General features: G+C 38.6%; 8 protein-coding genes and 3 long non-coding RNA genes across 20 annotated transcripts; 3 read left to right on the top strand and 8 right to left on the bottom strand.

The window, feature by feature from the left end:
- The first annotated feature begins 10,664 nt into the window (after nt 1-10,664).
- Nucleotides 10,665-14,687, top strand: LOC103436922 (syntaxin-22). The gene is made up of 7 exons (XM_008375375.4): nt 10,665-11,271; nt 11,729-11,822; nt 12,027-12,166; nt 12,334-12,408; nt 13,739-13,896; nt 13,980-14,080; nt 14,298-14,687. Exons 1-7 carry the CDS (start codon nt 11,078-11,080, stop codon nt 14,361-14,363), a joined length of 828 nt encoding a protein of 275 aa, XP_008373597.1. The 5' UTR covers nt 10,665-11,077; the 3' UTR covers nt 14,364-14,687.
- Nucleotides 14,688-15,171: 484 nt separating this feature from the next.
- LOC103436923 (uncharacterized) lies at nt 15,172-19,386 on the bottom strand. Its single transcript, XM_008375376.4, has 5 exons — nt 19,265-19,386; nt 18,904-19,029; nt 17,837-17,926; nt 16,518-16,785; nt 15,172-15,584 (listed from the first exon to the last, which is right to left on the bottom strand). The coding sequence occupies exons 2-5, from the start codon at nt 18,944-18,946 to the stop codon at nt 15,311-15,313; spliced, it is 675 nt and encodes a 224-aa protein (XP_008373598.1). The 5' UTR covers nt 18,947-19,029; nt 19,265-19,386; the 3' UTR covers nt 15,172-15,310.
- Nucleotides 19,387-21,674: 2,288 nt separating this feature from the next.
- Nucleotides 21,675-22,951, top strand: LOC108170402 (uncharacterized). The gene is made up of 3 exons (XR_001786757.3): nt 21,675-21,901; nt 22,624-22,735; nt 22,822-22,951. It is a non-coding gene; the product is annotated as an uncharacterized lncRNA (long non-coding RNA).
- Nucleotides 22,952-31,439: 8,488 nt separating this feature from the next.
- On the bottom strand, nt 31,440-43,293 carry LOC103420195 (uncharacterized). Its single transcript, XR_011582324.1, has 4 exons — nt 42,884-43,293; nt 41,798-42,211; nt 32,174-32,332; nt 31,440-31,899 (listed from the first exon to the last, which is right to left on the bottom strand). It is a non-coding gene; the product is annotated as an uncharacterized lncRNA (long non-coding RNA).
- Nucleotides 43,294-43,811: 518 nt separating this feature from the next.
- Nucleotides 43,812-46,583, bottom strand: LOC103436921 (uncharacterized). The gene is made up of 4 exons (XM_008375374.4): nt 46,033-46,583; nt 44,715-45,102; nt 44,414-44,580; nt 43,812-44,173 (listed from the first exon to the last, which is right to left on the bottom strand). Exons 1-4 carry the CDS (start codon nt 46,177-46,179, stop codon nt 43,877-43,879), a joined length of 999 nt encoding a protein of 332 aa, XP_008373596.1. The 5' UTR covers nt 46,180-46,583; the 3' UTR covers nt 43,812-43,876.
- On the top strand, nt 46,474-49,571 carry LOC103436920 (protein SAMBA). Its single transcript, XM_008375373.4, has 3 exons — nt 46,474-46,798; nt 47,036-47,146; nt 49,157-49,571. Exons 1-3 carry the CDS (start codon nt 46,627-46,629, stop codon nt 49,216-49,218), a joined length of 345 nt encoding a protein of 114 aa, XP_008373595.1. The 5' UTR covers nt 46,474-46,626; the 3' UTR covers nt 49,219-49,571.
- A 1,861-nt stretch (nt 49,572-51,432) lies between these two features.
- On the bottom strand, nt 51,433-56,780 carry LOC103436919 (heat shock factor protein HSF8-like). The gene is made up of 2 exons (XM_008375371.4): nt 56,186-56,780; nt 51,433-52,847 (listed from the first exon to the last, which is right to left on the bottom strand). Exons 1-2 carry the CDS (start codon nt 56,486-56,488, stop codon nt 51,591-51,593), a joined length of 1,560 nt encoding a protein of 519 aa, XP_008373593.2. The 5' UTR covers nt 56,489-56,780; the 3' UTR covers nt 51,433-51,590.
- Nucleotides 55,550-56,052, bottom strand: LOC139197185 (uncharacterized). Its single transcript, XR_011582325.1, has 2 exons — nt 55,916-56,052; nt 55,550-55,767 (listed from the first exon to the last, which is right to left on the bottom strand). It is a non-coding gene; the product is annotated as an uncharacterized lncRNA (long non-coding RNA).
- A 5,224-nt stretch (nt 56,781-62,004) lies between the features above and the next one.
- LOC103428176 (uncharacterized) lies at nt 62,005-64,510 on the bottom strand. Its single transcript, XM_008366268.4, has 6 exons — nt 64,185-64,510; nt 64,003-64,085; nt 63,411-63,497; nt 63,091-63,239; nt 62,696-62,827; nt 62,005-62,322 (listed from the first exon to the last, which is right to left on the bottom strand). The coding sequence occupies exons 1-6, from the start codon at nt 64,324-64,326 to the stop codon at nt 62,133-62,135; spliced, it is 783 nt and encodes a 260-aa protein (XP_008364490.3). The 5' UTR covers nt 64,327-64,510; the 3' UTR covers nt 62,005-62,132.
- A 4,526-nt stretch (nt 64,511-69,036) lies between these two features.
- On the bottom strand, nt 69,037-75,946 carry LOC103428175 (E3 ubiquitin-protein ligase COP1-like). 10 transcript variants are annotated; one of them, XM_029104480.2, is made up of 15 exons: nt 75,811-75,946; nt 75,041-75,140; nt 74,355-74,761; nt 74,195-74,272; nt 73,959-74,114; nt 73,581-73,874; nt 72,924-73,081; nt 72,743-72,808; nt 72,538-72,616; nt 71,210-71,365; nt 71,011-71,109; nt 70,288-70,392; nt 69,788-69,967; nt 69,491-69,601; nt 69,037-69,410 (listed from the first exon to the last, which is right to left on the bottom strand). In XM_029104480.2, the coding sequence occupies exons 3-15, from the start codon at nt 74,667-74,669 to the stop codon at nt 69,240-69,242; spliced, it is 1,968 nt and encodes a 655-aa protein (XP_028960313.1). In that variant the 5' UTR covers nt 74,670-74,761; nt 75,041-75,140; nt 75,811-75,946; the 3' UTR covers nt 69,037-69,239. The 10 variants fall into 10 exon arrangements, with proteins under 10 accessions (XP_028960313.1, XP_070680066.1, XP_028960315.1 ...); XM_070823965.1 differs by having other exon boundaries at nt 74,355-74,751; XM_029104482.2 differs by having other exon boundaries at nt 74,355-74,725.
- Nucleotides 75,947-78,260: 2,314 nt separating this feature from the next.
- On the bottom strand, nt 78,261-92,471 carry LOC103409492 (uncharacterized). Its single transcript, XM_029104477.2, has 7 exons — nt 91,551-92,471; nt 81,661-81,735; nt 81,067-81,580; nt 79,946-80,331; nt 79,007-79,233; nt 78,747-78,894; nt 78,261-78,561 (listed from the first exon to the last, which is right to left on the bottom strand). Exons 1-7 carry the CDS (start codon nt 92,067-92,069, stop codon nt 78,433-78,435), a joined length of 1,998 nt encoding a protein of 665 aa, XP_028960310.2. The 5' UTR covers nt 92,070-92,471; the 3' UTR covers nt 78,261-78,432.
- Nucleotides 92,472-104,579: the final 12,108 nt, after the last annotated feature.

Here is a 104,579-nt window from a genome sequence, read left to right as displayed (position 1 = left end):
AGAAACTTCCAACAGTTCATCCAAGATCAAGCCCCGACGGCCCTTGGATCAACGAAACACCCACAAATACACACCTTACGGAGATCGAATCAGAGGATCAAATTAGAGAGAGATTGTAACCCAAAATCATCAAATACTTAATATTTGTTTGTGCACGTTGTTCTTGTCTCTTTCGTTTCAGGAATTTTCCGTGTTCACAAATTGGCACGCCCAGTGGGACAATCTCTGCCTCTCATCTCTTTCTCCGTTCAAGAAATTCAAGCGCACTTCCAAAATTAATGGCATCAAGGAAGGCTCAAACTGTTCCCGCAACCGGCGCAAAGAACAAAAGCGTCCTTGTCGCAACTGGTGTCACTTTGGGCATCACGACTCGAAGCATGGCAAGAGCTACTTCTGCCGCCTCTTTCACCTCTGCATCAACTCTGCCAAGGGAACAAAAGCACCCAAGGCACGAGCCTTTGATCACCTTAGCCTCACTAAGGGCACCAAGGGGGGAAAGCCCAAGGAAATACTCCGAATCCATGCTCTCTGATGCCGATTCAAGCGACAGTTCAGCCATGCAAGTCATGACCATTGGAGCAACTTCAATCGATTAGCAGCTGGCTCAAATGAATGAAGCAATCGCAAGGCTAACCCGAACTGTGGAAGAAAAAGGCTTGCAAATTGCAGCACTAGTCAACCGACTGGAGGCGCAGGAAGGCGATAAACCCGACCCAGAGGATGATCCACTAAAAGGAGGAGCTGGCGGAGACAAAGAACCCCCGGTGAAGAAAATCGATGGGAAGCCGGAGCCAGACCAAGCAGCGGCACTCATGGGATCTCTTTCTATCCAGCAGCTGCAGGAGATGATCACCAACACCATCAAGGCACAGTACGAAGGGAGCTTAAATACCTCCGGGTTGTACTCGAAGCCGTATTCAAAGAAAATCGACGCCTTAAGGATGCCGAAGGGTTATCAACCGCCAAAGTTCATGCAATTTGATGGAAAGGGAAACCCGAAACAACATATTGCCCACTTTGTTGAAACTTGCAACAACGCAGGGACCGAAGGGGACTACCTCGCCAAGCAGTTTGTGCGCTCGCTAAAAGGAAACGCCTTTGAGTGGTACACTGACCTAGAGCCTGAGTCCATCAACAACTGGGAGCAATTGGAGCGGGAATTCCTCAACCGCTTCTACAGCACTCGCCGCACTGTGAGCATGCTAGAGCTAACAAGCACAAAGCAGTGGAAGGACGAGCCAGTCATTGACTACATTAACAGATGGCGCACTCTAAGCCTCGACTGTAAAGACAGGCTCTCGGAAACCTCTTCAATCGAGATGTGCATCCAAGGCATGCAATGGGGTTTGCAATACATCATTCAAGGCATTAAACCACGGACCTTCGAGGAATTGGCCACTCGCGCCCATGACATGGAGTTAAGCATCGCCCATCATGGGAAGAAAGAAACGATCTCCGACTACAAGAACGACAAAGTTCTTGGGACAAAGGTGGAAAAGGCTGCATGGAAACCCACCAAGGAAGCGATGACGGTCAACACATCTCCCATCAAAATATCCACACAAGGCAAGGCGATTCAAACCGAAGCTTTTCGTGATCAAGAGATGCGTAGACGCACTTTGAAGGAGCTTGAGGAGAAGACTTATCCATTCCCCGACTCTGATGTGGTTGCCATGTTAGATGACCTGTTGGACAAGAAGGTGATCAGTTTGCCTGAGTGCAGACGGCCGGAAGAGATGAATCGTACCGAAAGTCCAAGATATTGTAAATTCCACCGCTTCATCAGTCATCCGACAGAAAAATGTTTCGTGTTGAAAGATCTCATCATGAAGCTGGCTCAGAAAGGAATCATCGAGCTAGATCTTGACGATGTGGTGAACACAAACTATACCACCTTCGCTTCTGGCTCTTCCGACTCGAAATTTTCACCTCAACCGCTGGGGGCATCCTCCAAGACAAGCAAAATTGAAGGATGGACTCAAGTCACTCCTAAGAAATTGCACAAGAAGCATACGTCTCCTCCACAAGTCCGCCAATCGGAAAGGGGGCAAAGCAGCTATTGTCAACCTTCAAAGCAACATGAACGTGTTGAAGATGATGAAATTTCGACACATAGATCGTCCATCCCCATCACGATGCGTGATTTCTTTCCTGAAGACTTCTTCAACTACTCAGTCAAGGCTCCTTGCTATGAAGATTGCGAGGAACGAATCTCTCAGATCGCTTGACGAACCAAAGCTCCTTGTTCGCACGAGCCTAAACTGCACGAACCAAGGCTCCTCGCCTGCACGAGCCTAAACTGCATGGCACAATGCTCCTGGTCTGCACGAGCATAAAAGGCAACACCCAACGCTCATTGCCTGCACGAGCCTAAACTGCATGGCACAATACTCCTGGTCTGCACTAGCATAAAAGGCAACACCCAACGCTCCTTGCCTGCACGAGCTGAAACTGCAACACGGCACCAAATGCTCATTGTCTGCACGAGTTGAAACTACAAACGACACCAAATCTCCTTGCCTGCACGAGCTGAAACTGCAACACGGCACCAAATGCTCCTTGTTTGCACGAGTTAAAACTGCAAACGACACCAACACTCCTTGCCTGCACGAGCTGAAACTGCAACACGGCACCAAATGCTCCTTGTCTGCACGAGTTGAAACTGCAAACGACACCAACATTCCTTGCCTGCACGAGTTGAAACTGTAAATGGCACCAAAAGAAAATACCAAGAAAAAAAAATGTATTTGAACTACGTTACGACTTGATCTCTTTCTTTGGAAGGGTACGTAGGCAGCTTGAATATTCAATTTCAAGTTCAGTCACATCAAAAAAAAAAAAAGGGTTTTATTAAGTGTTTTACTATTGAAAGTCAATATTATTACATTCTTTGTACAAAAAATTACACGTTGTTTGTAAAAAAAAAAAAAAAAAAAAAAAAAATATATATATATATATATATATAGCCTCAGAAGCAGATCAAAACACATCTACAATTCCAGTAGGCCCAGGCCCACAAGCCCACTTCCTTGTCTGCCGACAGTAGATCTCCATCAGGCACGGTGCAGACCCATCATCAAGGCCCTCGCCTCTGATCTCGATGCGGCAGAATAGTGGATAAACTTCATAGCCCAGTCTGTCTCTTCCACCGTTGCTACACACGGTGCGCACACCCGGGGCGAGTAGACATTCTTCCAGCCCACGTTCCTTGTCAACAAAAAGAAGACCTCATTCTCACCAGCCACTTCACTCTCTATCTCCACAAAGATGCTGTTCTCCTCGCTTCCCAAGACATTAATGAATGGCCTGTGCTCAAAGCCCTCCCATCTTACGGTTGAGGAAGAGACGCAGCAGCTGGAAGGTACACCAGTCTCATATGGGGAACAAATCTCACTGATGTCGTTGTTACAGGTGACAATGGCACAATTGATGGGCAGGGTGAGTTCTGGTGGCAACAGTTCCACAAGAAGAAGCTAAAATAAACCCGCCCTTACCTGATCGAAATCATGTTCTCAACCGATGTCCAAATTTTCAAACCCTCACTCTCTCTCTCTCTATCCTCTAGCGTCCCAAGCTCTTTTCGCCATAACAATGGAAAACTACTCATACAACTCCTATCCCGAGTCCGGCAACTCGTCCCCACGGTCCCGAGATATTGATTTCGAGAACACTCCGCCATGGGAGGTCGACCCAGCCAATTCTCAGACCCAAAGATCTCTTGTTGAATTCCGACAAACTTCAAACCCTCGACATCTCTTACAACAATCTAACCGGGTCGATTTCTGGTATGAGAATTGAGAAGTACTCTTGCCCTTCTTTGTTGCAGCTTGATTTGTCAGGAAACCGTATTACGGGTTCCATTCCTATGTCCTTGGCAAACTGCACCAGTCTCAAAACTATGAGTTGATCGACCAACAGCTTGACAGGTCCTCTACCAGATTCTATCTTCCAGAACCTCACTTCCTTACAGAGCTTGGTGTTGAGGAATAACATCATTTCTGGATCACTTCCGGGTTCCATATCAGCTTGCAAAAGCCTACAGGTTATAGACTTGAGTTCTAATAAAATATCCGGTGTCATCCCACCAGATATATGTCCAGGAGCCTCGTCAGTTGAGGAGCTGAGAATGCCGGACAACCTCGTTGTGGGCGAAATCCCTGCTCAACTGTCACAATGTTCTCAGCTGAAGACGATCGATTTTAGTTTGAACTATCTCAACGGCTTGATTCCAGCTGAGCTTGGGAAGCTGGAGAATTTGCAGCAGCTAATAGCATGGTACAATGGCTTAGAGGGGAAGATCCCACCAGACTTGGGAAAATGCAAGAATCTCAAGGATCTTATTCTCAATAATAAAAATCTGAGTGGTGGAATCCCAGTTGAATTGTTCAGCTGCAGCAACCTTGAAATGGATATCACTCACAAGCAATCAACTCAGTGGTGAAATCCCAGAGGAATTTGGCCTATTGACACGACTGGCGGTTCTACAACTTGGGAACAATAGCTTAAGTGGCAAGATACCAGGAGAGCTCGGAAATTGCAGCAGTTTGATTTGGTTGGATTTGAACAGCAACAGACTCACCGGAGAGATCCCACCTCAACTTGGGAGGCAGATTGGAGCTTGTGACCGAAAAAACGCCCAACAGACAAGGAAGATTTTGGGGACACTAACTTGGTCGATCGTGCTCTTCCTCAGCCTCCTCTTCACCCGGGGATTGAAAGACGGGTCGACCCGACCCATGTTCACCTTCGAAGAAGCCCTCGAACGGCTCTAGATCGAGCAGGTCGGCCTCTCTGTTGCCGGATCGAGCAAATCTGACTGAAATGCGATCTGGGTATTCCGAGACGGAGGGGGCACGGAAGTCAAGCGCCAGCTTAGGGTTTTCATTCTCCTTCACCGGCTTTACTGCGCCCGCTGAGGATATCGCCATCCTCTTCTCCCTCTTCACCTCCGTCGCCTTGCTCAGACTCGGCACCAAGCTCCCCGACCTCCCTATGACTATGGAGCCTGCAATCAGCGGCGAGATCTCGCAGATCCACCTCCAAAAGTTCCTTCTAATGTCTTCGCCATGACAGGACCTGAGAAACAAGGCGGTTCAGATGGGTGTAGATGCTAGTGTTCAACGAATCGCCGCGCTAGAGAAGGTCGTCGACGTCAAACGACAGAGACGGAGAAGAAGCACTTGAGCAGCTAATCTTCAACCCTCACCGGTACGTTTTTTTTTCAGACTGACACAAACATGGGGTTCGCTTCCGACCGTCACCGTCACCCTTCCCGCTCGGGCCCCGCCTACTGTGCCTCTACAGCCCTCTCCGTCTTCGTCCTTCCCTGCAAGTTCTTCATCCCATCACCAGAATTTATATAAATATATATATAATAAAAAAATAAAAAAAAACAACATAGTGGAGCAAAGTGGTGCTGGCACCACGTGATTAAAGGCAAAAAATATAAATGTTTGATCTTTGGTGCGTCTGGCACAATGATTAAAGGAAAAAATAAAAAATAAAAAAAAAGTTTTATCTTTGGTGCTCTGGCACCATATGCAAATAAAAATAAATAAATAAATAAAAAAGGGAAAAGAAAGGAAAATATAAATGGATGGTGCATCTGGCACCACGTGCATAAAAAAAAAAAGCATTAAGAGAAATAAAAGTCCATTTTATTTATTTTTTCTGGAAATTTTACATAAATTTGCATTATACATACCCATTAAAAAAAAAAATCAAATCAAATCAAATTTACAAGAGGGGATCTTCAAGGACGATCAGGTGCGGCCTCACCACTCGGCAGAGCTCCAGAAATGAGAGGCGCCAGAGGTTGACTGTTTGAAGTCACACCACTTGGCGGAACTCCAGGAAGAAGAGGAGCCAAAGGTTGATCATTTGGAGCTTCATTACGCGGTACAGCCCCAGAAGAAGAAGGCAAATGCTGCTGGAACAAACCCACAAACCTCTGATGATCAAGTAAAATCTGACCATCAGATTCCTGCATCTGGTCAATCTTCCTCTTCATGTTTGTCGCATAGCTATGTGTGAGCTTATGCAACTGTTTATTCTCCTGCTTGAGCCCTCTAATCTCCTGTTTGAGACTCATCACTTCAGCCGCCAATGATTCAACTTGACGGGTTCGAGCAAATAGGCGTTGGGCCATATTAGACACAGAACCTGCACACTGCACACTGAGAGCCAGAGAATCCTTAACAGCCAACTCATCAGACCGTTTGGAAATGAGTCTGTTATCTCTGGGAGTGACAAGGTTTCGGGCCACCACCGCAACGGTCATATCATTCTTCACCACTGAATCCCCAACGGTAAGAGGACCAGTAGGGGATATGAAGGATGGGCGCCATATGTTGTCTGGAGAAGAAGGGACTGCCTCTTCACCGAGATTCAAGTCAAAACGACGGTCGGAGGGTCCAGACAAATCAAGATCTTAGAAGTGCAAGAATGGAGTTTTCACAAGCGAAAATTCAAGTGTGCTTTGAAATGAACTGCATGCATCTATAAAAAATCAGCACTCGACGGGATTTCAGAGATCGAAGAGGCGAGCTCAGAATTCGAAGAGGCCATTCAAAAAATCGAAGAGGCAAGCTCGGAAATCGGAGAAGCATCTTGCTTTTCCAGACGAGTCGGCACCTATCACACGTAAACTCAGCTTTGCGGAAATCACGGGTAATTTGTCGAAGCGCCGATCCCAGATATCGAAGAGGCGCCAGTCTTTTTCAGCCGCGTCATCACCTGTCATATGCACACTCAACTTTGCGCAAATCACGGGCAATTTGTCGAAGATTTTCGGTGAAGGAGAAAGCACGTGAAAATTTTACTGTTCAATCACGCGTTGGTTGCTGACACGAGTGAAAGAATAGTACCTCTACAGGTATTAAAGAACTTCCTATAACTGTCCATCTTCACCTTCCATAGCAAGGCAGACATACAGAGCATTTCTTCATCTCCAAAAAATGCTTTCCCAACGAAGCCTCTCGAGTCATTCAATGTTCCTTATTCCTTGGGGTACCTCTGCAAGCCAATGACTCCAAAGCAAAAGTATCTCATATCACCAAGGTAGAAAGCAAGAGTATCTCATATCATGCGTTCCCCCTGTCCTTTCCTTTGTCCTTGTTCTTACCTACAAAGACAAGGATAAAGAAAACAATATGCCGGAACTTCCACTCAAGATTGGGTAAGGAACCGACTGCTTGGAACCCTTCCCTGATTGCCTACCTAGCACTGCTCTCGAGGACTCGTCTCCCACTGCTGCTGTACTTCCAAATAAGCTACCACATCTGCCTGAAGAATAGATAAGGCAAGTGAAAATGATACCTTGCAGCATGTGGAGACAACGTGCAGAAGGAACAAGCAGAGAAGAATGCGGTCTGCACAGTCAACTCAGCAGAAAGAGTCCGAACTGAGGAACTCGAGAAGCTGCCACATCTGCCTGAAGAAACAAGCAGAGAAGAATGCAGCATGCACAGTCAACTTAGCAGAAAGAGTCTGAGATGAAGAACTCGAGAAGATGCCGCATCTGCCTGAGGACGGTGAACTCGTTTTGACCCTCAAATTCTTGGGTCAACTTACTAGGCGTTGTGGGCTGTATGTGCCGATTCACCACCCTTGAATCAAATCCTTAAAGATCAAGTCACCAACTGGAAGAAGAGCCCATCAATCTTGAAGATCATACCGTTGGCCAAACTGCTCAGGTGTGAATTAGAAAGATTGAACAAAGCAACAAGTCATCACCTTCACCTCGTGCCTGCTTGCCATGTGTTCGAGTCAGCCTTCGAGAATCAAGCCTCAACGGCCCTTGAAGAAGCTTCCAGCCAAATTCAAAATCAAGCTTCGACGGCCCTGGAAGAAATCACAAGTCCGATTCAAGATTAAGTGTCTACCACCCTTGAATCAAAACCTAGTTCAAGAATAAGCTGTGGAAAATCAACAATTGGAGGAATCCAGAAAATCCTTCAACCCAGTTCAAGATCAAAGCTGTGGAAAGTCAACAAGCGCAACAAAATACGTGTCGATTCACTCACTACCAAAGCCAAAGATCATCTGCCACATGAAGCTCCTTGTGGTCCAATTTCAACCTTCAAGATCAAGCCTCGACGGCCCTTGAAGAAATTTCAAACGAAAGTTCAAGAACAAGCCTCAACGGCCCTTGAAGAAATCTCAAGCCCAATTCAAGATCAAGCCTCAACGGCCCTTGAAGAAATCTCCAGCCCAATTCAAGATCAAGCCTCGACGACCCTTGGATCGACATCTACAGTAAGGGACTTCAAAACGCATCTCATACACGCGACAAGCACATGTACACGACGCGACTTGAAGTGGGGGCATTTGTAGACATCGAAATTTCGGTAAATAAATGTTGACCGATAAATCAAAGTGTCAACGCTCATGTATTACATAAATTTTACACGTAGCGTGTGACTCAACGAAAATTGAAATGAGTTGGAAAAGTCATCAAATAGGACACGTGTCAACACCTGGCAGAAACGACATATTTCATCTGGAATATTATATTCAAAATTAGGCCTTGGAAATTTCTATAAATACAAGCCCATTTCATTCATTTGGAGGAACCAAAAATCATTAGGCAAAACTCTTGAAGCTCTGAAGCTCTCAAGCATCCAGGTTCCCGAAAAATCAAGAAAGCTCTCTTCGTTCTTCGTTCATCGTTCATCCAAGATCAAGCCCCAACGGCCCTTTGGATCAACAATCATCCACCAATTCAAGATCAAGCCCCGACGGCCCTTGAAGAAAGCACCATCGTTCATCATCCGTTCATCCAAGATCAAGCCCCAACGGCCCTTTGGATCAACAACATCGACAAATCCACACACATCCAACCGTTCTTCAAGATTAAGCCCAAAAGCCCTTGAAGATCTGTTCATCACTGTTTCTTCAAGATCAAGCCCAAAAGCCCTTGAAGATCCGTTCATCACCGTTACTCAAGATCAAGCCCCAACGGCTCATTGAAGATCCGCTCAAATCCACCTTCAAAGATCAAGCCCACGGCCCTTTGAAGAAACTTCCAACATTTCATCCAAGATCAAGCCCCGACGGCCCTTGGATCAACGAAACACCCACAAATACACACCTTACGGAGATCGAATCAGAGGATCAAATTAGAGAGAGATTGTAACCCAAAATCATCAAATACAAATATTTGTTTGTGCACGTTGTTCTTGTCTCTTTCGTTTCAGGAATTTTCCGTGTTCACACGCACATAATTAGAAATGGGTGCAGAGAGTGGCTAGTTTAAATGAAAAAACCAGTTTTTTGCTCCAACGATATATTCATACTATAGGAGTAGATAAATAAATTGGTTACAAACTCATCATTCCTGCAATTTGAACTTTTATTTTGAACAAATGATATTATCTACACTAAGGTGGAGATGGGTTTAGCCTCACAATGAGTGAAGAAGACTTATTATATTAACACCTCACAAATTGTTGAATAAACCCCACATTTGCTTTTTCAACGAAAAATTATCTTAATACACCCCACATACTTCCCCATAATACCCTCACATTTTCAATATACACCTTACATTTTCTACATGCACCCCGTATTTTCTATATATCCCACATTTTTCAAGTCTTATAAAGCTTTTAATTTGGACAAAAAATGCCGATTGGAATTTTGACAAAAGATGCCGCCTGAGATTTAAAGCATATGTGGGTTGTTTTTAATTCCACCATTAAAACCCATGTCATCTATTTTTAATATTTGGTGGTAATTTTAAGTGTTTAATTCTTCATGTAATCCCTGTGATCTCTAAAAAATGAATACAAACATAGAAGCTTGAATAACGAAGCAAAAAAAAGATTAAATAATTATCGATGTCGTCAAAATCACTAAAACAATAAAAAATATGAAGTCTTATTACATGTGAAGCTTCCGAAACATCGATTTCGTGTTGCATTCGTCAAAAATAATTTTTCTCAAATGAACATGTTTGTAGTTTCATTGGTTAGGGTTTTGTTTAACAATGGAGGGTCAGAGGGATTTTGATAGTTGAATAAGATAAATAATATGTTAAAAGTTATTTGGGGTGTATTTAGAAATTTTTTATTTTTTTTCAACCTAATAAGGTCAAAATTGCCATTGCATAGTAGGTAAATAAATCATCTAACATTAAATTTTAATGTGAGGTGCATTCAATATTTTGTGAGGTGCTAATATAAAAAGCCAATAAATAAAGAAGAATATCACTAAAAGCATTTCTAAAGGAGATATCAAATATCCAAACAAGCAATAACGATAAAAAATAAAAAAAACAATGTTTCCCACCGAGAAGCAAAATTTGATGTGTCATCACATAAAATGGCATCTCTCTCCCTTGCTACCAAATTTGACATCAACTTTAATTTTTTTTTAAATTAATTATTAAATACTTTTTATTGGTTTAAAACCTTTCCTTTTAATTTATTTTCATTACCAATGCAATGGTTAAATATTTTTATACCTTTTAATTCATTTTCTTTCATTAGCAATGCAAAGAAAATAAATATGAATTTTTATTTTAGTTTAAATTTGAATTTTATATTTAAAATTGGAAATAAGTTGTCAAATTTAAATTTTATGTTTAAAATTGAAGATGGTCGAAAACGACAAATAAAAAAAAATACCAAAAAGACTATACAAATAAAGAAGAATATTATGAAAAAAAAAGTTGAGCCGTACCAATTATGTGCTCGTGAAGAATGTTCTTGTTGGTAGATAACTATAGGGGAATTGAACTCAGCGTCCCTTCAAAAGCTTGGCCTATCAGCGCCACCCACGTGTAGTACAATCAACGTGCCGGCACCGGCTTCCCTTCCATAGCTCCACCAGGAAAAACCACCTCACCGCGTCAAAAATACCTTCTCTCTCTCTCTCTCTCTCTCTCCTCTTTCTCTCCCTCCCTCCCCAAAAATCTCCTGGTGCGTAGCTGCCCTTTTCGCCCCAATTCTCAATTCGCATCGAGGTCCTTGAAGATCCCTGTACCCAAACACCAACTTTCCTTCTACGTCCTCGAAATTCGCGTCGGGATTTTCTCGGGAAAGTAAGGGCTAGGGTTTGGGAGGGAAACAACAAGATGAGCTTTCGGGATCTGGAAGCGGGTCGGGGCTCCAATTATTCCCGGCGAGGAGACCTCGGCACTGGAAAGCAGGATCCCACCCAAGCTGTGGCCTCCGGCATTTTCCAGATCAACACCGCCGTATCCACCTTCCAGAGGCTCGTCAACACCATCGGCACCCCCAAAGACACGCCGGAGCTCCGCGAAAAGCTGTGAGTTGTTTCTTCACTTTCATTTGTCAATTTTGTATTGTTTCTTGAATTCTGTTTGAATTGTGGGGTTTTGATTTTCTGTTCCATGATTGAGTTATTGATGATTTTGTGTTATCAAGGTTGAATTAATTGTGAGTATCATAATAATAAGCTGGATTTGATTGTTTAAAATTATGGGTTTCTGGATACTGTGTAATTCCATGGATTAGGATTATCTGTTTCGCTATCGTTTTCGGGGTGCATGTAGGATTTACTTAAAATTTGAAATATTTAAGAAAAAATAGCTTAAGGAAGAGCGACATCCTGGATAGCAACAACGATTACTTCTTTCAAGTTGTAAAATGTCATTTCTGGTCATTATTCATTCTCTTTTCTTGTGAAAGGTTTCAGCAAAATACTGCTTGCACGATAAATTCCATTGTCTAATGCTCCCCGTATTGACTTTTCCTGATTGCAGGCACAAGACGAGACTACATATTGGGCAATTGGTGAAGGATACTTCAGAAAAACTTAAACAAGTCAGCGAAAGAGATCATCATACTGAAGTTAATGTAAGTCTGTCACTTTCACCCCTTCTTCTTCCATCTGTCCCTCACACAGACACACACACACACCCAAAATTAGAGAGCATGTCTATGGTATTTATCACAAATATGAACATTTATTCCTTGACAATCGTGCAAACGATAGGGTCGGTCTTTGAAAATTCAAACTTTTTGGTGTGATGATCTTGGATGTCTTCAACTTAATTGCAGGCAAGCAAGAAGATTACAGATGCTAAGCTTGCAAAAGATTTTCAAGCAGTGCTGAAAGAATTTCAGAAGGCTCAACGACTTGCAGCTGAGAGGGAAACAGCATATGCTCCTTTTGTTCCTCAAGCTGTTCTTCCTTCCAGGTAAATTTTGTTGGAGGATGTACACAATCAATTCCAGTCTTTTATTTGTCTGCACTATTTATGTGATATCATCCAGAAGATATTTTTGTTTTGTTTAGTTTGCATTACATCTAGTGTTGGAGGCCCTCAATCTTAACTTGTATAATTATTCTTAATGTTTCACGCAGTTACACCGCTAGCGAGATAGATGTAAACTCAGAAAAGAGTCCAGAACAGCGTGCTCTTCTTGTGGAATCTAGAAGGTGAGTTTTACTTGATTTTGATACGGAATTTAACTGTTTTGCAGAAAGAGGTTGTTATTCGAAAATAAATTCAAATCAAATGCGGAAAGGCATTAGTCGAATTGCCGTTGAAAATGAAGAAAAGACAAGGGACAAACCAGTGGAATCATGCATTTTCAAGTAGAAGGAAATTGAATGAAATTATGTTTAATGGGAAGACAATGAGTTATCTACTATAATTTGGAGTCAATCAATGATATATAAATGAATGTTTTTCCAAGTCCAGTTTTAGGCTTATGGTGGAGGGATAGAGCCTTTGGTGGGAAGTGGTGAAGTGTAATATGGTTCATAGAAAATGGGTATTTTATTGTTAGTCATGGGATAGGGTGTCAGAGACTATTATTGGTGGGTTGCAATCCCTTTGGAACAAAGTGCAGGTCAGACCATGAGATTGAGTGAAGTGTTTGATGTGTGCTGTGGTGTTGGAGCCGTGTCTTGGTTCTTCTAGTATTTTGGTCTAGGAGCTGTCTTTGAAATTTTTTGTGTCTTCATTGTCTAGTCTAGATTTAATACTCTCCCTTCTTCAAAAAAGACAAAACATAAAAAACATAACCATCTCTTTTCATGGTCGAAAAACTTAAAAATGGTGGAACCACTGTTAACTTTTTCAAAACCGCCATAAAAAAGGGAACTGCATCGGCACTAACCTCATTGCACCTCCATTTCTTACTAGAAAAAAAATTATATCCCAGAAGACATCTATTCCTTACTTATTAGAAAGGCCATATGATATTTAGGAGTTAGGAAACCATATTGTGGCATTGGTGAAGGAAATGACGGAGGAGAACAGTCGGCCAATTTCAACTTTTAATTAGCAAGGGAAAAAGGTTTATGAAGACTTATTACATTTAAGATGGGTAATTTGGAAAACAAAATTTAATTAATTTTAGCATAAAATGCTAAGTTTAGGTACAAGAAAATTGACACATGGCGTGAGGAAAAGTGAGAAGGTACATATGAGAATGTGGCTAGCATTCCTCCTCCAAATTATTAAAATTCCTGACATCTGAAGCTCACAATAATCATGCCGCACCCAGCTTGTGGTGTTCTACATCAAAATGCTAATGCCTTTTTCCTGTCCGTAATGATTCTCTTGTGCACAAAAATAGTTGGCACTGGGAGCCTTAGCATCAGCCTTTTTTGGTTTCGTTGCCAATTGAGAGAGCAGATCTGATACCTTCTGCTAGTTGTTTCCAAAATTTTGATTGTTTGATTTATCTACTTCAGTTTTAAACTCTTTTCAAGGTTGTATTTGCCATATATCTTTGGTTCTAAGTGAGCTTTGCTGCAGACAAGAGGTTGTGCTATTGGACAACGAGATTGCCTTCAATGAGGCTATCATTGAGGAAAGAGAACAGGGAATACAAGAAATCCAGCAGCAGATTGGTGAAGTGAATGATATTTTTAAAGATCTTGCTATACTGGTTCATGAGCAAGGAACCATGATTGGTAACTTACCTTCGCCTTACTCTCTTGAAGGCACTTATACTTATCTGGCTTGTGTTTTCTTATCGGTGATATCTGCTTTGTAGATGACATTGGCTCCAATATTGAGGGTGCTCATGCTGCAACTGGGCAGGCGAAGTCCCAACTTGTGAAGGCATCAAAGACCCAAAGATCAAATTCGTCTCTGGTAATTTATTCACATTTATTTTATGACATTTTACATATATTTGTATATATATTTTTCCAAATGTTCTCTTCTTTCAGTTGTATATATACTTTCTGACATTTTATATATATTTGTATGTGTATATTTTTCCAAATGTTCTCTCAGTTCCTTTACAAATATTTTAACCAATCACTTTTAAGTTTGTTTAATCATAGTTATCTTTTTTTGTTTTTTGCAGAGTTGCTTGCTCTTGGTAATATTTGGAATTGTGCTTCTCATCGTGATAGTAGTACTTGCAGCTTAATCAGAAGATTGTCTAAACTCAATGACAGCGAACTAAAGATTGTGATACGCATCCCTCTGCTATTTCTGCGATGCCTGACTAGAGTTTGCCGTTGTATTCTATGTTCGTATATAGGGGTGGGTATCCTTTGCAATTTCTGGTTGCGGTTGGGTGAGGTGTCTGTTCTGTTCTGTTCTGTAAGTCGGTGTTTGGGGCTTCTGATGGCGTTCTGTGTGCGTGTGTTGTTTTTTTTTTTTTCTTTTCGTTTCTTCTTTCTTTAAATATTACGGTGTTCGTTTATACATATATAAGTTCAAATAAAAGTCATAATTCTTTGGGTTTTCACTTATTTGCTCATATGTAGTTTTCTGCTGTTTGAACTTGGTTAGTCAGTCAGTCTTGGAGCTGAAAAGGCATTCTTTCTACTAACCGATCAAGGTTACTGTACCGTGCCATTATAACCCATATCTATTATATTTTAATTATAAGTAAGAAATACGCAAAAAGCCTACTTACGCCTTCGCCTCTAAAACATTAATTTGTATGCATGATGAGACATCAAAACCCACAGACGAAATGTCAATGACATCCACCACCTGAACTTCCTTGCTGCCAATCATCACTATTTGTGAACTTCAACACCATCTAATCTTAAGCCTTCCATCACCCTCCCAGTTTTCAGTCCCCAGCAGACTTCACATTTCTCAGCATCTTGTGTAAATCTCCTGCCCAGGTTTCTTTTCGTCTTCTGGGTTTATAGCCAAGTAGCGGCGTGAAGAGGATGAGCATTTAACCAGGAGCATATTATCTCAAAGAGATGAACTTGGTATGAGTAGGCAAGTTCATAAACTCACTAGTAGTAAAACGAAACCGGAACCAACATAATGCTAGATTGTGCATGATTTACAATGAAATTACTAATCTCCATCAAATCTTGGAGAAAAAGATTACACAAAAGCCTTGACATATCATTCGGAGTCGGAACCATGTCTTCTCTTCTCCTTGTGTTTCCTGTGTTTCCTCCTCTCATCTGAGGGATGTTTCCCATGCTTTTCACGCCTCTCATGTTTCTCCTGCTTTCTCTCATCACGCCTCCTCTTCTTTCGACTGCTTTCATCCTCTAGCTCCTCTTCAACTTTTTCTTTTGGTGGTGAATTAGGAACATCCAACTTTCCCATTTCAGGTGGAACATCCTTCGCTGTTGGATTAAGAGAACTTGACTCATCCCAAGGGCAGGGTGCTCTGCAGTAACATTATAAATTAATTTATTTTTGGACAAAATGGATCAAGCAGAATTACGCTAAGCAAAGAAAAAACATAATGGGAGGGAGGCAAAACATAAATTAGTAATCATATATCACAAACTAACTACACAGCAGGCTATTGGCACTAAGTACGAATATATTACACACACACACACACACACACACACACACACACACTACAAGCTCATTAATTACTACATTAATCGTCCCATGCCTAACAAATTTCTCAGTATCTCATAAATTCCTTTCTCAAAGTATCAACAAAGACATACTAAACCATAAACCCTACTACTTCCCCACCATCCATGTATTCCTTCTCCAATGGCCACATCCCCATTTCGCATTATGGGAATCCAAGAAAATATGACAGTATTCCAACATCACCCTTGGAATAGCTCTATACAATTTTCTTCTTTCGCCGTTCTATACCATAATTTTCTTTACAACTCTCAGAAAATGGCTGTCATGAAAACCCAGCAACAATTTTTTTTTTATAGTACACAAAATTATTATATTATATAATTGGAGAGAAGATTCAAATTACACCAGAAGTCCACAAAAATAACTCCCAACTTATACTAGACAAAACGGTCAAAACCAGCAACATCATTAAACTTTCAATCTTCAAAGAGATTGATGATATAGAGCTCGTTTGGATGTGCTTTTAAAATGACTGAAAGCGCTTTTGGTGAAAATGTTTTTGGAATCAATCCTCAGTAACAATGCAACTAAATCCTGGAAAAGCACTTAAAAGTGCTTCGTGGAAGAAGCACACGCCTTCAATCATTTTAAAAGCACATCCAAACGAGCCCATAAGTGGCTGCGGATTATTGCAATTAAGCTAGGACTACATATCAAAATGGGAATAAGGAAGGTACAATTTAAACCCTTTTTCTGGGGTGTTACGCACCTTGCAAATCCAAGACCATGCACACGTGCTGCTTCAGCGTGCCCTTCACCTACGTCCTCTGCAGTAGAGCCTCGTTTCACAAGTTCCGAAAACTCATGCTTATCAAGCCGACTACCTTGAGCACGGCTTGCACGCTTAGGAGCTAAGCCAAGAGCCTCCCTCATAGCCTGCTCCTCCTCTTCCTTAATCCTCTTGATCTCTTCTTTTGCAGCATCCATTTCTGCCTTCTGAGCATTTTTGTCTCTAGTATACCAGTGTAGATCTTTACCTGTGGAAGCATACAATAAACAGTTGAGAGAATCTTTTAAATACTGCAAAAACTTTCATACATGGGAATGAAACAGGGAAAAACGTTAAAATCAAAAGAAAACAAAACTATATAAGAATCACTATATACGCTGTCTTTGCTAGTAGCTCCAACCAGACAACCACTTCAATTTCTAGAGATTAGACCTTTATATAAAAGAAATTTGAAACAGAATGAAAATGACTCCGCTATTTTTATTGGACAAGGAGACTTCTCTAATACATTTTTCACCCATGGCAGTGGATTAGCCTTATAAAGAAAACGAAAAGCATCAATCGCTTTTATAAATTATAGATTCAAATCATTTGTAGAATAAAACTGGAATTAAGTTCCAGACAACACGAACTTAAGATACTCTGCACGAACAAATTCCCAATAGCCACACAGATTCAAACAAAGTCCATTCATGCCATACAATGTGCAAATTTGGCAGACAAGAAGGAACTTGGAACTATAGTCTACATCCAAAATTGTCAGCAATCCTCATTGCAACATTAAGAGAACCAGAAGTTTACATTTTTTCATCTTCCATGAAAAGATTCCAAGAAATGTTACAAAATTAGAATACATGCCAACTTGATATAATTTGGACCAAATTCCTGTAGTGTTGAATAATTGGTCCGGAAATATGGAGAGGTGAATTCTTGCAAAATGATTCCAACCATGAGAATTGTAGGGCATTCAAAATTAATTGCCTCTTTTCTTACCTCTTGAGGAAGGACGCAATGGCAAAAACACATGGAATCCAAGAACAGAAAGAAATAAAGAACGAAGAAATATGAGAGTAATGACCTATAGGAGTGAATTTAAGGTATCTTAGTCTTTTCATTTAATAATTACCTAAACTTATAATTTTGTTCTATTAAGTGGCTTATCTTTGAATTGGAGAGGGTTTGACTATTTTTCAGAAGAACCAGAGAGCTACTTGCAACTTAAAACCAAATTGAAAAGTTCATTTGAAATGAGAAAAATGAATGATTATAGCCAAATATGAAGGAACTAAACGGGTCACCTTTTTGCCATCTTCCCACAGGCGCCTTGATGCTGTGACCAAGGTAGTTCTCTCGATGTTTATCAACCTTAACATCGTCCCAACTGAATTCTGTGCATCAAAGGAGAAGCAGCAAGTTGATTAAATAAAATAATAATAATTTTAAAAGCCTCCCAAGATAAGAATGCACCTACAACATACAAGGATTATGTCCACGATTTACACATAAATATGCGATGAATATTCCTATTATTTAGGGTACCAAAAATATGATTTTTTTTAACTACTAAGTTCACTTTCCTACGACCATCAGAGTTTCATTGTAGGTATTAAGAGTTTGTCGTGCTTCAACTACCTATTAAATAATGGGCGTTATTCTAAACTACTGAATTGAATTGAATGTTGAAAATCCTACGGCCGCCCAGGGATGGAGGATTGAGAGGGCAGGCATATGCCATTGCCCACCTTAAAATTAGGGAGAAGAAAAAGTAGGAAAAATGGGTAGAGAATGAGGGGATAAATGAAAGACCCTCTATGAACTAGCCACCCTGTTGCTCCCTTGCTTTTCTCCTCTATCCTCCCTTCTTACTTTTCCTCTCTTCTCCCCCACATAAATATGTTTTTACATCAGAAGTTCAAGTTTTTTCTATGCACTTTACAGAATAGAATAATAAATGCCTCACCAAGTCACTATCTCCGGAACAAAACCAATATTTCATGAATTCTAGTTGTGAGCATCCGATTAGCTACTCCACATGCAATTTTAGAAGCAATTATTTTTTTTACGGCTAATTGGGCAATAATAGGGGGGAAAAAACCATCTTCGTAAACACCAAAAATCAAACACAGATCTGTATCAAATTAGTGGACTTTTCTTATTAAGTAAATAAATTCCCCTCCAGAGAAACTTTATTTTTAGGTTTAAATTCTACCACACTGTTCATTATTGACACTAGAAGAGATAAATGAAAAAGAACAGCCAGAGAACAGATTACTAAAGCATGAATATACAGAAAAATGTACATATATTTATATACATGTGTGTGTGCGCGTGCGTGTATATATAATGAGAGAGGGAGAGGGTTTACGATCTCGACCGCCACGAACACCGCCTCTAGTGGGATGATACATATTCGATCGATGTGTATACGTGTGTTGTACGTTCAGCAATCAGAAGGAGCCTCCTTCCTATGGTTGTCTTGGGATCCGGAATTCTGTCGGAATTAATCAGCACAACATCAATCAGCTTCTCCAATTGAGCTCAAGATTTCAATTGTACACGAAAAAATCCCAAATTGTACGAAATTAGGGTTCCCATAAACCCTAAGATTAAATACTAGAGTAGAGACTATCTAAAAAATCTTCCGTTAATCGAATCATGCTTAATTCATAAAACGAAACTCAAAAAACAAAATCAATAGAAAATTAAATCATCTGGTATTGATTTACCTCGTATTATACAACTCTTTCTGACACCAGAGCCACCCGCAGAGAGAGAGAGAAGAGAGAGAAGAGAGAGACGAGAGCGAAGGCAGCCCCTGTTTCTGGATTAATTGGCGTTGTCATTGATCGCACTTACTTTATCCAACGCTCCATGTTTTTCCACGTCACCACATATACATTTAATATTAAAATGAGTGCTGCTCTTTTTTTTTTTTAACGAAAATAAATGATATTATCTGCGCTCGGTGAAGAAGTGGACTTAGCTTTACAATAGCCAACAATAATATGGTTCAAAATGGTTTTTGGCGAGAATTGAATCTAAGGCCATCTCTAACCGACCTTGCCAACGGGCTATAAGGTTAAAAAAAGTTCGGAAGAACATAAAAATCGTCTTCAATAGAAGGTTAGGCCAAAAGGCTTGTGGACCCCACCAGGCCAAAACAGCCAAATCAGGCCAGCTGGATGGCCATTTCCAGCCAGACGTCAAGTTACCGTTGGAATTTAATTTTTTTTTTGGGACAATTTTTTTTAATTCTAATTTTTCCTATAAATACCTAAGTTATTCCTACACAATTTCTCACATACTTTTCACCATTTCATACTATCCAAAAAATTATTGAGATTATATAAAGATAAGAAATTTGGAGGATTATTCATTTAACGACAAATGACATTCAAAATATGTCCGAAAATCTTATTTTAATATTTAATTAACCATATTAATTCAATTAAAATAATAAATTATTGAGGGGGCTATGTTTGGCCTATGACCCTTTAATCCCCTTGGTTGGAGATGAATTCTTTGTCACAGGGCTATGTTTGACCTATGACCCTTTGGCTCCCTCGGTTGGAGATGGTATAAAATAGGGTCTGACACTATATTAAAATATAATTTCTTATAGGGGCTATAGGGCTAAACATGGCCGTTTCACCCTCCTTCGGTTGGAGATGGCCTAAGGCCTCTCTAGTTACAAGTGAAGATGAATACTGCTAAACCATAGTACTAAGTAGCTGCTTTTTAATGAAAATGTTAGAGTGCTGCTACAAGCCTAAGCCCACCCCAATGTCATATTTCTCCACCAGCATTATAATTTCACTCACCATAAAAAAAATTATAAAATTATAATGTTATTTTCTCATGACTATCATTACTAAAATAACTTCTATCATATATCTAAATTCTTTAAAAAAAAATTAAAGCATAAATATTATAGTGCTGATAAGCCCAACCCAACCTTGATTCACATACAAGGCCTATTTTCCCAATTTTTATTCCAGTTATCATTTCAGAATTTGACCACTTTCCAGATCTTAACCCTAAGCCTCATTCCGCACTTCTAAAATTTCATTCTCATGCCCCATTTCCAAATTCGTGACAACCAAATCTCACCCCTCCAACCCAATTCCTACTTCTGATCTCCCATTTTATTTTTCAAGTGTTTAAATAATTGTTTCATTAGTAAAATGTCTTGAACAACTATTATATATGATTAAACTAGAGGAATAGAAAATGAAGAAAATATTATTTAAAGAAATTGAGACAATTGTAGAGAGAGTGAACAAAAAAGAGAATCATTGTTATTTTTTTGGGAGTTTTAACGAAAAGCTCATGATACTGTTTACTTTAACGAAAAACCATATTTTTACACTAAAAAGTCAATCTTGATACTATTTACTTTACCCTTTATTTTATCCTTATCATTAAAACTCAAAGTTTTCAAGTCCTTTTCATTAGTTTTCTTTTTTTTCTTTCCCTTTGATCCTTTAGATGTCAATTTACAATAGGGTAAAAATCGTATCAAGATTTCTATTAAAAAAATTAGGTAGGGAGATAAACAATTAGATGGGTCTATCAACACTCAAGGTTATTATGTTAATGACATGTTTATCCTTTTGAAAAAGACTTTTAGGCTCCTATTTATAACTTTATGGAGATCTGGGTTGAATAATTTGAGAATTTTCTATTTTTGAAGAAGTTGTATGTTTGCTTTTGAAACTGAGTGAGAAGAAATTGGTCAGATGCAAAGTTATAATCTGAATAAAGGAGGAGAAGCCCCAAACCACTTAAGTATTTCACCCATCTAGAAGAAGTTGACGGCGTCAGTGTACTTAAGGTTTTTGTTTTCTTTTGTTTGTTATAGCTAGGGGTGGGTTGAAAAAACCAAAAAACGAAAAAACCGAACCGTAACTGGAAAAAAAACCAAACTATACGTGAAAAACCCAACTGAAATGGTTTGGTTCGGTTTTGGTTTTTTGGGGTTCCCAAACCAAACCGAACCGAAGTGTGTATAAAATGATGTCGTTTTACCCTTAGATACGCTAATGTCGTTTTTACCCTTAAGTTAGTGTCATTTTGGCTATGCTATTAACACTAGAAGAGTTTTCTTCCCCCCGTGCCTCCTTCACTCAATCACTGTGTCTCTCAGCCATCACTCCCTCACCCGTCACTGCCGTTCTCTAATCTCTCTCAATGCGCCTCCTCACCTTGTCTCTCAGTCAGCCATCACTTCACTCTCACAGCTGGGAGCCCCGCAGCCTTGAAGCCATGTAACCTCTTAGCCTTGCAGCGCCTCGCAGCCCCACAACCCCGTCGTCGAGCACTTGCCCACCTCACTGTCTTGACAATCGACAACTGTCACAAAGGTCAGTATTCTAGGTGGGTGGGTGTTTGTGAAGTTACAGAAAGAAGGAAGTAAAAAAATTGGAAAGGAAAATCGAAATGTAAAAGAGAAAGTGAGAAATGCCAAACCTCTAATTCTATCCCTTTCTCTCTCTATTATATGTTATTCCGTTTATGAATTGTTTTGCTGCATATTAATCTGAACCATCCGCATCCTTCAATTTGATAGGGTTTATAGGTAATTAGTTACGTAGAAATACCACAGCAATGCATGTTTCTAGTTTTTCACTTTCGACGGTCATACATTGCACTATTTTAAAAGGTTGGTTGGAGGAACAACTCGTACTTTTCAAGATTTGGATTATATGTTTGAAGATGTTTTGATGCTAGACCTTAAACCACCTTTGAGTATGTGAACAACCAGCATGCTTTAAAATTATTAGTGAACTTAAAACCTAGTGATGGTACCAAAATAGGCATTTTGATAGTAATTCGTAGTGGCAGTGAACTTGGTAGTTCAATCCTGTTATGGTTATCTTCTAGCTATTAAAATCATTTCACCGACTTGTGGTATCCAGTAGATTCATATATGTTGATTTTTTATAGGATAATTCAAAATATGGTTATCTTCTACTGCTTGGAATTTTGCAGCACGCTTTTGAGCTTGCTTGGTTAATACTAATCTGTATTGTGATTTTTTTTGTTTCCTAATTGAATCTTATTATATGTTTTCTATTTTAATTAGATGAAGTCAAATGCATTAAAGGCCACAAGCTCAAGCTCAAACTCAATGAGATCAAAATCATCAAATAGCTCTCGTGAAAAAACTAAATTCATCTACTTCTACTCCATCGTAAGTAAGTTGTCATCTCTATACTTTCTCTATCATTCTTATGTCTCAACTTATTTAATAATTAATTGTAATGATTTTCTCTTATTTTAGAAGGACATTGTTTGTGAATCAACTCTACCTCAACTCTTCATGGTGGCACCTCAACAAGTTCCCTCATCCTCATGGTGGATCCAAAAATTCCTCCGATGCAACTCTAAAAGAAGGTGGCTCAAGTGATCAAGTAAGTAAAGAAGCTTTCTTGGATTCACTAAAAAATCATGAAAGGTCTACAATTTGGGAGCACTTTGATAGAATAATTGAGGGAGATAGAGTTAAGAGGTGTGCAAGTATTGAAATAAACCATTTATGGCCGACCCGGATGAAAATGGTATAACTAGTATAAGAAATCAATTGGCAAGATGTAGAAGCTACGGTCCTAATAAGGAAATATTTTTCGCAAATAGGCAAAATATCTTAACTTTTGCCTGCACGAAAGATAAGTTGGAAGCTATAAGTTTTTCTTAAGTGGAAGTTACTAAGACTTGTGTTGAGATGATAATTATAGACGAGTTACTTTTTTCTTTCGTCGAGGGAGATGATTTTCGTAATTTTTGCATGCATGTCCTTTGTGGAGAGTGCTTAGTCGTAAGACAATAGCTAATGATGTACTTGACTTGTTTTATTCTGAAAAAGGAGAAATTGAAAAGTCAGTTGAAGACATTTAAGGTGTGTCTTAACAACGGATACATAAACTTCTATTCAACAAACAAATTACATGGTTCTCACTGCGTATTTTATTCATGATGATTGGAAGTTACATAAAAATATTTTAAACTTTTGTGTCATTCCAAATCATAAAGGAGAATCTATTGCTCAACTTTTGGAGGAGTGTTTGGTGGAGTGGGGTATATAAAAGATGTTAACTATTACAGTTGACAATGCTTCTGCAAATGATTTTGGCTTAAGGGATTTGATGCACCGAATAAGTGGGTGGGGATTTCTAATGCACTTTTGTATGATGGAAAATATTTGCATACGAGGTGTTGCTCATATCCTTAATTTGGTTGTGAATAATGAGATAAAGTTGTTGAATACCGCTATACAAAGCATTCGTAATGCGGTTAGGTATGTAAGATATTCCCCTCAAAGATTGGAGAGCTTAAAAGGTGTGTTGAGAAAGTGAGAATAGATAGCAAAGGGCTTGTGATTTTGGATGTCCCTACTAGGTGAAATTCCACATTCTTAATGTTAGAATTGGCTTTGACATTCAAGATGACTTTTGATAGGTTGAAAGTATATGATGGTCATTACATTCTATACTTTATTAAAGACAATTATGAAAGTATATGAGATATTTTGATAGGTTGAAAGTATATGAGATACTAATTGGTGAGGATGAGGAAAAAGTTGAAATTGCCACCATTGCGGTGAAAGATTTGTTGATTGATCTTTACAAGATTCATGAAGAGTTGTCAATTAATACACAACAAAGTACAAGTAGTGGTGGTAGTTCGCAAATGGCAACGACAAGTGGAGATTCTTTATCAAGCATGACCGAAATCGAAAGAAAGTTGAAAGAGAAAAGTGAAATGAGAAAAGCGAAATGAGAAAAGCAAAGAGAGCCCCGTGTTGTGCACAATGATTTGGATAGATATCTTTCCGATTCTAATGAAGGGGAAGAAGTCAAAAACTTTGATATCTTGAATTGGTGGAGGGTGAATGAGGTTTCTAAGTATCTTATTTTTGCATGTGTTGCAAAAGAGATTTTAGCTATTCCCATATCAACCATTGCTTTGGAATTCTCTTTTAGCACAAGTGGACGAATAATTGATCAATTTTGTAGTTCTTTGAGTCTAAAAATGGTGGAGGCTTTGATATGTACACAAAATTGGTTTAGGTCTATCCATGTTGCATTACATCATGAGTCAACCATTGAGGAGATTGAGTTTTGTGAAAAAGTTGAGAAAGGTAATCTTACTTATTGCATTTGGTTTTGTTAGATTATTTTAATTAGATGCTAAGTTGCATACTTGCATTACATTGTGTACTTTTTTTTTTTTTATTTGTATGTAAAAATGGCAAGTGGAAGTTCAAAGAAATGTGCTATGTTGCTTCCAAGAACGCCAAAGCGTTGAGCTTGAGGACTTAAAGAGAAGAAGTGTGTGTGCACATGAAACCTTGAAGGTTTATTTGTATTCATGGTTTTAGTTAAGTGGAATATTTCTTTAAAGTTTGAATTTTGTTATGTTTATTTTAGGTGTGGAAGACTTGAAGTTTGATGTTTATTTTAAATTTGGACTTTTTGAAGACTTAAACTTTGATGTTTATTTTAAGTTTGAACTTTGGAAGACTTGATTGATGATTTTGGTTGAACTTTAAATGTTTATTGTGTTGGAGATGTTAAAAAAAAATGAATCAAACTGACTTGAACCAAATTTTGATTCGGTTTTGGTTTTGGCAAAAAAGCAAATTGATTTGAACCGAACCCAGCCCTAGTTTTGGCTCAAACTTTGGTTGGAGCTTTTGCTTTGGGATTCATATTTTAGTATTGAGCTTTATTTGTAATTGGATTCCAGTATGTAAATCTTTTCTATATTGGTAATGAAAAATTTACCTTCATACAGAAAAAAAAAGCCACTAAACAATGCGCATGTAGTCGCAGTAGTCGGCTCCATTGATGTGGCACATACGGATCACTCAACAAATGAGTTGACGCCACATCAGTCATACAAAACATCAATTTGTTGGAATTAAAATTTTCATTAGAATCAATAATAGTAAGGGTTAAAAGAATTTAGTTGTTCTTTTTTGTCAATTCCATCACTCAATTATAGAAGATTCTCAAATATTTCTTAGTCATAAATTATTAAAAAGTTAATCACAAAATGATATCTTGAATTCTCAATTTCGAAAACAAGATCTATATGGCACAAAAATTTTCCTTTCATTTGACAAAAGTCACAAATCATAATCAACATTTTAAGGATAATATCATATGTTGGAAAAAAATTTATCGGGCATTCCAAACATATACTATGTATCATAGTAAGGCAAGGAATATTACAAAATATATTGTTTCTCTATTTATATTTTGTGCCTAAACCCTATGCATCTACCACATTTTCTTTTCTTTTTTTCCTTTTTTTTTTCTTCTTTTCTTTGATTGTCAAGTTGTATACAGACTAGGCGGAGGGAACCAAATGTCCACCTGACAAAAGATACTTTCTTCTTATACACGTTATCTATCAAAATTCAGAAGACCATAAAAGCCAAGACTTTGAGGACTCATTGCCTCTTTGCTTCTTGCTGTTGAACATTCATGATTCCAAAACTTTCACCAAATTAGATCTGAAGGCCTGATGCTATCCTTATGATTCCAAAGTTTTCATCCAATTAGATATGAATACCTGAAGACCTGATGATGACAATGACTGAGTTTACTTTCCAATGAAAAAATAACTGAGTTTACTTGAGACATTGACAAATTTGTATGGGATTAAATTGGTTTGATGGAAAGTAGAACAAGATCCATCCTTGTACCATATATACATAGTCGTCCCTCCTTAACGGTAGATATGATTCTGTAGCTAAACAAATGTTGGACAAAAAAAGTTGTCTTCCTTGCTAACATACTTTGAACTTAGAAGAAAACTAATCAACAATCATCCTCTTTGCTTGTTGCAATGGATCATCCAGGAGCTAACCTACCAGCTATTGTAAGTTTTTGTTTAGCAATTGTGCAATACTTTTTTGTTCTTCTGTCTTGCATAACTTATTATTTAGCAAATATTTGCTTACATAATCATGCATTCGTATTTTTCTCTGCAGAGGAATGAAATTGTGCCAATAACTTACATTTACAAAGAACATTTACAAGGGGACGTATGCCATGGCTCCTGCATCATTTCGTGTGTCCTCTGTCTCAAATTCTTTATGTTCTAGGGTTGTCTACCTCAGAAATTACTCCTGGCAATGTGGTAGTAACGATTGAATCGGTTAAGGGAACCTTAGCTTCATTTTTAGAAAAGAGTGAGCGCCTTTACAACAACAAAATGACGCGGCTTAATCGGATGGTCCAAATATGTCTCACATATTTTTATTTTATTTCAATTTTTTTTCTCATTTGTTGCCATAAATATATTGTCATGATAAAAAGTGAGTTCTATACAATGGACTTATAATCTGTTTTCTTATGGAAGGTGCTCGTGTGCTTTTGCTTCTTCTTTCTATGGGATATAGCCATGACAATGTTATTGATGGGTCATTTTTCATACTTGAAGGTCATACTCAGTGTGCTAAGTTAGGCAGAATTGGGTGCGACATAAAAGATCCTCTTCTTGAACTTGATCATATCCAATTTGTCAGTATGGTCTACAACAAGTTCCAAGACAGGCAACAAAATGTGCCTTCGAAATTCAACATTTCTGTACTACCATCTTGCGTAGGGGCAGGTATTAATTTGTCAACTGATTTAATTTTATAAAAAATAATTTGGTCATGTTTTTTTGTTTGTTTTTGGCATGTTATATATTTGATTGTTGGTATTTTGATGGGAGCATTTTTGCTCACCACAGATATTTGAGCATGTCAGGTGTTCGCATTATAAACATCATTTTTCAATTTTATTTTAGTTTTTTAATTGTTTTCCAAACACATTGCTAAGCATGTTAAGGTACTACTAGACTAAAATCTGGGTAGAGGAAAACGGTGGTGGGTGTTAATCGGGGTTTGGCAGGTGGGAGAATGATTGAGGGCTACCCTTTTGGTTTTTAAATAATTATTTTCTAGATTTTACCCTAAGGGATAAGCATAAAGGTTTTATAAATATAGGTGTTCTTGAAAATATTAACAGATATGCGTCCAAAATATGAAAATTTTGAATGACATGTAGGAAATGCTTAATCCCCATAAAACAAGTATAAGACTAATAAACTTCATCAAGTACCATTGTTTTGTTATGATAATGGATAAGTGCTACTGAAAAGCAATAATATGTGTATGTGTATAAATAAATATATATACTAGTATTTTTAAAGGGGCCAGTATTATCAGAGTAAAACTAAAACCTAAAACGTGGGTTTGATCAATAGTATGGTTTTTCAAAACGAGGTTATGTTCTTCAATGAGTAGAAGAATGGGAAAAGTTAGGTTAGATTAATCATCTTCTTTTGCAAGCTGCCTTGTGCTATATTGATAAGAGACAATGTTAATTGCCGTATTAATTTTCACCCTTTAACTTTTTAATATTTTAAATAAGGTTTATTAGCATAATTTGCCACTTGACAAAAAAAAAATGTATTCAGGATTTGGTTTAAATTCTTTGATTATTATGCTAGGCCTCCATCTAAAACAAATGAGATTTTGCTTTTGTCATGAAAATTGTTGAAATTGAATTTTTTTTCTATACATAGTTCTTTCAACTGTTTTATTTTAATAATATTATTTTTGGGTATGTATTGTGAAACTTGTTGTTTTAACACTTATTTCATATCCAGATTGGATTTGTTTGATCTCAACCATCCATGTCTCCTGAATCCAACCCAGAGATTAAAATTTTGAACATTGTGTTGCAATCTTTTGTATGAGAGATATAAAGTTAATTTGAATGACCCTTTTTGTCATGCATTGAGGATTGCAAATAAATAGTTTTGAATACATACCAAATCTAAGCAAAGTGATTCACACAAGCATAAGATTATATACATCAACTAAATTAATTGTACAACTAGTAAAAATATCTAAAAGCGAGAACCCAATAAATCCAACAAAAACAAAACCACAAGAAAATTTTAAATTTAAAACACAATAGAAATGCCCCTAAGTTTCAACTGCCACTCACTCAACTTAATCTCAAAATGTACCCAATAAAATCTTAGACATCTTGACATTGTCCATTGTAAACAAGTGGGGCGTTAGATCTGGAAAGAAATAAGTCAATGCCATATTGAGATCCTCATCGTCAACTACCTCCAACTGCAAGGAAAGAAAAACACATATCAACTACAAAACAAAGAAGGAAAAATAAATCATATATATAACATTCACTTAGGAAGAGACATGAAAACGTACTCACCTTAATTTGATAATGTTTCCTTATGTTGTTGCAGTATATTAGAAAAGACAATTGGTCATTTGACCAGTAGGTGACGTCACAATGGATCAAATTATCATAAAAATAGAACGTATAAAATATCATAATTCTCTCAAAACAATCAAAGCATGGGTGATGGTCCTCAACAATATATGTCTTGTATTTAGACATCCATTGTTTTATTATGAGGAGGTTGCCAATGGTTTTTGGCACGTTATATATTTGATTATTGGTATTTTGATGGGAGCATTTTCACTTACTACAAAAATCTCTGAACATGTCATGTGTTCACATTATAAATACCATTTTTCAATTTTATTTTAGTTTTTTAATTGTTTTCCAAACACATTGCTAAGCATGTCATGGTACTACTGGACTAAAATATGGGTAGAGGAAAACGGTGGTGAGAGTTAGTCGGGGCTTTGCGGGTGGGAGAAGGATTAAGGGCCGCCGTTTTGATTTTTAAGTAATTCTTTTCTAGATTTTACCGTAAGGGATAATCATCAATGTTTTATAAATATTGGTTTTCTTGGAAATATTAACAGATATAGGTCCAAAATATGAAAACTTTGAATGACATGTATGGAATGCTTAATCCCCTAATAAAACAAGTATAAGACTAATAAACTTCATCAAGTACCATTGTTTTGTTTTGATAAGTATATAATAATGGATAAGTGCTACTAAAAAGCAATAATATGTGTGTGTGTGTATATAAATATATATACTTGTATTTTAAATAGGCCAGTATTATCAGAGTAAAACTAAGACCTAAAACGTGGGTTCGATTAGTAGTATGGTTGTTCAAAACAAGGTTGTGTTCTTCAATGAGTAGAAGAATGAGAAAAGTTAGGTTATGCTAATTCTCTTCTTTTGCAAGTTGCCTTGTGCTATACTGATGAGAGACAATGTCAATTGCTGTATTAATTTTTACCATTTAACTTTTTAATATTTAAATGTCGTTTATTAGCATAATTTGCCACATAAAAAAAAAGGAAGGTATTCAGGATTTGATTTGAATTCTTTGATTATTATGCTTGGCCTCCATCTACAACGAATGAGATTTTACTTTTGATATATATATATTTTTTTTTCTTTTATGTTTTGAAAATTGTTGAAATTGAATTTTTTTCACTATACAGTTCTTTCATCTGTTTTATTTAATGATATTGTTTTTGAGTATGTATTGTAAAACCTGTTGTTTTAATGTTTATTTCATATCCATATTGGATATGTCTGATCTCAACCATCCATGTCTCATAGATCCAACCCAGAGCTTGAAATTTCGAACCTTGTGTTGCAATCTTTTGTGTGAGAGATATAAAGTTAACTTGAATGACCCTTTTTGTCATGTATTGAGGATTGCAAATAAATAGTTTTGAATACATACCAAATCTAAGCAAAGTGATTCACAAAAGTAATAGATTATATATATAAACTAAATTGATTGTACAACTAATAAAAATGTCTGAAAGCAAGAACACAATAAATTCAACAAAAACAAAACCACAAGAAAATTAAAAATTAAAAACACAATAAAAATGCCCCCAAGTTTCAACTGCCACTCACTCAACTTAGTCTTAAAGTGTACCTAATAAAATCTCAGACATCTTTACATTGTCCATTGTAAACAAGTGGGGCATTAGATCCAAAAAGAAATAAGTCAATGCCATATTGAGATCCTCATCGTCAACTACCTCCCACTGCAAGAAAAGAAAAACACATATCAACTACAAAATAAAGAAGAAAAAATAAATCATATATATACGATCCTCTTAGATAGAGACATGAAAACGTACTCACCTTAGTTTGCTTACGTTGTTGCAGTATATCAGAAAAGACAATGGGTCATTTGACTAGTAGGTGACGCCACAATGGGTCAAAGCATCATAAAAACATAACGTAGAAAATGTCATAATTCTCTCGAACCAATCAAAGCATAGGTCATGGTCCTCAACCATATATGTCATGTACTTAGACATCCATTATTTTATTATGAGGAGGTTGCCAATGGTTTTTGGCATGTTATATATTTGATTGTTGGTATTTTGATGAGAGCATTTTTGCTCACTACAACAATCTCTGAATATGTTATGTGTCCACATTATAAATACCAATTTTCAATTTTATTTTAGTTTTTTAATTGTTTTCCAAAGACATTACTAAGCATGTCATGGTACTACTGTACTAAAATCTGGGTAGAGGAAAACAATGGCGGGTGTTAGGCGGGGTTTGGCAAGTGGGAGAAGGATTGAGGGCTGTCGTTTTGGTTTTTAAATAATTATTTTCCAAATTTTACCCTGAGGGATAAGCATCAATGTTTTATAAATATAAGTTTTCTTGGAAATATTAACAGATATGGGTCCAAAATATGAAACTTTAAATGACATGTAGGAAATGCTTAAGCCCCTAATAATACAAGTACACGACTAATAAACTTCATCAAGTACCATTATTTTGTTATGATAAGCATATTAAGTGCTGCTGAAAAGCAATAATATGCGTATGTATGTGTGTGTATATATATATACACTTGTATTTTTAAAGGGGCCAGTATTATCAAAGTATAACTAAGATCTAAAACGTGGGTTCGATTAGTAGCATGGTTGTTCAAAACGAGGTTATGTTCTTCAATGAGTAGAAGGATCATGTAAATTGTTCTCTCATTTTAAGACCTCCAATACCTCTCCAACCAAACGGGCGTACATCTTCCCGCCTCCCCGAACAAAAGGGGTGTACATCAATATGATAAAGTGAGACTGTGAAATAAGTCACTTAAAAAAAGAAGATAGAACAATGAATTAAGATTCTTTCAAATGAATGCCGTAGGCAATGGCTGATTGAAATATGGATGTAGCAGCAATTGTAATAGCTGAAAATAAGGCTGCAACGAACGTGAGAGTTGATACGGTTCCAACATGCGCCCTCATCCCAGAAGGGATTTTCCAGACAAGTTTACCGTATCCTAATTCAGAACCATTGATCTCTGGCATCTTATACAAACAGCTTTGATTTTGTGAAGTTCCCTCAACGCTACAACGCATGAACAAATCCAGCATACCAAATTTAACTTCCCGATAGCCGCTTTCATCTAGGGGCTGCAATGGATTCAGAAAAAAAAAAAAGAAAAAAAAGCAAGGTCAAATGATACAAAGTAACGAATATATCAGGTTTCTTCAAGGGAAATGTTATTTTCTTTTTTTCAGAATCCTCAGCACACAATATATGCCTCAAAGTTTTAATCACTAAAAGAAGCCAAATATCCCAATTTATATGCAATGCAGAACGATTGTAGAACCTGCCGAGATGAAAATATCTTCAACAGGGAAATCAGATACAGTTACAAATTTAATTCACAACCATTCCACTTACTGGATATCGTGCATGCAGTGGAAGCTCTACGTTGATGTTACACTCTTTATCGTATCTCAACAAGAAATTATGACCAATATCCATGTGAATCTCGACAGCGGAATGATTGGAAAGAAATGAAGGCAGTTCTAAATTTGCATCTCCAAACACAGCTATATGCTGCATTAAATGGACAATCCGAAATACAAGAAACGAAATCAGTGCAATATCTCTAGATTACAGGTAATATGTAGTATTTTGTTTTCATTTGGAGTGCAGAGGGAGGAGCAGAAACAACAACAACAACAACAACAAAGCCTTTTCCCACCAAGTGGGGTCGGCTATATGAATCTTAGAACGTCATTGCGCTCGGTTTTGTGTCATGTCCTCCGTTAGATCCAAGTACTCTAAGTCTTTTCTTAGAGTCTCTTCCAAAGTTTTCCTAGGTCTTCCTCTACCTCTTCGGCCCTGAACCTCTGTCCAGTAGTGACATCTTCGAACCGGAGCGTCAGTAGGCCTTCTTTGCACATGTCCAAATCACCGGAATCGATTTTCTATCATTTTTCCTTCAATTTCGGCTACTCCTACTTTACCTTGGATATCCTCATTCCCAATCTTATCCTTTCTCGTGTGCCCACACATCCCACGAAGCATCCTCATCTCCGCCACACCCATTTTTTGTACGTGTTGATGCTTCACCGCCCAACATTCTGTGCCATACAACATCGCTGGCCTTATTGCCGTCCTATAAAATTTTCCCTTGAGCTTCAGTGACCTATGACGGTCACACAACACGCCGGATGCACTCTTACACTTCATCCATCCAGCTTGTATTATATGGTTGAGATCTCCATCTAATTCTCCGTTCTCTTGCACGATAGATCTTAGGTAGCGAAAACGGTCGCTTTTTGTGATCTTCGCTAGATTGCTCCGGTCATTAGTATGGATAAGTATATAAATGGATAGGGATAGGAAAGCGAACACAAGATGTACGTGGTTCACCCAGATTGGCTACGTCCACGGAATAGAGGAGTTCTCATTAATTGTGAAGGGTTTACATAAGTACATAGGTTCAAGCTCTCCTTTAGTGAGTACAAGTGAATGATTTAGTACAAATGACATTAGGAAATATTGTGGGAGAATGATCTTGTAATCATGAAACTTCTAAGTATCAGAGTGTGGTATCGTCTTTACGTGCCTTATCTGTCTCATAGGTAGATGGGGCATCTTCTCTGGAAGTATTCTTCCTCCATCCAGGGATGGTATCTTTAACTGGTGGAGATGCACAAGGTAATGTATCAATTTCACTTGAAGCTTACTTGTATTTTCAGGCTTGGTCAAGCGCGATACAAACTATGTAGTAGGAGTCCCCCAAGTCGCCGAGCTAAAGGATCTGCTGAAAGAGGTGACAGCCAAGGTAAGCAATCATAGCTCCGACTGATTGTTCACAGTCTCTCTATCTTGCAGGCAGCATGAAGGATAAAGAGAAGAAAATGAGAAGAGATGATATGGGATACTTTTTCTTTTGAAGAAGTAACTTTTCACAGGCTTATTCTTGAACTGAGCTGGAGGGTTTTCTAGTTTCCTCCAGAGTATAAGGCCGACTGAAGAATTTGAGGGTCAAAATAAGTCCATCAAATCTAGAGTACGTTCGACCCTGCTGATATGGGATACTTTTGCTTTGACAGAGTAATGGATGTATCGGCACGTGTGCTGTTACGCTTGTCTCCACATGCTTCCTTGTATCCTTCTCCCTTGCCCTATCTGTTCCTCAGGCAGATGCGGTATCTTCCCTGGAAGCATAAGATGTTGAAGATGAGTACTCGAGAGCAATGTCAGGTAAGTAATCAGGTAAGGGGTTCCAGGCAGTCAGTTCCTGGCTGGAAGCTTGATTCCAAGTACTGACTGATTGCTCTCTTTCTCCTTGTCTTGCAGGTAAGAACAAGGTCAAAGGAAAAGACAGGGAAAAAGCATGATATGGGATACTCTTGCTTTTAACCCTGATGATATGAGATATTCTTGCTCTAGTATAGCTTGTTTGCAGAGGTATTATCGGGGGGAAAGAAAGCTGAATATTTCGAAAGGCTTCGTTGGGAGTGCCCTCTCAGATATGAGGAAGGGTTGAGCATTTTTGCAGGTCTGCCTGTCCGTTGGGGATGGAGGTCGACATATATAGGAGTCTCCTTAACAACAAGTAGTAATGCTTTACCCTACTTGGTCATAGCACGGTAGTGGGAGCTGCCAGCTTCACATGTTTCAACGCTGTCAGAGCACTTTGAAAAAGTGGTTTGTGGTATCTGGAAAGCTGATGTTGCGTGTGAAGATTACAGACAGCTTTATCCAAGGAGATCCGGCTCTTGAAGTTGGGAAAGTGTTGCCTCTTCGGTTTTCGAACAAGCAATCCTATCGGGGATCTGGCTCTCGAGATTCAGAGAACGATGCCTCTTCGATTTTTGAGAAAGCAATCATGCTGGGGGTCTGGCTCTCGAGATTCGGAGAGCGGTGTCTCTTCGATTTTTAAGAAAGTAATCATGTTGGGAGTCTGGCTCTCGAGATTCGGAGGGCGGTGCCTCTTCGATTTTGGAGCAAGCAATCTTGTTGAGAGTGTTTTCTCGAATGTGAGTAAAGGTTGGGCATGTTTGCAAGTCTACCTTGCCACGAAGCACAGAGGTTGACACACAGGGACTTTCCAATTATCCAGCAATGGTACTGTTCCTTTACCCTCTTCGATTTTTGAGAAAGTAGTCATGTTGGGAGTCTGGCTCTCGAGATTCGGAGGACGGTGCCTCTTCGATTTTGGAGCAAGCAATCTTGTTGGGAGTGTTTTCTCGAATGTGATTAAAGGTTGGGCATGTTTGCTAGTCTACCTTGCCACGAAGCACAAAGGTTGACACACAGAGACTTTCCAATTATCCAGCAGTGGTACTGTTCCTTTACCCTTGTGGGTAATAATATGGTAGCTAGACCTTCAAAATTTATGTGTCTAAACTTTGTTAGTGTTGTTTCTTTGCTATTCTTTTACCCTTCTTGGTCAGAGCGATGTAGTGGGAGCTGCAAGCTTCACGTGTTCAACTTTGGCAGAGAACTTTGGCAAAGTTATCTGTGGTACCCATGAGCTACTGTTGCGTGTGGGAAGTGGGTGATTGAACAGTAAGACTCATGTGCTTTCTACTTCACCAGAAGTCTTCGACCGAATGCCCATAATTTCCGCAAAGCTGAGTGTGGGTGTGACAGGTGCTGACAAGGCTGGAAAAGTAGGTGCCTCTTCGATTTCTGAGATCGGCCCTCGTGGTCTCTGAGCAGCCCAGCTTTTGAGAAAGCAAGCGCCTCTTCGATTTCTGAGATCGGTCTTCGTGGTCTTTGCGCAGCCCAGCTTTTGAGAAAGCAAACGCCTCTTCGATTTCTGAGATCGACCCTCGTGGTATCTGAGCAGCCTTGCTTTTGAGAAAGCAAACGCCTCTTCGATTTTTGAGCTGGCGCCTCTTCGATTTCTGAAGCTCCGTCGAGTGCAGATTTTTATAGGGGCTGGCATTAAGTTCCAAAGCACACTTGAATCTCCATCAGTAGAAGCTCCATTCTTGCACTTCTAAGATCTTGATTTGTCCGACCTCTTCTCTCTTCAACACCTTTGAAAATGTCTGGCCCCTCCGACCGTCGTTTTGACTTGAACCTTGTTGAAGAGGCAGCCCCGCCTTTTCCTGACAACATATGGCGTCCATCCTTCGTCTCCCCTACTGGTACTCTTACTGTTGGGGATTCCGTGATGAAGAATGATATGACCGCTGCGGTGGTGGCCAGGAACCTTCTCACTCCCAAAGATAACAGACTACTTTCCAAACGGTCTGATGAGTTAGCTGTTAAGGATTCTCTGGCTCTCAGTGTTCAGTGTGCAGGTTCTGTGTCTAATATGGCCCAACGCCTATTTGCTCGAACCCGCCAAGTTGAATCATTGGCGGCTGAAGTGATGAGTCTCAAACAGGAGATTAGAGGGCTCAAGCATGAGAATAAACAGTTGCACCGGCTCGCACATGACTATGCTACAAACATGAAGAGGAAGCTTGACCAGATGAAGGAATCTGATGGTCAGGTTTTACTTGATCATCAGAGATTTGTGGGTTTATTCCAAAGGCATTTATTGCCTTCGTCTTCTGGGGCTGTACCGCGTAATGAAGCTCCAAATGATCAACCTCTGATGCCTCTTCCTTCTAGGGTTCTGTCCAGTATTGAGGCTCCGAATGATCCCCCTCCGGTGCCTTCTCTTTCTGGGGCTCTACCGACTGCTGAGACTTCTCCTAAGCAACCTTTGTGAAGGCTCCCTCTTGTTTGTTTATTTTGACTTATGTATATGTACATATTTGTAGCTTATCTGGGATATCAATAAATAAGCTTTCCTTCATTTCAACGTATTGTGTTAAATACACCAAAGCCTTCTTCGCTAAGTTCTTTGAATTTTCTTTTGTTGAAGCTTTGTGAGTGGAGCATGTAGGTTAAGGTAATGTTCCCTTAATTTCCTGAGTGAGGAAAACTTCTCGGTTGGAGACTTGGAAAATCCAAGTCACTGAGTGGGATCGGCTATATGAATCTTAGAACGCCATTGTGCTCGGTCCTGTGTCATGTCCTTCGTTAGATCCAAGTACTCTAAGTCTTTTCTTAGAGTCTCTTCCAAAGTTTTCCTAGGTCTTCCTCTACCCATTCGGCCCTGAACCTCTGTCCCATAGTCGCATCTTCGTAGGCCTTCTTTGTTGGAAGTATGCCCACAAAGCCACTCATTTGATGTAATAGCTTTTTGGAATACTTATTATGTTAAACTTTTATATGTTTAATGGATGGCAAATCTTATTGTTAATCACTGTTTATTGTATCATGTGTTTAAGCAATAAGTGAATCCAAGGAATGTATTTGTTCTAAGAGATAAGTGATCTAAGTGAGTTAGATTATCGAGACCTTTCTCTTATGTTCATTCCTAAAACGTTCCTAGCCATAGGATTGCCAATTGGGCATTGACAATCCGCTAAGGTTAGTATGTGTTATGTTGACTCAAGCGTGAGTATGACTAGTCTCAAGTGATTTGGTGTTGGACACTAAGACAGACACATAGGTGCTTGAAAGAGTAATCGAGTACACTGAACTACGATCAAATCAGAGTTCGAACATACATGTCATGTAAGAACTCTAAGGTTGCAATATGCAAAGTAGTCCTTTGACCTGAGGCATCATAGATGTCTAATGGTTAGGTCCTTGATCTTTGATCCTGTCAATGGCATTCCCTCGGAGTGTCCACGGCATTGTTGGGGTCAAGCTATCTAGTCATGTAGGCATATGAATGTACAACAAGGGATCTCTAACCTTCCATGGTGGAGGGAGAATACTCTAAGATATGATTCTAAAGTCTTTGGCCAAAGCAAATGAATATGACTAAAGGAAGGATGTTCCAAATCATATTCAAGGGAATCATATAAGAAAGTATCACATTGGATAGTAGACATGAAACAAACTATCACTTAAACTATGTGATTAAGAGTATTGTATTAGAGAAGGACCGTATTGCATTGTAGTTGTAACTGGATAGGTTCTCCAACCAATTCTACTTAGCTTGGGTAACCATGACATGCTGCTAGGCGTCAACCATGGTTTGTGGAAGCCCTAATGGTTAGCAAATACTAATCAATAAAAGGGAGAATTGAAATGTGGTTTCAATTCACAATCGATAGTTAAGAGTAACATCGCCCACTGCCTCGCTAATTAGAACCTAATGGATCGTACACCGAGTAAGGATGTATGTGAAGAAATCAAATGAAATGGATAAGCAATTAAATGGTTTAATTGAAGAATGGTCAAGATTAATTAATTAGTTAATTAATTATACGAAATGTTCGTATTGGGCTTATATGTTGGTTTTGGGTTTCGGGGCCCAAAAGCGTTTTGGTCCAAAAGGCCCATTATGTTTAAGTTGTATGACAACTAAAACAAAATGGGCAAATAGCCCAATAACACCAAGGAGGCCGGCCATTAGGGTTGGATGGGCAAAGTTTGCTTAATTGCAAGTTTGCCACTCACCAAAGAAATGAAGTATAAATTCAACTTTATAGCTTCAAGGGTTTTTTAGTTGAAATTGGGTGAAAACATGTTCTCCATTTTCTTCCAAGAGGCCGGCCATTAAAGGAAGAAACATCTAGCAATCTCTTCTTCTTTTAATCATCCATATCATCTTCACAAGATACAACCTTGGTGAAGAGACTTAGAGACATCAAGCTTTTGGTGTTTTGGAGAACAAATCCTTTTTCCTCAAATCATCAAAGGAGCACTAAAGGGAGGAAAACACAAGAAGGATTCAAGGAGCTTGGAGGTGACTTGAAGGCCCTCCACTTGGGTGAATCCCTTGTGTAAACAAGGATGAGCTTCAAGGGTAAAGAATCACTAAATTCTTCTTTCTCTTTAATGTTGTTAAAGAGTTTATTTTGGTTCACCATATACTAGGCTTTGAAAGTCATGGGTTTTATTGAATTGTTTTTGGATGCATGCCTATATTAATGAGTTAATAGTATGCATATGTATTCAAATGTTCATACTTGTTCTTAGCTAGGACAAAATTTTTCCTTCATTCTTTGCACATGTCCAAACCACCGTAACCGATTTTCTCTCATCTTTCCTTCAATTTCGGCTACTCCTACTTTACCCCGGATATCCTCATTCCTAATCTTATCCTTTCTCGTGTGCCCACACATCCAACGAAGCATCCTCATCTCCGCTACACCCATTTTGTGTACGTGTTGATGCTTCACCGCCTAACATTCTGTGCCATACAGCATTGCCGGCCTTATTGCCGTCCTATAAAATTTTCCCTTGAGTTTCAGTGGCATACGGCGGTCACACAACATGCCGGATGCACTCTTCCACTTCATCCATCCAGCTTGTATTCTATGGTTGAGATCTCCATCTAATTCTCCGTTATTTTGCAAGATAGATCCTAGGTAACGAAAACGGTCGCTCTTTGGTATTTCTTGATCTCCGATCCTCACCCCTAACTCGTTTTGACCTCCATTTGCACTGAACTTGCACTCCATATATTCTGTCTTTGATCGGCTTAGGCGAAGGCCTTTAGATTCCAACTCTTCTCTCCAAAGGTTAAGCTTTACATTTACCCCTTCCTGAGTTTCATCTATCAACACTATATCGTCTGCGAAAAGCATACACCAAGGAATATCATCTTGAATATGTTCTGTTAACTCATCCATTACCAACGCAAAAAGGTAAGGACTTAAGGATGAGCCTTGATGTAATCCGACAGTTATGGGAAAGCTTTCGGTTTGTCCTTCATGAGTTCTTACGGCAGTCTTTGCTCCTTCATACATATCCTTTATAGCTTGGATATATGCTACTCGTACTCCTTTCTTCTCTAAAATCCTCCAAAGAATGTCTCTTGGGACCCTATCATACGCTTTCTCCAAATCTATAAAGACCATGTGTAAATCCTTTTTCCCATCTCTATATCTTTCCATCAATCTTCGTAAGAGATAGATTGCCTCCATGGTTGAGCGCCCTGGCATGAACCCGAATTGGTTGTCTGAAACCCGTGTCTCTTGCCTCAATCTATGCTCAATGACTCTCTCCCAGAGCTTCATTGTATGACTCATTAGCTTAATACCCCTATAGTTCATGCAATTTTGTACGTCGCCCTTATTCTTGTAGATAGGCACCAAAGAGCTCGTTTGCCACTCATTTGGCATCTTCTTCGTTTTCAAAATCCTATTGAAAAGGTTAGTGAGCCATGTTATACCTATCTCTCCCAAAACTTTCCACACTTCGATTGGTATATCGTCTGGGCCTATTGCTTTTCTATGCTTCATCTTCTTCAAAGCTACAACCACTTCTTCCTTCCGGATTCGACGATAAAAAGAGTAGTTTCTACACTCTTCTGAGTTACTCAACTCCCCTAAAGAAGCACTCCTTTCATGTCCTTCATTGAAAAGATTATGAAAATAACCTCTCCATCTGTCTTTAACCGCGTTCTCTGTAGCAAGAACATTTCCATCCTCATCCTTGATGCACCTCACTTGGTTTAGGTCCCTTGTCTTCTTTTCCCTTGCTCTAGCTAGTTTATAGATATCCAACTCTCCTTCTTTGGTATCTAGTCGTTTATACATATCGTCGTAAGCCGCTAACTTAGCTTCTCTCACAGCTTTCTTCGCCTCTTACTTCGCTTTTCTATACCTTTCACCATTTTCATCAGTCCTATCCTTGTATAAGGCTTTACAACATTCCTTCTTAGCCTTCACCTTTGTTTGTACCTTCTCATTCCACCACCAAGATTCCTTTTGGTGTGGGGCAAAGCCCTTGGACTCTCCTAATACCTCTTTTGCTACTTTTCGGATACAACTAGCCATGGAATCCCACATTTGGCTAGCTTCCCCATCTCTATCCCACACACACTGGGTGATTACTTTCTCTTTGAAAATGGCTTGTTTTTCTTCTTTTAGATTCCACCATCTAGTCCTTGGGCACTTCCAAGTCTTGTTCTTTTGTCTCACTCTTTTGATATGTACATCCATCACCAACAAGCGATGTTGATTAGCCACGCTCTCTCCTGGTATAACTTTGCAATCCTTACAAGTTATACGATCCCCTTTCCTCATTAGAAGAAAATCTATTTGTGTTTTTGACGACCCACTCTTGTAGGTGATCACATGTTCTTCTCTCTTCTTAAAGAAGGTGTTGGCTAAGAAGAGATCATATGCCATTGCAAAATCCAAGATAGCTTCCCCATCCTCGTTTCTCTCCCCAAAACCATGGCCACCATGAAAACCTCCATAGTTGCCTGTCTCCCTTCCCACATGTCCATTTAAATCTCCTCCTATAAATAACTTCTCCGTCTGAGCAATTCCTTGCACCAAGTCTCCAAGGTCTTCCCAAAATTTCTCCTTCGAGCTCGTATCCAACCCTACTTGAGGTGCGTACGCACTAATCACATTGATAAGTTCTTGTCCTATTACAATCTTGATTGCCATGATTCTATCTCCTACCCTCTTGACATCTACAACATCTTGTGTCAAGGTCTTGTCCACGATGATGCCAACACCGTTTCTCGTTCTATTTGTGCCCGAATACCAAAGTTTAAACCCTGAGTTTTCTAGATCCTTTGCCTTACTACCAACCCACTTAGTTTCTTGTAGGCACATAATATTTATCCTTCTCCTCACCATCACTTCCACTACTTCCATAGATTTTCCGGTTAAGGTTCCTATATTCCACGTTCCTAAACGCATTTTGCTCTCTTGAACTCTACCCTTTTGTCCTAGCTTCTTCACCCTCCCCCGTCTAATAGGATCAAAGTACTTCTTTTGTGTGTCCCGTGTAAAGTTGATAGGAGCATATGCTCCCAAACAACTTTGAGTGGAGTCGTTCGAAAAGAAGTTTCTATGGCCCCCTTGCTCATTTAACACTGCATCCGGGTGCCGATGGAAATACAGCGACCCTTGCTCACTTATCACTGTGCTCGGGCCACACAGCGCGCCACTTACGGGTGACACCCTAGCTTTAGCGCAATTTTGTTCTGAATTCATTTTCATAAAGATTCGACGTGATCATGGAGTGCTGGCTATCGACTACCTGACGCAGGACGGAGCAGAAACAAGAAGGAATAATTACCACCACGCTGAAGGAGATGCTGAAGCTCAAATGGATCCGCAAATACCCCAGATGGCAGTCTCTCAATGATTATGAGCTCACAATGGTGAGTTGTTAGCTCATATACGGGCTCTCATTTAATGTTAACTCTAATGGATGAGGTGAGATGACGATGAGAACCTTTGCCTAACAGATTGTGGTGCAAAATTGGGTGTCTAACAACAAGAATCAGATCATGTGGCAGCACCTCGCACAAACCAAAAGGAAGTTCTTGTGCTACAAAATCTTGGAAATCTGATTTGAAAAATCTTGGAAATCTGATTCGAACAAGTTTTCATCGTTTTCATAATAAGACTGCATAATATACTTGTTGAAACTAGAAAAGGCACTGATATTTGAGCCACCACCATCATAGTTTGAATCATAGCTTCCCGCCTGAAAAATTAAAAACATGCGTCACAGATAAAAATCATTAAAGAAATCTTACAGACACGAAGATGCAGTTCACGATTTATGATAGCGTTTGCTTTTCTTATTTGCTCATCAATGCATACAAAAGGTTAGCAAGGGAAAAATAAATAAACATAGATTAATAAAGTAGAAAAATGCAAGGACACCAGTTATAAGCCATAAAATGATATGTATGTAAATAGAAGAAAGAGAGGACAAGTATACAAACATGTGCGAACAGAAAACACAAGGAATATAGAGTGGTCAGCAATGGTAAATTGACAGAAAAACAAATAAGACTGCATCACTGTGATTTGATTCCTAGGTACCTTTGGCGTGATGCCAAAGGCTGGAGTGAGCCCGGATCTCTTGTATTTATCTATCCCTTCCTATTGTCCTACATCATTGTTCCGTTCCATTTGGTTCATTTTATTTCATTGAGCAGTGGTTTTAGCCTATAACGTCACCTAAGAGAGCTGGAAAAGAGGCAGTCACTGTGATTTGATTTTGTTAGTGATTCTAAAAATCTAAAAGCCAGAGAACAAATTACAAAAACATGAATATACAGAAAAATGTACATACATTTATATACATGTGCGTGTGTGTGTGTGCGCGCGCGCGCGTGTATATATAATATGAGAAAGAGAGAAGGCTTACGATCTCGACCACCACGAACACCGCCCTAGTGGGATGATACATATTCGATATTGCGCAGAGTAGAGACTATGCGTGTGTTGTGTGTTCAGCAATCAGCAGGAGCCTGTTTTCTGGGGATGGATGTTCCGAAGACGCTATTATGTCCACATCAATCAGAACAACATCAATCAGCTTCTCCTATTGAGCTCAAGATCTTATTTGTGCACACAAAATCCCAAATTGTACCAGATTAGGGTTCCTATCAACCCTAAGATTACAGACTAGAGACTACCTCAAAATTTTTCTGTTAATTGAATCAACCAATACTCAATTACATAGTCAACAATAACAACAACAACAACAAAATCTTATTCTACTAAGTGAGGTCAGCTATATGGATCCTAGACCGCCTTTGCGCTTGGTTTTGTGCCAATTACACGCACAACAGATGAAAGAAAATCAGATAACCTACTTAATTCATGAAACAAAACCAAAAATGAGATCATCTTCAATTGATTTACCTCGTTCTCTGGAGATTTTTCTGACGATCCCGAAGGAGAAAACAGTTCTATGAATCCGCCTTTTTGATTGCACGATGCGAATTTATCAAGTTTTTGAAGAAAATTAAAGGTTTTCTCTGCCTTTGACACACATTGTCAGAGAGAGAACCCAGATGCTGGTTCTGGGTTTAAATCCCACCTTGACTGAATAAATGGCAGTTAACAGCCTTTCTGATCACTGTGTTTTGGGTCAAAACCTATTTTGGTCGTGCTTTTAATTCAGCCAATTTGGTCACTGTATTTTTGTATCCGTGGCATATAAATTGTTCAGCCCGCCAACCTCCAATGCCTCTTCAACCAAACGGGTGAACATCAATATGACAAAGTGAGAATGGGAAATAAGTCACTTAAAAACAAAGGATGGATCGAAAAGGAGAACTCGGTGCAAGTTATGAAAGCCAATTCATATAAATGAATGCTAAATGACTGTAAAGCAACAAACATGTTTAATGAATTAAGATTCTTTCAAATGTTTGCCGGAGGCAATGCCTGAATGAAAAATGGATGTGGCAGCAATTGCAAAAGCCGACATTAAGGCTGCAACGAACGTGAGAGTGGATACGATTCCAGCATGCGCCTTCATCCCAGAAGGGATTTTCCAGACAAGTTTACTGTATCCTAATTCAGAACCATTGATCTCTGGCATCTTATACAAACAGCTTTGATTTTGTGAAGTTCCCTCAATGCTACAACGCATGAACAAATCCGGCATACCAAATTTGACTTCCCAATAGCCGCTTTCATCTAGAGGCTGCAGTCAGAAAAAGAAAAAAAGCAAGGTCAAATGATACAAAATAACGAATATATCAGGTTTCAGAATCCTCAGCGCACAACACATGCCTCAAAGTTTTAACAACTAAAAAGGCCAAATATCCCAATTTCAAACCATATATGCAAATGCAGAACGAATGTAGAACCTGCCGAGGTGAAAAATATCTTCACAGGGAAATCAGATACAGTTACAAATTTAATTCAAAACCTTTCCACTTACTGGATATCGTGCATGCAATGGAAGCTCTATGTTGATGTTAGACTCTTTGTCATGCCTCAATAAAAAATTATGACCAATATCCATGTGAACCTCAACAGAGGTACGATTAGAAAGAAATGAAGGCAGTTCCAAATTTGCATCTCCAAACACAGCTATAGCGCTATATGCTGCAATATATGGAAAATCAGAAATACAAGAAACGAAATTAGTGCAACATCTCTAAATAACAGGGTAATGTGTAGTATTTTGTTTTCATTTGTGGCGCGTAGGGAGTAGAGCAGAAACAAGAAGGAACACTTACCACCACGCTGAAGGAGATGTTGAAGCTCAAATGGATCTGCAAATACTCCAGATGGCAGTCTCTCAATGATTATGAGCTCACAATGGTGAGTTGGTAGCTCAAATATGGGCTCTGGTTTGATGTTTACTCTAATGGATGAGGTGAGATGACGATGAGAACCTTTGCCTATCAAATTGCGGCGCAAAATTGGGGGTCTAACAACAAGACTCAGATCATGTGGCAGCACCTCACACAAACCAAAAGGAAGCTCTTGTGCTACAAAATCTTGGAAATCTGAATCGAACAAGTTTTCATATTTTTCGTAATAAGACTGCATAATATACTTGTTGAAACTAGAAAAGGCACTGATATTTGAGCCACCACCATCATAGTTTGAATCACTGCCCGCCTGAAAAATGAAAAATATATGTCACAGACACGAAGATGGAGTCACAATTTATAATAGTGTTTACTTTTCTTATCTGCTCGTCAATACATACAAAAAGGTTAGCAAAGGAAGAATAAATAAACATAGATTAATAAAGTAGAAAAATGCAAGGACACCGGTTATAAGCCATAAATGACATGTATCTAAATAGAAGAAAGAGAGGACATATACAAAACATGCGCGAACAGAAAATACAACGAATATAGAGTGGACTGCAATGGTAAATCGACAAATATACAAGCAAGGAACTGATAACTTTGACAAAAGATGCTATAAATGGGGCTACTTTGTAAGCTTTTGAAATCAGATTGTTAGTGAAAACAAGAAAGCCTAGAGTTTCTGCTTGTGTGTGAGGCACAACAACCTTGGAGTGATTCCAAGGCACCTTTGGTGTTATGCTGAAGTCCGGTGTGATGCCGGAATTTTTCCAAATTTTCTATTGGTGTGATTCCAAAGGCCGGAGTGAGTCCGGATCTCTTCTATTTCTCTATCCCCTATTGTCCTACATCATCGTTCTGTTCCATTCATTTCTTTTTATGTTTTTGAGCAGTGGAATACATGAAGGCACTCACTGTGAATCCAGTTTGTTCATGATTTTAAAAATCTAAAAGGTAGGGGATTACACGAAGGCGGATTACAATCGAGTAACTAACAACCTGCTTTAGCAACACGAAGAAAAGGCGAAAGAACATGAGGGGCTATGCTTATGCAACAACACACCATGAACATGTATAACAGGAGCAGCTACTCCCCCAACGACACAACCAGTTTTTTTGGAAGAGCTCAAAATTTCTCAACACTAAAAAATTGTAATCCTTCTCTCCCAACATCCAACGAAGCATATAAAAATATGTGAACAAATTGAGGAATCTGAGAAAACCAAGCACTGACCTGATGAGTTGAATAATGTGCAGAGGAATGTGTGCAGAAACCAATGGCGGAGAAGAATACCAAGGCAAATCCCAGAAGGAAGGAATTGGAGAAGGCAACGGCGGCTGATGGCTGGGATGTTCTTGCCTTCATGGTTTCTACTTTCATGTTAGATTCAGATCTCAAAATAATGGAGGCGCCATGGATTCGGTCGAGGGGCGGTGGCTGGTGGTGGTGAGAGAAGACGGCGGAGGGCGCCGAGGAGAACACATGTATTATCAGGTCTGGTGGTCGGAATTGCAGAGGAAGGGAGGCGAAGGAGGAGAGAGGTTGGAGGGGACGACCGCGGAGTCAACGGAGGAGGGAGGATAAGACGGGGATGGGATCGACGAAGGGCAAAGTTGGAGGAAGAGAAGGCTTTCGGATTTGCAGGGACAAAGGTCGAAGAAGGTGGGCAAAGTGGACACGTGTTAGGATTTTATTGGACCACGTATCATGATGAGTAAACTGGATACTGACTTCTTTAAAATTAAGGGATTTTAGGAGTTTCAGTAATTCCAAAAAAAAAAAAAAAAAAAACATTTCCAAATCTCTTCCTTGTATACGACAGAGAGAATGAGTAATTCGAATTCATCGCCGGCACATTCGTCGATATCGACGACAGCGATAGCCGGAGAAAGAGAACGAAGCAATTCCAATCCTGCCGCCGCCGCCGCTCTCTCCGACGATCTCTTCTTCCCCTCCGACCTCATTTCCATTCAAGATCGCAAACAAGAAGCATTACTTGGTTCGTTCCTCTCACTTTTCGCTTTCCAATCTCACTTTCCAATTGTTTGTTTATTTATTTGTTTCCACTTTTACTGGTTCAAATATTTGATTACATGATTTTGGTTTCTTGTTTCTGTTGTCATCAAAGAAATCGATTGATCATTGAATGCATCTCTGCTTTGTTTGTTTTTGTTTTGTTTTGTTTTGATGCGTATAGTTTATGCGAAATCTGAGTGTTTACTTTTCGACGTTGCAGTTATAAAATCCGATCTTATGGATGCACTTAACAAGGTGGTTAAATCCCTTGAAGAAGATAATTGGATGTTCGAAGGGCCGCGCCATCGCGTTATCCCTATATCAAGACAAGGTTTGTTAGTTATGCTTCCTAACTAGTTTTGGTTCAAGATAATTCAAAGTTTCGATCTTGAATTTTACCGTGTCTTTTATGCGCCTGCTTTGGTGTCATCCGTATCAAACTTTTGAATTTTTATCAAGAACAAAATAAAACAACAATGCCCTTGATTTTCAGTGCGTTTCATTCCAAGTGCTTCAAATTCGGTAGGTTTTTATGGTGTCAGCTTCTCGTGACATTCGGCACCAACTACAGTTAGGATTCCTCAAAACATAATTAGAGTACTGTAACTATATATATCAGTTTGGTAGGGCTGGTAACTCATAGAAGACCCGCCTTATCTAGCTTCTTCCACAAGGTTTCAAAACTAGAGCTTAAATGCATTGAAAACTTGGACAGCTGTACAGTTAATTTGCATACGTACAAAGGGGATTAGATCAGTTTCTCTCTTTTCATCTCGTTCAACAGTAAACCTAAAGTTGATGCTCATGTCCTCATCATGTTGACTAGACATCATATTTGGCACTCAATATATAGTCCGATGGGATTGGTTTTGTTGGCTTCATAACACCCAACAGTCGACTAACTTAATATCGATCATGTACTAAATTTGTGACTGAAACAAACCCACAGGAAGTAGAGTACCTGAACCAACTTGGTCAGCTCAAGCCAGTTATTTGAACACCTGTAGCATAGGGTTTGAAGCAATTTGCATTAGCCGCCTTGAATGTTATGCAGCTTTTGATGTAGAAAGTAATCTTGGATGTGGCTAACTGTTTTGGTACAGCATGCCCAGTTCATTTTCTCTGTTGAGTAATACTCAATGAGTATCGTGCGCTTATGGTATTCATTTTCTCTGCATGCCTTAGTTGTGCTTGTTTATGGAATAAATGGTATTTATTATAGAACACGTAGACATTGTAATCATAAAAACAAATCTGCCTTTATATGTGGTTCAAATTTTATTAATCTGCTTCATGTACACCATGAGTCTCTACCGTTTGCAGCTCTCTGTTTTTCACAGACTGAAAATGCTATTAGGTTACAGATGCTTTGGGAATCATGCTGCATTGCTGCTATTGTTTCTATTTCCTTGCTAAATTCTGATTTTTAATTGACTTCCTCTTTGGTTCCTACTAGTTTGCAGTGAAATGGTTATGCATGTTTTTTGGATGCCCCAAAATTAGGACTTTCCATGTAGAGTCATTTCCCTTCCCAGATCCTATGCCCGTAGCCACTTTTGTGCTTCAAAGTTCTAAACAGAATACCACCTAGGGTCTTTGTTCATGTTGTAAGAAGATATGGTTTGATTCATAATACACTGGGAAGAAGATGTTAACATGTACACCCTTTCTTTGTAAATCTGTGATGGTGTTAATTGAGTTTGGGAGCACTTATGAAGCTAACTAGTTATACCTTGAAACGAAATGAAATGAAGCCATACTCTAGAATCTTTCTCATCATAGTTTGCTTTTTAGAACCTTCCAATTCACTGACATCCATTTTGTGCAAGAGGAGATAATGAACATCCACCGTTGTAATTTATTTTGAAATGTGGGCAGGTAGTGAACACAACAAACCACTTGCCAGAAAACACGGCATGCCATAAAAGAATGTGTAGTCATAGAAGCATAACTCCAATTCCTGTTCTCTGATCTTGCTCCCACACCCCACCCCTTGATCTGCCAACCCATCTAGCGATTAGCCCTCTAACCTTGGAGAAGGCAGAGGCATGGAGGTGACAACCTCTGGACATTGACGGTAATCGGCTATAATTTTTTTTTTCCTGGGGATATGAAGGTTTCATTTGGGTGGGTTGAATGCTTGATTTCTGGAACCAACAACTTAGGAAATGACTTCCTGTGCTAGGATCATTAATTTGTTTCTTCCAAAACAGAAATAAGTTAGTTTCGCATGCCTGTTTGACTTGTGGTGATTTTCATTCTGGTAACGCTCGCTCGCTCATCAGTATTTGAATTGTGACCTCAAATGGTTGGTAACTTGCTGTTATTTTTTCTTAATCAGGCGGTTTTCTCCAGAAGCACAAGGAAGCATCAAATAAATGGAATATGGCACCACCAAAATGATTTTCAGCCAGGAAGGATAATGCGTTCTTGCATATGTATGATGTTAACTAGCATGAGGGCTCCTGGATTGCTGCTTTGGTACATGATTACAAACATTTTGGGTTTTCTTCTGTCTGTTTGGTAAATGAGTCAATATATGAGAAGGCAAAGCAATTTGGTTGTCATTCTAAGATTTATATAGCCGACTCCACTTAGTGGGATAATGCTCTATTGTTGTGTCAAACCCGAAGGGGCAAGCTCTCGAATGTCACTACTATGCAGTTGTATCTGATATGAAATCAAAATACAATACTGAGAATTGCAATGTTGGCAAAAATTGAATATACTATTGGCCTTTTACTTTTTATCACAAATGATCATTGGGGTTCCGCCAACTCCTAACTCCTAATTTTAGTTGATTCGTGTTTCAAATCCATCAATTTGGTGTTTAATGAAAGTTCTTTCTGACCAAAAAGTAAAAGAATAAAGTTTTGTGCTCAGCTGTTTGACAGTTCCATTATCTTACGCTAGCCTCTCTGCATGAGCATGTGTGAAGGACTTTGTTTTTTTAATCACGGGCACTATGTACTCTTAAAGATGTGTTGTGTTACTTGTTTTCTATTAGAATTTTAAGAGATTGATGCCAAATCCTTCTATAAATTGAGTAAGAGTGGGATCCACCTATATGTAGCTTGTTTGATGTGTATTTAACCAAGAGTTTACGCTCTTTAATAAACAAGTCATAAATATTACAAAAACAATAAAATAAAATAAAATAAAAAGATTGACATATCAGGTAAGAATAGAAAGTTTTTCGCAACGTTAAATTGCCGCATAAATGTTTTGCATTTGGCATTTTATTGGAGATGCTTTAAAACGGTAGGTCCCAAGCGGTCAAAACAAAACACAAAAAACAAAACAATTTAAATCACTAAAATAGAACAAACAAATGACCATGGAATTGCCACAAAATTGAAAACCTGAATTACAAATGAAAAGAAAAATCACAAATAAATATGAAATTAACATGGAATTCGAAGAATAATGTATATACCAAAACACCGAACAATGTTGAACCAAAACCAACACCAAAATTTGAATTTTTTTTTTCAATCTAGAATCAAAATCCGATGCGAAACACAACTAAATTCAAAATTTAATACAAAACACGCACACACAAAGCAAGTCAAAGAGTATGTTAAGAGCGCTTCCAGCATGCTCTTTAGCCCGGTGGAAAGGGAACCGAAGCAACCCAATCCCCTCCCAAACTAGCTTCCGCCCATTCAGGCAATTGGGCTAAAAGGGAGCCCATGGGAGAAGGCAAGCAGGAGTCCAATGCCCGAGTGCCTGAGGGGGACTGATGCAAGGCTAACGTCAGCATGAAGTCAACCACGTTCTAAAATAATTTCTGTCAAGCGCGTGGGGCGCGTCTTTGACACATTTTCAGATGCTGGGACCTGCATGTCAGCCCCACTCAATTACCTTTGAATCTGGACTCGTTGATTTCCAGATCAACGGTCTAAGTTTTTAGGCTTTTAAAATTAAAAAGAAAAGGAAAATAAATAAAAAATGTTATGGTGGGCCACGTGTCACATTCTAGACTGTTGGATATCAATTTTTTTTTGTAATCCAACGGTCCAGATTAATTAAGTTAATAAATTAAAAAAAATATTAAAGATCCAAAAAATTACAAACAAATTTTTTTAAAATTATAATTTTTTTTCTTTCTATAAATACCTTATAATTTTCTCCCAGTTTTCAGCATATTTCAATATTTTCAACGATGCTAAACAATTAAAAACATGTCTCACAACATAATTGATTAAAAATCTTATCGTAATCCATCTACAAAAATTTTACTTTCGGATAATGACACATGGTGTGACGAAATTGGTTAAAAATTATATTCAAAATTTAAAAATTATTTTTTATTATTTTATAAAATAAAAAATATTAATATTTTATTGCCTATTGCCCATAGTTACTCAGTTTAGGGGTAATGATGCAAAAAACAATTAGTGTTCAAAGGCAATTACTATTCAGTGGAGGGGATTCAATTGCCAATTGCCATTGAGGCCTTCCCTACACTGGAAGTGCTCTAATGCAGAGAAAGCGTTCGGTAATCAATTGCTTCAAATAAAAGGCTGGTGTCCTTTTCCAGTTTCATTCAACACTGACAAGAAAAATCAAAAAATCAAAAGGGAAATGGAAACTAGAAACTCTAGTCGCATAAGATTTGCAAAATAAAGAACGAGATGTACTGATACAGATGAAGGTACAGCTGGTTTTCAACGGGGCCATATAAAGGACCCGAGATCAAAATACGATCATTAGTATGTTGTCTGTGGAGTTTAGATAGTGATGAGACTAATGTACATTAGCAGATAAATAGATCATACCCCTTTGGTATCTGATGTAAGAAGTCCCATTTTTTCCGTCAGATTATCCATATTCTGGGTTTTGTCCCCATTCTCTGTTGGCTGCTGCTCTTCATTTTCCATACGCAATCCTACTTCTGCACAAGTAGAATCCATTTCATCTGCCCCCGGGTTTTGTATAATATCATCCCAATCCTTTAGAAATGCTTCTATGTCTGAGGAAATATTATCAAAGTCTATCGCCAATGACCCATTCATTACCTCTGAAGTGGGGTCAATAAATCCATCACCTGCTTCAGATGCCATGTTTTCAATAAATCCAACACCAGTGTCTTCACCTGCCATGCTTTCTTCAGGAATATCCACTAAGCCTTCGGGTGGAAAATCTGGTATTTGAGATAGCTCCGGGATAATTACATTTGTCTGAGGTATGGGAATTGATGGGGACTCTTGTGCTCCAACAAGGGCATTGACGTCTGAGAATGGAGATCTCATAACTGTTCCAGAGTTAGTGACCCGTGGAGAAGAATGTGTTTCAGAAATTACAGAAGGCAGGCCATGCCCTGAAGTTAGCGGCACCTCTTGAAGAGTCACTCCTGATGTGCGGCTTGAAGAACTCCCACTGTCTACTGCACCGGATGATGATGATGAACCATCACCAATAAGGAAGTTATCAAAACTGTTATTAGAAGATTCCAACCGAGAAGATATATCTCTATTCATGATTTGCCTGAGCATTGCCTTTGCTGCTTCGTTCATGGGAGGATGATATTTAACAATCTGTCCATCAGGAGTATTAGAACGCTCGCTCTCAGCAATACCTTCCTTCTTAAGTCTCCGTTTTTTGTTGACTTCAGTTATGCGCCTACTGCTCTCATTTTGCTGTACAAATTGAGTGAATAAACCAGGGCTATGCATAGCCTTTGCAAGGAATGACATCATCTGTTGTTGCCGCTGCTCCATGCCCTGAAGACGCTGCACCATTGTTTGTAGCTGGTTATCAGTAGACTGTTGCTGCTGCCTTAACCTGATAAGTTCCTGCATAAGCACATTCTTGTCCCTTTTTAGCCTCTCAACCTCCTCCTTGAGGCCAAACTTCCCAACTTCTACACATGCACCCATTGAATTCTGTCCATGTGATGGCTGTGGCTGTTGATGACTATGTCCATGGGCAGGTTTTCGCCGGTTGATGCTCTTAAGGAGATCTTTCTGACCCCTCAAAAATCCCTCATGCGCAAACTCCCAGCGGTCTGGATCAACCTTCCTAAATCCCTTTTCGAATAAAAGTGAAGGGGTTCAATCAACATGATGGAAAAGGTAAAAATGAAGGGACTTTTTCATGGTTTAGCAAAGGAATGAAAGAAACAAAAACAATATCAGGATAAGCAGACAAACATTGATGAATACAATGGATCAAACACCCATCATTTATGAGAAATGCAAATTGATCAATGTAGTTGAAGAGAATAATTATTTAAGGCTACTTAGTGTATCCCGAAAATAAGCAAAGAAAAAAATAAGAAGATCAGAAGGTTTCACGACCTAGCTCAACGTGAACTGAAGGGACTCCCACTCAACTTGAATCCCTACATTTAGAAACTTCTCCACGTCAAAATTTTTAAGGAACGAGTTCTTTCATCCCACAATACTACCAGAAGAGTACAACTCAATTATCCACTCCACGAACAAAATATGTAAACCAGCCAACACTGGCTGCTCAAGCAATGTTTTCTGAAGAATCTGGCCTTGCAATGCTTTCCCCATTTGATTCGGAGATGGCAGAAGAGGTAACTCAGTGTTACCAAAATAAATAGATGTGAATAAATAGATGTGGATACATTATTAAGGATCAGATTCAGAATAGATGTGGATACATTATTAAGGATCACATTCAGAAAAGATAACCTATCATGTGAGGCCTATCCGAAATTCAGTTTCCAATCTGTCTAGTCCACAGGAAAGCATAAACCATAAAAAGGTTCCAAAACTAACTTCATAGAATTAGTTATTCCATGCAGTCTCTGACTCACTACATGACCATCGACATGTTAGGAACCAAAAGTGTTTCATAGCCGGAGTCTAAGTCACCCCACTGAAACCATTCAGCAAGTAAACTCTCCAAAAGCACCAAAAAGAGTCTTACACATAGATGTCACATTTCTCCACATCCACAGACAATGAAAATTTCCAGGCTATGTCCTTAATGCATAGTCATTTCAAGATGAATAGTGAAAGAAGACGCTCACAAGTTTTGCATCTCTGATTTCTATACAAACAATTTTGAATGCAGTATACAGATAATCTCTGAGTTTGAACTAAACTAAATTTTTCATAGAATACTATTTGAAATATGGCTCAATAAAAATAACAATGAGTGCTATGGTGGCAAATATCTAATTGTTCTTTCTAAACATGTCTTACATGCTTTGCATGCAAAGTCACCATGGTCCAAAGACCAACCTTAATCAAACAGCCATAAAACAGGATAAAAAGTATGAGACCTCGTCTCACATTTCTGGCCAGAAAGGCAACAAATTCCTTTCACTATAGGGAGATGGAAAAGCATAAGAATGAATGAGGTAAACACGTAGAAAGACAAAAGAATTATCCCTTTTTTAAATCACAACCCTTTTTAAATCACAGTCAGATGTCTTTAATTTTAACCACTGTTCTATTTGTAATTTTATATCCATATTTCCAGCAACCTTTCCGTAAAAGAAATAGTGGTATTTCTACCAACAGTGATATCTTCAACCATGGTAACATGGCACACAGTGATGGCCGTTACAAACCCAATTACACTCTGTTAGAACCCAAATGAATTAACCATCACAAGTAAGTGCAGATATTTGCTATCATAAGAAAGAATAACCATATGAAGATTACAGCTTAGCTAGTTACCATGTCTAATGCGTAGACAGAATTATGACCCAACCTACAAGGATACTAGAAACCTTAAAAGGAAGTAAGTTAGCATGTCCAAGTCATAGATCTAATAAAAGCTAGCAAACCAAATACTTCATGGTTCCAAGGACAGTCAAAAGGTCACATTAGAAACTTAATGACTGGCACAAGGTACAATTCAAAATACACAAACACCATACGTGCTCGGTGCTCCAGACCCAAAGAAATTAGAAACTCAAAACTGTCCAAAACAACAGATTTTCTGTTAAAATATTCTGACTATGATGTTCTTATTCAATCAGTAATAGGAAACATAAAGAAACATATCCGCCTACTCTATCATCACCTGCATAAAGGTTTGACTAGCCCTCAGCCGGGTCAGTGTTGCATATTCAACAAATATATTTAAAATATCTGCATTTATAATTAACCTTGTAATCATGCACTCACTTTCTTTCCCTTTTATCCCACTTCTGCTCCATCTGGTTGCTGAGAAAATGCAGGAAGAAGAGAGATCAAACTTTCAAATCGCACATTCTTATTTCTTTAAATGGTATAGTTGCCTGAAAACAAAAAAAACAAAAAAAACAAAAAAAAAAAAAAACCAAAAGCTTCAACTCCCCAAAAAGAAAACACAAAAGAAAAATCCCAACACTCCATACATATTACCCTAAATTCTCTGAGCAACCAAATGGAGTATTCTAGTCATCCATGGAAAAATGGCACACAGTGGTGGTCGTTACACTCGGTTAGAGTCAAATGCATTAGCCATCACATGTAAGTGAATATATTTGCTATCATAAGACAGAATGACCATATGAAGCATACAATTAGCAAGTTGCTGACCAAAAAGAGGAGGACATATAACCAAGGCGTAGAGAAAACTACGACCCAAACTACTAGGATACTAGAAAACTAAAAAAGACAGTAAGTCAGTATGCCTATGCATAGATCACATAGCAGCTAGCATACTAAATACTTCATAGTTCCAAGAACAGACAGTCAAAAGGTCATGTCAGAAACTTAAAGACTGGCACAATGTACAACTCAAAAATAAACAAACAGCTCAGTTTTGATGTTGAAATATTCTCATTAAGATGTTCTTAATCAATCAGTTATATGAAACATTAGAAAACACATCCGCCTGCTCTATCATCAGCAGCTAGCCCTCAGCCGGGTCAGTATTGCATATGCCACAAACATATTTAAAATATCTACATTTATAATTAACCTTGTAATCAGCCCTCACATTCTTTCCCCTTTATCCCACTTCTGCTCCATCTGATTGCTGAGAAAATGCAGGAATAAGAGAGATCAAACTTTCAAATTGCACATTTTTTAAGTGGTATTAGTAGCCCGAAAACAAAAAACCAGAATCAAAAGCTTCAACTCCCAAGGAAGAACAAACATAAAAGAAAAAACCCAACACTCCATACATGTTACCCTGAATTCTCTTAGAAACCAAATGGGGTATCGTAGTCATTGACCCAAAGACTTAACCAGAAAATCTAGGGTCTTTTCGGCACAATTATACGCCTAATTGGCTCACATTTGGGTAACCTGTATACAACACTAATCCGCAGATAAGACCAATCTCTGTCTCCACCAATCACTGACCAAAATCAATCACCATTAAAAGCATATTTTTAAACAGTGAGAAATATATACACGTATATAGAAAGAGAGAGAGAGAGAGAGAGACATACGTAGGTGTTCAACTGCCTAACAAAGCTAGAGAAGTTATTGTGCTTGAAGTACTTGGGAAGGAGGTCCCTGGCGAACTCCGGCGGGTTCCAAACCACAAAGCTATTGTTGGTGGGGGTCCACGACACGACCGGGTCGGTAGCCGGGTCGTCCACCATGTCGTACGTCTTGCACAGGAACGGCGGCGGGGCGTTGGATTTCAGTAAGGGTGCTGGCGCCGGAGCCGAACTTGAACCCGAAGCCGCCTGTTGTCCGCCGGCGGCCACTGATATCTCGTCGCCGTTGTTGTTATCAGCGCCCCCCATATCGCCGTTGAAGAAATTGATTGTAGAATTGAGAAATTAGCGTAATGAGAAAGAAATGAAGATTATTGGATAGGGTTCTTTCAGAAGCCATTTCCATCCATGGTTGACTTTAAAACCCTAGGCTGCTGCTTCTATGAGAGAGAGAGAGAGAGAGAGAGAGAGAGAGAGAAGAGTCTGCGTGTTGTGTACGGACAGTGGTGGGACCGGTGAAGTATAGGGTGGGGAGGTGGGGCAAAGGGAGACCGCGCACGAAACGGGCACGATTTGCCTCCTCAGGGGTCTGGGGACGGATAATGTTCCTCCACAAAATTTCAACTAAAAAAAATAAAGTAAATTACATAGTAATTCAAGGTATTAAATACCAGTAGTCTAAAAATACGGAAATTTTTATGAAAATATCAGGATATTATCGATATCGATAAAAATTAAATAAAAACCACGAAAATTGTCAGAAAAACTTGAAATTTTTATTGAAACTTTGTATGATGTTCATTTAGTCAATTATCTATTAGTTTATCACAAAAAAATTGGAAGGAAATGCATTGCATGATGGATTTAACTGATTTAAGTTGATTATATAGCGAGCTGGTAAACATTGTGAGTTTAGAAAATATGTAGTAATTAATGAAAAAAATTTAAACACACCATAATCATTTATAAATAATGAATTAATACTATATTTTACACTTTATACATTGCATGGTAAGATACATGAATGACTTAGTACCACATAAAAATATAATATAAGATTATCTTATTCTGATCATAAAAAGAAAAATAATAAAATAATATAATGCAAGAGTGTAATATGGTGTTGTTTTAAAAAAAACAAATAATAAAATATTATCTAAATAATTTATATAATTTATTTATTACGGGATAATGGGTAATTATTGTTTACCCCCTTATTTTGTCATAAGGCAGAGGCTAATGCACTTTACCACGCCAAACTAAGCATCTTTTCAGAAACTTTTTCACTTTCCCAAGTTTTTGTTGTCGTTCACATCTTTTCATCTTTTCAGACTTTTCTCCTTCTACATCTTCTTCTTCATCTTTTCAAACTTTTCTCTTTTCTCTTTTCACTTTTCTTCTTCTTCATCTTTTCACTTTTCTTCTTCTTCTGACTTTTCAAACTTTTCAAACTTTTCTTTTTCTTCTCCCCCCACATCTCTTCTCTGCGACTCTCCTTCCCAGAGTAGACAGACACACACACACCCCACTTCCTCGTGTTTCCCCCTTCCCCAATCCCTCGAACCTTCTCCCCCATTCCTCTCCTTGTTTCTTCTCCCCCCATCTCTGCAAAACTCCTTCTCGGAGCACAAACACACCACACCCACACTCCACCATGACCTCCACCACAGTGGCGCACACTCCGGCGAGCACCATCACCACTTGTGGATCGTTCCTCTTCCCTTTCTCACCTTCCGGTGACCACCATCAGGCAAGGGGATCCATCAAACAGTTTGATTCAAACCCGAGTGGGTTTTGGGATATGGAGAAAATGAATTTTTCATTTCCGACGACGGAGGCGCAGATCTTGGGTCTAAGCCTGGATTGCAGAGAGAGATATGGGCAGCTGTGACGACGTAGCCTCGGCTGCCTTTCTGACGATAGAGCCACGACGATTGTTTCGATAATATCGCAATATTTTAACGACAATTAGGGGGATACGTGGGAAAATATCGGTCTCTCTGAAAAACAATAATATTAGCGATATTTCGCCGATATTATCAATATTTTAGTCATTGCTCAAGTTTGAGGTCTATTACAACCTCATAAAACATCTTTAAAACATTTCACTTTCATACATTAAGTACTATTTTATTTCAATATAATATATCCATTAGATTTTCCATCCATTACTCCGTTAAATGCTGACGTGGCTGACACATTTGTGCCACGTGGTAAAAAAAATAATTTTTTAATTTTTTTTTTAAACTGAATCTTCAACCAAAAGAAAAACCCCAAATCTAGATCCCATCACCCCCCCCCCCCAAACAATTATCCCTTCCCGAGATCCCCTATCCCACCCCAGTGATTATCCATCCCCCCCCCAACCCCCTTCTGCAACCAACCTCACTGTAGCACCCCACAACCCCACGACCCATCTCACTCAAGCCCCCCTTCTCCCCATGATGCTCTCTTCTTCCCCTTGTAACTCAAAAAAGAAATGGAAGAAAAAAGATAAATAAATAAAATCAGATCGCGTCTACACCGCCATCGCCGGGTTCGTGAGGTGGAATCGGGTGCGAGGATGGGTGCGGGTGCAGAGGAAGACGAACTGGGTTGATTTTTTTTTTTCGGAAGAAGATGAACATGGAGGAAGGAGAAGGGGGAGAGAGGGTGAGTGCGGGTGTGAGGAGAAGACAAACTGGTTGTAGGAATGGGGATCTGGGGAGGGAGGGTCGCGGGTGCGGAGGAAGACGAGCTGGGTTGTTTTTTTTTTTTTTTTTTCTGGTAGCAGGAAAGGGTTTCGGGGGAAGAAGATGAACATGGAGGAAGGAGAAGGGGGAGGGAGGGTGAGTGTGGGTGCAGGGAGAAGACGAACTGGTTGTAGGAATGGGGATCTGGGGAGGGAGGGTCGGGGGTTGGGAGGGTGCTCTGGGTTTCTGGTTTTGGGGTGGGGGGGAGAGGGTACGTGGGTAGGGTTATGATTTAAGTTTTTATTTATTATTTTTTTTTGTTAGAAGATTTAGGTTTTTAAAAAAAAAAATTTTAATTTTGTCACGTGGCACACATTTGGCAGTCATGTGGCAGCCACGTCATCACTTAACGGATTAATGAATGAAAAAACTAATGGACGTATTATTTTGAAATAAAATTGTACGTGAGGTATAAAAGTGAAATGTTTTAAAGATGTTGTATGGGTTTGTGCAAGACCTCAAACCTGAGGGGTTACTGTGTAATTTACCCAAAAATTAAAAATGGTTGGAGTAATTAAATATTGAGAGAGGGTCGGCGGGGTTGTCAAGGTTATGACCAACCCAAACTGGGTGTCTCGGTAAAACTTCATCAAACTATCAAATCTTAGTGAAAATGAAGAGCATATTAAGGCAAGTGAATGTACTACAAAATACTCTAGCTAAGTTCGACAAAACTCTCCTTGAAAACTACCAATATTGCAAATAAGATAGTGTAGGCAATCCAACTCCTCCGACAAACTTCGGGAAGGTGGACTTCGGCCGTGACTTTGTGTAGAGATCAATGAGGTTGTCTTGACATGAGATCTTCTTGATTTCACTCTTCTTAGACGCCATAAGCACGGTATGGTCTCCTTGGGTTGACACAAGTGGCAGAGTCTTCATGGATCGTTGTGGAGACTCAAAGATGAATAAAAATATACAAGTGCTTCGAACAAGCTCAACATGAGCTCTCAACCGTGTCTCACTCACATGTGGCGTAGTGAGGTGTAGCGTCGTAATGAGGTACCGCAAGCTTGTCAAGGTTCGAAGACATCGCAACTAAGTTCTATTCAATGGACCTCCAAAATATTGTTGTATTCCCAACGATAAAGGCATAAAACGTCATTGAGAATGTGCCTTGTGAGGGTTTGATAAGGAACTCTGTGTCAACATAACTAACAAGGCAAGCATCACTCCAATGATGAAGGATTGGATCTAGAGATGCTAGGGATAAATAAGCCCAAATTTCGTAGTTCCATAAAGATATATAGATATATATATATATATATATATATAAACGTCTTTCACCAACCTAATGGTGGTATGTAGGCGCATCGAAAAAGATGTCCAACCTAATGCAATGAGCTAAGTACAACAAACTCCAATCGTACTCAGATATGGAACTTTGGATTCCATAACCTCTTCAAAGGTGTCACTTTGGATCTAGCGTACAGATGATCATGGGTAATTTGATTGGTGACTAGGATACCATTAGAATAATGCTTGAACCTCATGCCGAGACATGAACAAGTCCAAGATCCTTCATCTCAAAGTTCGACTTAGAGTGTGAGTTAGCTTTCGCAAACTCCTCCAAAGTTTTAGTGAGATTCATATCAACGACATAGGCTGTAGCTCTAGCATGTCCAAAATGACTTCTTTACAAAACATGCAAGGGGCTTAATTTATTCACATTATCCTTGACTGATCAAATACACACTTTAGAGAATGAACTCTTGATTGAAGTATAGAAGGTGTTATGTGTTCTAGATAAAACCAGTCTATGCAAGTTCCTTTGAACTTCTATTGTTGTATCATGATTGATCCTCATGATGCATGCTATAACAACATTCATGTTTTGTTTTCTTTATGAATACAAAAATATATTACACTAAGGGGGTGGGGGACTTAAGCTAAGCAACATAATGATCCAGACATAATAAAATTTGTTCGAATACGCCTTCAATGAGAAACAAACCTAATGTCTTTCACTTACAAGAGAGAAATAATACTAATAGATTGTATTACCAAGTGACAAACAAAGTTAGAGTTTTAAGAAATAAAAGTACATCTGCCGCCACCACCTTGCCATGACCATCATAGCGGGCACCTCAATCACTATTGTTGCCACCACCACCTTCGCTGCCGTCACATTGTCACCACATGCCACCAACATCACCGCCATCACCACCACCACATTCTCCACTGCCATCACCCCTCCCACCATCACCACCACCACCATTACATCTCACCACCATCGCCGTCACCACCACTACCACCACCACCACATTCTTTACTGCTATCACCCATGCCGCCATCACCATTACCTTTCAGGCCACTACTACTTGGTGTTCTCAAAAGAGACCTAGGTGCCCACAATTAATGCTTAGGCATTTAGACAATTGGTTATGACACTTAGGCAAAACTGCGCATGATAGGTGACTTATTTTGTTTTATTTTTAAATGACTTGGAGTCATGAATCATTCTTTGTCGGATAAAAAAGGGGAAACCATACCCTCTCTATGTGATTGAGTCCGTCTCTCTGTCTTAGACGAAATAGCACGTGAGATGTGCAAAATCTTTTTCAGTTTATAAAGTGATCTATTTTGTCAAGCACTTGGTGCTTGTGTAATCGTCTGCCGAATAATGTTGTAAGCCTATCGACATGTATCCATAGCTTCCGAGCAAATCTGTCGACAGATGCAGAGCAAGTCCTACCGAGATTTTGTCAAACGAGATTTCATTGAGCACTTGGTGGACACTTTTAGGTCCCTATTATACAATCAGAAGGTCCTCAAAAGACTATCCCATAAGTTTTTTCGAGCTTCCGGAGAGCGTGAGACCAACCTGGTCTTTTAATTAATTTGCCACTAGCGGTGACCTACATAATTTTTTTTTTCCCATTTATCAAAACTTTGTTTTGTACATATTTTGTTTTTGGATGGTGCTATTCATACACCAATTTTTACCTCCCATACACCCTTGTTAATTTTTGGCCATTAATCTTTTTCAATCCATTCAATCCAACGGCCGAAAATTAAGAGGGGTGTGTGAGAAGTAAAAATGGACGTGTGGTTAGCACTAAACAAGGATGGCTAGACATTGCAAAAGTGCAATTAAAAGGGAAAAAGAAATCATTTAAAAGAGCAGCGTGAGCATCCCAAATGCAATGAGCCATAATCACTTGGAACATCTTTTAACTTACAAGAAATTACCACAAATTCATGAAATGGGATCAAATATCCTACGACTTTACGTTATCTCTGATAAATTGCTCCACCTGGGAAATTTCACCACCAAGGCCAGAAGCTTCTCCAACTGTAACTTTGTTTTGACACTGCAAAAATGCAAATCGTTCTCCAGGTGCTCCGAGTGTAAACTCATTTGTAATATCAGCTGTTGATACTGCACTTCTTGATGCTCGTAATTTGTCACTGTAAGATGTTATGTCACAAATATATCAGGGTTTCGAGATAAGAATCAGAAACAGGATGAATATGAATCACAACATCACAGAGCATTCTCGAGCTAATGAACAATTGCAGAAACAAGGGTTAAAAAAACAAGAGTAGCATTGAATGAAAAATTTGTCCTGAATGTGATGCCAAATAGAAAATCACGGCAAAAACTGTTAACTGGAAGCAATATATTTACGGAAAACCCGGATGTTATCAAAATAAAATATCTTCCTGATACAAAGACGACCAATATAGTTATCTCATTAACACCACTTGAAAGCTTGTGTTACAAGTTTAAGATCAATCAGAGAAAAGAAAGACACTGATGTTAGAACAATTCAAATCTTACATTTCCTTCTCCAATTGTTTTCGAATAAATTCCTTGCTATGTGCAGTCACTTTGTCTGTCTTATTGCAGAGAATAAGAACTGGAATTTTCTTCCTCACCACACTCGCCTTGGTCAAAATATCATACAGGTACCTGATGCAAATAAAGCTTCAAACGTCATCCTCTACAGTGAAAAACTTGAGCTTCATGCAAAGTAAACATCTATATGCTTACATCCCAAATTTTGGGTGTCTCTGTCTGTTATGATCATTTTTATCACTCTACGACCTTAGACCCGTAGGGCTGGCACCATTTACCACGAAGTAGTAAAATGGATGTAAGCATAATCTTGAAGGCAAAATAGTCATTGTTCAATATCACATTCTAGCTATATACTAGAAGGGGGAAAATATTACTCTGAAGCAGCACGGCAATTTGGTAAGAATTCCACAGCATCAACCACAAACACTATACCAGCAGCTTGAGGGAGGAAATCATCTAGTTTGGCTCTAAGGCGAGAATGCCCGGGAACATCAATAACATGAATAGGATTTAGCTTTCCATTCTGTCAGGGACAATGAAAAGAAGGGTGAGCATCATCAAGTGCCTGAAGGACAATCAACAAAGACAACAGTAAAAGGAAAAGCAACGAAATTGTTTGTGGTTAGGGTCTTGCACACATCAAAGGGATATAAATACATAAGATCTGATATGATCACAAGAAGCTGAAATACACCTTTGATTTTTCAGAATGAAGCACAAAAGTTCCCTCATTTGGTTCCATAGATGTGACAGTACCTTGATGAAAAGAGCCATCCTGAAGCTGGCATGTGCATCAAGTCATATCACAAAAGTAAGATCCACATTGCAATGTAATAAATAGGCCATCAAGGAAACTCAAAACAGGGGGAAAAAAGAACATAACAAAAAAGCATTCAGAATTTCTACCAAGATGCAATCTTATTAGAAACAAGCATCGAGTACGGAAAGTATATAAAAAGAAAAGAAAACCAAAGGATACAACATAAGCAAAGGAGCAACATAATATCTCAAATGCACGACAATCTTACAATGTTGACGGAAAAACAATCCCATACGCAAAACCAATTCGTAGAAAGCTTGCACAATTTTTAACCTATTAATTGGCCTAACATAAACATTATATTGCATTACATATCATGGACCAAGCATGAGACTAGCGGGCTCTAACGAACGATTGTGAAAAGCAGGTCAATTGGTGAATCTATCTTCTATCTACTACACATTGAGTTATATGATACTGTTATTAATTTAACGAAGAAAATCGAATAAGCGGCGGAAGTGCTTACTTGATAGAAAAGCACAGTCTTGCCACTGCCGCTAAGCCCAGTCACTAGTATCGTATTAGCTTTTGGGCGCTTAAACAACCTAACTACATCACAAAAATATATAAACAAATCAAAATAATTAAAATTACAGACAAGTTCAAGAACTAAATTTATACTGCAAATATACATATATACATACATACCCAGTAAGAGCAAAAACGTGGTGAATAGCAGTACGGCCATGGCGGCATAAATCTGTTGAGGCGGAATGCGATGAACGTAGTGAAGGGATTGAGACCACCATTGCTGTGCCTGTTTCTTCCATTCCACTTCAAATCCTTCCATTTTCTTTTCGGACCCTCGACACGAAATTAAGCTCAATTACGCTAAGATTGAGAGGAAGGGGAGGGAATTGGGGGTTTAGGGTTAGGGATTTGACAATTTAGGGCTGAAGGATTGGGCGTCTGTGTTCCTCAGAGCTACATGTCTGGTTATAACTCATAGTTAATCCCACCCGCAAAATCTCATTAAAACAGATCCTACGGCTACTGTTTCTTTGTTTTTTTTTGTTTTTTTTGTTTTTGTTTTTACAAATGATACTATCTATACTAAGAATGACACGCTCCAATCCCGGTATCCGAAGGACAACGAGATGGCCACGTGCTGGTAGACATCCGAGAGTGACTCAAGCTATTTTATGAATGCATATGCTGGGAACATAAGAAACATGTATATAAATTTCGCGTAATTACGTAATGTAATATTCAAATACAACCTTATCAAAATAATATAATAAGTTAAACTGCCAACAAAATAATAGTGATAATGCACGACATGTTCAAAGCATACTACTAATTCAGAATACAAGCGAAAGGTGTAACAGAAAGTGCTATTACAAGAATGTCCAAGCGAAGAGAAGGGCACAAAGCCATTGGTATGGGAATGCCTCGTAGCTTGAATCGTATGCCTTATTCCTAGGTTCTGAGGGGGCGCAAAACAAAATATCAATGGACCAAGCTTATATATATGTAATACTAAAACAATTATTCTTCAACGTACTAACCCCTAGTTTAGAAAACTTATATAGCATAATAAGTAATAAGTTTTTTGAAAACCCTAACGTGCCATAAAACTTCATAAAACAAATATCATAAATAGTGTGCTTAGTAGTGGTATCAAAATCGCCCGAAAGCAGTATCATTCACCCGTAGGCCCTACATCACCCGACCGAAGCTATATAATTATACCATTCGCTCATAGGCAGGACTAAATCTTCATTCGCCTATAGGTAATATCATTCGCCCGTAGGCAATATCATTCGCCCGTAGACAGATCGTATGAGTAACCACTAAATCAGCACATAAAAACATGAACATAATATTTCCAAAATATATCTAATCGGAACTCAGTAGCTCAAACATCATATCATAAAACATGTTCATAATATAAAATCATAAATCCTTCAAAGAAAGTAAATCTGATAAGGCATGATATTTCATAAAGCATGAAACCAATTTTCTCATAAACGTTTCATAAAATGTATCCATAAAATCATGTTTTTCATGTATGCATTTCTAATAGTAAAATCATGCATTTTGGAAGGAGTCCACTCATAGATACTCCGTAGTCGAAGAGTCGTGCAAACTAGAGAGGACAGAAATGCTACTAACAAATGCACCTAAGCACATAAAGGGACCAATTAATAAAACTATACTAACATGATTGAATTTTAGGAAACGAACGTCATAAACAGATTCAGAATGTCGAAAAACCTAAGGAGGAACCTCGGGTACCCCCACGCACCGCCGCACCCACCGTCATGGGGCGGCGGCTCGGAAGGCCACTCACCACCGTACCCGCCGAGTTGGGTTGCCGGAAAGTTGGCCAAAAAATTCGCCTGCGCCTCCTTGGTTGCCGTCCATGGCGGTGAAGCACAGTACCTTTGGTGGAGGCGTGTGTGCTCCATGCGTCGGCCAAGATGTGCGCCCACACGCAGACCCACGCACTGCCTTAGATCTGGGATCCGACCAGGTCGGGTCGAATTTGGGTTCTGGGCTTGGGTAGCATAGCTGTGTTGGGTTGCATTTGGGTTAGGATTCAAGTTTGGGGAAATTGGGTCGGGTTGACCTTGTTTCAGGTCGTGGGTTGGCTAGTTTTTGGGTAAAACTTCAAACGCTCATAACTTCTTCATTACTCAACCAAATCGAGTGATTCAAAAATGAAAATCATAGTTCTCAATGAGATGAAGAGAATGATACCTTGCACGATGGCTAACTCGTCGTGATTTGGCCAAAAAACACCTCGAAAATGGCGGTGCTCGAAAAAAAAATTGGGAAAAGCTTACTCCGAGCTATTTCTACGTTTAACACCTGTATACAACTTAAAACAAGCTTCAATCTAACCCTAAAACACATCCCAAGGGTTTCTAGAAGCTTACCTACATCGAAAAAGTTTCGAAAGCCACTGGAGCTCGTCGGGGGAGGTGTACACTGTGGCTGTCATAGTGGAGTTCCAAGTTTTGGTCTGAGGTTCTCGAAGCCTCTCAGTCCAGGTGATGAGCTTGGGGTTGTAGGGAAAGAGAGAGTTCGGTGGTGAGAGTTAGAAAGAATGAGAGAAAGTGATGGGGAGAGAGATAGAGAGAGAGTGAGTTATAAAAAAAGGGAAGTAAGAAAATCTAAAAAGGTGAAAGGGGTATTCATATAGGGTAAGGCTAAGGGGACAAGAATCTCAAGTGGGTCCCCTTGGTTCACAATTTAAGAATGCATAAGACGAAACACAAAATATCCGAAAGTGGTTAACATTCGAACGTAGAATCTTTGTTATACATCTGAATTCGAATCCGTTTGCCTATGCGTTCATGGCGATGAGTACGATACAAATAAATTAATTAAATTAAGACTACATGTTTCGACGAGACGGTCAACGAAAGTCAACTCAATTGTACAATGGTAAGTTCATAAGTTTGTTAATATGAAAATACAACAAATTAAGGACGGGGTTTCACAAAGAAGGTGGGGGAGTGGATTAATTCTCATAATTTATAATATTTTTTGAAGTTGGAAAGAAAATGCATTAGAAAGAGAAACACGAGTACAATCCCCACCATGCAATACAACAGAAAAGCAAAATCGGACAGAAAGCGGAAGCGGCCGTTACCAAAGTGTGTGTCTTCTAAAGGATAGTGTTATTTACACATTTATTTTTACCTTCCACACACTCTTGTTAATTATTTGTCATTCATCTTCTTCAATTCACTCGATCTAACGACAAAAAATTAAGAGAAGTATGAGAAGTAAGAACGAGTGTGTGATAGCAAATAAATGGAAGGATTAGAAGCAGTTAACACGACATGAAATAAGTTCTCTCAAAATCTTGTTAACGGAAAAAATTTATCTCTAAAAACATAACTCCAAAAAATATTGAAAAATGATGGGGCAATCAACGAATGTCTTCAATAATAATCTTCAATCGCCATATACTTACTCTATTTAGCATTAATGATAGTTGTGAAATCCCCAAAAAAATTTGAATACGAACTGGTTATTAAATGACCTTTAAACGTATTGAAACAATGAGTTAGTAAATCCAATCTAATGCTAAACAAGTCTTTTGATAACCATGTTAGCGCGTTCAGTTTTTATTATTTTTGAAATTTGAAAACTAAAGAGTAAAAACTACTTTATTAAGTTTTCAAATTTTGGCTTTTAGTATTTGGTTTTCATTTTTTTAACCAAAAAAAAAAAAAAAACTAAAAATTCGAAGTAGTTACCAAACGAATTTTCAATGTTAAAAAAAATAAAAATAAAAACTAAAAACAAAAATCTAAAAACGAAATAGTTGTCGAGTGGTCCCTAAACTAGCAGTTTGTATTTGTTACTTTTTTTTATCACGAACATTATTTTTATTATAATAAAAAACTAGTACACAGCCCAAAAAGAACCGAGTAGATAACTACGGAGAAAGTAAAAGGCTCAAGCAAAATGAGAGCGGCAATCCAAGAAACAACGGGAGGCCCACACCAGCTTAGGCCTGAATGCTGCAAAAACAAACAATAAAAAACCCTACCTCCAGCAGCAAAGACCACACTACTGCCGCCATCACATCCTCAGAGGAAGCCAAATTCCGAATTGAGAAAATAGATCCTAGAAGAGCCCCTGCAAATATATACAAACAAGTAACATATGCTAGTTGGGGGGAGGGGAAGTGAGGGAGAGAAGTGGATATGGTATCCAATTTCTAATCGGAGCCCACCAATCCAAGCACATGGTAGGATAGGGATGAAGTATCACAACTAGGGAGAGGAGATGATAGAAAAATAAAAGAAAGAAAGCAGTAAAAGTAGGCGAAAAACATCGGATAAGGGACATGAAACCCAGGATAGTTGAGACTCGACTCAAGGAAAACTGAGATTACGCTCAGCAGAGAACCGAGAATAAAAAAGAAAGGGAGAAAACTGGAAAAGGCGAAGGAAGAAGAGGAAGGAAGCTGGGAGGGGGAAATGAACAAAGGAGATGAGAGGGGAGGAAAAGAGGGAGGGGTAAAGGAGAGAGAAACCAAGAAAAACTTGGGAGAAAATAGAGATGAGAGGAAAGAAGAAAGGAATGAAGGAAGGGTGGATGCCTTCGGCACCCAAGCCAAAGGCTAAGGCTGGTGGCAAAAGTTACTGGAATTGTGTTTCATAGAGAGAGTTTTAAAGAGAGAAAAAGAGACTTTTTAGAGAAGTTTGTATTTGTTATTGAAGAAACTATTTCAATCCTCATGATTTATATTCTGGATCATTGTCAATGTTGGTATTCACAGGGTTCTCTTGGCCTCGGCCTAACCATCACCCCGGGACCGCGGTCCACTACGAACTTCTGCATATTCCTCGGAAAAACCTACCGACCTGGGTTTCACCTTTAATATACGATTTTCAGTGCTTATAATCTTATATTAACATGCTATTACTCTTCCTGTTCAATATCTAATTGGTTTATATCAATTTTGTGATATACGCAATAAGCCATTGGCTTAGAGAACTCAAGAAACGAAGACTTGGGGCATAAAACACAAGTCTACTCGCAAACCAAAGCTATTTTTGCTCTATATATATTCACCTTCTTTGGCACCTTTAGTATCTTTTCTTTGTATAACAAATAATGAAACATTCACTGGCATTGCATCTCAATCCTAGCATTTACACTTCAACAACCGAATATCGAACCGTAGAAACAACTCTCTCTCGTGAAACCTTCTTTTAGTTTTCCATTTAGTTGTGTCTATGCCGCAAGAACCAACACTTTAATGGTTCCTTGACTGTTAGCAGTTAACATGGTAGGGCTATCACTCTTCCAACATACAGCACTGATGAAGTACGACCCCGCATCATCATCAGCGTCATCCAAATCAGGCGACCCAAACTTATGCCTAGTCACCGGTTTAGAGATTTCCTGAAAAATTATACCCCGAAATTTTAGTTAATCACTTGGTAACAAAAAGCAGGAATGGGTTAAGTTTGAATGCCACTAACCTTATGATACACGAACACTTCATTTGTTTCGCTGCCACATGCAATGTATTCCCTGTTTACTGTAAGACCTACAAAGTTCTTCTCATTTGTGTGACCTTTGAAAGTACGAACCTTCAAACAGAGATGAAGAGTACAACTTAGTTAATTGATAATTAAGTTTCATAACATGATGTCAACAAGTCAATTCTGTTCTATTTTCTCAATTGGTTTTATAAACCACGTAGATTAGAGCATATAATAACTTGTTAACTATTGAAGTGTACTAAACTGATTTTGCTTCATGGAATAATCACTTACTGGAATATTATCCCTCACATTCCATAACCGCAATGTGCTATCAGTGGATGCAGAGGCAAGCTCATAGTTTGACAAGAACTTTACATAAGAAACAGCTTTCCCATGCCCAGTGAACACATGGAGTGGTTCGCTCGGATTTCTTAAATCATAATAGTGGATGTGATGGTCTGCTGAACCAACCTGGAAAAGGAAGCAGAAGAAGAAGGTTTCAGCTTACAGGACAAATCATATATATGACTCTTACGTGCACCACATACCCCACTCACCACAGGATGGCAAAGCAAAACTTAATAGATGTGTGCATGCACACATTAGTGTATGCACATGCCAGCTGAAGGCATGTTCGTCCAGTGCATTTCTCAGGCACCATATATTACCGCAAATTAAGCGAGAAAAGTACAAGGTTGCTCTCAAATCATTTAAGTACTAAACATGATCAAACAATGATGCAGATAGCGTGCCTTAAAGTTTCTCCAATATAGGCAATGAAAGGTGCATACCGCAATGCAGTTTCCAGATCCTGGATTATACTTGACGGAACATATGTTGGCTTTCATGTCAATATCAATAACGCTAGCTTCCTGCCTTGTGCACCAAAGTTTTAACTGATTTATATACAGGGTATAGAGGACGTGGTTAGTTTATAATGAACCCTTCCTTGAGCATCAAAAAAGGAGAAAGCAAAAGTACGTGTCACTCAAAATTGCTCACTTAAATCCCGACAGTCAGATGGTAAGCTGTGAGCGCAACCTCAAAGCATATAAGAGGGGATCTAATATTGTTTGGCATTGTTATAAAAGACATATTTACTGGTACTTCTAAAAGTTAAAACATAGGAAACAGTTCCACAACCAATATGCATTGTCAAAGGGCACAAGGACACATCAACATTGATGATGTCCTGTATATAGTGCATAAATCGGATACAAGCACACATCAACTATTTTGTTAGCCTAAACCAGCCAAGCCAACCTTAAGACAAGCATAGCAAATATAGCATTTGCCTAAACACGAAAGTCGCAACAATATATATTAGCATACACAATAGCAATTTGCCCCCTAGGGGTGTTCTCAGAAATTTCTTACTAATGATTTTGTAAGTAAAAATGGTGCATATGGTAATAATATTTCATTGCTTTTCCAAAAAGAGACTGCTACTACATTTCCGGTCACGTAAGCATAACAAAATTCTTGGTTTAACATTATAAAGATTTTGAGAGTACCTTACAATCATCACTACCAGATACAAGCCTTGTGGGCTCTGTGCATGAAAAATCAACACTCCAAGCACGTTTTTCATGCTCTTCATATTCCATGATACTCTGTTGAAAAAGTTTAAGCATGAGCAAAAAAACTGAAGGTGATGCAATAAAAGTTCAAATCACGCATGACACATCGTTCAGAACAAGTAACATCATATACCTGCCGAGTATTTACATCCCAAACTGTTACTATTCCCTCATAATCAGTACTGGCTATATGGTTTTTAGTAAACTTGTTCCAGCTCAAGCAACTAAGCTTTGAACGTGTAGGCATCTCCACAACAGGACAGTGCACGTCAGCTGGATCATTCAAAACCTGTTAAAGAAATATCATAAACAATCAATATCAAAATTTTGCAAAGAGCCATATATAGTAGTCAATGAGATGTCAACTGATTGGCTGGCTTCATAATTTGAGTGTGTCTAAGAAACCAACCCCCTCACCAAAGTGTGGACGTTTTAGTTGTCTTGGGTCTATCTTGCAAAATAACGGAGAATTAGATGGAGATCTCAACCATAGAATATGAGCTGGATGGATGAAGTGGAAGAGTGCATCCGGTGTGTTGTGTGATAGTCGTATGCCACTGAAGCTCAAGTGAATATTTTATAGAACGGCAATAAAGCCAATGATGCTTTATGGCACGAAATGTTAGACGGTATACGTGCAAAAAATGAGTGTAGCTGAGATGAGAATGCTTTGTTGGATGTCTGGGCACAAAAGAAAGGATATGATTAAGAATGAGGATTTCCGAGGTAAAATAAGAGTGGCCACAATTGAAGATAAAATGAGAGAAAATCAGTTAAGATGGTTTGGATATGTAAACCTGAAGACTTATAGATGCTCCGGTTAGAAGATGCGACTATGAGATGGAGACCCAGGGCAAAAACGGTAGATGAAGACCTATGAACACTTTTAAAGAGACTATAAAAAAATATATTAAGTACTTGTAACTAACAGAAGACTTGGTGCAAAACCGAGCACAATAACGTTCTAGGATTCATACTGCCGACCCCACTTAGTGGGATAAGGCTTGGTTGTTGTTGTTTTTGTGTCATACCATCAACAAATATTCTTCATACTCCAGATCCAGAAAAAAAAAACATTAATTATGAGAGATTTTTTAAATACCATACATGAATGTTTATGATTTAAGTAATTTTCTTTAAATTGGCTAATTGTTCAATGGTTAATCTAATTCTATTTCTTCAAATATACCAAGTAAAATCAACTTTTGTATTGAATCAAAACTATATTGATATGGTAAGAGGAAGGCATTCAAACAATAAAAAAGATACAGCAATTTGTCTTTGTTGAAAATATCTGAACACCCTTTCTTCTAGTATTTGACATTTTGACTAGACGATGCACTCAAGCAACCAAAAATATCTCAACACCCTTTCTTTTAGAAGTTGACAATACTGACTGTAGGTAGAAAAATAATGTTGCTGGAAGTAATGGTAAAAACAATCTTAAAATCGAAATCATACCGAAGAGAAGTCAAAAACTTTTATGCACCGTGATACTCCGGCAGTAGCAAATAACTCATAATCACAGTCAAATTCAATGCTGCAATGAAAATGAACATATGAGGTTAACAATACCAGTTACAACTTCTCCAGAACATAGTTCATCCATAAGGAATCGAGAGATTTAATTCTGAAAGTTAGACATTATATGCAACGTAACTATCACCTGGATACTATATTGGCTGAGTGAAATAGATCCCCATGCCTAAGTTCAGCAATGACCCTCATTCGACTGTTTCATAGCCAACAAAAAGGAATGGTGATTATAGTTAATAAAATCGTATATCTGACTGTTGACCCAAACAAAAAGTACATTTCTGTAAGGGATCCAATATCTGTGATCATACCTGTAACGTGTTAACGTAGTGAGCACTGTTTGAAAATCAGCAAGACCTGCAGTATAACCTTCTCTTTGTATTACACCTTTGTCCTGTTCTTGCTGGGAATATGGTTGGTTCACCATCTGATGCCGCTTTTGCAGGTAACACTCTTGGAGTTCACCAAACTACAGCCAGGGATGGAATGAGAACAAACCAAGACAACCGTAAAAATGAGGAGGGTAACCTTAAATTCAAGTAAATTGACCAATACGGGAGCTGACACTGAAAAAAAATTCATTCTTCACTCCCTAATGGAATAAAAAAGGTAGGGAGGAGCGCAGTGCGACTATTTTGGAGTGCTAAAAACAATTCCCTAAAAATAAATGTAAACTCAACTAAAGTTGAGAAACCCCATAACCAAAATCCAGTATAAGTATCGATTTCCTGCCAAGTTGACAAAGAGGTATATTAATGCATTTGTAGGGTATAATTGAAGTGGCTTTTGTTGAGGAGCAAATGAAGAAATAGGTTTTGGATGATTGAGAGGGTTGCCTTTATAACCCACCATCTAATGTTAAGCTGTTATAAATAATAGCAAAGATCCCAGGGGTAGTATATTCATTATAAAATGGAAGCACACAAAGTGAAAAATTAGTCTACAATCATTACAGGACTGTCACTGACCTGTGCATGGACCCGCTTTTTTCTGGCTATGGCAAGACCAGTTTGAGTCATATACTGGGAGTCTGATGCATCCTTTCTTGGAAGATTCCAAATTGACATCCCGCCTCGTCCACTAAGTGCACCGGTATTGTTATCTGTAGAGGAATGCCATTGCTTTCTTGCCCCATAAATAGAATCATCCGCTCCAAGCATCCGCAGCTTGACAGAGTATTTGTCCCTGGCACGGTATAACTCCATTCTACGTCTCTCTACTGCACCTATGTCCTCTTTTATAAATTGGAGATGGGTTTGCACCTGCAATATCGAATTGACTTAGTAACAATACCATTTAATTCCATTCAATCAAATATATTTCAAATAACACCAATACGAAGAAACCTCATTAAGCTCGTCAACTTTTTGCTTCCTTAGGCAATTCAAGAAGTCAAGCAGTATTTGCATGTTTCTCTCCGCCTCTTCTTGTTCCATTTTCCTCTTCTTCTCTGCCAGGAGTGCCAACAGGGTGTCTAGCTCCTTGATTGACACTTCACATCCCTATCACAGCACACCACCACATTCAGACAGCAAACGACAATTCATATATTATTTTACTTGACTCGTACAGCCAGACTCACCTGGTGCAATGCCTGGTGAAAATGCTCTACAGGGGATGCATTTTTGGAAATTTGACGAGCTGAGGTCTTCTTCAGAAGCTACAGTACACGTCGTACAACAGTAAGCTGCAGTTCCAAGTATATCATTTTTCATCTTTAAGGAGTGGGAATTTGAGAAGACCTTGTCCAGCAAAAAATTAGGGAACAATTGGTTGGTGCTGAGGAACTGGGCGCAGCAAGGGCAGTCGCTCTTGTTGCTGAGGTGGGTCTTGATGCACATGTAGCAGAAGCTATGACCACATGCTGTGAGGAAGGCGTCCTTTACCACCTGCATACAAATTGGGCATAACAAGTCCCTGTCGACCTCCGCCAGTCCTTTCTCATGCACCGGACAACCCATGTTACCGCTGCCTGGATCTGCCAAATCCCCGACGCTTGACTCCTTTGGTTCTGGTTTCACTGCTGGGACTAGAGCCCCAGTCGAGCACTCATCCATTCTTTCTCTCTAAACCTTTGCTTGAGCTTCAATTAACCACTACTGCTCTTCGGGGACTAGAAATCAAAACTGTTACCTATTTCTTATGTGAACTAAGAAACAAAACGTGTCGATTCAGGTATTATACTCAAAGATGTAGTCATCTGGGGCAATTCTAACATTTATGGCATATGTTACACATTTTACTAAATAATCAAATAGCAAGCACTTCTATGGCACCTTAAGCATGCTTACAAGTTCTAAAATCAAACACCCGGAAAGCGAAAAGGATTTTGAACATATATCCCCCAGTAGCAGTAGGTATTGCAGAGTACCAAAAATATTCAAAACAAAAGCAGGAAATGAAAGAGATGCAAGTGCTTGAAACTTACCAAATGACCAGTGGTGCAACCTGCAAGAATAACGCTAAAGAAGGAATGCCTCTCCTTCCGCCCTTGTCTTCGATATCCAATCAAATTGGCCACACTGCAACTTCAAACAAGTAAACTCAATCAAATCAATGCAAAATTGCAAATTAGCCAAAAATATCAACAATTATTTTAAAATCAACATAAATGGCAAGTTTAATTAGTTGGGGAAAATAGCAAAGCATCAAAACCAAAGTGCTAAAAGGTGCTAGACCACGGCCTAGAGCCTAGGCGTCTAGTGGGGACCTAGGTTTTTATTTAGTGTTAATTAAATTTATTATATAACATATAAATAAATGTCTACTTATACTTAAACAAATACATAATTATATTGAGATAAATATGTAGTAAAATAAAATGACATAAATTATAAAGTACGAAAACATATTGAAAATTAAGACCAAATATATAAAGAGTGTCCATCCAAACATCCAACAAGTATACTATAATTTATTGATAAAATATAAATGAAAGTTATCTAATTTCCATCCATTTTTTATTAATGTAAGAGTCGTGATCTATGCAGTCTAAGCGGGCACCTAGACAACCTTCTTTATTTTCTAAACACTTGAGGAATAATCATGGCGGTGCATCGCCTAGCGCCTATACGGAGCCTGAACGGTGGTTTTTAGATCAGTGATCAAAACCCAAATGAAAGCCAAACAAATATCCAGAATAATATTACACAAAAGAAGAAAACTAAATCAGGTGAGAGCGAGAGAGAGAGAGCTTACAATTTGAGGAGGGAGCACTTGGTTGCAGTGTGAACTCAAAGGAAAAAGAAGTGATCGAAAGAGGGAGAGAGGTTAAATAGGTTCATGAGTTTGGTTGGCAACTGTCAGTGTGTAACACAAAATATAAGAAGTCCACAATCAGCCACGTGTACCTCCAGCTGACATTCTGTTGCCTTTTCGCGGATAGCATGATTTGGGCTTTTTATTGCTGCAACTTCTAGGCCCAGCTGACATTATAGTATTCAATCGGGTTAAATAAACCCGAATTGCAAACCCGGTAGAACTCATTTAAAAACTCCAATCAATTCAATCCACTTAAATGAATAGTAACTGTCCAAATTCATCTTCACCCCTAAATTGAATTGCTTAGTCAATTCATATTAAAATATTATTATTATTATTGTTTTAAAATAATAAAAAATAATTTTATTTTTAATTTCGAATAAGATTTTTAACAAATCTTGTCATGCCACGTGTCATTATTCGAAAGTATAATTTTTGTGGATAGATTTTAATGGAGAATTTTAACCATTTCCATAGCGTCAATGTCATGATTTTTTAAGAGTTTGGTGTGTTTTTGTAATTTTATTTGGTGTGTTTTTTATAAGTTTATTGTGTGCGTTGATGTAATTTTATTTGGTGTGTTTTTTTAAGTTTATTTGGTGTTTTTTTGTAGTTTTATTTTGTTTGAATAAATATGCTCTCAATTTAAATAAAGTACCCAATTTAATAAATAAAAAATTACATAAAGTATTAAAAATAAATACGAAATTACATAATGTACTAAAAATAAATAAGAAATTACATAAAGTACTAAAAATAAATACGAAATTACATAATGTACTAAAAATAAATGCGAGACTACATAAAGTATTAAAAATAAATAAGAAATTACATAAAGTCTTAGTAGCTAGGATATGTGATGCTAGGGTCTTCGTTGTTAGGATCTGTGTAGCTAGGACCCTTCCACTTGTTCCCTTGTTTCTTGCACGCCTCCTTCGCACCACGTTCATATTTTTCGATGTCCAAAAATATTTAGATTTCGGAGACATTCCTTCTATAGGCTTATTCATAGTTTCACGATCTTGTAGAACCATCATTTCTCACACTCTTGGTGCAAAACAAATTCCTGTTTGTGTTTGACATCATGTTGGCGTTAGGCTAACATCATATGGGCCGGTTACTGGGTCAATCCATTCTAGGCTGGGTAGATGGCTGACCTACACCTAACCCAACTGAGCTCCAAGCTACTTGCCAATAAATAAAGACAGATAAAGAGATCAACTTAATGGATAACAATTTTTCAACTGGGTTTTTTTGACCCAGCTGTAGCGTAACTTCAAATTTTAATCACAATCATTCATATTGATCTAATGCTACAAAAATAATGTGTAAATAACATGTGTATTTAATGATGTGCACCAGAAACAATGAACAATAAAACTCAATGAACTTTTTGAAATACTAGTATGCTTATCCTTTAATATAAAAACAATGAACAAAAGATATCCATAACTAACAATAGAATACAAAGTCGACTAAAAATACATAATCTGAGCATATAGCTATAAAAACTAAGAACGTTCCAAAACTTTTTTTTGTCGGAATAAGTTAAAAAAAATTCGGATTAAAAAATTCGAAATTCTTTGAATCTCTAAATCATTCTAATTTTCATTATGATTTTATCGGAAAATATTTGGATTTGGAACTTCTGGGTTTGAATTCGCAGAGTTTTATTGTCAGAATACAAAACACAATTCTAACTTACACCCCTAGCTTGGGTAGACTTGGCTAGTTTATCCCTGTTTGGTATAAGTTGGTTAATTTAATATGTAATAAAACTTAGGATAACTTCTATTTTACTATCATCAAGTTTTGCAAAATTCACCTTTTACTACACTTGCAATTTTCGCTTCACTTTCATACCTAAGATTTGAAATTTTTGCCAATTTCATACTTTAATTAATCATTCCGTTAACTAATGACACGACATTGCATTAACTAATGACATGATGTTTAAACTAATAAAAACTTAATATTTATTTTAATTTATATTCCATGTGACACAAATAGTTGGTCAATTGATGACATCACCAATTAACAAAGCACTTGACAGAAAAATTAACGGAAATATGAAGGTAATAGAAAAATCAAACTTTTTGGAATAAAGTGAAACGAAAAAAATAAAATAAGTGTAATAAAATGCAAATCTTGCAAAAGTTGAGAATAATAAAATAAAAATTATCCTAAAATTAATATATATGATTCCATTTTTGTACAAAATATCATTCATTGTTTTTTAAAACGCATATACTTTGGAGTAATGAGACTTATAATTTTTAAAATGAAGATTTTGGATGCGGTTACTAGCCATGAATATTCTTTGATTGAAACCTTGTTGGTTTTCAATTTTTGATCGAAGCCCTTGAAAATTTTAGAATAACTAAAAGTTTCGTCGGCCAAAACGGACCAATTTGAGAGAAAAACAGAACAAGATACTGTACAACATTGAATATCCTTGCCAAAACGAAGCGTAATAATTTGAGCAGAAAAATGAAGAGAGGCTGTTAAATTCCCTGAAACAGGGAAATGCAGTCTGGTATGGTGTGTTTGTGTTGGTAACTATCCTTGCGTGTGTTGTTTGCAACCTTTAGGTCCGTAATGATGAGAGCCTCGCCTCACCATCTTCTTGCACAAATAGCAATAGTGGTTTTGACATGCCCAGCAGAACATGTGATTGTTATTGCCAATCTGGTCGGAAAAGTTTCTTGTTAGTCGTATTCACAAAACTTCGAAAACATAAAGGATAATTACTATACCATATGCGGGTGTGCTTGTAAACATTATAATTGCTACGTCAAAATTTGAAAAAACAAAAAAACAAAATCAAAAAGAGAGAGAGAGAGAGACATAAGTTTCCTCAATATTTGACTCACCTTGGCATTAAACTGACGACAATTAGGGCACACCTGACCATTCTGAACAAAGAGTTGGGCTTGAATCTGACCCAAAACCTGTCGTGGATTCATCTGTGCTTCCCAGTTCTGAATTTCTTCTTGTGTGAATAGTTCACATGCACCATCTCTTCAATTAAAACAAGTTAATTAGTTATACAGAAAGTAGGTGTGTAAATATTCATGCACGTAGAAATCAACAATAGGAATAGCCTGTAAATACGTTAAATCGATTTAAGCACCTGAAATGATCATATCCGTCAATTTCCTTATCACAGCGATAGCAGAAGTAGTGCCCACAGTTTTCACACACCATCTTGTTGCAGCCCCCAGTTTTGGATATTGCCATCTTACATGATGGGCATTGCTTTGCATCGCGAAGAATTTCCCTCACACTGAGAACCTCATTGATCATCTCAAGTTCTTTGCGCTTTTGATCATCTTTCAATTGAGATGAACTCTGACGTTCCTGCTCAATAAATTCGTTTACAGTTAATTCTTAGTCTATCAAAATGTAATGAAGTTTCTAACATACAATTAAGAAACTAGATGAATATATTTTTCTCTAGCATATCAGCATTGCAGAAAACATGCCTTCAAACCCGAATTTTTATTATGAGTAGAATAATAACCATGTATCTTAGGATAAAAATTGTTCAATATTCTTTTTTCTCTTACGCATAATTAGATTCAAGTTGCAACAATAATCAATTGACAATGGAAAAATCAGATGAGAATAAAAATCATTAGATCCATGCTGAACCAGAAACAAAAACAGAAATTTGTCTGTGTGAATGTTTGAGGAGTCAGAAAGCAGGGTTCTGGACCATTTAACTCAACCATTGCATATTCTCACTCAATGAACTCAGACTACACAGATAAACTTGTATATCTTAAACTATCTGATAAAAAAAGATGGGCAGTGGTATTCACACACCCCTTTTTACCTCTCAGACACCCTTGTTACATTTTGTCCATTGAACTTCAATTCATTTGATCCGACACCCGAAAAATGAGAGGGATGTGTGAGAAGTAAAAATGGATGTGTGGATAGCACCACCCAAAAGGATATAGTATCAACCTTCACAACCATATATATCTTTTACCAAACGTCAGATGATTTTACCACAAAATCCTGCTTTGATGAGGTGATAAACATGACAAAGCAGTTTAAACTTTACCTGCAAGATACGAAGCTTAAGCTCTGGTGTCATACATTCAATACCCACATGCCGCCGCTCCCTGCAAAGTGTGCAAAAGCTAAAGAAGCACTTTACGCATTGGGCATGCTGGTCTTCATCCACTATGCAGGGAGTTTCACATCTTGGGCAGTACATGACATCCGACATTGACTCTAGTGTTTTAGTCAACATTAAGGAATCCCATCGTTCAAACTCTTCATCACCAAGCAATCGTTTTAACAAACCTGGTGGGATCATACTCCCACATTTTGCATCTGGACACTGCAGTTTGTGTATGGTGCCTTCCTTGACATGCATGTCGGAATAAGTCTTCATGCATCCCCCACAGAAGAAATGCCGGCATGGTAGCCTGATAAACTCAGTGCCTAGAAAGATACATTAGTGCGATGAATAAGACCTGAAATTTTCATTTTGAATTGATAATAAACAGATGGCACAGTGATAAACCGCCTACAAAGGATGAATCAATTAAGCTAATTACAAGGGCTTTTGACACGGTAATTACAATCAACTACAAAGTAATTAAAATAAATTAAAAGGCAAAATTGGATACTGATAGATTCATTCTAAGGATGGAATACTCAAGAGATGCATTACAAGGATGTGGTTTAACACAGACACAAGAATACAAGTTTTTAATGTATAAGTTATGCATGTGCAGAAATCAGAAGGAAAAGGACTAGAAAAATATCACAAGTTACCAAAAAGTTAATTTCGATTTGACTTGTGTGATTCATAAAATGTTTTGAACCGTTGATCTTACTGCTAAACTCTAAATGATTTGACTGGAAATCCCTGACATAATTGTTTTAAGAATTATTTGGCTTTGTGCATGCGAACAATGATCATACTAAAGTCAACCAGAATATAAGTTTGCCATATAGCATATGACAAAGAACGTATAGTCCCATCACTATTGATTATTCCCAAACTTGAAGAAAAATTAGTGTAACTTGAAGTGAACTCACTGAATATATGTTTCATATTCCTTGGCACAAAAGGAAAAAAAAGAAAGAGAAAAACACGACAGACCAATTTCATAATAGAAATTACTTCTATATCAAATTCAAAGGAACCTATGTCATGAAAGAATATATTACCTGCATACTCACTGAAACAGATGCAGCACTCGTGCAAATTATTGTGAAAGTTCTCAAGTAGTTTATCATCGTTGTAACTTTTAATAACCGGAATATCAACATCTGGAGAAACACTTCCTGTAACTGCACGTCTATCTACAGCAGCCCTTACACCATAAGGACCAAGAATTATTTCTTTATCAAACCCCAGATAAGAGAGAGAAGAATTTTGTAGCCATTCCACCCATTGGTACATAACCTCCTGTCCTGATTGTTCAGTCCATATTGAATCCAGCATAGAACACAAATTGGAGATTTTACTAGAATCCAGCCACTGAACAGATATTGAAAAATAAGGTGGTAGGTGACTTGGGTATGATTTAGGTAATATACACGTCAATATAATTGGTGGAAGATGCTGGACATTGAAAGGATATGAGAAGTCATCAGGACTGTTGCTTCTGGTCTTATGATCCGACGAATTCAACTTTGTAGTAACAGCAATTTCACCAGGAGTTTCAATGTGTATATGAATCTGCATATGCACAGGTGTCATATGAATTTCTTTCAAATAAATAATTAAAGGAACTCTAAAATCATGGATTATTGCCAAACCTGAAAAGATCGAAGGTCTCTTTGTCTTTCAAAAATGCAAAAATGGTCTCCATAAATGGACTCCATAGCGAGCAACTGCCAAAAACATAATGATGAGAAAAAGTGCCAAAGAAAAAGAGCAATTGCACGCTGAAAAAATTAGAAAAAGTAACATAAAGGAGGCTCGAAATGCTCCTACATGCGAGGACCAGATCATATATCTCACATATAAACAGAGTCACATCCATCATCCTATCATTCATTGTTATGTTTCACTTTCAATTAGCAATTCCTTTTCTCTAGCTTCAGTCCCTCCCTATAATGTTTATGTAGCAAAAAGTTAGGCATATTAAAAAACATGTGAGCACCAAATTATACCGATCTGTCACACCCCGAAACTGAGGGTGACTTATGGGGAGTAAAAATGATGTAGAATTACCAGATCACTTGTACGAGTAAAAATGATAAAGATGAATTGAATCCTAGAAAGTAAAACAATAGAATGATTAAATGTCGGATAACAGTTTTAAGAAAAAAATTAAAAGTAAATGCATATACTTATATAGACCAGCCAAAAGAAATTAAACTGATTTATAATTATGTTTAAAGCTTTCACATCACAAGAGATAGCACTAAAAAGGGTATGCTTAAAACAAATGGCTCACAAACACGAGACAAACACTTTTGACACTCATTGTGACACACTGTTTAAGTCGTTAGATTGAATTAGATTGAATCTTTCAATGGCTAGGCTTGTATCTAGATTATATTTTACTAGTTTGTTTTATTAACAGCAACTAATAAACATAGAAATGAATAAAATGTTTCAAATTTCTTTGATTATTTATACTCTCTTCTCCCTCTTCGCTCTGAATCATACTCGTCTCTCTCCTTCCACCCCTCAAAAACTTCATCTTCTTCTTTCTTGGCATACCGAGTACTGATTCTCAACTATCTTCTTCAATGCCCTTGTAGATTAATTAATTTTCTTTTTTTTTTCTTGACAATTCATTTCAAATCTGGGGACGAGGAATGCATAAAGACACATAAGGTATCCAAATTAAAAGCAAATCATCAATTTTCAAAAAACTTCAAGAGTAAAAGAAATTTATACCAGAACTAAATCGTAACCTGTACTGGGTGCATACATGGAATTAGTACTGAAGGAACTGTTGAATGGTATATAAATGAAAACTTCAAAGCTTGTGTGAGATTAACATTATTTAACTTGAATATTTCTGTCTCCATAGTCCATACAGCATACATTATTTAACTTGAATATTTCTTTGGTTTTTAACTCTTTTCTGGGTTCCAAAAGTTTGTTATGAGATGAATATAAATCCCAACCTTTCAAGATGAAACGAACCTCAAGAATATTTTATTGGTAAGTGAATAATATGTCACCAACAAAGAAGATGCAAAAGCCTGTTACAAATAACCACGATAACATCATAGAGTCAAGAGTTTTCTTTCAGACTGAAGATGCTCTCCAGTAATTTTAAAAGTTCACAGTTATTTGTTTTTAACATTCCCCAATTCTATTTCTGTCACTATTTTTTTGCTCCCTCTGATGTTCCCAATTCTATTTCTTGTTCAAACTTAAAACAATTGAAGGGACTGTATATAATAGAAACTCAGATATGACAAAATGAACCAATGTAATGGTATGGTTTTAACCATACCAAAACTAATACTGATTCAGTTCAAGAAAAGCCAAAGTGACAAATCAAATATAACTATCCAATTATCCATTAAATATTTTTCAAATCTGGAAACAACAACAAAAGCTCTTCCTAGGGAAATTCACTATTTATTCTATTCTTTCTCTGAAATTCACTGTATAAATATTTATATTGTTTGAGACACAAAATTTTTAACTCCGCCTATGTCTTACATGGCCGGTCCCAAGCCCGGATAAAGGAGGAGGGGGAGGGCGTCAGGTAGTCGACAGCCGGCACTCCATGATCACGTCGAATCCTTATGAAAATGAATCCAGAACAAAATAGCGCTAAAGCTAGGGCGTCACCCGTAAGTGGCGCGCTGTGCGGCCCGAGCACAGTGATAAGTGAGCAAGGGTCGCTGTATCTCCATCGGCACCCGGATGCAGTGTTAAATGAGCAAGGGGGCCATAGAAACTTCTTTTCGAACGACTCCACTCAAAGTTGTTTGGGAGCATATGCTCCTATCAACTTTACCCGGGACACACAAAAGAAGTACTTTGATCCTATTAGACGGGGGAGGGTGAAGAAGCTAGGACAGAAGGGTAGAGTTCAAGAGAGCAAAATGCGTTTAGGAACGTGGAATATAGGAACCTTAACGGGAAAATCTATGGAAGTAGTGGAAGTTATGGTGAGGAGAAGGATAAATATTATGTGCCTACAAGAAACTAAGTGGGTTGGTAGTAAGGCAAAGGATCTAGAAAACTCAGGGTTTAAACTTTGGTATTCGGGCACACATAGAACGAGAAACGGTGTTGGCATCATCGTGGACAAGACCTTGGTACAAGATGTTGTAGATGTCAAGAGGGTAGGAGATAGAATCATGGCAATCAAGATTGTAATAGGACAAGAACTTATCAATGTGATTAGTGCGTACGCACCTCAAGTAGGGTTGGATACGAGGTCGAAGGAGAAATTTTGGGAAGATCTTGGAGAGTTGGTGCAAGGAATTGCTCAGACGGAGAAGTTATTTATAGGAGGAGATTTAAATGGACACGTGGGCAGGGAGACAGGCAACTATGGAGGTTTTCATGGTGGCCATGGTTTTGGGGAGAGAAACGAGGATGGGGAAGCTATCTTGGATTTTGCAATGGCATTTGATCTCTTCTTAGCCAACACCTTCTTTAAGAAGAGAGAAGAACATGTGATCACCTACAAGAGTGGGTCGTCAAAAACACAAATAGATTTTCTTCTAATGAGGAAAGGGGATCGTATAACTTGTAAGGATTGCAAAGTTATACCAGGAGAGAGCGTGGCTAATCAACATCGCTTGTTGGTGATGGATGTACATATCAAAAGAGTGAGACAAAAGAACAAGACTTGGAAGTGCCCAAGGACTAGATGGTGGAATCTAAAAGAAGAAAAACAAGCCATTTTCAAAGAGAAAGTAATCACCCAGTGTGTGTGGGATAGAGAGGGGGAAGCTAGCCAAATGTGGGATTCCATGGCTAGTTGTATCCGAAAAGTAGCAAAAGAGGTATTAGGAGAGTCCAAGGGCTTTGCCCCACACCAAAAGGAATCTTGGTGGTGGAATGAGGAGGTACAAACAAAGGTGAAGGCTAAGAAGGAATGTTGTAAAGCCTTATACAAGGATAGGACTGATGAAAATGGTGAAAGGTATAGAAAAGCGAAGCAAGAGGCGAAGAAAGCTGTGAGAGAAGCTAAGTTAGCGGCTTACGACGATATGTATAAACGACTAGATACCAAAGAAGGAGAGTTGGATATCTATAAACTAGCTAGAGCAAGGGAAAAGAAGACAAGGGACCTAAACCAAGTGAGGTGCATCAAGGATGAGGATGGAAAAGTTCTTGCTACAGAGAATGCGGTTAAAGACAGATGGAGAGGTTATTTTCATAATCTTTTCAATGAAGGACATGAAAGGAGTGCTTCTTTAGGGGAGTTGAGTAACTCAGAAGAGTGTAGAAACTACTCTTTTTATCGTCGAATCCGGAAGGAAGAAGTGGTTGTAGCTTTGAAGAAGATGAAGCAAAGAAAAGCAATAGGCCCAGACGAGATACCAATCGAAGTGTGGAAAGTTTTGGGAGAGACAGGTATAACATGGCTCACTGACCTTTTCAATAGGATTTTGAAAACGAAGAAGATGCCAAATGAGTGGCGAACAAGCACTTTAGTGCCTATCTACAAGAATAAGGGCGACGTACAAAATTGCATGAACTATAGGGGTATTAAGCTAATGAGTCATACAATGAAGCTTTGGGAGAGAGTCATTGAGCATAGATTGAGGCAAGAGACACGGGTTTCGGACAACCAATTCGGGTTCATGCCAGGGCGCTCAACCATGGAGGCAATCTATCTCTTACGAAGATTGATGGAAAGATATAGAGATGGGAAAAAGGATTTACACATGGTCTTTATAGATTTGGAGAAAGCGTACGATAGGGTCCCAAGAGACATTCTTTGGAGGATTTTAGAGAAGAAAGGAGTACGAGTAGCATATATCCAAGCTATAAAGGATATGTATGAAGGAGCAAAGACTGCCGTAAGAACTCATGAAGGACAAACTGAAAGCTTTCCCATAACTGTAGGATTACATCAAGGCTCATCCTTAAGTCCTTACCTTTTTGCGTTGGTAATGGATGAGTTAACAGGACATATTCAAGATGATATTCCTTGGTGTATGCTTTTCGCAGACGATATAGTGTTGATAGATGAAACTCAGGAAGGGTTAAATGCAAAGCTTAACCTTTGGAAAGAAGTGTTGGAATCTAAAGGTCTTCGCCTAAGCCGATCAAAGACAGAATATATGGAGTGCAAGTTCAGTGCAAATGGAGGCCAAAACGAGTTAGGGGTGAGGATCGGTGATCAAGAAATACCAAAGAGCGATCGTTTTCGTTACCTAGGATCTATCTTGCAAAAGAACGGAGAATTAGATGGAGATCTCAACCATAGAATACAAGCTGGATGGATGAAGTGGAAGAGTGCATCCGGCGTGTTGTGTGACCGCCGTATGCCACTGAAGCTCAAGGGAAAATTTTATAGGACGGCAATAAGGCCGGCGATGCTGTATGGCACAGAATGTTGGGCGGTGAAGCATCAACACGTACACAAAATGGGTGTAGCGGAGATGAGGATGCTTCGTTGGATGTGTGGGCACACGAGAAAGGATAAGATTAGGAATGAGGATATCCGGGGTAAAGTAGGAGTAGCCGAAATTGAAGGAAAGATGAGAGAAAATCGGTTACGGTGGTTTGGACATGTGCAAAGAAGGCCTACTGACGCTCCGATTAGAAGATGCGACTATGGGACAGAGGTTCAGGGCCGAAGGGGTAGAGGAAGACCTAAGAAAACTTTGGAAGAGACTCTAAGAAAAGACTTAGAGTACTTGGATTTAACGAAGGACATGACACAGGACCGAGCACAATGGCGTTCTAAGATTCATGTAGCCGATCCCACTCAGTGACTTGGATTTTCCAAGTCTCCAACCGAGAAGTTTTCCTCACTCAGGAAATTAAGGGAACACTACCTCAACCTACATGCTCCACTCACAAAGCTCCAACAAAAGAAAATTCAAAGAACTTAGAGAAGAAGGCTTTGGTGTATTTAACACAATACGTTGAAATGAAGGAAAGCTTATTTATTGATATCCCCGATAAGCTACAAATATGTACATATACATGAGTCAAAATAAACAAACAAGAGAGAGCCTTCACAAAGGTTGCTTAGGAGAAGTCGCAGCAGTCGGTAGAGCCCCAGAAAGAGAAGGCACCGGAGGGGGATCATTCGGAGCCTCAGTACTGGACAGAACCCTAGAAGGAGGAGGCATCAGAGGTTGATCATTTGGAGCTTCATTACGCGGTACAGCCCCAGAAGACGAAGGCAATAAATGCCTTTGGAACAAACCCACAAATCTCTGATGATCAAGTAAAACCTGACCATCAGATTCCTTCATCTGGTCCAGCTTCCTCTTCATGTTTGTAGCATAGTCATGTGCGAGACGGTGCAACTGTTTATTCTCATGCTTGAGCCCTCTAATCTCCTGTTTGAGACTCATCACTTCAGCCGCCAAGGATTCAACTTGGCGGGTTCGAGCAAATAGGCGTTGGGCCATATTAGACACAGAACCTGCACACTGAACACTGAGAGCCAGAGAATCCTTAACAGCTAACTCATCAGATCGTTTGGAAAGTAGTCTGTTATCTTTGGGAGTGAGAAGGTTCCTGGCCACCACCGCAGCGGTCATATCATTCTTCATAACGGAATCCCCAACGGTAAGAGGACCAGTAGGGGAGACGAAGGATGGGCGCCATATGTTGTCTGGAGAAGGCGGGGCTGCCTCTTCAACAAGGTTCAAGTCAAAACGACGGTCGGAGGGGCCAGACATTTTCAAAGGTGTTGAAGAGAGAAGAGGTCGAACAAATCAAGATCTTAGAAGTGTAAGAATGGAGCTTCTACTGGGGGAGATTCAAGTGTGCTTTGGAACTTAATGCCAACCCCTATAAAAATCTGCACTCGACGGAGCTTCAGAAATCGAAGAGGCGCCTGCTCAGAAATCGAAGAGGCGTTTGCTTTCTCAAAAGCTGGGCTGCTCAGAGACCACGAGGGTCGATCTCAGAAATCGAAGAGGCGTCTGCTTTCTCAAAAGTTGGGCTGCTCAAAGACCACGAAGGCCGATCTCAGAAATCGAAGAGGCGCTTGCTTTCTCAAAAGTTGGGCTGCTCAGAGACCACGAGGGCCGATCTCAGAAATCGAAAAGGCACCTACTTTTCCAGCCTTGGCAGCACCTGTCACACGCACACTCAGCTTTGCGGAAATTATGGGCATTCTGTCGAAGACTTCTGGTGAAGTAGAAAGCACATGAGTCTTACTGTTCAATCACCCACTTCCCACACGCAATAGTAGCTCATGTGTATCACAGATAACTTTGCCAAAGTTCTCTGCCAAAGTTGAGCACGTGAAGCTTGCAGCTTCCACTACATCGCTCTGACCAAGACGGGTCAAAGAATAGCAAAGAAACAGCACTAACAAAGTTTAGACACATAAATTTTGAAGGTCTAGCTACCCCATATTATTACCCACAAGGGTAAAGGAACAGTATCACTGCTGGATAATTGGAAAGTCCCTGTGTGTCAACCTCTGTGTTTCGTGGCAAGGTAGACTAGCAAACATGCCCAACCTTTACTCACATTCGAGAAAACACTCCCAACAAGATTGCTTGCTCCAAAATCGAAGAGGCACCGTCCTCCGAATCTCGAGAGCCAGACTCCCAACATGACTACTTTCTCAAAAATCGAAGAGAGGGTAAAGGAACAGTACCATTGCTGGATAATTGGAAAGTCCCTGTGTGTCAACCTCTGTGCTTCGTGGCAAGGTAGACTAGCAAACATGCCCAACCTTTACTCACATTCGAGAAAACACTCCCAACAAGATTGCTTGCTCCAAAATCGAAGAGGCACCGCCCTCCGAATCTCGAGAGCCAGACTCCCAACATGATTACCTTCTCAAAAATCGAAGAGACACCGCTCTCCGAATCTCGAGAGCCAGACCCCCAGCAGGATTGCTTTCTCAAAAATCGAAGAGACATCGTTCTCCGAATCTCGAGAGCCAGATCCCTGATAGGATTGCTTGTTCGAAAACCGAAGAGGCAACACTTTCCCAACTACAAGAGCCGGATCTCCTTGGATAAAGCTGTCTGTAATCTTCACACGCAACATCAGCTTTCCACATACCACAGACCACTTTTTCAAAGTGCTCTGACAGGGTAAAGGAATAGCATTACTACTTGTTGTTAAGGAGACTCCTATATATGTCAACCTCCATCCCCAACGGACAGACAGACCTGCAAAAATGCTCAACCCTTCCTCATATATGAGAGGGCACTCTCAACGAAGCCTTTCGAAATATTCAGCTTTCTTTCCCCCCGATAATACCTCTGCAAACAAGTTATACTAGAGCAAGAATATCTCATATCATCAGGGTTAAAAGCAAGAGTATCCCATATCATGCTTTTTCCCTGTCTTTTCCTTTGGCCTTGTTCTTACCTGCAAGACAAGGAGAAAGAGAGCAATCAGTCAGCACTTGGAATCAAGCTTCCAGCCAGGAACTGACTGCCTGGAACTTACTTACCTGGCATTGCTCTCGAGTACTCATCTTCAACATCTTATGCTTCCAGGGAAGATACCGCATCTGCCTGAGGAACAGATAGGGCAAGTGAGAAGGATACAAGGAAGCATGTGGAGACAAGCGTAACAGCACACGTGCCGATACATCCATTACTCTGTCAAAGCAAAAGTATCCCATATCAGTAGGGTCGAACGTACTCTAGATTTGATGGACTTGTTTTGACCCTCAAATTCTTCAGTCGGCCTTATACTCTGGAGGAAACCAGAAAACCCTCCAGCTCAGTTCAAGAATAAGCCTGTGGAAAGTTACTTCTTCAAAAGCAAAAGTATCCCATATCATCTCTTCTCATTTTTCTTCTCTTTATCCTTCATGCTGCCTGCAAGATAGGGAGAATGTGAACAATCAGCCGGAGCTCTGATTGCTTACCTTGTCTGTCACCTCTTTCAGCAAATCCCCTAGCTCGGCAACTTGAGGGACTCCTACTACATGGTTTGTATCGCGCTTGACCAAGCCTGAAACTACAAGTAAGCTTCAAGTGAAATTGATACATTACCTTGTGCATCTCCACCAGTTAAAGATACCACCCCTGGATGGAGGAAGAGTACTTCCAGAGAAGATGCCACATCTACCTGTGAGACAGATAAGGCAAGTCAAGACGATACCACATTCCGATACTTAGAAGTTTCGTGATTACGAGATCATTCTCCCACAATATTTCCTAATGTCATTTGTACTAAATCATTCACCTGTACTCACTAAAGGAAAGCTTGAACCTATGTACTTGTGTAAACCCTTCACAATTAATGAGAACTCCTCTATTCCGTGGACGTAGCCAATCTGGGTGAACCACGTACATCTTGTGTTTGCTTTCCTATCTATATCCATTTATATACTTATCCACACTAATGATCGGAGCAATCTAGCGAAGATCACAAAAAGCGACCGTTTTCGCTACCTAGGATATATCGTGCAAGAGAACGGAGAATTAGAGAGATCTCAACCATAGAATAGAAGTTGGATAGATGAAGTGTAAGAGTGCATCCGGCGGGTTGTGTAACCGTCGTAGGCCACTGAAGCTCAAGGGAAAATTTTATAGGACGGCAATAAGGCCAGCGATGTTGTATGGCACAGAATGTTGGGCGGTGAAGCATCAACACGTACACAAAATGGGTGTGGCGGAGACGAGGATGCTTCGTGGGATGTGTGGGCACACAAGAAATGATAAGATTGGAAATGAGGATATTCGAGGTAAAGTAGGAGTGGCCGAAATTGAAGGAAAGATGAGAGAAAATCGGTTCCGGTGATTTGGACATGTGCAAAGAAGGCCTACTGATGCTCCGGTTCGAAGATGTGACTACGGGACAGAGGTTCAGGGCCAAAGGGGTAGAGGAAGACCTAGGAAAACTTTGGAAGAGACTCTAAGAAAAGACTTAGAGTACTTGGTTCTAACGGAGGACATGACACAAAACCGAGCGCAATGGCGTTCTAGGATTCATATAGCCGACCCCACTTAGTGGGAAAAGGCTTTGTTGTTGTTGTTGTTGTTGTTGTTTGAGACACAAGAAAAACTAAAGTGCTTCCATAGTCAATTTTCCTGAATAATTTTATTTATATTGTTTGAGACACAAGAAAAACTAAAGTGCTTCCATAGTCAATTTTCCTGAATAATTTTCCATCCCCATTGATTTGATTTTTCATAAACCCAGGTAGATAAAACCAAAACACTTGCCCTGTACAACCTTTGTCCAGAAATGTCAAGACTAGCATGCTTTGCAAATAACTATGACTTGTGACTCGAAGAGAGGGGTGATAAGAGTAAGCAGGAAATCAAATTGCTCAGATTTTACTTTAAGAAAACAAGCAATGATGCAGAGATAAATACTACATCAGGTATCATCTAATAGACTAATATCCAACTAATGTGTGAGTCTTATTTGATACCAACAGCACGGTGGCACCGGCGAAATTCTCATGATTTCAGCACAGTACAGCTAAATAAGTAAGCCTGAATTGAAATCCAAGCTACAATAACTAAATTATACTTAAAAATGGTGGCAACAATTAAAGCTAGCATCAACGAGAAAGTAAAAAAACTTGAAGGTCTCATATTACCTCATCCTCCTGAGCCTGATCATTGATCCTTATCTGCTCGTCCGACAACTCGGGCTCTTGGACACCCAGCTGCAACTCTTCCAATCTACTCACCACATCATAATCATCATCCTCACGAGATTTTCTGGAATCCGACACCCCAACGTCTTCCCCCGCAACACCAACACCAATAGCGATTCTCTCTTTTTCTTCTTCTTCTTCCTTTTCTTCATGTTCTTCTTGCTGCCCAGTTGCTGTCTCGACAATACGCCCAGACCCCACTTGATCGTTGGAAGAACCCACCTCAGATTTCTTCACAAACTGCTGTTTGACCAGCGGGCCACGCCGATTCCGTGAAACCCAATTAGGATTTCTAGGCTTCTTTGGGTTTGGGATAAAATTTGGGGGTTTGGAGTAGCTTGTGGAGGCGGTGCGTTCAACCCTCTCTGGCTGAGAAGAGGAGGAAGGAAGTGAAGGTGAGTCGGGACCGTTGGGAGGTCGGAGTTTTTGTTTTCCACCTCCTCCTCTGTCCTTTCCCATGGCGGATTCGCAATTAGTCTACCGGGGTCGAGGAAGAGAGAAACAGAAAGAGGGGCGGCTGAGGTGTCGTGGGAAAAACGGAGACTGAGGTGTGGGTTTCTGTGCTTTCTTTATATGGAAGGGGAGGGAGACTCAGGAGATATTTCAGAGTGCTAAACAAGGACACGTAACTGTTTACCAAAAAAAAACAAGGACAACTAGTAATAGCATCCTCTCCGAATCCTCTTTTGGGGTGTTTGAATCCGTTTTTACACTATCGGCCCGAGTGATAGAGGCCGTTGAATGATAAAGTGGTTGAAAAAATTTTGTATTATTATTGAAAAATAATATTGTGATTTTAATCATGGTATTATCTTTAGTAATATATTAAATTATTTGAACATAACATTACTCTAAATCCGGGATATGCACAGCATCAGATAATGAAGCATGCATGATGAGATATTATCTATATGAATTTGAGGTTCAAGATGCATGCGGCAGTTTTGGTAAAAGATGATGAGAGCCTAGGAAAGCTAGGTTTTTGGTGATGATGTGGTGATGCGATAAGCCTAGGATTTGATAGTGATGGAGTTATGATAAGAAGCCTAGATAGGCTAGGTCTTTGGTCATGATGGGATAAACCTAGATAGGTTTTTATTTGAAAAGTTAGCCACACGGATCATATTTCATTCTGCAAGTTAGAGTTGCAGTTGGACTCCACAATTATCTAGCCGTGTCAAGCAAATATCAATCCTATAAATACGAGGCGCTGTGCAATGTAAAAAGCCATTCCAACTCAACACATAAACTGCCCTGCGCAAACCCACGCTCTATGCGAAACCTCTCAAACATCTTGAGATTTTTTATTTTCTTTTTCGCCAACACATCTTCAGTTTGGATAAACAGCACTGTGAAGGCAACCAGCGAACATCTTCAGTTTGGATAAACAATACTGTTGCCGTAGAATCAGCCGACCACGGAGCACCTTCAATTTAGATAAACAGCATTGCGTTGAGGCCGACTGGTTATCTATCCAAGTCTCGGTCGAGAAGGATTTTTGAATCCTTAATGGTAGAGGTCATCTCATTAACCTTTTCCGCGAAGTGAGGTGTTACAAATTACTACATTCGACACATTGAAAGCCGAATTTGATATTGAACTTCGCAGAACTAGCAGCTTTGTCTTCAGGCTCTAGAACTCGAAGGCCAAGAGTGTTCATTCCTCAGCCGCAGCCGCAAGATCGAGAAGTCAGCAACGCACCCAACACAACATCAACATATTTTACTCCTCGGCCGAGCTCAGCCGATGAGTTGGCACGCCCCGCATACAACCGAAGGACGTAGTTAGCTTACTGATTATTCGGCATGCGCACCACGTATGCTTGGTAGTTTTTAGGGTCAATATGGGGATAAGATGATTAATCAATTGTGTCCGTTTATCGTACGTCGTGCGGTTAAAAATCATTTTTTATAAATAGTACCTAATGAAAACTGACCGCACGATATACGATGAACAAACAAGATTGATTGATTCCCAGGATCCTCATAAAAATGATCCGGAGAAGATCATTTTCTCATAAACTATATGTCTGTCAATTTATATAATAACGTATGGCACACCGTTCTATTTTGAAACACATTAAAAAATTCAAACTATACTAAAATTCAAAATCAACTGAAACACTGTTCATAAGCACAGTGTTCTTCCTGTTTTACCCTCGCTCATTTTATGTTATTACAAGTCTGCCACATTCCTTTTGACACGTGGGATCGCACTCCCCTTCATCCTCACTTCTTCCTTCCTATTCGACTATCTTTTCAGTCAAAACCTTCTGCTCAAAGGGCATACAAAAACAGCTGCCTCTTTTACCTTGGACGAAGACAAAGGAAGATGCCACCCACCACCCACCATCCATCATTCTGCTCCTCCTCCACTCCAACCTTCGGCGGAATCCCCCCGTGTTTCCTCGATTCCAAGGTCGGTTCTCATCTCTCTCTCAACATTTCGTTTTTTGCTTTAATAGTTCATCGTTTCCTTCTTTTTGTGCGTTTGATTGTAGATTTCTGCTTTTTCTTGGGGAAATTGACATGCTTTTCACAACATCATCCCTAGAACCTACGAGCTTGGTTCGGGTTTGAATTTTCCGACGTGAATTAGACAATTCCGGCAACGCCCAACATCAAGGTTGGTCTCAAACCATTGTCCATCACCTCAGGTACCTTCTAGATCTCATTCAAGTCCAAATATGCATCAAATTTGTGATTTAATATAATTGGGCTGTAGTTAAATTTTGATGAATTTTTAGAATTTTACATTTGAAGTTCTGGGTTTTGGAGTCGTTCCCATTGTAGCTATATCAGTACCTTTGGATTGTTATTTGTTTATGTCGGTTGATGTGAAGCCTTCCATTTGAATTTTGATTCGATATATTTCTTGGTCAAGTAACCAATCGCCTTTGTTAGTCTCTCTCGATGATCATGTACTCTGTAATGTCTTCATTGTATATGCAATGTGTGTGTTCATTGCGTTGTTTGATCAATAATAATATTGAAATTTGGGTATCTTTGAAATGCCCTGCAAAATCTCTCCACTTCTGGGGCACCCACCTAAACAATTGAGTACAAGTAGTTAGTTTTCCTTCCATATTTCTCCATTGTGCTTTGATCCAAAATTTGTTTTGGGACAAGCAAAATTATTTCTATTTAGTTTTTGTTTCATTTATTTCATCCTTTGTAGTTGAGAAAGAGTTCTCCTCAATTTGTAAACATGGACATCACTGAACAATAAAAAATTTACAATTAACATATGAACGGCTGACAACTGATACATATAAGTAACTAACAGCATGCTCAGGGCCAACTGATGCATATCACCAAGCAGCATGCTCAGGGCCAAGGCTTCTGCTATTATTACTATTATATTATTCTTTTAATTATGATAAAGAGTGTTATTTTGTGATGAATTTGGTTACTGACTTGTTATATGTAAAGAATAAGCATTCAAGAATTAAGGTAACTTCTTGGAATAAGCTTTCTGTTCAGTCTGAGGGGACCTTCAGTGTTGCATTGGCCAATTCTCATGTGCTTGAAAATTTTCGATTTTCAACTGACAGTAATATTAGCATATCTTAAGTCAAATGTGTAGACGATAGACACTAAAATGGATACATACATTGATATGGCAGATGTTTTTAAGTTATATGAATACGAGGAGATTGCTGACTCTTTCGAACAAGTCTGATATGGATCTTTCATATGATATTGTTGAAATGATTGTAGACCAAGGTTAGGATTTTGACTCCATTTATCTTTGATTGTGTTGTACTTCAGTTTGCAACAAACATAAATATATTCAAAACTTCATTACCTTATTATAATATACAGATTAGTGATTTCGATTTTGAGTGTTGGTATGAACACGTTTGATTAGTATTTCTAACATTAATTATTTCGTGTTTCTAGATGTGAGAAATCATCGTTTTGATATAATTTGTTTAACTGCTAGAAGTGACTTATATAATACAATAGCTGTTTCTTCATAACTCATTTTAGCATTCATTTCATTGTTTACCAAATCAAAAGTAGTTTTTAAGAAGTAGAATTTAGAGTGCCTTACTGTTCAATATGATTTGAGATATTATAGTGATTTGAATACTATTCACACCTCATTAAGAAAATAGTAAGGCACTCTAAATAGATATTGAACAGTAAGAAAATAGATATTGAGTGCCTTACTGATATTTAGAGAATAAGAAAATAGATATTGAGTGCCTCACTCTAAATAGATATTTGAATACTATTCACACCTCATTAAGAAAATAGTAAGGCACTCTAAATTCTAGCATTAAGAAAATAGATATTGAAAAGTAAGGCACTCTAAATAGTAATATCAGTTTTTAAATAGCATTCATTTCATTGTTTGCCAAATCAATAGCTGTTTCTTCACACCTCATTAAGAAAATAGTAATATCAGTTGTTAAATAAACCCTTTTGTTCAATTTGAATATCTGCATATTTGATTTTGGCATTGTATAAATTAAGAAAATAGTAATATTATTTTTTAAATAAACCCTTTTTCAATTTGAATATCTGCATATTTTGGCATTGTATAAATAGGATTTTTAATTTTAGTCTTGAGTAGGACTTTGATTGATAGTGCATTATGGAAGGAAATGTAGATTGAAGGTGTATGCTTACTGTGTGAAAACCATGTTAACTTTTCAACATTTGAAGCACTATACCTTAGGAAAACACCAAGTTTATGACAATGGCAATAAATTAAAACATGCAAGTCTATCAATACCAACATGCTTGCAGATATAGTCATTAGTAATGCTTTTATGGTTTTCTTTTATGTTGAGAAAATTAGGATTCCTTTTAAAAGACTTTATTGCTCATATGGTTAGGGACTACTTACAGGAACTACAGCAGAGCTGGTAGCTTCGCTTTCTTTATCAATCACTAGAAGAATAGTGGAAGTGGGTGAATTCATGAGGGCTGGCTTATAGATGGATGGCTTCCTAATCTGTATGACTACCATGTTTACCGTTACTATTGATTCTTCATTGATCCATTCATGGTAAATTAATTTGAAATTTCATTCATCTCCTACAACCTATTGATTTGTCCATTTTACTGTTCAAGTTTGTCGAGAACTTGCTCAAAGAGCATACTGTCAGTGTGATTTGAGTTGATTGTAAAAAGTATCATCTCTTTGTAAATAACACTTTAAAATCGTCTCTCTCAGTGTAAACATATTATATGTAAAATAATGTGACCTTAAACGGTCTTAAAACCCGTGGCATCGCGCAGGGCTCAATTGTTAGTCTTATCTAATATAGATTGTATCATCTCACTAAAGGTAAAACCTATATTAACAAATATCATACTGTTCCATATGGATCCTATACCTTTTTAAAAGGTGTACACTAATAGCAGAGGTAAAGCCCATAACTTTTGACACGAAAAACATCCTAGCTTGAGAATGCAATTATCATAGGACTTGGATTGTCTGCCTTCCCCATTCCATGCTCTTCCCGTGTTTTCCTATATTATGTGGTCACGATTAAGCCCCGTCAACATTTTATATTGATTTTTTTATAGAAATAATAAGACAAAAAGTAATGTGAATATAAAATATTGACGTGGCTTAACCGTGACCACATAAATAGGAGGGCATAAGGAGGGTATGGGATGGGGAGGGCAGACAATCCAAATCCATTATCACATTCGTTTAATTATCTTAATGGTCTTAAAAAATATTAGAAAAATAAATGAAAGAACTTCAAATCTTTAAGGTTTTTTTTTATTTTTTTATTTTTTTTAACAAACAATATTATCTAGAATAAAGGAGAGTGATGAGCTTAGCCTCACAATGAGCTAGCAATAATGTGGTTCAAATTCACCTTTTGTAAAACTTACAAGTGAAGAGGAATACCACCAGATTGTAATACTAAGTAGCTCAAAACTTTAAGTTTTAACAAAAAATAAACTAATAGTTTTATTTAATGGTAAGGACAAACGATAGTATCTACACGGCTTTTTAGCAAAAATGGTTCTTGAGATTTGTATAACTCCTCACTTTGGTACCTGAGATTTGAAATCAATAGAAGTAGCCCATGAGTTTGTCCACCATTAATCATTTGGACATTCCATAAAAAATCTCCATTAAATAAGGCTAAAATGATAAAAATACTTTTAATTTTTATCAAATCATTTGGCCTATTGTTTATTAATTTGAGGGTATTTTTATCATTTTGGTCCTTATTTAATATAAATTTTCATTGAGGGACCGAAATGATTGATAGTAGACAAACTCAGGGACAATTTCTATTGATTTCAAATCTCAGGGACCAAAGTGATAAGTTATGCAAATCTCAATGACCATTTTAGCTAAAAAGCCTATCTACACTAAGGGGCTTAGCCTCACAATGAGTTAGCAATAATGTGGTTCAAATTCGCATTTGATAAGAATCAAACTTAAGACCTCTCACTTATAAGTAAAGAGGAATAATACTAGACTGTAGTACTAAGTGGCTTAAAACTTTAAGTTTTAACAAAAATAATCTAATAATTTTATTTAATGGTAATGACAAAGAGAAGATAAAAAGACAAACAAGGCGGCGTGCACAAACGTCAATTGGCCTTTGTGAGTTGATTACACTTCTTTATATTCATAATAAAACCATAGCTTGGGACCACTATTTTTGTTCCTTTTTGTAATTGTATATAATTTTGTTTTTAGCTATGTCATCTTTAAGATTCTCCTTGTTCTGCAGGCAAGAGCAATGGCAAAGGAAAGGATAGAGGAAAAACATGATATGAGATACCTTTGCTTTTGACCCTGATGATATGAGATGTTTTTGCTTTTAAAGAAGTAACAGATGATCAACACATGTATTTGTTGTGTTTGTCTCCACATGCTTCGATGCATCATTTTCACTTGCCTCATCTGTTCTCCAGGCATCTGGTATCTTCTTTGCCAGTGCATCAACAGTTGAAGATGAGTACTTGAGAGCAGTGCTAGGCGAACAATCAAGGAAGGTATTCTAGGAAGTCGGTTCCAAATCAGAAGGCTGATTCCAAGTGCCGACTGATTGCTCTCTTTCTCCTTGCTCTGCAGAGAAGAACGAGGACAAAGAAAAAGATATGGAGAAAGCATGCTATGAGATACTCTTGCTTTCAACCATAGTGATATGAGATACTTTTGCTCTGGTGTGACTTGGTTGAAGAGGTGTTTCCAGGGAGGAAGAAAATTGAATGTGTTGAAGGGTTTGATTGTAGATGCATTTGGCAAGGAAGAAGAGTCAGGCGTTTTGGATGTGTGTCTTGCCATAGAGGATGGAGGTCGAACTATATAGTGATTTCCCAATAGCAAGTGGTAGTGCGAATCCAGCCTTGTCACCCACGCTTGTCGGCCAAAAGTGTGGTGGTTGGAATAATGAACTTCGCTCGTTTTCAGCTCAGTCAGTGATATTTGACAAAGTTGCACATGATAATTGAAAAGCTGAGATTGCGTCTGAAAAGTGTTGACGGACTTTACGCAGGAAAATATGTCTTTTGAAATTCGAAGAGTGGTGTCTCTTCAATTTTTGAACAAATGGTTGTGTTGCATTTCCTTATAAAGAGGTGTCAATCGTATTCAACATGCATTCTTTGAAGATTGCTCGTCCTTGAAAATTGTCTTTGCTGTATTTCTGAGATTTTACTCCCTCAAACCCTTTTCTTTGACCATTTTTTGGAAATAGCATACCCGTCTAACATTTGCTTAAATTTGAGTCTCATGAGTGATATAGGTGCGCAGCATCAGGGTAATATATGGTGCCCGTCCTTCTTTTCTTCTAATGGCCCTCTTACAGTTGAAAACTCTGTGATGAGGGATGCAACAACGGCTACGGTCGTAGCTAGGAACCTTTTCACTTCTAGAGATAATAGGTTATTTTCAAGGTGGTCTGATGAGTTGGTTGTTCAAGACTCCCGGGCTCTCAGTGTTCAGTGTGCGGGCTCTGTGTCTAATATGAGTCAGTGCCTACTTGCTCGAACTCGCCAGGTTGAATCATTGACGACCGAGGTGGAATCCCTTGGACGAGAGATCAAACATCTCAAGCGCGAGAATCGAGAGTTGCGCATGCTTGCAAATGATTATTTGACGAGCATAAAGAGAAAGCTTGATCATCTACAGGAATCTGAAGGTCGGATTCAAAGTGACCATCAGAAGTTCGTGGCTTTCTTCCAGAGGCACCTTTTGCCTTCGCTATCTGGCGTTCGACCAAGTATTGAGGCACCACGTCATCAATCTTTAGTGCCTTCTTCTTCTAGGGTTCTGCCGAGTGCTGAGGCTTCACGTGAGCAACCTTTGTGAAGTCTCCCCCTTTTTATTTTTTATTTTTAATTTTTTTAATTTTTTTGTACTTGTAATTTCTCGGAGATATCAATAGACATGCTTTATTTTATTCGGTGTATTGTGCTAAAACACATATCTCATTAAGATATGTTACTTCTCTTTCTTTTCATTTTATTTTTTATTTTTTATTTTTTATTTTTTTGTTTCTTTAAGATGGTGCCTGATGCACCATTCCCCCCATTTTGTTTCTTCCTTTCAATGATTTGTCGCCACCACCCATTTTTTTCTTTTCTTTCTTTTGACTTGCTAATAGTAGCATGCACCTTCCTTTTATGTGTGTCTGTGTATGTTTCAATGATGAGTATGTTAGACTGGCATTGTGGGTTCCTCGATGGGCCTTCTCACTGCACCACACTCTTCTCCGCATGCGGACCATTTTTTCATTTGCTTCTTTAGAGACCATTATTTGCACAGTCATCACACCAATAGTTTTTTTTTTTTTGAACTTTTTTTTATGATATATATATATATATATATATATATATATATATATATATATGTGTGTGTGTGCTTCATGGGATGAAAGGCGAGCAGAAGTTTGCAGAGGGCATGGCAGCATGGGCGAGGAGGAGTGCCGCGGTAGCTTGAGGCAGTGCAGAGCAACAGAGGCAAGCAAATGCAAGTCGACAAACTTTGGTTTTGTTAATCACATTCAAAGGAAGCAGCCATGGCGGAGGTGTAGGAGCAGTTGGAGCTTGAGGCAGAGTGTAAGGCGTCAACCTTCATGACCGGCTAGTCGTTTGACAGCAGTCATTGAAGCTCTTCGCTGATTTTGATCATGGTGGCCAGAATGACGAGCTTGAGGTGGTGCAAGGCGTCGAGCCTCACGACCAACTAGTCGTTTGACAGTGGTCACTAAAATTCTTCGCCAATTTTGATCATGGTGGCCAAAGTGACAAGCTCGAGGTTGTTGGCAGAGAGGAGGATGATACAGAGCTGGAAGAAGAGAGCGAAGAGACAGCGAAAGAAGTTCCACCACTACCACCACTGAGCACGAGCACTGAACACAGTCATCGAGCACAGCCATTGAACACAGCCACCGAGCGCAGCCACTGAACACAACCACCGAGCGCAGCCACTTAGTATAGCCAGGCGCAGCCACTGAGCACAGCCACCTGACTTCGCTTCGTCAATTCTCGAGCTCTTTGACTCCGGCTGGCCTCTTCACCTTCACAACAACGGTAGCCATCACCGCAGCATGCATCCATCACCCAATTTTCAAGCGCATCCGTTATGACAGAAACGGCAAGGACAAACTCGAGAGGAATTTCTCAAGACACCTTACTCCCCTGCACAGGAAAGCCATGGCGAACAGAGACGGTGGTCAGGTCGAAGAGGAGAGTAGAGATGCCAAGATTGAGGCGTCGGGTAAGAAGTTTGTTTGGCATGCTCCTGACGTTTCATATGGAGGTTCGAGTAGACCCGGCAGTTTCTGACACGACACGAAAATAACGGGTTTTGGGTCAATATGATAACTTATCAGGTCATTATCGGGTGACCCGTTAAGAACTCGTTAATAACAGTTCTTAACAGGTATACACGCGGGAAACCCGTTAAGAAAAAAATTATTTTGATAATTTTAAAGTTTAATTACTAAAAGATTTATTATAAAATACAATAGCCATATTAATATATACAATATATTCTATATTAAATATATAGTTTTGTATTATTATTCTATATAACTTTTAAAAAAAAATTTAGTCATTATTTATTTTTATTATGACAGTTCCTTATTATCATTACTAGGATAAATTTTACTTAACATGTTGTTGTCCAAAATTAAAATAAACTAATATAATATTTGTATAGGCAAGAACTAAGAAGACATACATACAAGTATGAAAAATGTGAAAGAATATATAAACACTCGTGAGTCATCATTATTCATCAACGAGTAGATAATGGTTACACTTATATTATTGTTTAGATTTTTAAAATCCTCCAAAACTTCATGAATTATGTTTTTTATTTGAGGGCAAAATTAATCATAATTATTGTAGAAGTGTAAAAAATGTAAAAAAAATATACAATCACTCATAGTGACAAACTTTACAACTTTCATGAAGGGGTCAGCTTCGAAATTCAACACTATAATTCATAAACCTTAAATTTATATTTAACCGTCGATTGCCATTTACGCTTTATTCTTCTTACTGAATTTCATTTTAAAAATTTTCTTTTTTGAAAACATGATCATCTGGCGGATGTAAGAAGATGAACGGTTCAGATCTTTGATATCACGTTTCAATATTTACAATTAACTAAAATATGAGTCGATGTCATATAGTTTGTAGAAACTTTATAAACTTCAAGCAATATTTTCACTAACCGTAAAACTCTAAATATAATATCAATGATCCAAATCGTTCATCTTCCTGCATCTTCTAATAGAACAAGTTTTCAAAAAGGAAAATCTAAAAAAACAAAATTTGATGAGAACAATGAAGTGTAAATGTAAACAACAACCAACGGTTAAATTTTGATCTATGATTTATATGATTATAGTGGAGAATTTCGAAGTTAAACTCTTCATGAAAGTTGTAAAGCTTGTCATTACGAGCGTTTATATATTTTTTCTATATTTTTTTCCACTTCTACATTAATTAAAAAACTATTAAAGACTTTAGGTAAGTGAAAATATACTTAAAAGAAAAATGCGTTTTTATGTTTTGGATGTGACAATATGGTATGTATATACTTATTTAGTATTATGTTTTTCAATTGATTATTTATTGGTTTAAAAAATATTTTCCTTAACGGGTAACGGGTCGGGTCATATTACTTGTTAATATTATCGAGTCGATTTCGGGTCGAGTCATTTCACCCGTTTATTTTAACGGGTGTTACACGACACGACCTGTTAAGATATCGGGTATAACACGAAAATGACACGAACACGAAAAACACGACACGAATGCCAGGTCTAGGTTCAAGTCATCGCTTAGTTACCGCCGGCCTTCTAGGAGCTGCTGCATGCGCTGAGGAGGGAGTTCCTGGAGTAACATGTGACGGAAGACGCAGGGGTCGTGAAGTTTAGACGGAGAACATGACGATGGCCGCTGAAGAAGACGAGCATGGATTGAGAGATCCCTGGTTTCGCCGGATCTGCAGCAGCAGATGCACCTCGGTCGATCCTTCCAGTTTCTACAACAGCAACAGCCACCGACGACGGGACGGAAACCTCTTGCAGTGGAGCCGCGAAGAAAGTTATTGAATTGCGGCAGTCTACGGTAGGTCCAGATGCTGTTGAGGATGTTGCAGCAAAGAAACGGAGACCGCATCATCGAAATTGCTCGGCTTCTTGGAGGTTGGGACTCGTATCGGATCGAATCTAGGTTTCACGGGGAACGTCAAAGAAACTTGCTGCGCAAAATCGCTCTAAATCACGAACAAGATTAGCGCTACTGCAAATGTGCCAACTTGGACTCTCGCCCCCATTGCCGTTTCAGTTACAAGAAACAACTTCACGGTCGTCAATGGATATTCTTCTTGGTCTTCAACATTAGATTAGGGTCATTGAATGGGAATGGAGGCTCGACCGTCGATGGCGACAGAACCGAAGTTGACGGGGATTCTGATTTTGAACTGGATCGCCATTTGGAACAGAGACGATGGTCAGCGATGGAGATGGATTTCGCAGCGGAGGAAGGGATTTGATTGATGAAGGTGCTGGTGGGCTTGACCGCACCAATGCAGAGGAAGTTCGAGGAAGAAGAAGACGATGGAAGCAGAATGGGCCCTTGTGCAACTAGTGGTATCAGCCGGTTTATCGGCTTCTAGCCCTGTGAAATTGAGGGAGGCCTGGGCTCTGACTCTCTTTCTGTCGATGGAGAAGAGGTTGGGGCGGCCGAATTCCCTTTTTTATTATTTTTTTATAACAAAATAATATTTGTTGCCTTTGTAATAAAATTGACTTTCATTAGTCAAGCCTTTAATAAAACTCTTATTTTTTATTTTGATGTGACTAAACTCGAAATTGAATGTTTGAGCTGCCTACGTACCCATCCAGAGAAGAGATCAAGTCATAACGTAGTTCAAATGAGTGATGATTTTTATTTTTATTTTTTTTTGCCGTACACAGTTTATGCTCTTACGGGCTAGGAGCATTGGTTCGTGCAGTTTAGGCTCGTGCGAACAAGGAACATCATGCCGTCTCCTCAGGGGTCGTATTGTTTTGAGTTACAAAACTCTATGCAAGCGCGGAATTGCCCTGATTTTTTTAGGGCAACATTTAAGTTATGTCTCAAGTTCATGACCTCTTGAATTAAATCAGCTTCGATCATGTTGACAATCTCAGCTTCATCTAGGCTTGAAAGTGTATTAACAATGATTTCTTGCCCTCTTTCCGACCGGTGAATTTTTGGATGCAACGTAGGCTTCGTGTGTAATTTCTTTAGAGCGACATGAATCCATCCTTCAACTTCGCTTGACTTGGAGCATGCCCCCGACGATCGAGGTGAAGACTTTGAGTTGAAAGAGCCAGAAGTGATGCCTTCCTTAGGGATTTCATCTTCTTTGTCTTCTTAGATCGTGACGGGGAAGATTTCTTGGACCTCCGCTTCAGTGGCGTCCTCTTGGGCTTGTTGGCATGAAGATTGTCCAGTGTGGATGATGGTGCGCCTT

This window comes from Malus domestica, chromosome 06 (assembly GCF_042453785.1).
Source record: "Malus domestica chromosome 06, GDT2T_hap1".
NCBI classification, from domain to species: Eukaryota; Viridiplantae; Streptophyta; class Magnoliopsida; order Rosales; family Rosaceae; genus Malus; species Malus domestica.
This window is presented reverse-complemented; position numbering and strand designations above follow the sequence as displayed.

Bases quoted from the DNA above. Each gene is read 5' to 3' on its own strand.
- LOC103436922 (XM_008375375.4), top strand. From the start codon at position 11,078: ATGAGCTTTCGGGATCTGGAAGCGGGTCGGGGCTCCAATTATTCCCGG. The intron at 11,272-11,728 runs GTGAGTTGTTTC...TCCTGATTGCAG, and splicing joins CCGGAGCTCCGCGAAAAGCT to GCACAAGACGAGACTACATA. The intron at 14,081-14,297 runs GTAATTTATTCA...TGTTTTTTGCAG, and splicing joins AAAGATCAAATTCGTCTCTG to AGTTGCTTGCTCTTGGTAAT.
- LOC103436923 (XM_008375376.4), bottom strand. From the start codon at position 18,946: ATGTATCATCCCACTAGAGGCGGTGTTCGTGGCGGTCGAGATC. The intron at 16,786-17,836 runs GTGACCCGTTTA...ATGCTTCCACAG, and splicing joins TGTGGGAAGATGGCAAAAAG to GTAAAGATCTACACTGGTAT. The intron at 15,585-16,517 runs GTGCGTAACACC...ATGTTACTGCAG, and splicing joins CATGGTCTTGGATTTGCAAG to AGCACCCTGCCCTTGGGATG.
- LOC103436921 (XM_008375374.4), bottom strand. From the start codon at position 46,179: ATGAAAGTAGAAACCATGAAGGCAAGAACATCCCAGCCATCAGCCGCC. The intron at 45,103-46,032 runs GTCAGTGCTTGG...TTCATTTTTCAG, and splicing joins CACATTATTCAACTCATCAG to GCGGGCAGTGATTCAAACTA. The intron at 44,581-44,714 runs GTAAGTGTTCCT...CATATATTGCAG, and splicing joins ACATCTCCTTCAGCGTGGTG to CATATAGCGCTATAGCTGTG.
- LOC103436920 (XM_008375373.4), top strand. From the start codon at position 46,627: ATGAGTAATTCGAATTCATCGCCGGCACATTCGTCGATATCGACGACA. The intron at 46,799-47,035 runs GTTCGTTCCTCT...TCGACGTTGCAG, and splicing joins CAAACAAGAAGCATTACTTG to TTATAAAATCCGATCTTATG. The intron at 47,147-49,156 runs GTTTGTTAGTTA...TTTCTTAATCAG, and splicing joins TATCCCTATATCAAGACAAG to GCGGTTTTCTCCAGAAGCAC.
- LOC103436919 (XM_008375371.4), bottom strand. From the start codon at position 56,488: ATGGGGGGCGCTGATAACAACAACGGCGACGAGATATCAGTGGCCGCC. The intron at 52,848-56,185 runs GTATGTCTCTCT...TTATTCGAAAAG, and splicing joins TTAGGCAGTTGAACACCTAC to GGATTTAGGAAGGTTGATCC.
- LOC103428176 (XM_008366268.4), bottom strand. From the start codon at position 64,326: ATGGAAGGATTTGAAGTGGAATGGAAGAAACAGGCACAGCAATGGTGG. The intron at 62,828-63,090 runs GTAATATTTTCC...TATTTGCATCAG, and splicing joins AATTGCCGTGCTGCTTCAGA to GTACCTGTATGATATTTTGA. The intron at 62,323-62,695 runs GTAAGATTTGAA...AACATCTTACAG, and splicing joins AAACAATTGGAGAAGGAAAT to TGACAAATTACGAGCATCAA.
- LOC103428175 (XM_029104480.2), bottom strand. From the start codon at position 74,669: ATGGATGAGTGCTCGACTGGGGCTCTAGTCCCAGCAGTGAAACCAGAA. The intron at 74,115-74,194 runs GTGAGTCTGGCT...GTGCTGTGATAG, and splicing joins TTCACCAGGCATTGCACCAG to GGATGTGAAGTGTCAATCAA. The intron at 72,617-72,742 runs GTGATAGTTACG...TTTTCATTGCAG, and splicing joins TCAGCCAATATAGTATCCAG to CATTGAATTTGACTGTGATT.
- LOC103409492 (XM_029104477.2), bottom strand. From the start codon at position 92,069: ATGGGAAAGGACAGAGGAGGAGGTGGAAAACAAAAACTCCGACCTCCC. The intron at 80,332-81,066 runs GTAATATATTCT...GTATCTTTCTAG, and splicing joins CTGTTTCAGTGAGTATGCAG to GCACTGAGTTTATCAGGCTA. The intron at 78,895-79,006 runs GTGCTTAAATCG...TTTTAATTGAAG, and splicing joins GACGGATATGATCATTTCAG to AGATGGTGCATGTGAACTAT.